Genomic DNA, 144,179 nt, shown 5'->3' on the forward strand with positions numbered 1-144,179 from the left:
AAAAATTAAATTTAAATTTTTCACTTGGAATAATAAATCTTGCGATAATTACACACCTTAGTACATACGCACTATGAATCACGGTCGCAATAACAAAACACTGTCAAATAACAAAAATGAATTTTGCTATTCATTCATTTCATAAAATACAATATGTTATTTAATCACTAACAAGCTACGAGCACTGCGTACAGACGCTACGAAATACAACGAGGCACTGACGTAGTCGTAGCAAGTTGGAGCGAAAGCTTTGCGCAAAGTACCATAAGCCAAATACTAGCCTTTAATCATTATCGACCTTATTGCATACAAAATAAAGTTAAGATTCTTTGAATATTTATGTATAGATCAAAACCTAAATGTTCATGTGTGTGTTAACAATGAAGGCATGCGTACGTTGTTTTAAAGTAATTACCATGTGACCCACACGGGGCTAATTCTAAACTCTTTATACTTTTAATGGATTTATATTTTATTTATTTGGTGACTTCCAAACCAATGTACTGTTAGGATAATTAGGGTTTATTCTCTGAATTTAAAAAAGACATCTCACAAATATTATAAAAGTGAAGGTAACTCGTAGGACAAGGCGTTTGCTAGTTGGCTTTCGTACGGAAAGGTTCTCGTTATAAGATATCGGCTCTGTTTGCAGTGAGTAGTTTTCAGTGTACCCACATTCGATGGATTAATGTTATGTGCCTGTTTGTTAATTACGAATATTGACATCGCACTATTATTTGTTCTTAATTTCAAAGTTAAATTCATAACGTAGCTATAAAAAACTGTAATTTTTATAAATATTTTTTTTTGTTAATAAAATTCGGCTTCTAAACCTCAAAGTATTACTTTTATCGAACTACTTTTAAGATGGGATTTTACTGGCAGAATGAGCCTATATACTATCAAACGAATAGGTATAACACAATTACCTAAAATTATTTTGTAGTTTTTGCGTAAAACAAATGCGTTTAATATAATAAAATAATATTTATATAAATATTACTTTTATTAGGTAGGGTAAAATTAATAACAATGACACAGTAAATATAAAATTCAGAAGTATACTTCTGTATACTATGTATACATAGTAAATACTTTTATTTCAAAATCATCTCTTGTATAATGGAAACAGTGTCCATATCATACTACCGACAGACAGGTATAGCGCATTCATTGACCACTATATTTGAATAATGATTTTCCAAAAATGAATTGTTTAGTAAAAATTTTTATATTCATACGAAAGATACAAATATTGGTTTTATTAATAAAAAAAAAGACAAAGTCCATTACAGAACTCATATTAATTATTTGGTCGATAAATCATACTATAGCTGGTTAAGGCTTAAATATATCATAGTATATTTTACTATTTTAATTTCGTCACATAATATCTGGAGATATATTTTCCGACAAGCACCATAGGTCTTTCCTGAAGCTCGACTAGCTTAGACTTGCTTGACGTTACCTGTAAATACGTGAACCCTATAAGTTATACCATGAAGTCAAAACTGAAACAGTTCTTATAGAAATAACAAAATAAAGAATAATTACTTTATATGTTTGAAGTAATTTTTCTTTATTTCAAAGAATTCCTTATTAAAGTATATATCATAAAGTCACTATATAAAAAATAATACGTAGTTATCGGGAAAAATTTGTTTCATTTAAGAATTATTTGTTTGTTTTATTAGAATTTTTATATTAAATAACTTCTAATTATAGTTTTTTTTTTTGTTTTCTTTATAAAAAGAAATATTGTTTCTACAAAAAAATATTTTATGTGTTACATAATGCAAACGATTGTTAGGAATGATCGGAAGGAAAAACAATGCGCGAACTACCGGTCGCTACCGATGTTTAGTATTCATTTTATAATTTGATTTATATTATATTATGGATACTACTATATACATACCTACTACACGAAAACTTTTTACCACAGAAGAGTGAATAGCTACTCAAACAAAAAAAATCAGACCTATTTTATTCCTTGTATAGGATACTACTTTTGTCTGTCTTTGTAAATTAGCTTTATATTTAATATATACTATTGGAAATTCCATCGAACAGTAACAACATAACATAAACAATACAAAAAAATTAAATTATCAATCTATATATAATTTACCTTACTTTAAATATATACAGACATAAAATTTACTATATCTGATTCTTTATTGAATTACCTGATCCCCTTTAAGTCTGTCGAGGAATGTGACGCAAACATCGGCCGCTCTTATACCAGCCTGTGAAGTCAACGCAGCGAAGGCGGTAGCCTCCATTTCAATGTTCCTGACCCCGATATCGAACAACTGATTCAGAAATGACATCTTGTCTGCCTCTGAGTAGTCACAGAAAGGACCATCCAGTCGCGCTTGACCTGGGATTACACAGTATGGCTAAACATGTGCATATGTACTGAATCGTAGAAAATTGCATATAGTTGTAAGGCATGTATGGAAAACTTTAGGGCCTACTACCGTACAAATAACAATAAAGTACCTTAAATAATATATATTCTGTTCATTTTCACATTTTATTTATTTACTTTTATTTTATACCCAAATCTCGATACCTACGGAGTCATAAGCCTGCTCGTAGAATATACTGCCTACATCTCAATATCTGGCAGTGAAGTTACGGACATGGGATATAAAATTTTTCATACAATAATCCAACGTATTTGCTAGTTGATAGGGATGTAATAAGAGGGTAGTTACTTGTTTGTTATCAACTATGCATTTTTTCATAATAAAAAAATTGTGATATAGAATTAAAGAAACAGAGATTTTCTTAGTTACCTTGATAAAAGTCATCAGCGGCCATAGTACCAGCTATGAACGTTTCGAAGCCCGTCTCCTCGGACGCAAGGAAGTGCAATTCTTGGTTAAGGCGCTTATCAAAAAACGATGGCAGTTTGTGCACTTCACCCATGATCGGCTGCAAAAGACTTTTAACTGCTATACGTATCTCTGAATATTAATGAAATATTCATAAACAAATACATCATTAACATGTTTTTTTTATTGTCAAACGTTTATATATTATTGACACCATGGTCTAGATTAGCAAAATAATAATAGGCCAAAAATTTACCCTAAAAAAGCAATATAGATTTCCATTACTCACTAAGTTATATGACTTCTCCATGGTCCCGTTTAGTGCCCAGGAGGATATGACGACAGATCCCGCTGGTATCTTTAATCCACCACAAGTACCGATCCTGAAGAATATTGGGTCTTTGGCTTTAGCGTAGAAAAGCATTTTTATGATTTCCTGCAGAAGTATTGTCATAGAGGGAACTCCCATGCCGTGCTGGGGGAAAAATATATTTTATTTTTGATAATTGTCATTGCAGAAACAAAATACTGAAGAAATAAAATAATCTGCGAGATATGTTTATTGCAATTATTCGTATAACTCAAACCACATAACACATTAATCGTAGTAATAAAAACGGTTGGAAGGTTCGATTTAACTTAGATAGCATTTAATTATTTTCAGCAGACGAAGTAACTTTTTCTACATTAAAGCTATTATAAATTAAAGTTCGCTTTTGAATATTCTCAAAACTAAAAATTAAAAAAAAGAAATTTGAAATTTTTAAAATTTCTTTGAAATTCGCAAACAGATTGATGTCAAGTGGAGAAATAAGCTTCTTTATTGGAATTTACAATACAAGCCTCACAAAACACGAGGAAATGCTGCAAACAAATTAAAAGCTACTGTTATTACTTCTATTTACAACAACGTTTTGTGCCTGTGTGTGTGCCCGCGCGTGTGTGTGTGTAAGATATAGATGTGGGCGTAAAACACCTCCTGTATTATTAAGATCGTTATAGTATCATACCAATAGTATCGTACTTTAGTAAGAGGAAAATAAATTGAGTCGCATATTATATAGCATAAAATAATACTTACATTAACCGACAACACCGGTCCAACTTTATACATGGCGTATCTATGGGAATTCTTTGTAATATTAACCAGCCCCTCATTAGGTAGTTGGAGCACATTGGCAATGTATTCAGCGAAATCCTTCATTCTTTTTTTAGTTCCACCCATACAAACGAACTGCAAAAAAAATATATATTACTGCTATAATAAAAGTACATGTTGTTTAAAACTAGTTTTGATCCACATCTCTTAGCAAGGAAAAATATCATATCATATCAGAAAAATACACACATATAAGCAGAAATGTTAGCAACGAATATACACATTCACGCATGCACCGACACACACACAAACACACACACACACACAAATTTGCATTAATGATATTTATTTTCATGCATGTTTATTACTCTCACATATTTCCACGTTACTTCGCAAACATAACAGAATAAACATTCCAAGCATATTGAGTCCGCGGAGTCGTTACGATCAGCTAATGAAAATGTCAGACATTACATATTAGATACCAGGTTGTATATATTAAATACTTTATGAATGATTAAAATAAAATTATTATAAAAATATATAATGGTTCTACTTTACAAAATAAGAAAGTATGATGAGATCTAAGATTTTCGCGAGTATTCATTTAAATGAAACTAGTATTATTCGGATTACTAAGCGGATTTTATTATTTAAAAACTACATAATCCCGACGTTTCGTGATCAACGACCAACCGTGATCAGGTGTAGACGAGGTGTGTAATAAAATCCGCGTAGTAAATCCGAATAATACTAGTTTCATTTATAAGATAGTATGAATTTGGTGTTTCATAATAAAAATTAAAAATGAAGTGATTCCAATAGGCATTCATACTGAAACTTAATTATAAAGCAACTGGGATGTTACGTAACACAGCGTTACCGGTTTACCACAAGTTTATGTCGACACACGAAATGCACAGCGTTTATAGCTTTTCATTCATATACCTACATTGATACTATCATGTACAAAGATTTATGAATGAAAACATCGGAACTCTACGTGTGATGTTTAACGACTCAGTCTTGTGTCGAGGCTACTGAAGGCTGAAATCGCAATTTCATATTACATTTTCCTTCCAAAATGCTTTTTATCCGTAAATAGTTCAAACGTCATAATCGTTTCATTATAAAAATATGTCTCTTCCTATGTGTATGTCTATCATAATGAAACTGCAATCACAGACAATGAATTTGGAATATAAAAGCTTTCTTCGTCTCCATAAAAAATGAAGACATAAATACCCTTTTCATGATAGTTATTGTCGTCACCTAGAAAATTTTAGTTATACGTGTTTGTTGTTAGGGGCTTCAGAATAGCAAAAACGGAAAAAAGTAGTATTTTTCAAGAATGAAACATTGTTAATGCTGAGAAGTTAATGCTCTATTTTTTGTTGCACAAAAATTGTTCAGCAATAGCTGTTGCACTTCTCAGATAAGGGATGTTAGTCCATACTTACAATCATACATATATAGTCTTTACTCCATACTTCCCTGTTCGAAGTCGGTCATTTTTGTGACCTTTTGGTTTACCATTTTAAATTATGGGTAGTTTAAATATGCTTTAAATGAAAAGTCCATTCTTGTAATGTTTCCTTTTCACCAAAAACTATCCGTAAAGCAGAAGTTTACTTGGAATGCTCATATATAAATTTAAAAATCGAATTAAAAAGTATATAGTTTTTTGGAGGCGGTTAAAAATATTTATAATACTTTTAACATATAAACATTTATTTTATATATAGACTTTATTTTGATTTAAAAATAAATTAATTGGTATTTTTATCTGCATAAATTTAAAGAGAGACAATTTAATTTTTTACTAAAAATTTTTTTGCAATATTGCTTTTCTATGTGGAAATCTTTAAACTATCTTCTATAAGTACGTATTTATGTAACTAGCTCAGTTTTATTTAATAACAAAGTTGTCTGAAGAACTCTGGGAAATGCTTCGTCATTTAAACCGATCGTTGATCGATTTCACTACAACATTGACGTTGTCGTTTAAGAATTAATTTGATGACTGAAGTTCAGTATTATAATTATGTGACGTTACAAACACCGTGGTTATATTCCTATATGTAACTAATGTACTCATTATATTTACTTAAAATTTGAAAAAAATCCGTTTAGCGTAAATCAGATTTGGACTATAAAAATAAGCAAAAAAACTTGTATTTTACGTGGGAGGAACGTAAATATTTATTAGATTCCATTTTGGTGTTTTTATTATAGCGATCACTGATATACAATATGAGAAAATTTCAACTCATGACGGAAACGGAATCCCAGTAAAAGGGTCACGTTTTACCCTTTGAATAAAACATTAATCATTCAATAAACTACACTTTTTCCACAGATTTAAAGCACCTACTCCTTAGTTATTGTTCAAATCTTCATGCGACTATAAAACGAGTAATGTAAATATGAAAATGAAAAATGTATTTCATAAACAAGTAATCATAACTTAAAAACTACATAATCCCGACGTTTCGGTTACTTTGCAGCAACCGTGATCACGGGCAGACGAGGTGTGTAAATAATAAAATCCGCGTAGTAAATCCGAATAACACTAGTTTCATTTAAACTCTAACTGTTGTTATATGAGACGAATAATGGGTTTAAAGATGAAATAGGAGTTATATTTTTAATTGAATTTAGTTGTTTTTTTTTCATCAAAAAAACAGTTTACAACTAAGAAGAATAAATGATCAATTATGCATAAGCATGAGTAAATAACTGTATAAATTTGAAATTGGAATTCCTTACCAAAGAGTAGATATTTGAGATCAAAGTCGCCAGTACGAAACGCCAATTTAATATGTAAGAACCTGACATTAAAATGAATTAAACCTCTCAGTAGAATTGATGCGTCATTTAAAATAAATGAATATAGCAAAAACAACATTATTATTATTATTAAACAATTATGACAATAGTAAGGACTATTGATTCGTCTTTATTATTGAATCATTGAATCATGCGTGCATGCATATTCAAGAAAGCATGTTTGCTTGTAGCAGTATATAGCAGAGCAAAACGTATCTTTTTAGAAAACGTAACAAAAATTGCAAAATAAACTGTACACTGTGCAGAAACTTATTTTCATCGTTAAGAACTTGTAAACTGATTTGCAAGAACATATTTAATATTTTCGCTTATTGATAATCATGCCTATTTATTTCTTTAAATTCAGTTTTACTCTATAACGAATGTGATTAATGACAACTCCTACCGCTGGAATATCTTATAATATTCCTTTTTTTTCACCAAATTGTCATTATCTCCTGTGAATATAGTTATTTTTTATTTTACTTTTGTTACCGCTTTATACGTTTCTACAACACTTCATCAATGATAGACTAACTGTTTTTATTTCAATCATTATTATTGGAAAGGGCTAAATTTATTATAAAGAACAGTTCTACTAGTAATGATAGCGTGCTCGTATATAGCTATAGTAGTAATTATATTCATCTCTAGAGGTATGTAAGCGGCACAATGAAAGTCGCCAAGATTGACAAGCCGCACACGAGAAATTTAATGACAGACAAATCTCCGGATAACAATTTTATATTTTATAATGTACAAAATATATACTTTATTTTTTAAATTATTAAAAAGGTATCATATTGTTTAAAAACATAACTTATTTAATGTTTACATATAAAAAAAAACTCTTCTAATTTATCATGGTATCTTAGGATCCGTTTAAGGATATTTATATCTTGTGCGTTAAGTACGAACAGTTAATTTAATGTTAATTTAAAGAGACTGTACTCGACGGCAGATTAAATTGCATTTAACTGCGTTAATCACCACTGTCCTGTCCTACTTGAAGGGTTGACTAGCATAGGCACGCGGATATCAATAAATTTTGTTAGGAAACAAATTTCTAAAAATGTATATAACCACCTGTGCCTATACGCTTCGGCATGAAATTTAATATTAATTTTAAAAACATAATTATTTTGGTCTTTGGTTTTCCCCGATGACATTCGAAGGGATATCTGAAGCCGGTCATCATGATTATTGTTATGTACGATACGATAAATATTGAATAATACGAGTTCCTGGTAAAAAAAGAAATGTTGATTTATTGCAGTTTACTGCAGTCGTAACAGTAATTGATATTGTACTACTTATTTTCATGAACATGAATTTGTACGTTTCCTCATAAATTTATACGTGAGAAAACTTTAAACTGTCATTTCTTAAATGAACAATTTAAATTCCTTCTAGCTACAATACGTTGAGGAAGTATAATAAAACAATAAAATTAAAAAATTATTAAAAAAAGATTTTTAACAACGCCGTTTACGAAACTTAAATATATTTTACTTTTTTTTTAAACTTTTACACATAATTATACGTCTATTTTTCTTGCAATAAATTTAATACTTCATAAATATTAATACAGTTATACCTAATTTTATTAAGTACTTTTATGAGTTTGTTAAATAAAACATTATAAAATTTCTTATTTAATTTCATTAGTACTGATTACGTTTTGTATATACTCGTTTTTACCATTTATACTTATTAATTTTTAATTTAAATAAATCGATTATTATAGTACGTGCTTCCATTATATATGTCTACTTTGTTATGCCGTGTAGATTTATATAGCGGTTATATCATTTGCAACAGTGACACAATATCATGTTCTTATACTATGTCAGGGTTAAAATAACAACTCTTCTAGTGAACACTACGAAATAATTGTAGAGATAAAACCCTACTATCGATTTGAATCTTCAGGATAAAAAAAAACCGCGATAAAAACTTAAAATATAATAATCTCCTTCATCTAGAAGACCAATGTGTATTTATTTAATTAATACATTTTTTGACAATTACAAAACAACAGAATAATTAATTTAGAACATATCCAATGAATGATTTCCTACCGTAATTCATGTCTAATAATGTAACTATCAATATTATGTAGAGTTGATGGAATGTATTAAAGAACTATATAACTTTTTAGTTCCGAACTAATTCTCTGCGATTTTTCCTTTACCTTGACATCCCCGAACATGGTTTGAAGATCATTGCTCTTGGTATCAAGCCCGAGGTGATACAACACGTCACATTCAAGTGCCACGAGATGTCTGTTTCTCAGTCTGATAGTGCCATCTTTATTCCTTAAACAAAATTTAGTCAAATTTGAAATACCATATAAACATCTCAAAGTATAATACTTTATTAATTTTATAACCTTTTGCATCTGTTTTATTAGAGAATTGTATATTATTTGGGATCGACTGAGATGAATGTTGATGTATATAAGTTAATAAATATTTTTTTATATATAAAAACGTATCTGTTATGTTTTATATTTGTAATACAAAATTATTAACGGTTTTTTCGTTCCACATTATTCAATCGTATTTAATTGAGTGATACGGTACTTGTCCTGCTGGAATTTTAAGCTTACCGCTTGGACTTCCAGAATTACCCACACTTTTACCACAGAGAGCATCTTAATACTTAATCTAAGTTACATAGTCACAAAAACGAGGCTTCTCACATTACAGTATTCACGTAGATTATTGAATGAGAGACGAGCATCGCTTCGTATGTAATCAGACTGGGATCAACATTATATTAGGATTTTTTAAATCGCCAGCATAATGCGATCAGCCATTGAAGTTAAGAGGACAACAATAATTGCTTTATCTGACTAACAATCCTATCTAGTTTATTTGGTGATTACTATAACTAAGTCTTACTTTGCAGGTTCGTCGTGTTCCTTACACCAAATAGACGAGCAGTTCCCGTAATGTCCCTCCCAACTGTCTCTAGATGGCAAAAGAAAATCACAGTCGCAATCCATCCTAAACTGTAAACATGACACGTGTTTATTACTTTTGTTAATATTTAATGTCTTTGTAAGACTTAAAATAAAAACTAATTGATTTATTACTCGACGAATCAATCTCAAAAGTTATCTAAAGATAACTGTTACTAGTGATTTATCAATAATTATCAACTACATGTTAAATTTCTAAAATTAAGATATTTTTATTCTTTATATTAACACACATATAGTTTTTATTTAAAACAAATATTTCCCAATATTTACAAGAATCGATTAAGAGAAATAATATAAAAAAACAGTCATTTTTTTTTTTGTTTCAGCAACAATTTGGGTTGATGTCTTAATATAGACATAGATAGATAGCATATATAGATAGTATAACTTACATATAGATAGTATAACGGAAACAAAATTTAAAATAACGTATCTTAACAAGGGTTCCGTAGATACATAGCAATTAGATCCGTTTTACGTAATATGAGACACGAATTTCCATGAATACTAAAATGAAACAAACAACTGAAATCAATTCGTTTCTAGGAAACGAATCACGTTTCATTGACGTAATTTGATATGAGCTTGAATGAACCGTCTCGTTTAAACGACTGTTTCAAAACTACGAAGTACACAACTATGATTGAAGTTTAAATAATAATAAACGTTCCCAAAATAGATGTTTTTTTTTTTTGGTAATTAAATTTCATGAAAGTATCGAAATTCGCAGAATTAATATTATAAACATTTCGTAATTTTTCATATAAACTTAAATTATGATCATAATTATAACTATATATATGTTTTGAAAACCAAACTTACAATGACATTTCTGTTATACAAAACTGCATGGGATTTTTTAATAGTTACGTGAGAACACGTATTCTTTATTCACTTACTGATGTAATCCGGCGACGCTTTTATTTTAGTATCCTTCGTTAACATAAGGTCTCATTATCATCAATCAATAAGCCCATACTTAGTGATCTGCGATATGTTTTCAATTATTCTTGTCGTCAGCTAAAAGTATCTTAGAACCTATTTATATATAGATTAAAATAGTCCTTTAATATGTATAATTATATGTACATAAAAATACTGTTGAGGTCACACTTGAATTTCAATTCAATTAGAAGATGTATGTAATGAGATTATCATAAACACGATGATTCGAAAGTACTGCTTATGATATATCGTATTTTATTATAAATTTAAATTTAATCATAAATAAATATTTTCACATCACTCACTTCAGAAACGACAAAGTTACTAGCTTCTATCATAGCGTTTATTTAATATTACCTTGTTTCAAAGCGAAGGCTATACATTTTCTATGTCAGTGCAAAAGTAAAGGTCTTACGTATCAACATACGACTTTTCCTAGTAACAAATCGCGTCGCGTCGGTTCGATTGCACTGTGTATAAAAATGAGGGAGGACAAAAATATATATTTAATCAATATAAATCAATGTAGTATCTGTTTCCATTGCATATATCTGTTTCCGTTATTCCGTGGACATGTTTCACATCGATATATATAATTTTTTATAATACATATAATATAACATTAAATTAAATAACTTAAATTAAAAACTTACAGTAAAAAAAAACTGAAGAACAAAAGAATATAAGAATTCTTAATTAATCGATAAAGACATAATTATAAATTATGAATGTTAATTTTCTTGATCGTTTGAACGCGTCCGAACTAGCTGGTCACCGTCATGATACTGAACTAATAATGTAATTGAAACATTCAATATGTCCCAGTTACTAATTTCAATTCTCTAGATGTGTTTATAGGACGATTTGCTAATTGTAAAACATTAATATTAGTTAATTCTCTTTCCTTAAGCCTTAATCACACTGTCCTTTAAGCCAGAACAGCTTAAAAAAAATGATAATATTGTCGATAGTATTCAGACAACCCTATTGAATGTTAGCAAAACCGGTTAAAATAATAAAAGGCGATATTGGTGGCAAGTACATCATTTTTGACACAAGCAATACAAAAATATGGAGAATCAAACATACGACATATTGTAATAGTCAACACTTGACCGTGACAAATTGATTGTTTTAATTTCAATACTAAAATTGAAGTGTCCTTATGTTCGTCATTTGGTGACAAAACAGCCAATGAGAATTCTCCATTAATTGACGTATCATGTGTACGTCAAATTCATAATATTGTGCTATATAATGAGATCTAAGATTTTAGCGAGTATTCATTTAAATGAAACTAATATTTTTCGAATTACTAAGCGTATTTTATTACACCGTTTGCCCCTAATCACGGTTGCTGCGAAGTAACCGAAACGTAGGTAGTATGTAGTTTAAAAAAATATTAAAATACGCGTAGTTTTCCGACAACACTAGTTTCATTTAATTATGTGTAATATTCATATTAAATTATTTAATATTTCTAATACATTTTGTGTAAATAAAATAGCTTCGTACATTTCTTGACCGTATAAACTTTATATCTAATAAATACGGCTTTCATCCGTTAAAACTGGATACAATGTTACCGCAACAGGTATTCGTAACATCGACAGAACAGTAAATATGTATCATATAACGCTATAGCGGTCGGTTCTCAAATGGTTTGTGATACTATATTTAGTATGTAGGTATCTATCAGACTTTCTATTAACACGTGTAATATTCACAAAGGACACTCGAGTTGGATAACGTTAATAACAACGAACAATATGACTAAGAATTGAAATTGTTTAATGGGCTGTACATCAAACACACACTGATTGACCCTCGCGTAATTAAACAAATACTTATACGTGTATATGAATTGAAACGTCTCATACTATGAAATTTTTAAACCTATTAATTATATACCCTTATAATTAGGCTATAAATAAATATAAAAGTACCTAATTTACTATTATAAAATTTATTTCCAGCCCAGTAGTATGTCTCGTTACACACAACACACACAGTATGTCTTATTTCTATATACAACCTTAAAACCAGCCAGTGTGATGTGTTAAAAACTAATTCAATTTTAAATCATGTTTCACAAAAGAACGCTATCAAGCTGTCAGTTTACTATGAACTATATTTTCGATAGCTATGTTTTTGTAAAATTATTTTCAGTTCATAAACATTTTAGTTTGTAGATTTGTTTTTATATATTTTTTTTCATCACAGTAATATTTTACCAAAGGACATATTATATTTAAATCATGCCAGAGTGAGTACTGCAAAATTTTTAAGTCGTAAAGAGATACGTATTTGAATATTTCCTTTAATTAATTTGATTTAGTACTGCGAGCAAAAAGAGGACAAAATTATTGTTTCATTAATAGGTCTATTTTTTTGCTCTGGTATAAAGGCCTTATACTATCTTGCTTTTCCAAAGGTGTGTACCCTGCCCGGCGGCGGCACCTTGTATGCCCACAGCTGGGGTTAAATGTGGGCCAAAAGATGGGAAGCCGATGGACGGACGACAGGAACACTCCTGTCCCTGTCGGTCTTGCTGTTGTGGGAAGCCGGCTGCCGTTAAACCAGTAGAGAAATATATTATAATTTTATTTAGTTTTACTTTTATTATTTAGTTTGAGTGAAAACTTTTTTCTCTAATCTCTGCTAATTAAAACAGATTGTGCAAAAAATATCGAATGAACTAATACTATTTTTTGTCCGCAAAAATGCCTAAGTGAAGCTATCTGATACAAATCTTTTTTTGGATAGTGCTACAAGCAACCCAGGATACCTGATTCGTACGCTCCACGCCGCTGCTACATGAAGCCAAGCGCTCCAGTGGAATCTTGCACCACATACAAGCTCTCTTATTTGCCTGTTGATGGATGTCAGAACTTGAGAGGCGTCGCTCGCAAACCTCCACCGAACCTTGTACCTAGCTGTGAGCCCATGGAGGCTTGCACGGTTCAAAAGGCACTGATCCGAAAAATCTATTTTCCTTTTTCACTAAATTGTTCCTTTGGAAACAGGTTTATCGTATATGAAACGCTCCTTTGAGAGTAAGAGGCAGTCTACAGTTCTAGCATAAGTTATTCTGATTTGATTAATTGAAATATGATGTATGTATTCTATTTTAAGTACCAAATTCGACTTAAATAATTGTATTTAGTAACACAAAAGGATCAATCTCTATATAGGCTCTATTAAACCCAAAAAAAAACTTCTTCTTTCTTAGTAAATCCTTTCTAATAAAATCTAAAGCTAGTTTTTTTAGTTCCTTGTTTGGCTTATTACTTTTCATTACTTATTAGTTTTCTGCTACATTTCTGCAACTGCAACCAAATTCATCTTGATTTTTCCTACTCCCTATTTCCTATGTAAATTCCAAGTCGGATTGTACCTCACTCTAAAACTATTTCAATCGTTCATAGATGTCCTTCTTGCCAAATCCGGTGTGCGTCACACAACCCATACGCCCATGTCACCACGACATGTGGGGCCAGGGACCGATGCAGAACATCACAACACAACGCCACGACTACGTTCCTAAGCCCTGCGTACTCCGCGAGAGTTGCAAGCCACCGGCGAAGTTCCATTGTGTGGAACAGCCCTTTGAAAGTAATTTGTTTTTATTATATTTATCTCCTACAAGTAATTTTCGAGTGTACCTTTGACGGTATGATTTAGTGTAACCAAAACTGTTAAAGTAATTACAGTGGTTAAAATTTTAAAACCCTAATTTTTTGCACGATTAATAATATTGGTTGCGATATATTTCCACTTGTGCATTAAAATCTGTTTAAAAAAGTAGACAGAAAATACACACACAACTTCGAGCCAATAAACAATGTTATAACCAGAGTCATTGCTCTTCTAAATTGATTTATTGATCTAATGAATGTACTTATATAAATTTTTTGACCTGTATTTTTGGGTATACGTCATAACGTTTATTGATTATTTATAATATCATTATCATATATATTTGATGGCTAGTTTGGATGGCTCTGTTTACCTCAATAGTGCTTAAATTTTCCTATAAAAGTATATTTAAACCGTCTGTAAAAATAATTTATTTCATAAAGTTTCATTGCGTTCGACGATCTAACATATTTTTATATACTTTTCACTCTATAGAAATTTAAATTTAATAATTCTTACCAGTAATCAATTATAAAATACCATTTATAAATACTACCATAATTATAACCTCCAAACAGTCCATAAAAATATGATTCCTATGGCTTACCTTAGTTTGCAAAATCTTCTTCAATATATGCTCTTCTTTCCAAATATCCTTGATTGTTCCCCCTAATACAGATCGCACTGTGAACAAGCTATCTTACTTGCCGCCTGAGAAGATTGAATTGGTCAAATCATACGCCCCGGAACGTTGTTACGAGCGACCAGCGGCTAAAATGGATGGCAGCACTACACACAAATTGAGCTATATGCCAAATCAGGTATAACAAGCATTAGTATATAAATAGCAATTTAAATCTAGTACGATTGTACTTCTGACAGCTTGATTTCTAACATTATGAGAATATAAATACGAGTAAATAACTCAATAGAGTAGGTATTTATTAGTCTTTTCAAATAAAAGATGAAAATTTATAACGAGTCTTGAACGAGGAATGCGATAAATCAAGTTTATAAATTCAGACGGATGCAATTTATGAATGAGGTCACAAATTACATTTATTGCTACAAGCTTAAAAACGTCTAAAGGTCCTACTAATATAAAAAATGCAAATAATCATGATCCTGTCTGGATTTACGGATATGCGTCTCTCCTTCACGCAAAAAGTTCTAATTGGTTTGAATTGAAACTTTACAGTTGTGTAGCTTCGACATTATATTAGCACATGGACTTTAATGAATCCCAGAATTTCTTGTAGTTCTCGGAAGGTCACTTAGTAACAAATGTTTGTATGAACTCACGTAGCACAGATTCAAAAATCTGCAGCCGGATGGTAACCATATCAATTGCTTCAACGCATTACACTTTCCTGTTTGGTCTCATTCTAAAGTTTACGCGGTTAAATCTAGTTTCAGGTTATTCGAAAACAGTTTATGACGCATATATAATATTAGTGATGTGCTCTGCAGCATCTTCAAAAATTCTCATTCATTTCGCTCGTATACAGATATTTAATGTAAAGATCCTTTAAACCTATTTCAATTTACAAACACTTTTCGCTTTAAATGAATGTTTTATTATTTTTCTATATAAGTGTCATTTTTATTTTAATATTTTTCGCGTCTAATCACCTACATTTATATGAACATTCACCAAAAATGTTAGGAAAATTTATTCGTTCGACTTTCCTCATCGTAGTTCATAGATACTTATAGTCAACACATTATTAGTGTATATGAATACTAACAAATTCATATTATAAGGATATTGTTCCAGTTTCTTAACAAGAACTAAAAGCTTTATCGAATTGAAAAAGACATAACTAAAATATCTACAAGAGAAAAAAATACAAACCTTACGAACCTAGAGGGTTGTCTACTTAGCTTGTATTTTTTCTCAATGCGACTTGATGATGTCATAATATCATCTCGTCTGCCCGTGATCACGGTCGCTGAAAAGTAAACGAAACGTCGGGGTTATGTAGTTTTAATCAAAAATAAATCACGCGTAGTATATCCGAAAAATATTAATTTCATTAAAATAAATAAAACTCGCGAAAGTCTTAGATCTTATTATACTCAAAACATTATCAACGATATCAAAAAATCACCAGTTGTTTTTTTTATAATTTAAATGAGGCCCTGAAATTAATTAAATGAAAAGAGAGAAAAATTATATTCAGTTCTGATAGACTTTAAATAAAATGATTAATTTAAACAAAAACAACGGCTCGAAAGATCGAATTAAGTCTCTATGGGAGTTTGAAAGGTTAATAGATACTTAAAATAAGTCAAACACAAAATATTATCAACGTGGTTTTCTAGAAGATCACTAAAAAAATATTTTAGGACCTTTGCCATGTTAAGGAATAAACTCGTGAAAAAATATTGTACGTAGTATTGACATTTCTGAAGGCCACTGCAGATTTTCAGTGCCGTCAAACAGGTTGAAAGCTTTGTTGAATGAATTCTTTATTTGAATAAACTTGAGTTTATGCATCGATTAAAAATTTTAAAAATATATTTAAAAAAAAAATTGTCTTTCATTAGGTTATGGGATACATAATTATTGCATTTTTATTTTTGCCTAATCCAACATTTCAAATTGCCTTTTTTTTTTGTACTCTGACACTAGTATTTTTATAGACATTTGTAAATGTTTATTTGATTTAATTTTTATTGATTAATCTCTCCGTTTCTATATAATCATATTATTTGTATTTACGTTTATTACATAGAAAAAAAAACATAGAATAAGATATAGTAAACATTGTGTAGCATTTGTTTCAAGATCATGCCAAAGGAGCCTCTGCCTTGGGCTTGTAAAGGACAATATCAAAAGCCCTGTCAGAAGTTGGAGGGAAACACGACTTATACAATGAGGTTTGTGGTTTATGGTTTCCGAACAAAATTGTAACCGCTTGTCTGTCTTGTTACAATACTAGATGGAGAAGTATTTGGTATATTTGGTAACTATTTATATTTTTGACAAATATTTTTATTATTAAGATTATAAAGTTAAAACAAATCGTCTGTGTAGCAAAAACAATTACTATACATGCCTGTATATCTACGTAAGGCAAATCATTGCAAAACTTATGCTTAGATTACAATTGAACTATATAAACATTATTTATTTTACGTTCAACATTAAGTAAACTGTATTGAGATGTGTATGTTTATTGTTTGTATAGACAAGTACTTTAAAAGCACATGTTGTGATGTGACTTTTATTCCACGTACCAAAATTTTATAACATATATTAAAAATATTTAATTACAGGTGAGGTTTAATTGAAGGGTCTTTTCTTCGAAACTACCCAAAAAACAAAAGTATTTCTTTAAAAAATTTAAATTTAGAAGATAAGTTTTTTATACGTATGGCGTAGATCTCATTTTTAAATGTCAGCCAAAAAGAGCTAATATATAATGTATCACAGTTACTAATAACGAATATTATTTCTTATCAAATTACTCAGTTTATTGCTGTTGGAATGATTTAGCTGTAATTTAATATCAGACTGAGTGTGTCTTAAAATAAAATCTAGGTCATATAGAAGTATCATTACAGCCAATAGCAAATCCTCTACTTAAATGGATGTGATATTCCGAGCTAATTTCCATAACTATGAAAAATCTTATGGCATATTATCTATAATATTTTTAAATCATTTTTAGTTATTTGGATTCACAAAGTGATTGTCGAAGGCGCGCCATAATACCAGACAGCTGCACCAATCCCGTAACGGCTTCGAAAAGATTCGAAACACAGACTATCTATAAGAACAGGTAATAATAAAAATACTAATATAACATTTCTCCTACTAATTACCTTACAAAAGTAGCCACTTAAGGACTAGGTTACTGAAAATCGATTGAAAAGTAATAATATAAGGATAAAATTTTGTAGAATAACTCAAAAATGTCCCATACCATTAACAACTTAACAACCAAATTAAAATTATTAGATTAGGTCGTATCTAGAACTCTCGTAGAACTTACTAAAACGTAATATTTGCTCGTTTATTTAAAACCACAAAAATAGTTTGAATGTAAATAAATATATATTACTAATAGTAGTCAAATAGTTAAGAATGAATGAATGAATTAATGAATTAATGAATTAATGAATTAATGAATTAATTAATTAATGCCAATTAAGACCCGTGATATATTGATATTAGTTTACTTTATATTTCATGTGCCATTTTGACTTAAATGTATTTAGCAGTTTCATTAAAATATTGTATTCTGCCTTATATAAAAATATTTAAAAAAAAATTATCATAATGAAAACTATGTTCAATCGTATATGTAAATAATAATAGGTATTATTTTACCTTAAACGTTATATAGAAATGTTGTCTATTAAATCCTGGTCCTTATTTCCAGTTATCTTCCAACGACGGCCCCCATTCCTCATCCTATAAAGCCTCTTCCAAATCTCGTTCCATCCACAGCGCAAATGGAAGGCGATACTGTCCAGAAGGTTTCATAATTTTTATATTTTATATTTTTTATTGGCAGAATAATATTAATTTGGGATCGCTTAAAATAAAAAAAAATATTTTGACAGAAATGACAATGATATTGACGGCCGTTACAAAAATATTTTTGACATAAAAATGATTGTGTAGATCCTAACAATGTGTATAGTTCATTTCAACAGGATTTAACAATCTTGTAAACAAACGTGATCAGCTGATATTGACTCTAGTGTTGTGAGTACTTTTTAAGATACTTTAATCTTGATTATTTTTTTAAAGTATTTATATAATTATTACTTTAATTTATTCATATTTGGTTAAGTATTTATCAGCGAGTTTTTTATGAGTTTAGAAATGCAGAACGCAGAGACTTTTGCATCCCAATAGCAATAAAATGGCGCACTTTTAATTAAAGATTGGTCGCTAGCACTGCCAAAATTTTATCTCAATGATTTCCAAATGACTCTCCCAGATGAGAGTAATTTAGTAAGAAGGTACCGAAAAAAATTGCTCTATCGCCTAGATAGAGTCAGTTGGAACTGCTAAGCATGTGCTGGTGGGCTGTAGAGTACTCCTGGATAACGGTCAATACTCGCGTCGTCACGATAGGGTTTTAGAAATTCAAACGTGAAGCGATTAGTCTTTCGGTGGCCAAAGTGCAAAGAGCAATAACCACAAACGAGCGATCAGAAGTTTTGTGAGAGAAGGCCCTAGGGATAAAGTGTTTAGTAATCAAAAGATTGTCAAAAGCAGTGGTGGGTTCATTGAGATGTGATTATTATCAGGACTGACATTCAATTGTACGTAAGAAGGGCGTGATCGTGGTCAATAGCTTTGTTTACAAGATTGCCAAATTCTATTAAAATTAACTATATTACAATTTACATTGCTGTACAGTGTATTCCTTGTGCGAATAAACTGTGCCTGTACTCGTATTTCAAATCTCGAACTCTTAAACGGATAGCTGTAAGTGTTAAAGTATTTATAATGTTGATAATTTATTTGTAATTGTATATTTCTAATGAAAAATGAAAAAAATACTATTATAAGTAGCCTTTGAGTATTATTTCAGTGATGTCTTAAATGTATTTTTCTCGGATCTTTTTTGAATGTTATTGTGTTTTTCTACAAGACCTATTCTAAGTAGAATACGTGACTAGAAAGTAATATTGTAACAATACAATATTAAAATTTCACTCTTGTTTTGTATTCAGAAGTCGGACCTTTATTAATCAAAATGTTTTTAGCGAGGGTTTGTATTTTCTATTTACGTAATCTAAGGTACAACATTAAACAATTTTTAATGTAATGAAATTGTTAACAAGCTCCTCTTTTCGCTATAATTCAATTTCTTTTAACGAAATTTTAATTTTGTTCCATTTTCAAGAGTTGTATATTATTATGTATATTGAAATGCGATATTTATCATTGAAACCCGAACTCATTGTTGTGACGAACGCTGTTATGACGTCAATACTATTACATAATAAATTAAAGATTCAATCCTCCAGTTATCCTTCTTGCCAAATCCGGTGTGCGTCACACAACCCATACGCCCATGTCACCACGACATGTGGGGCCAGGGACCGATGCAGAACATCACAACACAACGTCACGACTTCGTGCCCAAGCCGACTGTATTGCGCGAATCTTTCAAACCGGCTCATAAATTCCATTGTGTAGAACAGCCCTTTGAAAGTAAGTTATATTACTTTATATAGCCTTACGTTTTAAGCATTTAATCAATTTTGAGTTATTTGACTGTTGGAATATGAGGAATGTTGAATTATGAATACACAAACAGGCAATATAGCCGCAACGTCTATTTTGGCAAAGAGCGCGGGCACGACATTCCAAATTTTGTAATTCTGTGTAATTTAGTTATGAATAATTTATTGTTACAGATCGAACAGTAAATCGGATGTCGTATTTAGACCCGGGAAGGCAGCCGCCTCCGGAGTCCTATGCTCCTAGCAGATGTTACGAGAAACCTGCAGGTACGAAGCAAAGGTCCAAAAGCCGAAGTCCTTTCTGTAAATATTGTTCTATATAAAACCTCTTTCAGCCAAAATGGAAAGCGATACGATACAGAAGATGTCCTATCAAGCTGTGTGCGCGTCAGCACCTCAACGGCCGCCGTGGGCATGCAAAGGGCAGTACCAAAAGCCCTGTCAAAAGGTACAATTTTCTGATTTTTTTTTTGCATATATTTGCAGACCTACCCTCAAGTTGTTTGAACATAATATTCAAATAAAAGTGCCATTTTTTTGTTTTGCCACCGTAAAATAAATGGAAATAGTCTTAAATGTATGGACAAATTTAGACATTTAGGGACAGGAGATACTAAAATAATATTTTTAACGTTAAAAGTGTTGTATACATGCGAATGTTACGATGTTGAGAACCATTCCTTAATTTCCGTCCCGTGTAAGGAGACTTGATAGCTTAATTGGCAAAATGTCTGAAATGCGATACCGCGGACGTCGTAGGTTCGAACGTTTCATTGAGTTGAATGACTCATTGAATATAGTTTTATGATATTTTCTTGTTGTTAAGTAATAGTTAAGTATTTTTTTATTATTGTAAAAATTTCCGACAGCTGGAAATTGGTGCTGTGATGTTTTTAATTTAAACAATTCACCTATTGCCTTAATTTTAAAAATGTCGTCAGACGATTCAGTGTATCCATCGCAGAAAATAGTTTTTAAGAAATCACTTATAATAAGTATATTTTATTTGTAAAAAATTGATGAAATTTTTCCAAAATGGTCTACTTTTTCGGTCCTGAGATTCTTAAATTTGGGAATAAATCAGTGAATTTAATGTTTTAGTTTTCGGTAGTATTTCGATTATGTTTGAGTCGTCGTAATCTGTTGTGTGTTTAGTTGGAAGGTACCACAATATACCGATCGTCTTTCCTACCTCCCGGCGAAGATTGCACCGAGTATATGGACCCTTGTTCGTATGGCGACTGCAAACGTTAGTATTGTTTTATATTCTATTGATTTAAATTTAATTTACACAGCAATTCGAACAACTTTAAGTTAATCTTTTGGGACCCTAGTTCTCATTCTTCTATGAATCCGACTTGAATCTTTAGAAGATTTTACGGAAATGAAAACTTGTCATAATTATATATGAATACTCTTTATAATGTAATTTTAATCTTCTTTGTACTGGCACAGTAAAAGAGGTCAAGTTTAATTAAAAAATTTGTTCATTACCAACAGTCATGTAATAAATTATAACCGGCCAGGTAATCTCAACAGGCAAAAAATATAATTTTACCTCATTTTCATTCAATTGCCCTACAATTTTATTTGCTTTATAAAGAACTGTTACTATTATCTCAATTTATAGAATAATTAATACTATGACCTATTAGCAATTGTGATGTCTTAATTCAAAGTTTAACACAGTGAACATTACCATATTACCTATGAAATAATTAAGATAACTTTATTAAGACTTGATAAAGAGACTACAATTATACTATATTAACAGTACGATTAATTATTTTCCATATATCCTTTGTTTTTTGAAGTTATTTATATTATATTTAAAAATTCTTTACAATCAAAGTAGTTAAATGATCTGAGATACATTTTAATACACTACAAATTCACGTTAATGACATTCCACGGTTAATTTTTTCAATTTTTCTTTTGTTCCAAATATAAATTTAATAATTATCGTAGTGTCTAAAATTCACTCAAACATTTGAAAAAAGAAATCGTAAATTACATAATTTTATTAATAAAATAGCTAGTTAATTAATATTATCTTTACTTTTACAGCCTGTAATTGTGTCTGTCCCGCTCAATGCATAGCTACCGACCCTTGTGCCTGTAACTTTCCCAGAGCCGAATGTTGTACGTAATGTCGTGACGTTGTCGTGTCGTGGCTTCTAAATTCATGTGACCCAAGATGGCGGTCTAGCGTCATTTGATTAGAAATTTGACGTGTTTAAATTATTGTTAATTCAATACAAAGCGTTCAAAGTAAAACTATTTGGAATATTTTCTTTTTATAGCAATTTACTAGGTTTGTTATAAATAGTTTAAATTAGTTTTTTAATACAATAATTTACTAGTTACGCTTTTTACGTTAAATTTAAATTATGTATACTTAAACGAATAAAGGTTTTTTTATTGAAATACGTTTTATTTTTTATAAACTTTATTAAATGGGAATGAAGATTTTAAAACAAACATATCGGATAACGCTATTAGGACTAGATTAATGATATAACAGAGTATATACATATGTTATATACTTAGTACTTATTTAATATATGGGTCTATTTAAACAAGATTAAACAAGCAGTCTTATTGCTTTGCAAGTAATTTTAAACAAGAATGGAACAATCAACTACCCTCATTTAATCAAGGCACAACTTTTTTTTAACATTGTTTGATTAATCTATAACACTACTAATCAGAGGTCACCAGCTTTAACCAATAAATGTTAGTTGATCCACAGTAATTGTTTCCCATGTCCCATCCCTTAATCAGGCCCCATGTGCACTATCATTAAAACTGTAAATGTGTTGTGTTATTAATTTTTACGTGAACAATACTTGTGTACTTAAAAAATATTAAAATTAAGACACAAAAAAATGCACTATATCTGTTAAAGAGCTCCTGTCGTTGTATAATTTGTTTCCATTATCCCTATTTTTAATTACGAACTGTACCTATAGTTTTAACTTTGATCTCTTTGCTGATAACCGGCAATGAATATTGTTTTTACTATGAATCTGTCATCGTATATCACTGAAAGTATCATTATATTTAGATTTAATCAATGATTAATTATTTTTGTTGCAAAAATCCTAATAATTTACAATTATATTTTTATTTAAAAATCATCTCTTGTATAATGGAAACAGTGTCCATATCATACGACCGACAGACGGGTATAGGGCATTCAATGACCACTTTCTTTGAATAACGATTTTTCCCAAAATTAATGGTTTACAAAAAAAAATGTTTAATTTCAACAAATAGTGATAATCAAATAAAGGTTTTATGAATATAAAAAGGTTGAGATCAATATAAAACTCCAATAACCAAGGTGGGCTATAAATCCTACTATGCCCGATGAAGTTATAATTTCATGTCTATTAATTACAATACAACCATAATAATACATTAAAATGTTCTTAGTTAGGTTTCTATTTAATATAAAGCGGAAACAAAAATGGGTTTCATTGAGACAAGATTCAATCTCCCACAATAATGCAAATCATGAACCGAGTATTGAATAATTATAATAACAAATCTAGCTCCAGCATAAATAGCTTGGCTTATTAATATATATATAAATTATTTAAAAAATAATATTTTATAATCTATCTCAACAATTATAATACTTGATAATATACACAAGAAGTTTCTGAACAACAGATAAGAATGCAATTAAGAGTTCAATCCACTTGACTCAACCTACTTTGTGACGAGAATTGTGTCAGTGCCAGGCTTATGAGTTAATAGCTCTGTTATGGAAACCAAACACACTGTGTATATGAAAAAAATTTACAATTTCAAGAAATACATGAATTTTAAACCACCTCAGCATAATAAATCTTTGCGGAAAGGGTTCTAAGTAAATTGGTTACTTATTTTGGAAACCTCTGATTTGTTTCCTAGTACATATTAATGTGGCAGTGATACTTCCTATTATTATAAGCTATTCCTTAAAACTTTCGTCTCTAGAATCTAATAAGTGCTCAATTCTCTATAGTCTAAAAGCAAGATAATTGCTTGAAATTGCTATAACACAAATTACTGCCGTACAAATTATTAATTGATCATACTTTGAGAAGCTTAGCCAATATAAGAATTTTAAGTCAATTGAATTTCAATATTTCCATATCCTAGAGAATTATAAATGACTCTCACATAGGTGGCTCGTAATTAAGTATTCTACAATCAAATGTAAAGTTGTACAACACTAGCACTTGTTGATTTAAATTACTTATAATTTTTCCAACATTCATGAATAATACACAACTAACATTACTATAACTCAGACAAACTAATGTTCCTGCAATAACACTGTGCCCACTTTTACTATTATCAATATAAAACGCTCAACATTCAATATATCATTCGGTAAACTTATAACATATCTCTAACATTATCTATAGAATTTTTCTCCCATATTTGTCCGGATGTATACAATCTATACACTTTATTGCTAACAAGACTCTGTCCATATTTTATCATAGCACCTTCGAATTTGTGTTGGAAAACCTGCATCTCAGTTTCATTATAGCCGCCAGGACTGAAAGTCTTCCAATCTCGGCACACACTATACTTATGAGCTCCCAGCAGCTCTAGAGGTATTTTCTTGATACTTGTTGTTAGATTAAACAGATCGTCAAAGTTTGTCATAGTTTCTAAATTCCTTACGTGTATTGGCACTTTGTTTTGTGGTATATTATAATAATGGGTTTTCTTCATAATGGCCGGATATCCGATTTCTACATTATCATCATCATTTTGATTTAAACAGAATAACAAGGGCTCCACAGTGTATGTTCGGAGAGCTCTTGTGGGATCAAAGTCATCTAAAACAGCCTTAAAACTATTGTGTACTCTCGGCACCAAAAATTCATCCCACGAGAGAACAGCCACATGACTTACTTTACTTGACTCCTCTTTGTCATATTTGTAGTGTCTAAACAGACAATCCAATTCTATAGCACTCCTAACAATCTTGTAGGACTTTGCAAACACAAATGGATAATTTAGAGGGAAAAATTGTATATCCCACTGAGTTATATCAGATGGGAACAAATTCAACCTTTTGATGACATCTTCAGATATCATCCCATCATATATTGTAAAATAATTCACTCCCATAATATGATGGAACACAAGAAACTCTATAAACGCATCTCTCGATACTATTGGCACATGATTTGGTATAACGCAGAATGCCGGCTCAATATTATTAACAAATTTAATACTGCTCCTCTCTCGGACTTTGCGTCTAGTGTTCACTTGGATAACTTTATTTATTGGTGCATACATTGGATTTATGTTGTAGTCATTAACATAGAAACTAATCCCAGCTGGTTTCCCGAGATTTTTACTCAAAGAACATTCAAATATATACAACTGATAATCACTTATTATTTCCGAAGCTGCTTTAAAGCTAAATCTACCAGCTTTCGGCTTAGAACTATTTTCGAACCATATATTGCAACGAAAACGAGGTTGCACATGCGCTTTTCCGATCACAATAGTATTAATAATGTGTGCTTCGGTTATTTCGAGTTTTTCGTATTTGTTATATGACCGCAGAAATGATGAATATGAATAAAAATTTTCGTCGATTTGCTGGAATAGAGGTGGCGTTTCACGTACCTCCATGGAAGAGTTACGTAGAATCTCCGAAAGCATAGTAGCGTTAAAACCGGGACCACAGAATTCAACCTCAGATAATCCTGGTTTTCCGAAAAAGTTGAGCACTTCCAAAACATACCTTAGACGATAATATTCATGTCGGTATATAAGAAGAGTAACAATACTTATAAAACACACAACAACAAGAATCAGCTGATAATATTTCTTCATGATATTATTTGATGATTTTCGAGCGGTCTTCATTTAATAGAAACACAAAAATAATTAGCTATAAAAGTATATCTTTAACATACAAACATACACTAAAATGTTTCATTATTATATCTTGACAAAATTATTGACTGTAATAAAAAGTACAACAAAACCTAACAAAAAAAGGATCCGCAATCCGCAATGCCTCAACTGTCATCGTCATTTTGGAACTGTCAAAAGAATATTAATATAAAATTTTATATTATTACAATTTATTATATAGTAGATATAATTAGAAATAAATTGTAAAATGGTTTTGTGAGACACCCTAAAAATTTTATTCTCCATAAAAATGGTATAAAATTAAATAGAGTCCCTGACCTTGAATAAATGTAATAGGAACTGTAGTTTCGGAATTTTACTTGATTATTATTATACGTTTTATTGGTAATTTTAGGACGCAAAATTTACCAAAGGTTACCTTTAATTCCTATATATGTATTCAAAGCAAAAAAAGAATTTTGCTTAGTTTCATATAAAATATTTTTAATCTGTTTTAGATCATTGCTTTGAAAACTTCGATGACTTGCTTGGTTTTGAGTTTGATATGGGAGTAAATTGACAACATCGGCACTAGAAGTTAATGTAAAACCAGTGAATTTAGTATTATTATATTACAATCGACATTCATAAGATGTCTGGGAATAAGGAAGACACGCTGCGACATTTCTGTGACGTTACCGGCGCCGATGAAAATCGAAGTAGATTCTTTTTAGAATCATCAAACTGGCAATTAGAGGCAAGAAACAATTTTATTTATAATTATTTGGATTCCTACAATCAAATCAATGAATTACTTATTAAAGTGACATTAAAAAAAAACTCAAAATATAGTAATGATTAACATGGACTACATACATACATACATAATAAATAATATATAATTCTCAGGTTGCTCTCTCAAGTTTTTACGAACACGGTGGTCATATAGAAGAAGCGCCTAGTGCTTCTCCTGCGGTTGGCGGTGTACAGCCTATGTCGGATAGTGATATGGACTCACCTCCACGGTCACCAGTGCAGGCCAAAAAAAAAGATAAAAAGAAATCCAACCCTCACTTCGCGACTCTGGATTCGCTGCAACAAGAAAGTTCTAGTGAAGATGAAGAGAGTATGTATTATTCATTATACTGTCCTAACATAGTGTATAACATTAGAACTTAGAATTTTTTTTATAATTATGTGTATAAGGCCATGTGATTGACTGATATATATTGTATAGTATCAGTGTGTGGACGGAATAATAGTGTGAGAGTAGAAATTGTTCAAGAATTCTTTTGTCATCCACCATCATGTTCTAAAAAGAAAGAGGATTGTGATAAATGTAACTCACAAAGAGATCAATTAAATGAAATGCTAGAAGAGATACAGAGACTTAATAATGAAATTAATAGACTGTTGGTAGAAAATCTTGAATTGAGCAAGGAAATATCACAAATGAGAGAAAATTCAGGTCGGTTTATGTTAATAAATTGTAGTAGTTACATAGCAATGTATTATATGTAAAATGCTAATATATGTATATTTAACATTAGCTTTTGACACATTATATGATATGTACAAGAGAGTAAAATATATATAGGAAATTTAAAAAGTGACCGTTTTAGAGCTTCCACGGTGACATCTTATATAAAAAATATTGCCGGTGAAGTTTCTGACAGTGGGATAATAATTTTTAATATTATTCAATACTGTTATGCTATTTAATGAAAATGGAAAAATTTTTTTATTTCATAATAATTATAAAGTTAAAATTTTATATACATTCAAGCATTCAAACAAATTCCCTATAATTTAAAGATATTTAATTCCTGTATAACATCCACATTAACTTTGTACTGTTTTAATTTCACTTACAATTTTTTTTAATCAATAATGAAGATTACAGTAAAATTATAATGTTTCGTACATTTTAAATGATGCGAAATATAAGATAAAAGATAGAAAGCTAAAGATAAAATGAAATTTCTGCCATTTGTTACAGCTCAAGCTTTCTACGCTGGAGGTTCTGAGAGGTCCGGTCAACAGATTCTTGGACCGGGGAAAGGCAGGAAAGACATAATAACGGAAATGTTCAAAAGTGTCAGGGAGTAAGTCAATAAATATCATAACCTATGTAAATAATATATGTGTGTGTGTGTGTGTGTGTGTGTGCGTGTGCGTGTGTGTGTGTGCGTGCGTGTGTGTGTGTGTGTGCGTGTGTGTGTGCGTGGGTGTGCGTGTGTGTGTGTGTGTGCGTATGTGTGTATGCGTGTGCAGTTGTTAGGCTAGAACTGCAAAACTACAGGATTAAAATTAGTTATTTCAGTTTTAAGACATTAGTTATAAGAGTAAGAGATAAAGTATGGTTTTTATAAGTACTACATTTAGGGATTGTACAAAATCATTGTTTATATATCAAACCTGGGCAAAGTTGTGGGTATCAGCTAGTGTTACATAATTTTACCACACTGTTATTGGAATTTTCATGATTCAAGTTGAATTAATCACAACTTGCAAATTGCAAAATTCAATACTCTCTCTGATCTCACATGTTTGATTTACTTAATTTTTTAAATTTTTTGCACGTAAATCACCGCTTTTTACATTATTGCTTCAAATCCAAAATGTGGCTCAGGTAATTTATTTAACAATAATTCAAAATAATGTGAATCGAAGGAGTAAAACTTGGAAATTTTTTATGCATGTTAGCTAATTAAATTTAAGATAGCAGCCAGTATTAGCAAGATGTCTTGCTTTAAACAATTTTTTTTTCCTATTGTTTAATATTAGTGTCGTTATGAAAACTTGATTGATATGAGATTATACACTTAATTTGTCCTTTACGGACTAATTTTATTTAATCTAACACAAATTTTAATATATAAAAATTCTAATACATGATATAGTATATTATACATAATTATCAATTTTTGAAGTGAAATTTTTTTATGCGACTCCCAATAAGGTTGCGTTAAACATTAAACGATGTGAGAGTGAGAAAGAGAGATACGCAAATGTAGAAAGTAGGAGAGAGAAAGAGAGTGAGACGGTATATTCCAAGTACATGCGAAGTAAACAGTGTGAGCGTCTTGAAATTAGCTGCGAATACGTGCTCGTTGTTCTATAATAATTAATTTATGATATGAATTATTTTCTTGGTTTAAATTGCATGCACATATAATTTACTTTCATTTTGACCCACCATTTTTAATAATCTGTGTTTTATCAGACAGGGTGCAGTTGTTTTCGACGAGGAACAATCGTCGACTAGTAGGGGGCGCTCGGGGCTATTCGGTGGTGTAGGGTACAGGCTAGGTAAGTTGATTTGAGTCTCTATTTATAATATAACGTTCATATTATAACATTAACTACCTTCCAGGTCAGACAACTGATGATCATGAACAGGTCACACCTGGAAGTGCTGCACAGCAACAGGTATTATATCACATTAAAAATAATCTCTCGATAACAATAATATTAATAAAAAAAATTATCTTGATATATAAGAATAAATACATGAATTGAATTACGATTATATTATAATTTTTCATTTTATTGTTGTTTTAGTAAAATTAATGAATAACGTAAGACAATAATAATCGTTTTTGTTTCTTATTACTCAAAAAAATATATTTAAAACGATATCTCATTTTCTACTGGTATGTATAGTATGTATATTTGTGTAGGAGGGTCCTCGCGTGGTCCGCCTGCGTCTATACCGCGCCGGGTTCGTGGTGGACGACGGACCCCTGCGGCTGTACTCTGATCCTGAACACGCACATTTCCTCAGCTGTATACGACGAGGGTAACATGCATGTCCTTATATATATATATATATATATAAGGAACTCGTGTTAGTTTATATTTATAACTCAAGAACGGCTGCACGGGTTTGGCTGAGAATTGGTGGAGAGATAGCCTAGAACAAGGAGAAGGATATAGGATAGATTTTGAACAGATGGAAAAACAAAATATTTTGATCAAATCCAAAATCTTCTTATCTACTGTCCTTCAGGAGGAGTAGAGTTCGCCCGGTCAGCTATACATTTCTAATTCTGAAACTAACGCAGACAAAGTCGCGGGCAAAAACTAGTATTAGTAGTTCTCAAAAATCTCTGCATACATCTATAGCCAATGACATATATTGATCTGTGTCGTGACGTCAGATTTAATCGTAAAATGCTTAAAGTTATGGACTTGAAACTAAATACGTCACATACATAAGTATTATTTAAAGCTATGCTTACTTTTAGTATAAACAAAAACAACCCTAAGACATTTGTATTAGTCTCCATCAAATGGATCTTTACAAATGTTGAGAGTAAAATATCTCAAAGATATTACATAATATTATTTTTTATATATATGTTATATATAAGGGTTCTATTTCAGCACAATACCTCCCGAGCTCCGCGGACACGGAGAGGTGAAGCTCAGTCTAGAGGACAAGCGACATGAAGAGTGTCCTCGCCCCGCCTCCAAACACATGCCCTTTGGGGGCAAAGGTCACATGTTAGGCAGGTTAGTCCAGGGCGGAGGGCAAGTGTACATGAACACAGTGTCCGTATAAATGAAACTAATTTTCTCGGATTACGGACCGGATATCGTTAACAAAACACGCCGTGTGGGTGGAGGGAGTTTTTAAAAATAATAAAATACGCGCAGTAATCCGTAAATAATATTTTCATTTAAATGAATAATCGCGAGTCTTAGATGTTATTACAGTAGTACTTTTGCTCTCTACTAGCCTCTGGTAATGAGTATGTTTGGAAAGTTTACATGAGTGTCCCATGATGTGTATTTGTATACTTAGGGTTATAACAAAATCATTACAAAATATAGTTGTCTCATAAAGACACTTTTAAATAACATCTTAACTGCACCCAGCTGGTCTCAAAGCGTTTTAACCCATCATTATCTTAAGCCAAAACATATTAAATAATTTAAATTTAATTTCCAAAGACACTCACAAATCGCGTCGACAAATACTTTCCCGCGCAAAAGTGAATAAAACAAATGTCACTTTGGGGGCGTTCCGGAGTTTAAAGGTTTGGTTCAAGTTAAATGTGTTCCCTACCTATATATATATATATACAGTGGATTTCGGCTATAACGACGATGAAGGGACCACTGTTATTTCGTCGTTACATCCGGATGTCGTTACAGGCAAAGGCAAAAAGATACAGACATGTTCATGGTTTATATTCATTTATTTTTAAAAATATTTGCACACATAGTTATTTACTGATATATTTAAAAAATTGTGTAATATTACTTTGTTTCAATTTATTTTTTTGCGCTAGCATACGCTGTAGGGTGTATTCTATTTTCATTTCTCCTTCAATGTCTATATTATCCTTTCCATCACCAAATAGACAATATCTTTTGAGCCTTGTCACTGCACATAACACATCCTCAGTTGTAGGAATCTCACCTTCCTTGTCATCTTCTTCTTCCTCCTCATTTTCCTCATCTTGCGTTGTAGGTAATGAAGCAACAGTTTCAACAATTTCATTATCAGTCAAATGGCTAGTGGTGATAAGCTGACTGTCAATATTGACATATGTTTCCCAATCCGGAACATTTGTTCCGCTTGACGATGTTGTCAGCTGTGCCAATGGTATGTCCAACTCATCGTCAGAATCGTCGTCAATTGTTGTGATAACCGAAGATTTACAGAACCCAGCGTGTAGAAAACACTTTTTGATCGTTTCCGGAGTCACTCGAGCCCATGCCGTAGTTATCATCTCAATAGCATTTAAAAGATTAACGGAAAATGAGCCTGCCGCTTTTTCAATGTCGTTCATCATTTTCTGTACTAAAATCTTCCGATAATGACTTTTGAGAGTTTTAATTATCCCTTGATCAATAGGTTGAATCACTGATGTTGTGTTTGGTGGTAAAAATGCCAGTTTTGTGTTGGTCAAATTTTCAATTTTAGGATGAGCTGGGCAATTGTCAATAAATAAAATGATCTTCTTTTTGTTATTTCTTAACTGGGAGTCCCATTTTCGTAGAACTTTTTCGAAAATATCTGAAGTCATCCAGGCCTTTCTATTTGCTTCGTAATCAACCGGTAAAAATTTAACATTTTTGAAACACCTTTGCTTGCTATTGCTAATGCTTTAACTCAAGGGACTGAGATTTAACGTCGCTATAGACAAATGGTCGCTACAACCAAGGTCGTAATAAATAAAATCCACTGTATATATATATCAGTAAACTCAAAAGCTGAACTCATTTATTATGGCTTATATGAGATATGTTCAACTCGTGCTATACTCTGCGCCTCTATTCCCCCAGCCCCACTCCGCCGACGGTGGGCGCCACGTGTCCGGTGGCGGCGAGCGGCGGAGACCGAGAGGCGAACATGCGAGCGGCTCAGAACGACGTGCAGCTAGACGACACCGCTCCCGTCACCTCCGTACAGGTACATCACACACACACACACACGCACGCACGCACGAACGTACGCACACACACACTCACATACACACACACACACACTCACTCACATACACACATACACACACACACACACACACACACACACACACACACACACAAACACACACACTCACACATACACACACGCACACATGTACTGCTACTAATATGTAAAGTTGTTATGAATAATGAACATACTACTTAGTGGATTCCTCGAGAAAGATAGGAAATACGTCAAGTAGATAGTGCTGGGTTAAAATAATAAGAAGAGCGATTGTATGTAGTGATTGCTAATTATCGATCGCTTCGATTTTCTCACAGTTGATGTGCCACGGAGCACCGTAAACTCTACATGACTATTGAACAAACTTGATGTCCAGCGACGTGTTTTGTGTGTACAGATCCTAGTATGGGTGTTTCATATGATTTTATTAAGAATCCACCGAGTAACTCGTCCCTGATTATATTGCTACCCGCACGTGTTATCTTATGCTAATGTGTGTATGTCCTCCTTGCAGTTCCGCCTGGCGGACGGCAGTCGCCTGACGGGTCGCTTCAACCACTCTCACACCGTGGCGGACCTCGCTCGGTTCGTGGCTCGCGCGGAACCGACGTACCAGCTGACGTCGTTCGCCTTGCTGGCCGCCTTCCCCAGGGTGGAGCTGGACGAGAGCCAGACCCTGGCGCAGGCGGACCTGTTGAACGCCACCGTGCTGCAGAGACTCAAATGATCGCCTCACGACGCACATACAACGACGGTGTGACCCGAGCCCTGCACTCGCGCTCACTCGTCGACGCTCGTGCCGGTGTGACACGGGCGGACCTCGCACGTACCCGACGTTGCGATGGTCACACGTCGTTCGTTAAGTAAATTCCCCCGCCGAGGTTTTGTTATATTCTATATAGGTACGTGTCTACTATTTCATTAATGTTCTGTGACGGATGCATTTAGAACGAAACCTCGGAAGTATTGAGCGCTTTCTATGATGTAAAAATTTATCTTGGAACGGTCGTCGCCTCGGAACAGGAATGAGTAAATTCATCAAAGTTAAAATAAGCATATGTATGTAATGTTTAGATAACTGTCGATTAATTTAAAACAATAGATTATTTGTAATAACAATAAAGACATCTCTTTAGAGTTGACTGGAGGTTTAATTCGTTTCCTTATCATCGCACTAAAGCAACGTCCAGGAAGCACGCTGTGAATAAAACACGTGATAGTTCTAGGTAAATGTTTATTTCGATTCGTCTATTCTAAACACATGCCAACAAGAAAATGAGAAAAACCGCGGAACATGTCATATAATAAAAATGTATTCAATGAGCAGTTTTGAGCAATACACAGCAGTATTGTCGCCCCGAACGAAACGGATGGAGTCTGGACACGAGGTGTGAATATAAATAGCGTTTAAAGCTAAAATAATTACAAAGACATAACTTAAATCATTAAGTACGTATTGTGACGGCTTCCCGAAACCGCGGCCACACACCGGCGCAGTCACAACGGGAGCCGCCGCTAGCAGAATCTCCTCTACAAATATTCGAGTTTAGGGCCTCAGTATTATCACAAACATACAAACGAATCGTCTGTAACCTTCCGAACCCTCGATCCATCCACTGAAAGAATATTATGCTTACTACTAACAGAAACGGGCGCTCGGCTCGGAGCCCCCGAGCGACGATAAATGCAACGAACTATCCAGCGCGGACGAATTGAACTAGAATTATGAGAAACGAGAAACGACGGACACGAGACGCGATACGATTATTGTCATGCTGCTGCCGGAGACACCGCTCGGGTCGAAACTACTGCAAGTGGCTGCGAGTCGACCCGAGTCACACCGAGTCATATGAGTCATATAGTACCTTACACAATATATCCAAACATCAACGTCAGTATACACATCACTACGAGTCCCAACAAGACAGTACTTCAAAATATCACCTCCCAAAAAATCTATTAAGGATTACAGTAAATGCACGAAAAATAGTTGCCTAGTCTCGAGTCTCGACGGCGTGAGCTCGGTCCATCGGCGAAGACGTCGCAGTCCCGACGACCGACAGATTGTTCTACGAGTTAAATATATAATAATGAATCTTAAACTCTCAATGTATACAAACCGCAACAGTTACCTAATAATAAAATGTCAACATATTTACATACGGCCGGTACGACCGCACGAGCGATCCTAAGCGATCTAGTCGTACTGAAAATACCGAACATTGCTCGTCAATTGTAGACTTTATCGCGTCCACATAAAGATCTGAATCGTAAGCTCAGAAGACGTACCCCTTCATTACAATAATAGATGAGATAAAATAGTGTCCATTTGAGAAAATATAAGCTTTGTGTCTTAGACTATAAACAGTGCTACTTTACAAATATATATCATCTCCATATAACTTTAAAAATATCTAATTATTCATAATAAGAACAGGTAATTGTCTAATTTATTGCGTGTTCAATAAAAATATATGCAGTACAAGTACAGCTCCGGTTAAATCCTATCAGATCAAACGATTTAATTGTAAATAGTCGAGAGTTTTCTCTCTATACCCTTACAGTAAGGTTCTATAACAAGTGACAGTGGCGCCCCCGCTCGCCGCGGGGGCCGCCGCTGTCCTACGTCAACATGATCGTGTAACATATTTACATTATAAACTTTCAACAAACTACAAACCTCTAGTCCAGTGAATCTGGTTCCATATATATTTGGTTTACACTTTTTGTTGCAGACAAGGATTGATTTGTATCTATTGACTACGTATCGTGATATATGATAGTTAATCCCTAGCCGCCTGTGGGTTTGTACGTCATCTCATGTATGGCGTTTGTTAAATGCGCCGCTGTCCCAGTCCGGTGCAGCGGGTATCTTGTCTGGTATGCAGCGGGACCACTCGCCGTGTCCCCCCACGCCTCCTCTCCCTCGTGTTAGCTTGGTACACACCGATGAAGCTCTAACCGCGGTCAGACGAGTCCGTCGGCGAGTTCGTTATGTACCAGGTTAACACACGACACAATCTCAGCGGCTCGGTCTCTGCTGTCAGAAGTAGATGACCTCCTCCTCCGAGGGGGCCGCCGGGGGGAGGGGGGAGGCTTGCGAGGTGGGCGGGGCCTGCGAGGGGGGCGCGGCATCCGGAGATCGCACGCGGAACTTGTCCGGCAGCTTTGGGTAGGTGTTTGTTCTGAAATATGCATTGTATATAGTTTAGTATACTACATTCCTCGTGAGGCTGAGCAGTTTTTCTGGAAGATACCAATTTTGATGACAGTTTCCTTTGTACGACTATCGATGTGGACTTAAACACTTCAACAACCAATCACTTCCCGATATGTTTATTTATCTTCAGTACTCGCCTCATATCAATTTCAAAACCTATTTAAAGTAGTAATGACTGTAATAAACTAGCATCATTTCCACGATCTGAGTAAAACGAAATGAATTGAACTTGTAAACTATAGTATTGTGATGTCATTTGGGTTACATTATTTTACACACTGATTGTAGTGATATCAAGTGTGTGTGTGTGTGTGCGTGTGTGTGTGTGACGTCACCTGGTGGCCTTGTGTGTGTTGTGTTGCTGAGCGAGCGGCGCGGGCGAGCTGCCGGCGCGCGTGTGGCATACAGGCGGCAACTGAGAAATTACAATACGTACATTATTATACGTCGAAATATAATATATCATCTGTTAGAGACACTGTATTGTCATATGCGAGTCATTCCACATATACATATGTATGTAGATATAACATAAATAACCAACACTTAAAATGAATTTGCCTATTTTTTCGATATTTTAAACTAAATCATTCTCATTGTAATAATTAATAGATCTGTGAATCATTAACTGTCCACATTTGTACAAAACTTACTAACAGTGAAAGCTGAGCTGAGATCCCGGACATCACATATAAACCTACATGTTAGAAAAAACTAAGTGCTTTAGAACTAAAATATACAAGAACATTAAATTATTATTGTATCAAATGATACTAAGAATAGTTTAAATATTACTATTTGTTACGCTATAAGGATAGAAGTGTTGGAAATATTGGAACACCTACACACATACACATATACCTATACACATTATACTTGAAGTAAGCAAATGTTTATACAAAAAAAAAAATCCTACGATATTACATGCATATTTGTAAAAGGTAATCAACTCGTACAATAAACATTATGTGGAAGTAAGACAGGTATATCACCCGTCTCGCTCTATAACATACTTTGTGTATAAACAAGTTTGGTTTACCCAGTGGTGGGTTTTTAAAATTTTCATTAAAAACCTATCATAATAACAAAATTGTTAATATTAATTCATATAAATATCCAAATATATTTTAGTCCGCTACTAAGCTTGTATCTTGCTTGTGTATACATTCCTTATAACGTATTTCAGTATTATTAAAATCTACGATATAGCATTGTAAATAACCATCAGATGTATGTTAAAATAAACCGATGGCAAATAAATTCACATTAAAATATAGACCCTTCATAGTGTAGTGTGATATCAAAAACATCAATGTGAAACATCTACAAGCGGCATGCCGCACAAGCTGAACAGACGAAATGGCTGCAGTCCGCAGAGCTCCGTCCGAAGCGATCGCTAACACAACACACAAGCTATCCACCACAATACACATCTACGGAGACCAACTCGTTCACTTACGTCGATACTATACGTTTGTCTGTTAAAATACGTTCGGATACTCCGAGTCCTGAAAGACCATTTGATCTGTTTCCATTCACGTTACAATCACACACACAATACATTTAGGGTATACGATAACGGACGTACACACATACATGAGTATGAATTATTTGTATATGGTAGTGTTACATATAATATAAGGTATTGCAATATCACATTTATTTTGTGTGTAATAGAGACTATTTTACCTCGTTGGGTGACTCGTGTAGTCGCTGGTAGCCCGGCGGCGCTTGTTGGTTTTTGCCGCTCGCTAGTTTCAACGGCAGCTGTTGTTTAACCATTTGCTGTTAAAGAATAATAACAAAAATTATAATAGAGATAAGTATAACGGAATATTAAAAAAATCTAACAATGATTAGAAGAAACAACTTCGTGGCTAGTATAACGTGAGCTATACTATATATAGTGACATAAAAGAGCAGATAACATTCCACAGCTCTAGTTATACGGGTAGCACTATAATATATCTTACAATACCATCTCATCTCACAACACAGCATTTTTATTTATCTCATAATTCACAACTATCTAATTTCCTCACATGTATCTCACAATACAACACTACTATCTCACCGCAGAATTACAACACCGTATATCACCTCACAATAATTCAGTACCATCTATGTCACAATACAACGTTATAATACAACATCATAGGACATTACCGTCTCACCTCAAAGACCGTGACACCGTTTACCTCACAATACATTGTTGTGAGGTGAACTACCTCATACTAGAACAGTCTCGCATCACCTGTACCGGCGCGCGCGCTGTGGCTCTCGTCTCGTTGTGCGCCGACAGCAGCTGTGGCGGTGGCAATGCAGCGCCGCGGACGCTGCAAGCGCTCAACGACGACTCCGAGCCGGTTGAACCGCGGTTATCTAGTTACGTACAGAGTCAGTTTAATATACAAGTATTATTAGTAGTACTTTCAGGACATCCAAACCCGCTGATACTATCTAATAAAATTCTATTCAATACATATTCTTGTTAAAGGTAAAGAGTATGGTTAAGACATATTTTCTTGCAAGTCTTGTGTGTAAAACGATTAAAAACTATTTTTAAATTAATACCAGTTTAAATATAATATCTGTTAGCCAGGCGTCAGTACATGTATCAGAAGATTTATAACCAATTCAATACAAACTTCTCCATTTTGGTTCTTTCCTTCTGTTGGTATCGCTGACACTTGAATCAGGCGACAGAGTTCCAACGCTAGCTATTTCCTCTTGAGATCCGCCACCTAACAAACATATTATATTCATTATATTATTTTATTACATATAAGCAACCAGAAATGTCATACGGCACGGCTCTACTATACTGGTTAAGTAAGATAATAAGTGCTTTCTTTGTATTAAATAAAAAACAAAAATCTCTAAAAATATAGTTTTAAAACTATATATATATATATATATATATACTGCTTTCATGTGAAATAAGACATTTTCAGGAACTCGGTAATAAACTTGTTCAGATATCAAATAATTTTTTTTTGGTTTAATTCATGAATAGATTCGCTTCATCAACATGCAGCAGGCTTGTAGTTATCAATAAATTTGTAATAATAACTACAACATTGTTATTTTTCTCATTTTCACTTAAATAACTATAATTTAATAATTCCCATACAAAAGCAGTTAAAAGGTATAACAAACTTAAGTATAAAGTGTAATGTATTAAATTCCTGTTTTCCCCTTCGTTACACACTGTGTATAATGTATATATTAAGTAGGTTAGTTCCAACCGTGTTGTTGTAATCTCTCCAGGCGCCTGTAGAGCCTTTCTCTCTGTTGTTCAACGTCTTTCTGTTGTTCCTCCAGCTCCTTTCGCGCTGCCTGTAGTTGTCTACGATCTGTAATATACATATCAGTTTGTCTGTTTGTTACACACAACTATTCATTCTGTTAGGTAGTTAGCTAGAGAGAGGAGCTTGGACGGTGGAAGTGACCGTTAAACGCGCGTTAGATGGGGCACCTTAAACCTACACCTGGGTCGCAAGTCACAGTCACTGTTGCAACTCCTCTCCCTGCAAGTGGACCCGGCACCCGCACGGTGAATCCATTGAATACTGAGAAGTTTCGTCTCTGCTCGCTCGTACACTGCCGGCCAAAAGTTTGAGACCACCTACATAAAAGTTGGAAATTGATGTAAAACCCAAAATAAAAAGCTGAACATGAAAGGATTTGTTGAAATATTTATTAGGTATGGCAAATGCGATGAAATATAAACAAAAAATATTAAACACTTCGACAATTTAACTTAAAATATATGTTGAAAAGCTAAACAGATTTTTCATCAAAAAACCCTCCCTTGCATTGAATCACTTTGTTGACAAGTCTTGGCATGCGGGCAATCAATTTGTCTATTGTTTCTTGTGAAATATTGTTCCAGCTTTCTTGCAAAACTCTCCACAAATCCTCTTGTGAGCTGGGACAACAACTGCGCAGGTTTCTGTCCAGCTCTTCCCACAAAAGTTCTATAGGGTTAAGGTCGGGGCTCTGAGGGGGCCACACCATGTTTTTTAACACTCCTTCTGCTTCTTTTTTATCTAAATAACCCCGGCACAATTTGGAGCTGTGTTTAGGGTCGTTGTCTTGTTGGAAAATAAAGCCATCTCCAACTAGCCGAAGTCCCGATGGTACAGCATTACACTCCAATATTTGTTTGTACTGCTCTTTTTTCATAATTCCTTCGACTCGTACCAAATCTCCAGTTCCACGGCTGGAGAAACAACCCCAAACCATAATGGAACCACCGCCATGCTTCACTGTGGGCAGGATACAGTCTGGCATCATCTTTTCCTTGGCACTCCGCCGAACAAAAACACGTCTTTTGCTCCCAAGCACTTCAAATTTGGACTCATCTGTCCATAGAACTCTTTTGAAGTCTTCTTCACTCCAGTTTCGATGAGGAGGGCCCACTGCATTCTCTTCTTTTTGTTTTGTGGCTTTCAGAGAGGTTTTCGGACGGCTACGCGACCAAATAAATTAGCGTCTCTTAGTCTTCTTTTCACTGTGGTCAATGACACAGGTGTAGACCGGGATTTGTTCACTTCAGCGCGGATTTCTGGTGCTGTCAGGCGTCTATTTCGCTTGCTTGTTACCACGATGAACTTATCCTCGCTAGAAGTTGTAGCTCTCGGCCTTCCCGACCGCGATCTGTCTTGATTACTGCCAGTCTCCTTGTATCGGGTTATTGTGTTATGAACACAAGTCTTCGACAACTTGTGCTGGGTAGCAATCGCACGTTCAGATTTGCCTTCGTTGTGTAAAGCAACGATAACAGCACGAGTTTCACCGCTAATTTGGCGTACTTTTCCATAATGAGATGTCTTCAGTGTAAGAACGACGAGCTCAGACTAACCAAGATTGAGAAATATTTACTCCATGGAAAGTCAGGTGTTCACAGTGTTTTAGGGAAGTTAAAATTTCCTAAAACTCTATTTACACAAAACAAAGCCCAAATAATGAATAATATTCAGCAATAATAATATTACAATGACTTCAGCGCGCGGTCCGCACGCGGCGCCCATTGATGTTTCTAGACAAAAGACCCTTGTACGATGATAACATAAAAATAAATAGAAATGATGGCTTCGAAAAGTAGTTAAAGTCCATTGTATACGCAGGGGTTAACTTAATTGTTTATCATACTATGTATTTATAACACATTTTATAAAGAAATAATATTTTAACTTGTGGTCTCAAACTTTTGGCCGGCAGTGTATGTATGTGTGTGTGCCCGAATATGCGCGTGTGTGTGTAGCTCACCATGTTCCAGCGCGTCCCTGTCGGCCGTCCTCTGCGCCTCCCAGGCCGCCCTCTCCGCCGTGAGCCTCGCCTGTGCGTGCCTCAGTTCCTCGAGCTGCGCGTCGTGGGCCCGCCCGCCCACCGCGGCCGCTCCCGCCCCCCCGCACGCCCTCCACGCACACACCTGCGCCTCCAGGCTGTGTATGGTGGTCAGCTGCTGCCACACTATACAGGTGAGCGTGTATATGGCATGTTGTAGCTTCAGCGCAGCGTTCGCTTCGTCCTTGATCCGAGCGTGCATTTGGGCTTCCGTTTCCGGTTCGCTGGGAACGTCCGACGCCGACAGACGTACGGACACACCTGATGGTACACCACACATAAAAAACTCCATCGATAGAGACAAAGCATATAGCTTTTAACAATGTAATACTTGATACTGGATTTTTGTGCCCATGAAAGATTTAAACTTTTGTCATTTTATATAAACTTTCATACATTTTTATCTTGACATCGACCTGTAAATCTTGTAGGGAGTCAAGGGTCGTGTTACGCCAGCATAACTTTATTACATCAATACCCAGACAAAGCCAAGTGAAACAACCATATAGTGAAAAAATAATACTAAATACCAAGTGCTCACACCACGGAACCCATGGGAATGGAGTGGGGTAAACACGACACCACACGGCTTGCAGAAATATTTAGAAAAAACTTTAAAATTATGTAAGTCATTTCTTCGTTCGATCTTGTAACGGAAAGTTGTATTTAGAATTTATAATTAGTAATAAGTAAAATTTTGTAAAAGTAAATTTGTTAAAGTAATTTTTTTTTTTTGGAACCTCCAGCAGTAGTCGACATAATTGTCGTGAACGTTTTATAAACAAAAGCAAATATTAAAAAGTTACATGTGTGTAAGCTGTTTTGTGTTTTACATAAACTGAAAAGATATATCTCTTAACGTGAGCACTCTAGCCTGTATCGATTCTATGTATGGACCTAGAACAATTCTATAAACATCCGTCCTTCATTAATGACAACTTATAGTAAAGTGTTTTTATCCCCCCTCTCTTTCCCCCCTCACCCCCTCTGTGCGCGTCGAAGCCGGCGAAGGTGTCCGCCCTCCTCGGCAGAGCGGGGCTGGTGTAGTGGACCGAGTGCCTCTCACCCGCCGAGCTCGTGCTTCGCCCCAGAGACACGCCGCTGAGAGACGACCAGTCTAGGGACGACGCCTCCAGAGCATCCTGTATAGTTGTTCTTATGATTAATACTATTAAAAACAAACAATGAATTCAATCACTATACAATTTATATATTATGTGTATAAAAATATACAACATCTTCATTTATAAACGTGTAATAATTAAGGTTATACGCAAATCTCATATGCATTGTACACCCTGTACATACTGTATACATGTACTACCTGAACGACCCTGCAGACTTCCTGCCATAAGGCGTGCGTGTCTGGCGTGGGTCCTGAGAGACGAACGTACTCCGGGAACGACAATCCCCCGGGACAGGGGGGCACACCTGGGAACATAAAAGGTATGTAATGAAGGCTGTCGTTCTATCAAAGAAAAACTACAGATTTTAATGATAGTCTACAATATGAATGTTGTAACCTCGGTAACTATCAGTTCAAAGTGAATTATATCTGTTTGTGTTGACCGTCACTATAGGATTAACCGCTTATAAAGTCTACACGTAAGCTTCTAATATGATATTTAAATATATGATATTAAAATTTATTTTCCGCTGCCAGTGTATGTTGTTCTCCAGTAAAATATATAAATATAAAATTTATCTCCTTTGTTTACAATTACGCCACATCCGTTGTAACCTCCACCGGATGTACTTCGTTACAACTAACTTATATTAATTTAAATTTATGTATCTGAATGACATTTTTCAACTGCATGTACCAAAAACAGAAAAGCTATCTATAGTAGTATATATATAAACGGTACGGTATTTTAAAACATTTAAATCAAAAAATTATTTTATATTGTTCGAACCTGTGACCGTTCTAATGTTACCGCCATAGCACAAACTGAGCTATCGTGTCATACAAACGTGTTTTCACCTGTGCTGGGAACATCTAATGCGGAACTCCCGGTGTGTCCGACCATCCTCATATGCAACACCATTTTCTCTTCCAACAATTGCGCCTGCTCTCTGTCCTTTGCCCTCAAAGCCTCTAAAATATATATACATACATAATCAATACAAATTAAAGCTATATATTTATGAGACATTTAGGGAAAGATTTCTATAGAAATTTTAGTAGTGACGAAATACAAAGTTTGTTAGAAGGATTTAGAATTAATTACTTAAATAGAGAGTAACGTAGGTATATAATATAAGTTATGTATGGATAGGATACAGAAGATAATTTATCATGCGGTTATGCAGTGTGTGTGTTTATACCTTCGATATTCCGACACGGAGTATCATCTGTCCCATAATAATATTTTGTAAATATATCAACAGAATATTATAACATATATGTATATAGACAAATAACATGTTATATAACAAACAGACTAAGACGTGGTCGAGACTCCGAACACTTTGTGTTGCAAAGAATTTGGAACCTTAACCCTTTATATTTAAAGTCCTTATTAGTATAACAACTAACCTGTAATCAGTCTTATATTCTCATGCCTCGCCTCCAACTGTTTCTGTCTCTCTTCTGCTGACGTCACGGTACTCCCAGCTTCAGACTCTTCTATTTCTTCTGGACAGCTTTGAACTGCACCTCTGTTTGTAAAGTAATAATTTATTAATCTATGCAAATATATAGAGTCCATTTTTAATATTACAGCTTTTTTAAAAAGTCATATGTATATATATATATATATATCTGTTGGTGTGGTTTTTACTTCCTCTGGTAGCGAGCTGATATTATAAAGAGTAATTGAGGCTACTTTTATCAAACAAATTTTATTTTTCATCAATACAAATAATAACAAAACACTTTTAGCCACGAACGAAGTAGGGAGTCACAGTTTGCAATGTATAAAGTTTGATGTAAATTAAAATATGCTTTAACTTTTACAAAACTCTCACAGTTGGTGTCAATTTACGAGATCTGTATTGTATTGATGTTTTTAACCGTTCGAGCACTGACAACTACAAAGTCTGTATATTTTCATTAACATTCACTTGTTTATACGTGGTACATATTAAAAATAAATGAACATCGCCGGGGCAACATCCTTGTGCGGATAAAATATCATATAACGAGTGACGCCGCTGACTCCGCGGAACCAACACCAAGCCGTGTGAACCAGAAGATGCCTGATACCACACAAGCTATGGAATGAGATTGCTATCCTGACATCGGGACAACCATGTAAGCTTAGGTATAGGTTACAAGTTTTAATATGTAATTCCTATTATAATATACATATTTCGTAGTTTTCCTGAGCCTCTGGTTGCCACCCTGTATAACAACCTCATAAATAATAACAATTAAAAACGCATTACAACCTATAACTCCTGCTACAGAATAATAAAACTTATATAATATTGAATTGGGTTAAAGGGTATTTGTATCAGTAAGTCTTATTTATACCGTATAGCCCGTATCCATTGAGCGATGTCTTTGGGTCGATGAACTCTTAGTTCGAACATTTCGGGTCCAGGCGGCCCGCTACATATGAGGTACAGGCCTCGGCCGTCGGCTCCGGCCTTCTCGCGAACTAACAACTTCCATAGAGATACTACACCAGTCTGGAAGTATATACAAATAGAATTAATATACTTACATATATAGAAGTAGGATTTAAATATATAAAATATTACTCCCTATATGATACCTTATTGTCAGGCGTGAAGAAAGTGTATTTGTTGTTGTTGTCGTGAAGGAAGAACAACACGTCCGTCAACACTATCACCAGGAGCGTCTGCATTTTACTCCTGCCTTGCATCAAAGTCGCTACACCTTCGAATCTGTAAGTCATTAATCATTTTTATGTAATTTACAGAAAAAAAAGTAAATTTAGACTTTATATGGAGGCAATAAGTTCTATTATCGCTTAATGTAATATTTGACTAGGGTAGATGCCAAACACACTATTAGTCTCTGGTGGTAATAATGGTAATGCTTATTTTACTTGTATACTGACATACGAGAATGTCGAATTATTTATCATTCTTATCTTGTCTCGCTGGACCATAAAATCGTTTCTTACAAAAACAGACTTTAAAGATACTGACGTAAGACTCCTATTCCCTTGCAGGATGTCGCTCTTCTTAAACTTCCGTCCACGATAATTGGCGAAGGACTTTGCATCGATACGATGATATATCTCCAGTTTCCTGTCTTCTCTCTCTTTTGCCGCCACTTGGTTGTCAACGTCGACTAGAATTTCCTATGTAAAATAATTTAATTCATATTACAATCTCGTTTAATGGCTTAATATACTTATTAATTCTGAATTAAACTATTGGTCAGTAAATTCTATGTGAATATTAGTTATTGATTATAATTTTATATTTACAGTTATTTTGCATTGAAAAATGTGGAAACATTTAATAGTGCTGGAATTATCTCAATTAAAGAAAAAATATATATTAGTGTATTTAATTTAGTTTCACCCTTATCGATTATTTTAAATAATTATTCTTATATCACATATAAATGTGTAACTTTGACTTGATAACTGTATTTTTTTAATATATAAAACTATACTAACCTTCACACCGCACAGTGCTTTCTGTAATAGTTCACGTTCGTGTGCATCGTCACCCGCGGTCTTGAGGAGCGGTTCCAATAGTAGGGGATACTTTGTGAGTCTCTGTGCCACGAACAACACGCATTCGGGAACCCCCTGTATAATTTCGAAAAAAAAAATAATTAGGACCAATGTGTTATCGGAACTTTGATAGTAGTATGAATTAAAATGATATTTTAAATATTGCATTTATTGGATACCAAAAAACAAAGTTCAGAAAACTAACTAATTTCAAACGTTTACTTAGTGGATCTTGATTTAGAATTTAGGTATAGGATAGACCATAGATAGCTTAATTGACTAAGAAAATTAGAAGCGATATATCGGAGGCTCGAATCTATATTGTGTCTTAATTTTTAATTACATATTTCCAATTTGAATGATAATTCTGTTAGTTTAAATGTACGTTATAGGGAATTTAACCTTATTATGAATTAACAAATATAGATTATAATGAGATCTAAGACTCTCGCGAGTATTCATTTAAATGAAACTAATATTTCCGGATATACTACGCGTATTTTATTATTTTAAAAACTATATGTATAGTATATTTTAACAACAATAAACGCCAACCTTCTTCCTGAGTAGTGGATTCTGTTGACATTTCCTTATGAACCGTGCGACCCTCGTCTCCCTCGCGCAGACATCCTTGAACACCTCGACGGCGTCACGATGACGCGAACAGAACTCACCTGGACGAGAACAATGGTAGGGGTATTGAGTCATATAGATGAACAATAATATTATTCACACATACATAAGGAAATCAAGAATAAAATGTCAATAGTTGCCAAATAGAGATTTTAAAAAGTTATTTATGACGCTACGAATCTCCCTTTCAATGATTAATGCTGGTGGCACACGAGGTATGACCTTATCACCTTCATACTTTTTATGCTCTACAAATAAAAGCAATAAAAATATAACTCTTCTCTAGCATGTCTACATAGAATATTCAGATTTAAACTCAAGCTCGCTTTGAAAATCTCCCGCAAGACATACAAGAACGGCGTCAGAGAGGTAGTTGAGGGTAGTTGGAGTTTTAGACTTATTTCAGTTTAATCGTAACTGCTAATAACGTCGGACACCACACAGCGACATCTTAAATTAATATGTCACGTTCATACATTATCTGGGCTGACATTTATGTGTGATACATGTTTTATTTCGTTCCTATTAATTTGTTCCTATAAAATGTATATATATATATATATATATACACATATATATACATATGTATATATATGTGTATATATACACCTATATATACATATTTTCAATACACCTAAATCCTTTTCCACCTTCTATGTCATTTTCCCAATAGGTTCCTTGGTAGAAATCGCTCTGAACCAATAAAACTGGATTTTTTTTACTTAACTTTTCTGTAAGATTTTGATATTAAATGACTTTTGTTTGATGTACATTCTACTATATTCTAGTTCTAAGGTGTAGTAAGCCTACCATATGCAGCCTTCAGCCTTTGGTGATGTGGCGCTGCGAACGTATCCGCTAATATATCGGCGATGCTGGCCACTCGTGGACCAACGCGCTGGCGAGCCCTGAGTCGTGCGAGCAACGCCGCGTGCAACGACCATAGTTCATCCAGACGAGGAAACATACGGGAGACCTGCGACGAAGACACGCCTCCAAGACGAGATAGACCATCGGCGAACATCTGGCGAGATATAATTTACATGATACAAATAGTAGGGGATGCTTCTATGAAGGAACAGACGGCAGGGTAGGACTTAGATATGCAAATAGTAGGAGACATCTTTCAGATTAAACATCGGGTAGATTATATGAATTATAAAGAAAATTGTAGGTCAAAATCAGAGAGAAACTAAAATAAACATGTAACAAAGCGCGGGATAGAAAAACAATAATTTGTTAAAGAATATTCGTTACCTTCTGCATGAGCCTCACGGTGAGACAATGATGTTTTTCAGTTAATATTAGTTCATATATGTGCTCCTGGCGCTTGGTCTCTCTGTCGCCGATTTGTCTGTTGATGAGAAGATATAATTCGGGTTTTTTTTATTATATAACGCTATACAATTCGAAGTTTTTGTGATTCTACGAACCGGCTCTCAATTTATAACTATCCATTAAGAATACAACTTAGATTTTTTTATGTAATTGATTCTATCAATGGATGGAACTAAATAATTCGTTACAGATAAAATATCTGTTTTGATTGTCTTCTAAAGAAATAAGAAAATTTAAAAACTCAAAATATTCTTTGATCTTACATCAGAGTTTGTACTTTTGTTCGTCGGATAATCTATTTATTATTACGTGATTAATCTTTTTGACACATAGACAAACCAAATATGTCAATGTCAAAAATGTCAAACATAATGCCATTTTGTGAACTGTTCACTTATAACTTCACATTGGCATATACTTTGTAAGTTTCACATAGATAATAAAACTAAAAATAATAATAGTTATAATATATTTAATTACTTAGCAAGTCCTTTAGGTGCTCCAGCTGCCCAGGTGTCAGGTTCGACAGCCCCCAAGCCCAGCTGTATCGCTTCATCACCTAACTGTTCCGCTGTCAGATAAACCTCCGGCCATTCAGTGGAAGCGTCGTCTGATGCACTGGAAATATTCACCGATACGGCCTTAATACGTCACACATCATTAAAGGCAGACAAAAAAATTGTGACGGTGTTTTGGCTGGAAATTGAATGCAATACTGATGTATGTGATGCAGAAACCTCTTTTAGTATATTGTCACAATAAGAATTAATATCATTATCGACATTTTTTCACATATAACATAATATGTGCCCTTGGAGCACAAAGTACTTTTAGTATTCGTAGGTATAAAAAACAACAAATAAGACATTTCGATGAAAAAAAAACTTTTACTTTGCTGTTTTTAAGTTTTGATTGACAAATACACGAAAAAAACTCAGGTTAGATTCAAAAATATATATTTAAAAAAGGGAACTTCATGAAGTAAAACCAACTTCATTATTAAGATGTATAACTCCAAATATGTTCATATAACCTTTATATATAATACAGTATTACCATAACAAAAAAAAACGCAATCGAAAAGCAGAAGCCACATCCAAATACATACGAAATTAAGGGCCGAATGTAAACCTCTTTGGAGTCAGTACAAAAATTATATTTCACAGACCATAACTTGAAAAATGGGCAAAATAAAAAGTAAATAATACTCACTTGCTCTGATCGTGCTTGTGATCGGATCCGTCTTTATCGTCATTATAAATATGACTCGTGCTAAAATAAAAAAAAATAAAATTAAAAATGTCTTCCCCTAAAAAAAAAAATAAACGCCTTTTTGTCCCAGTACATTATTCTTTTGACATGTAACAAATTAACACGGGGTCAAAGTTCATCCGACAATACACATTGCTCAATTGGGATCCAATAAATTTCCGATAAACATTTTACGTTTACTCTTCAAAGCCTAAACGATAAAAATAAGCACATCGGAAACGCTCAGATCATTAAAATAATAATAACATGCAAATTTTGATAATAAAAACGTATTGAAACAATGATATAAACATAACGCCTTTAGAAATATAATTTTGTGTTACGCGCACTTGAAATGTAGTGCAATTTTAAAGATGATTTTTTTTATAAGAAACGATGTATTCCTATAAACTAAAAATAAACTAAACAAAAATTATAATATAAGCATTTTTATCCACCTATGAAGACAATGAAAAACAAAACTGTAAACAAAATGTAAAGACAATAATTTCCACCACGACTACGACAACATCTGTAAGAGAAAGTTCAAACTACCTTCAGATAGAAAGATACACAAGTAAGGCGTGGATGATTCGAAGACCTAGGAGACTTGACAATACATACGACACTTCAACACTGGAAGCACTCGCACATAACAATGACATGGGCTTATTAATACACATCTGTACCGACCAGTTGGATCGGAGGTTATCACGCGAGTATGAAAATAAATGTCCTGGAGTTCTATTCCCGGTAAATGTTACGAAAATTTTTCTTAAGTATTTGAGGGTATATATTTCAATTAGGAGAAGTTCTACGACAAATTATTATTTGACTTCCAAAACGGTTCCCCTATGATTTTATAAGTTATATTAAATTATAATAAACATTGAAGTGCTTCCAGTGTAAAAAAAATAAAGGAATCAAAAGAAACAACCTGCAACAACGAAGATTCATATGACAAAAACAGACGAGACGATGGTACGTGCGATGGAAAAGACGGAAACATACTACATGACGGATTTTAATCGTGGGACCGTTAATAATCAAATCATTTCGTTAAAATTCCATTATAAAACACTTTAAAAATTTTCTGCAATACTGAACGTGATTTTGGACGTGATAACCAATGAGAATTCCGTACGAAAATTATTTACTTCTACAAACTTCCAATGGAAAACTATTGATAGGCCAGCGATGAAAATCCGTATATTTACTCACTGTACTCCGAGCTTGGTGGCCACGCGACGCCACGGAGAGTAGCACCCGGAAGACTGCTTCTTACTGAACAATAACAATACACACACGCCTATACCCTTCACTTGTAGTAGGGGATTTGGATTGCTATTATATACAGATTAACTATACTGTATCCATTAATGTATTTCGATGAGTCTAGTGTTCAAGCGTGTATGGAACAACTATATATTCAATACTAATTAATAATTTATTGAATCCTTTAAGATTTGTTATGTTAATAAATGGCTACGATTAATTTTATTCTGATTTTAAATTGTGAATTGTGTGAACTGTAACGGTACACTGAGAAACTTTGTGAATAGAGAGAGAGAGAAAAAAAATCAAATATTAATAGGTAATAAAAATATATCTAGCTATAAAATATAAACTTACACGAAAAAATCTGCCGTTACTATGTTTAAAGGATTTAAAAAGACACCTCGAACTGTCCGAAAACCAAATTTTATCTAAAAACAAAACGGAATCATAAAAGGAAATGGAAAATAAAGGAAACCTATACAGAAGAAGAAACAAAATCTAGCGGGAACGAAAAACAAACGTTAAAGAGCAGAACTTGCTTATTATTATCAATAACGGTCTCATACTTGTGTATCTTCTTAGAAATGTCCCTTAATTCCATACGCAAAATAAAAAAATATCTAAAATGCATACAGCGCAATGGCTCGGTACCCTTCCTAGGCAAAATACAAAGCAGCAAAACATATGTATAAATCATATACGAAATGCAATTTTATTTTCATTTCCTGTAAATTTGTATTATAATATAATAAAATATCACCTACCTGTTAGAGTTCTGTGATTGACCGGAAACGGAACTACGTTTGCTGCTTTTACCGCTACTGGCGCTTAGCGACTTGCCCACGGACGTCTGAAAATTTATTTATATGCTCTACACATTAATTTTTTTCTTATATGACACATGAGGTTATTCTCATGACATCAAATTGCTAAGAAACATGTAACAGCCCGTGAAATAACTTAAAATGATAGTGGTTATTTTTCAAACTCATTATGTTCAGAATCTATATAACTCAGTTCGGAAATGCTATATCAAGTGTCAAGGCTGGATTTTTATTCGGTTCATAATTAGAAATTAAAAATTAATTTATTATATCGAATACATATATATTTTTTTGGTTAATATTATATAAATATCAGCGCGTTCCATACTGACCTTGGATGATTTTGGTTTATTGCATTCAACAATGTAGTCCTTACAAACGTTCTGATGAACCGTCATAGTGCAATCTGGGATACAATAATAAAACTATTACATCACACATATTATATATAATATATATATAGCAGGCTACCAAACTTATCACAGCCAACTATTTCATAAAGTAAGGTCGTCGCCAACTTAAATACCGCTAATACAGTCTATACTCACACACACTATGACCTTGAGCTTTGCAATTTCTGATAAATATTCACATATAATATAATAAAATTCAGACTACAACGGATTCAAATCTGCAACCAATAAAATATTAATTCCAGTCACTTTCTCAACTGAGCTATCGTGTCCAAAGACAGTTCGATGAATTTTCAAAGGCAACATCGTTTTATATTGTTAGTATATGAATATACAACATACTGTCACAGTACAGAGCCGGCTTGTCCGCCAGGTCCCTCGCGCACCAATCACATGCACCACCAGCCGCGGCCGCCGACCACACGTGAGAGGCCTTGCGAGATTTGTCCTATATTATAGTTAATTGTTTATTTATCATTAATTTTAATACTGACATGAACAAATATATATATATATATATATATATATATATATATTTACTGTTTTTAGAATAAAGGTCATACAGAATAAATCAAAATGTATTTCATTAAGAGATGAAATCTTCATATTGAAGGTATTTTTTATTTCCAATAACGAAAACCATTACTCATTATTAATAATAGTAATGTTATTTAATGTCAAATTAAAATTTTGAATAATTGATTCATATTGTAAAACACAATGTTTTTAAATTTTAATTAATACATGTTACTCAACTTTGGTTACTTCAGAGAAACTTTCACATTGTTACTACTATTAACGTTTTTGTATGGTCACTAACAAATAGATTATGAAGAGTAGGAACTAAATGTGCTCCTTGCGGAACACCTCGCGTCAGCTTTATAGGGACTACATACAACATTCTTAAAATGCCTATCTGACTCCGATTACATATACAATTATGTTACACGTATATTAATTTACTATTAAATTATAGTCACAGGTTTATTATTTAATGACCTATGATTAATAAGATCGAAAGCTTCTGGAAATGCAGGTTTTGAAAGGAACAAAGTGCTTGTATTCTTATATGAAGTAAATTTATATTAAAGTTATATTAATCCATCTATTAAGTTAAGTTCTATCATTATCATTATATTTCCCGCTTACCTTCTTCTTCCTAAAGAACAAGCTTCCTCTCTTACGCCGTTTCTCAGCGTGATGGTCGAAGGCGGCTCTGTTGTAACATTGATATATTAAAATTCATATGACAACACGTGACCAACTAACGGTAACAAAAAAAGTATAAGCAAAGCTGTGCTTAAAGCATGCATAAAATTAAAAAAAAAACATTATCTATTTATGAGATTGTCACTTTAAAAAACTCATACTACTTACACGTATCATTATTTCACGTAATATTATGCACAAACAAGACAAACATTATTTGTGTAATGTATTTTCTATATGTACTTACATAATTATTTGTAGGTCTCAACTTTACCAAAATTACCTTAAAATTAATTAGTGCTCACCGCCTAACTGACACTTCTATTAGACTATCTCGCTCCCACTACCACTATTATAGTAAATCAATGGGAAAATTGGAATACATTAAATCACTCGTATTAACATATCGCTGTCTCGCTCCCACACCCCTCACTACATATATGTCAGAGCGAAAAACACTCACTGATCTAGGAACGCCAGCCACCCCCTCCCTTTGCCAATATACTCACAGTTTACCGACACAGGACCATCTCGCTCCTACTTCCACCATAAAATATAAATCCGAGCGAGACAGATACAACCATTACCTCAGCCGAATCATTCATTGCCGTCTCGCTCCCACCTCAGTGATAATCTATACGTCAGAGCGGGAAACACTCACTGTTCCAAGAACGCCAGCCGATGTAAGCCGAGGTGCTCCTGAGTGTTATTCCTTCTCGGCTGGTTGGCGACCGGCGCGGACGTGTCGTCGTCACTCTCCGTCTCGCTCGCACCACCCGCTGACAGACTAACAGCGAGTGTCACAGACCAGTTCACACACATTAAGTGATATAACGGCTAAGCGGAGTGCCAAAATAAAATCTCACATCCACATCGACATGCATATCGATAGAAATAAACATGCAAAATTAATTTAATAAAAATCACAGACATATTTAAAGTATTCAATTTAATGGGCCTTGGTTCAGGAGATGCGAGTGATTTATTATTTATTATTTCTAATAAAGTATCTCTTAAAATATGACTAGCATGTTATATAAAGAACATTTCTCTCCTGAATACTATGTCACAAATCCATTCACATCTTCTGAATACTTGCCAACAATTAACAAGCATCGGGTTCCTTCCTAATGAACTGAACCCTTCAAATTGGTCCATATCGGCTCACTGACCTTAGCCCAACCATACCATAACCATATATCTTCAAATGTTAACCTTACTATAATGTTTGAACAATCACATAACGAACTTGTCCCAAGAGCTTTAAAACTTGTCCCAACATTTCACAATTCAAGCGTAAATCCTTTCAACGTTGGCCCATGCGGGTACTCACATATTGGCGGCTGGGGGTGGTTGTGTCGGATGTACGGCGGCCACGATGCTCGGCGTGGAGACGGACTTCTGCAGCGGCAGACGTGGCAGCAGTCTGCTGGAGCTGGTGTCAGCGGCAGCACGTAATGCTGCAGTTACCTTCTCGAACTCCTTCTGGAAATTTGGATACATGTAATTAGATGGGTATAGGATTAAACATCAAGTAAGTATTACTTTAGAAGTCATTTTTTTTTTCTTTTAATGGGCTACAACTGAAGGTTTTATATCTATTTCGACTTTTGGCACTGTAATAAAACATACACGAGTTTTCACCCAGCTTTTGATGGATTGTTAATAAAGACCAGAATATACACTCACAGCTAAATCGTTGTCATTCAACGAGTGAGTTGAATGTCGTACTGGCCGTGACACCTCCCCCTCAGACTCCATAGATGATAGTGAAGCGCTGTGACCGTTCAACGCACTGAAAACAAATATTTTATGTAATAACCTTTAGAAACACTCATATAGGTCCATTTATTTGTCATTTTTGCATAAATACCCACAGTATTAGAATTGAAGGGATTAAATACTTACATAACCACTTTACTAGTAAAAATTCATTACATTTTTAATATATCAACAACTATCTTTACCTCTGCAACCCCATATTTGTTACTCCCTCCCTCACTCTTACTATATTTTAATTCTTCTTACTCGTCCCCTCCATAACCACAATCTCCTTACAATAACCTTACTTTCGACCCCAACCTCGCCTATATTCTTCATAAAGGTCGCTCAACTTCTCTATAGCTATATTGTCCTGACTCTCCCCCCCTCCCCCTCCCTACCTGCGTTGCCTGACGTCATGCCTGGCTCCCGGCTCGAGAGCCGCCCAGGAGCTGCGTCTGCCCTCATCACGGCGATCCCACGTCCCCCATTGTCGAGACTCACCTGGTCGAGACGAAATATTAAAATTGTTTGTTAGTTGAACGTATGGATATTTTTGTGTAAGGTTTCTGAATAACTTATATATTTGCTTGATAATTTAAAGGCACTATCATGTCCTCTGCTTGAGACAGTTATAACTTACTGTACGTTGCTTTGTCAAAATAACTGAAGTGTGTGTGTGTGTGTGCGATATATACTCGTATATGTAAAATATTTATTCATTAGTAGCAATAAACTATGATACTGCGTAGCCTCTAACGTACTAAGATAGATAGATGTATTTTTGTATATTTTGCTTTTAATTTAAGACACTACTTTAATATCAACTTCACTTATTTTTCACATAACATTACTTTATTCATATAACAATATATATTGAATGGTTATACTATCTTCAAAATGTAACATATTTTACGTAATAGAGTACTACTCACTACTGCCTTTCCTACTCTGTGGGTAAAACTCCAGGTGTGTCGGCGAAGGGCATTCTTGTTCAGGAACACCGTCCTTGCAGAGCGAGGGACACGACGTACTGAGACGACTTGTCCCTGTAGCCTATGACATGTAACAAATTGTGTACAAACGATTATTTTACAAATTTTAGTTCAAGATTTTTTTGACACAAATTTTTTGTCGCTTGCGATTATAATGTTAAAAAAAAGAGAAAATTTTATTATATTTATAAGACTAAGTTTTAACTAGGAGTTGAATTTTGCATATTAGATATATATTCTTCATGTTGTTTAGCGTTAAATAATAATGATGTCTCATATACAATTTTAACGAAGTCGTATATAGGAGTTTTATAAATTTATCACACACTGCTTGAACTCCTGAGTAATCAGCAATTTATGTTGCTGCAACTAAAACATTAGCAGCACAAACCCACCAGCAATGGCAGCGGTGCCGCTCGCATGCGCTGGACGGCAGCATGCAGTCGACGTAGCTGCTGCAAGCTGTCATCCAGAACACCTGGAGAGTGCGGCGTTACACTGATCGTCGGCACCTGTATGAATTGAATCATATCATTTTGAATGTCTGTCTTTTCATATTTAGGTAATTAGCCCCGGATAAAAAATATCAAGAAGAAAAACACAAATTCAGCTACTGATATTATTGATACGATAGTTATTGATAGAATATATGGATTGAGAGACGCGTTTGATTTTAAACACACGCTTTATATGAATATACAGAATCGGAATAGTCCCGTCTATATAACAAATGTGCAATGTGAGATTTTAATTATAAAAAAAGTATGAATTTAATTCAAGAACGATATAAAATAAAACTACAATAATATTAAAGAAATGGGTTTATATGGCAACGGTCGAATTGATTTTAAAAGCGGTTTAACTCAGTGGCAATGGTCAACAGCAAATGATACGAACTTAAGAAGGTCGTTAAAGAAATATCTTACAGCGTTGTAAATACGAGAAGATAATTTCTTGAGTTACTATTGACATTTCAAACGATAATGACCTAAATATTATTTAGCTACTTTCTGAAATAGCGACAAACATAGAATCAGAAATGACTGAGTGTAAATAAAAAAAAATCGAATAGCCAGAAGTAGTGCAAAATCGAGCTCAAAGACATATAAACAAACATACAAGCGAAGCTAATTAACGCGTGTTAAAAAGAAAGAAAGAGTGGTAAAAATCTATTGTATTATTTCTGCTGTATTTAATTCAAATTGTTTATTTATTTATTTATTTATTTATGTACCAAGAGTTAAAAAATTAATTACAAAAGGAGAGTGATGTACAAAGGATAACTTATCTCTTAAAAGACATCTCTACCAGAAACCCTATTGATAAAGGAAACTAGAGAAAGCGTGGTGTAGGTACAATAGAAATAGAGAAGGAAAAAAAAATAATAAGTATACAAAAAAATATATATAATAAAAGGAAATTTAGATATTGTACATACATAGATATAAACATAAAATATATACATAAATATACACATAAATATATACAAATAGTATAGATAAATAAACATTACATATCAGGTAGTGAAAGTGACAGAAGATGTCTCCTTTGTTTTGGTCTGCAGGTTATAAGTCTCAGTATACGATATAATAGTTTACCTTAAGTTTACGAAGAACTTGCATTTGTGCATATTTTTAGCGATGCAAAATTATGCCACTGTCGAGTTTACAATACATATTTAAACAATATATCTGATGAACGGTCATTACTTGTATGGGTACCTGTGCCCTGGCCATGACTGGGGCCGGGTGCTCCGTCACTTCGTCTTCGCTGCTGTCAGAGCGGCTATCAGAACTGCCGCCGCCTTCGTCTGGGAATAATTAAAGAGGTTTTATTTATAAACAGTACGATCAACATTAAGTATTAGTCACACTACATAGATTGCGTTTTAATGAAAATCGTTATCTTATATCCAACATGTTTGACATTAGTAAAGAATAAAGTAATAGTAAAAAGAAATAGTAAAGAATGATAATAAAACATTTAGACTAAATAGAACGTTTACATTTTTTGAAAAATTTGTCTGTGTTACCAAGCTTGCATGTTCATTGTGAGATATGAAACACTGTTTTTGAAACAGTCGTCTTTTTTACTCGATTTTGTACTGAATTGATACAAATAATCGAAGTGCTTAAGCATCTAACAGTTTGTAATTCACTAGCGTGATCTATAATATTAATAGGCGCCATCTGTTGGAGGCGAACGGTAAATAATGATACATAAATTTGTTCAATCGTTCTACACACGGAGACATTAAAAATTTTTCATGAATATATTGCACATTATAGTATTGAAGTAGGTTATTATATAAAAAACAAATAGTTCTTCGTATTTAGTGGGAACGAAATTGGTAATACATAGTAGAGTAATTTTGTTTCCAAAAACTTTTATGAATTTGGAGTTTTCTAACAAAAAAAAATATTAGAAAATGACTTTATAATTACAAAAATAGAAGTTTTAATTCACTGACTTGAAACAAGATAGTTTAATTAAAAATGAAACTTCAATGAGATAATTATTTAATGTTAGGTTCGAATTCTGGTAAAAATCTTCAATTAAAATTTTAATACAAGTATAAATTAAAAGTTCCCAACAAAGCTAGATCATTTATATCTTTGGTATCAGCAAAGAAAAAAGCGGAAATCGGGCTTCCCATTAGGAAATATGATGTGGAATGTAATATCCCTCGGAGATTAATTACATTATATATATATATATATATATATATATGTATATGTATATTTTATTTCACTCAGTCCATATTTTGTGTTTATTTTAACTTATAAAAAAAATTATACCACACATCTGCTAATAAATACGTAGTTTTTAATTTTAAACAATGTTCATAAATAAGTAAATAAGAAAGTAAGTAAATTTTATTTTTAAATACATACTACAATTTTTTTTTTAACTAAGATATTCCATCTTCACTTAACACGGAAATGTTAAGAATCTGTTCGTACTCAGATAGTGCCAGGGGCGTGCACAGAGATTTGAGGTAGGGTAAGCAGGATATGTTTGAATAAAAATACCAATTTTCATCACAATTTCCTTCTCTAAAATTTGCGCATAAAGTTACAGCAGTCCGATAAGAACTAACATCTATAATATATTTTATCAACTACCTCTAAGTCCCGAAAATACTTTAAAGCGGTTACGATTCGTTCATCACCGCTTTATGAAAGTCATTTAAATCGGAATATCCAGTGGAGATCCAAACAATCTTATCGTTATTATTTAAAAACAACAAACAAGGAAAACAAAATAACTTATTTTAGTCTACACAACCTGCTAGCTGATTTTAACTATCATAATACTCTTTATTAAAACGAGTGACATTCCCTTTTTTTTTTTGTTAAATCAAAACTGGTCACACACCTTCCCTTTGTAATTATTTTAATATTATCATCAAATGACAACATTGACAATGTACTCGTAATTTTTTTCACTTAACACACACCAGTACAGAGCTCACAGCTATATTATTTTCATAATTTGTTAATAAATTCACTCATTAGCTAATTAAAACTTATTCACGTGCGCTTAGAAAGACAATAATAACAAAATGACGAAAAAATAAACGTTATACCGACAAATTACAAAGACCTTTATAAAATTTCATTTGACAATCAACTCACTTTCTATGACTTCTTAAACGAGTAGGATTAGGAAGCAGTGCATCTCGAACCCTAACACATTCATAGTTTTTGTACACACACATGCAAATATTTCTTTCATGCAACACGAGATTTGTAGATCGTCCTTGAGATTGTTTGTATGGCATATGTACGCCGAGTAGTTTTGCACACGGCCGCTTTGGCTGGGAAGCGTCGCTAACCGCTAGGAACGGCCGATCGAAAATGTTAGTTTTTAAATTGATAGATGGCATTTTTAACAATTTACCAAATCGTGAATCAAATGTCTGTAAACATTCGTATTCCCTAATGTACGATTAAAAGTATGTAAGTAAGAATTAAACAATATAGGTTTAGTTGTCATATGAGTAGGGTAAGCAATGCTTATTTGCATCTATGGTGTGCACGCCACTGTAAAGTGCACAGCAATCGTTACTCTTTGCGCTTAAGAAGAAAATTTATAAATATTCTAGAGCAATTAATTTAAATATTGATATCATTTCCGAATCGTAGTAGAAAAAAAGTCGTAGGGAGAATAAAAAGTTGTAGTAAAAGGGAGTAGAAGAAGTAAAGTAAAAAAAGCTCTTGAAAGCGGAATATCTTAAAAAAATAATTCCGACATTAAAACACTTACAATATTAGGAGTTATTCAAATCGATATTATTGAAAAAATTTACCGATTGCATTTAATTTACAAAATTATATACAATTTTGTAAATTTGGAACTTCCAATTTGCCTCTTTTTGTTCAATATTTAAAAATGTCTATGCAATCATAAAGTTCGTTTTGTTATTTAAATTAAATGATACTTAGCAGTTTTTTGTTAGAGGAATTTTTGATTGAATAAAAAAAATTCCAAATACTGACTCTATGTATGTTGAATAACTTTATTATTATTCTCCCAATAATAACGAGAAATATTTCTTTAACATATTTACAGTAATATAAAAAGAGTTCACAAGTTTTTGCGTGTGACCAAAAAACATACATCGCTTCATAATAACGTACGTACTTCTAACTTTGTATTCTGTTAAGCAATATTTTCTTATATTCCGAACATTTCAAACCAGCATCACCAATCTTTACATAAAGTAAGTTTCATATTGTGTTATATAAATATAATCATCGATATTATGGCCGATATTTTTAATATTATCAATAATAGATTTTTTTAAAATATAACGTCAGCCATTTTGAAAGCCACGTGAAGCCTTACAAAAGTTGACTATTACACCACGCCGTATAAGGGGTCGCACCCTATTTTAGCATGAAGAAAATTATAGAAGATTATTTTTATATAAAAGTATTTTTTAACATCGAAATAAGTAAGTATTAAGTACATAGTAAATAAAGAAAGTATATGACATATTTTTCTTACATATATATTATGCATATAACAAAGTTATTGCGCATGTCGGTTTTTATAAAATTTAACGATTTAAAATGATATTATATGAGCATATTATCTCAATATTACGTTTAGTTTAAAGTAAAAATCTATTTAATACATATATGTATGACTAACTCAATAAAAAAAGAAGGTCTCTCACTTTAAAATTTAAAGTTTCGATACACAATGGGGTCTTAACTGGTGACACATTTCCGACCTCTATGCTTGGAGAACCAATACACACTTAATGAAACATCGACAAAAAGATCAAAAAGTAATAGTTTATTACTGAGAGTTCTTGCCCGCGGCTTCACCCGCATGACCTTCGAAATTGACATCACAGAATCACAGAGAAATGTATAGTATTTTTAAACAATAGACATGTTAACCAACCGTAGCTATAGCCTTTATCACGTGACTTCATTCAACACATCTGTCATGTCTTCGTCTCACGAGAACTAACCGGAATTTCGGTACAAATTACATCCTACGTGTTATTCTGATGTATAAACTACATCAATGTGAAGTCTTATCACAATCCGTTAAGTATATTCTGTGTTAAAGAGCTAGAAACATTATTACGTACCTCAAAACATTTACAATTTATAATAATAACAAAATAATAGTATTTATGGTTAATCTGTTTCGTTTTTAATGAAATACAGTGATTTTGTATAAAGAGAATACACTTATCAAATATGTTATCTCTTATCTTCGCTCTCCATTTTATATAAAAGTATATATTTAAAAATGAATTTTATCAATTATAAGTATATATCACGAATTAATAAATAATTTGAGCACAAAGTAAGAGAGGTTTTTAATTTATTAACAAGTATGAAAATTTTATGAAATGTAATGTTCCGTACCGGGTTTATAGGTCAGGGACATCCAACCCCCGGGAGAAGCTGCAGTATTGTACGCTTACCCTTAGTTCGCATTATACTGAACACGTACAGTTTTGACGTTACGCATGTGTGAGGACTTGTTAATGTAAAACTGACATGTGTGCGTTTAGTGAGACGTTGTAAAAATCATGCCAAGTAAACAGATCCTAGTTTTTTAGTTGAAACGTAGTTGTTGACGTATTTATATATATACAATATATAACAAAGTAATAAATGCCATAAAATTAATATTTCAGTCACGTTTCATTTATCGTAATTATTAATAAAACGAAGCGTACATCTTTTATGTTATTTAGTAGTATTTTGAGATAAAAGTAGACATTTCTTTTACACTTGAAAAATTTCACTTCACATAATTAAGTATGAAAAGTTATTATTGAAAATTAAATTTAATATTACACAAAAATTTTATTACTCCTGGTGTTGTAACAAAATAACTTTCTGCTTGTAATGATAAAGATAATTAAATTAATTAATCAATCACAATGAAACATTATATACATAATTAAAATTGAAAAATATGAAACAATACTTATTTTTAATATTTTTTATCAGTTCAGTATTACTATGAAGCGACAAGGATCTAGGTGATCGTAAACAATGAGGCGTTCCGATCTAAGATTTCTAGTTTTCCTATGGGAACTCACATCGCAACGCTATCTGATATATAAAGTTACGTAGATTGAATTGGAACGGCCGATAAACTCTTATAACACCAGCACATACTTGTAACTGAATTAAAACTTATTTACTAGTTCAGCGTAGCAAAAAAATAACAAACGGACAGAATTACTTACGTATATGTAAAAAAAACTACTGTACCAATTGTCAAGTGGTTTTCACCAATCGATAGCGTGATTCTCGAGAAAGGTTTTAATATGTAATTTGTTTGTTTGTACATTAACGATATTTGTTGAAGATGTCGGGAAAAAATTAGCCGTCTGTCAGCTTTTAACAAAAACGCTGCCAAAACCCTTTGAGATATAACAAAAGTATGTACGGTGGAATTGTGTATTTTATATAGGTCTACAGAAAAGTCCGCGATGGCATATGTTTATCTCTTAAGGAAAACATACTATATCCATTCTACAACTTTTATAATTGGCACTCCTAAAGCGTTTATTGGAAAGCTATTTACATAAATACGGTACTAAGTCTTATAAAAAAAAATTACTTCGTTTTCAAGCCTACACCAGTATCTGTAAATTACTTTTTAAATCATTTAAAACGGGCGTACCATTTGAAAATTATCATAATAAAAGTTTAATAATTGTCAAAATTAAATAGGTTATTTTATATTTTTGTAAAGAACCCGTGCGAAGTAGAGGCTGGTACCTAATATAAATATATATATATATAAGTTATTACTTTTCAGTTTCAATTCTCTTTTCGAAAAAATTGTCATTCTATATGCTACTTGAATTTTATATAAATTGTAAGCTCAACGTTGCTATATATAATTAATTCAGACCAGCAATGGATGTTCTTGTTACGTTAACTTACTGGTTTACTTAAATAGGGAATTTGAATTAAGACTTGTTACAGTGTTATTCACTGGGAATATATACCAATATTATATTCCTTTGAATAACCTGTAGATATCAATCATATTAACATAATTAATAAGTATTGAACGCTTGAAACTTAATTAATGACTATTAATAATTATTTCATACGTTCTGTTATATACACACACACACATATATATGTGTGTGTGTGTATATTGTTATGTTTTCTTTAGAGTGTGTATTAAATAACTAATTAGTCAATCAAACAATGTTAGACGTAATGCAATTAAGATAATCCGTGATTACTTTAATCCAATATTCAAACAAAAGTATCTTAGATAATAAATATGGAAGAATAAAGTAAATGGAAGGGACTACAGATATATTTGTGGACATCATGAAGTTACTACTACAAACAAGTGAAAACTAGGAAAATCTTCGTCCTCATGTAACGCATGAAATACATACATAAATTGAATGAATCGAGTCAAGACACGATAGCTTCTTCGTTAGAACGACTTCGATTCTATATTTCAGTAGTCATAAGTTCGAAACTTGATCTGTTCAATGATTTTTATGCTATTAATTTGTTTTTCTTATCCGATGTAGCCTCACATTGACATACGAACTTATCTGAGCCTTAATATAATAGTAATAATGATTGAAGGCATCTAGTTTCAGCCTATACCAATGAGCGGGAAAAGCTGTCGGAAGTTGCATGTATGTATAGTAACAACATCGAATGGGTCGTCAAAGAAATCGATATTTTAAAGAGGAAATAGCCGTAACGGATGCACGGCGGTCCCGATGCATGAATATTGTAGTTCATATGTACTTGAACGGGAAGTGGGAGGAGGGGGAGGGGAGAGGGACGTGGGGGGATGAAACGAGGCCTCGGGTTGTATTAAAATACCTTTAAAATAAATCCAATAGGAACAAATGATAAAAAAGATTTAATTAACTTGGATATAAACGATTTAATTCGTTTAATTCCTTACAATATTTGATGTATGAGAAAAAATCGAAATAAAATTGATATTTGATTGCAATTAGTATTAAATGTTTCTAATCGATAGTTTCTAATGATTGTTTTATTTTATAACATATCAGACTTTGTCTCGCGTCTCGACGTAACGACACGCACTACATCCTGTATTATAATACAAATGACACTAATTATTTTTTTGACGTAAAAAAAAAATTAATTTAAAAAACATAAAAGCGAATGTTTATTTTTGTTTTATCCTAACGCTTTAAAACCTTTTAACAATATGTACATAATTTGAACATTTTTCTTTTTTGCGTAAATCGCAAAATATATATATATATTTTATGAAAAAATTAATATTGATTTACATTTAAACAGCTTGTGACGTGGGTAGTCGAAAAAATCTTTTCAATACAAATAATATATGTAAACATGTTTACTATATATAAAATTATTAAAGAAAATGTACATAATTACATTATATAGGAATAACGGAATTTAAAATCAATTAGGATCAATTAATCAAATCGTTTATCATAATAAATAAATTAACTATTCTTGAATATATATCCATATATATGTATTAATGAGTGTATTATGTAAAATATAATATTACGATAGCGAAACCAAAATTAACAAAACATTGTTATCAATAACAAAGGACATATTTTTAAAATGTCATTACGTAATGAAAGACGCAACAAGTAAGATGCTACAAGTACTCACATTCAGGTCCTACATTTTAGGCACTAATCCAATTAACCACCAACTAATTGAATTAAATATCATTATAGATTTAAAATAATAATAATTGAATTAACACTACGTTATAATGGATATCACTGTTTGTGGATATTATACGTGCTTGGTAAAATCTAGTTTTATTTTGACAGTGTCCCGCTGTGAGCTAGCTAGGCTTTGTACGGGCTTGAGTGTTCTGCGCATGCGTTTTATCGATCGCTTACATTATAAAGATTCTCAACTATTCAAGCATCAGTTATCCGAAAACTAGTGCCAGCTATCATTAGTTGAAAACAATAAAATATTCATATATTAATATATAATTTGATCTAAAATCCGACTTTATTATTATTGATTCAAAAAAATATGAATTCTTAAATATTATTAGCCTTCAAAAACTATGGATGTTACAAGACAATATGTAATCAAGCGTGACCGAGTCTGACGTTCTCGTGTTCGGATATAACTCATAAACTTAACTTTTTAAAAACGCTGATGGTTGGCTAATATTTGGACTGCATTTAAAGCCTTTACAGAAATTTATAATATAATACTAAATTAATGAAATTTGAGTTAATATAAAAATTATTATTAAAAATACTACTTAGATAATTAGTATAATAAAATATAGAGAATTTGTAGTAAATAAGTTACAACAAAACATATATCATCACGTAATAATATAAAATTTTATTGAAACACCATATATAATAATAAAATATCGTTTTACTAATAAAACTAGCTCGTGCAAACGACTTCACCGCGCTGTACGATGTAATAAGTTTTCCTATTTGAAAAAAAACTGACATTACTGAACATTAAGCTCTTATAAAAATCGTTGTTCCTTAAATCTTTAATGTCTTTATATTACGTGAATGTACGAATTTTTAATGGTATATATATTTATCTCCTAGTTTCGTCGCGATGATCGCAATGGTGCACTTATATGATACTGTGGATGATACGTACAAATGTAATTAAAATTTGTATATAAAACCTTTCGAAAACAATATCAATGAATACAGAATCGGTATACAATTGAAACATTTATCTAACCAATGGCGTAACGATGTTAATTGGTTAAAGATATAACATTATTTTAATTACTTCCGCGTTAAAACTCACCACTTGTAGGGATCGTCAAATAAAACGAACACTTAAAAATTTAACATTCATAAATCTTTGCGTGATAGTATGAATATGTATTTGAAAACTATCCACATTTAGTTTGACAAATTCATAAGAAACTTGTGGTAAGTAAGAGACAAAACCTCTCAGTATTCCATGTATTCACCGTTCGGGTGCCGGGTACATTGCGTTTCAGGGAGAGGAGCTTCAACAGTGCCTGGGACTTGCGGCCCAGGTGTAGGTTTAAGGGGCCCCTATCTAGCGCGCGTTAAACGCTCACCTCCACCGTCCGAGCTCCTATATATACCTAAGCAAATTTGCAACGAACCTAATAGATCTGCCTTCGAGGTACGTTCTAAGAATGAACTTTAACTTAATGTAAATGTTAATTAATATTAATTTAGAATTGGCTTGTTGATAAATTAATTTATTTATTAATTAGCGAGATAAGGTAATGTTACCGATAACCTCATGTACAGTATGTTTACATAGACTCTACTATATATATATATATATATATATATATATATATATATATATATTGCATTTAATATCACATGCGTGAAATCACCAAGTTTACTTTATGTCTAATTCAATCTGTTTACTGTTTTTTTTTTATATCTATCATATAGTAGAACATATTTCTTGATCGATTATTTTTATTGTATAGGGTTTTCCATTAAGGGCGCTTGATCTTTGAAATGCAAAAAAAAATACATGTAGGAAAGATATTTGCGAAATTTTTTTTTTTATTTGGAAGGTCTATCGACCCCATTATGTATGAAATATGACATCATTCAAATGACCGCCACGGCTTCGGTTGGTGGCGCGCACACGAAAGGTCCAATTTTCGATGACTCTGGCGCACAAATCGGGCTGTATTTGATCGATGGCGTGGCGTATGTTGACTTTGAGGGCATCGGTGGTTTGCGGCTTGTTGGCATAGACCTGCGACTTAAGAAAACCCCACAAGAAAAAGTCCAGCGGGGTCAAATCGCACGATCTCGGTGGCCAGTTCACGTCGCCTCCGCGCGAGATGACCATGTCCAGAAATTGCTCGTGCAGAACTTCCATCGTAGCGTGTGCTGTGTGGCACGTAGCGCCGTCCTGTTGAAACCACATGTTGTCCAGATCCATATTCTCGATTTCAGGCCAAAAGAAGTTGGTTATCATCGACCGGTATCGCTCACCATTGACGGTGACGGCCACACCATTATCGTTTTCGAAAAAATACGGACCAATCACGCCTCCGGCCCAAAATCCGCACCAAACAGTCACTTTCTGCGGGTGCATTGCCACTTGGTGAACCTCGTGTGGATTGGTCTCGTCCCAAATACGGCAATTTTGCTTGTTGACATAGCCATTCATCCAAAAATGCGCCTCGTCGCTGAAGATGATTTTTTTGCCAAAATCGGCGTCAACTTCCAACTGCTCTAATGCCCAGTCAGCGAACACACGGCGCTGTCTATGGTCATTAACCTTGAGCTATTGGGTCAGCTGGATCTTGTACGGGTGCAGGCTCAAGTCACAACGCAAAATTCGCCAAGTTGTCGTCTGCGAAAGGCCGAGTTCCTGTGCGCGACGCGGAATTGACTGCCGCGGGTTTTCGAGGACACTGTCGCGCACAGCGGCGATATTCTCGGCAGATCTCGCGTTACGTTGACGCACGGGAACCGGCTGATTGTTAACTGACCCGGTTGACTCGAATTTGTCCACCAATCGACGGATAGTCGACTCGGCAGGACGATCATCGCGACCGTAAAACGGGCGAAGTGCGCGGAACGTTGCTCGAACTGAAGACCCATTTTCATAAAACAATTTTATGATTTGCACGTGCTGCTCGACACTGTAACCTGCCATGGTGGTTTGGGAGGACGGAATGAATATAACACACTGCATTTGACAGCTGTCACTCAAAGAACATGGCCGCAATCAGCTGTCAAAGTTCAAGCGTCCCTATTGGAAAACCCCTTATTATTCTTGCGTAAGAATGCCGCTTTTTTATATCGAGAACAAGACTAACCCTACGAGACTGCTGCCTTTTGCAGTTCGTGCTATGCGTCGTTTCAATGAGAGGTTTTCTCTAAAATCTTAATCATCATCAGTAGGAAGAAAGCTTTAAAAATATATTACGTGCAAGCCAGAACGTTGCTTTGTGTTAGTTCTTTATCAAAAGCATCTATATAAAGTAACAATAACGTCAAAAATATTTTTAGAGTAGGTACTTTAAATTAATTCGTGTTGTATTAAATTTATTGCTCAAAGAAATTATTTAACTCTTCTATTTAATAACGTATGAGTAGAGCGTCTGTAAATCACTTTCTATACATATGATATAAGTTTAAATGAAACGAGTATTATTCGGATAAACTACGCGGATTTTATTATTTAAAACTACATAATCCCGATGTTTCGGTTACTTTGCAGCAACCGTGATCTCCCCGTCTGCCCGTAGTATATCCGAATAATACTAGTTTCATTTAAATGAATAAAACTTCCGAAAATCTTAGATCTCATGATATAAGTTTATTAAACGTAAAAGTTTATTAAGAGGCACTGACTCCCGTGGGAGATGGCAGATAGTTCAGTACGCTTAGTCCAAGTTAGCCCTTGCACTACTTACGGAGCGTTTACGGTATTTCAATCATAAATCTTGTCATTATAGTATTAACGTAGGTTATTAATTTATGTAGGTACGACAAACGCATCGTATACAGTGTGACGACGAAAATTCAAAATAAGTACATCACTAAGACGTTAGACATTACAGTTTTAGAGATATGGACAGACAAGACGAATAGAAAAAATAAATTATACATGCTATTATTGCGGAAATTTATTTTAGATTATTTGTATTATATTTTTAAGTATATAATATATAACTAATATGTTAATCCATGTACTTACTGTGTGCGTAATTTTATTAACTCCATTTCGATATTTTTTTCGTCAACAAAGTATCGAATAAACATGGAAGGAATCATATATTATCAAGCAATAGTAAAAAACTTGTTAACAACTTCCAAAACGATTAGTTCAAATGACGACACAAAACTTCACGTAGACAAACCAATATTACTTATCTATTGTCTTAAGATATTTAGGCTGTTTGTTTGTTACGGATATTCTTAAAAACAAACTATGACTATGAAAAACTTAAAGCAAGGAATAATCGTATATTCTACAGTAATATATTACATGTGTAAATTAATTGTTTGTAATATATGTTTGTTAGTCCCTAAAAGCTACTAAACTAATATAAAACAATACAAATATATAGGCCAGATACACAGTAATATGCATAGTTTGAACCAGTCATTCCTGTATACTGTCATAACATCGGTAATCTTCTGATAGTATTGTATTACATCATTATAATAAGTATAAATAAACAACAAACATTCAGACAATTATTAGATCACATACATCTGTATGTAACATCTAAATACTATTGTGATGCAAATAGTTACATTCCGATCAAACCTTCTTTGTTTTAAATCTCAGATTTACCAATATTGAAGACGCGAGAGAGTGAGAGAGAGAGAGAGAGAGAATAATAAATCGAAATATAAGTGTAAAGTTGTTTATAAATGTAATGAATGTATATATAATCTATATTCAAATACTTATAATCGTCAACTTAAAGGTTTATTTTAGATTTTCTTTGGTTATATCTGTAATTGTATATGTTGTACTGAACCTTCTAAATGTCTGTTTAGTTATATAACCTCATAATAATAACAGGGCCATCAATATAGCACACATATATAAGTTAAATATATTAACAAATTCTGTGAGTGTGTTTTAAGTAATAATATAATTTGAAAAAAATATGTTTTTTTTATATATTTTAATGGGAATGTAATTATTAATGACTTATGGTAATTATTTATTACATAATTAGTTCAAAAAGATATATATTTGTGAAAGTGTATAAAATAGCATATTCAATCGAAAATCTTATAATATAAACTGATAATAACCTCTCTATGAAATGTTCTCAAAATTAAAAACCCTATAAAAATACGTAAAAAATTATTTGTTTTATGACCTTTGACTATAACCTGAAGCTGTTTAAATATTAAAAAAAAAAAATTTTAATGAAGAATGTCAAGCAATATGCTAATAATATTTGGAATTGCTCATATTTTTTTTTATTCTTTCACATGCAAACATTGAAATTATATTTTCATTAGGTTATACCTTTTTTTGAATTAAAAATGCTTGTAAAGGTGGTATATGTACAGTACAGATAAAAAATAATACATACAGGATAATCATAGGTCAATAACTGTGTTAGATTTAAATTTTATCTTGTGAAATATTTATGATTTTTATATAATATGTGTAAAATCAAATAATTTTCTCATATATTGTCAAATTTATAGCAAAGTAATTACAGAGGAGACTTAAGAAGTAAATACAACAATTTATACAGAATTTTACCTGATGACAGGACTAGTTGCTGTGGTGGAGCGTTCATTTTGTTCAATGACGGTTTCTGAAAATAATATACAACTAAAACACTATGTACATATAATAAAATTATAATTTTAAGGATACACTAATAAATGAAATAGGCATTTACAAAAATATTAATAACAAATAACAGTTAATTTTGAAGTTATGTTACTAAAAATCAAAATATTTGAAAATATTATATTAGTTTGAAGCGAGTTCTCATATCATATCAAAATATTATCAGCATTCCTGAGATAACTTTGAAGTATTTCAGAGTCTAAAGTTTTTACTTATTTTTTACTCAGTTGAAAATAAATCTTGTTGTTCCTAAAAAAATATATTATTTGACAAAATGATTATGTTACAAAATACGAGACTTACTTCTTTAGTTGGACTCATATATGCAATATGTTCATTGCACTCCAGCAAAAACAATAGAATATCTTACGCAAGTATAACACACTGCATTTTCATAGACGGTAACCGGAAAGAGTTAAACAATGGGATTTAAATTTTATGCGAAAATATACTTTCACATTGAGACAAACCAATCCTCTTATGTAGCCACCTACACAAAACAATAAACAGTTATTCAACTTTAAGCAACACAAAAAGTTTTGGTAAACTTATTATCTAATATTTTAGAGGCTTTTATGATTATAGAGAATTTTTATCACAATAAAAACATATAACACACACGTTATAATAACTTTTCAAAGAATCAAAAACTTCCAAACTTTTAATAAATGTCGACGACTTCAGTTCTAACTTCCAAACTCTTTGACAAGTTTTGTGGATGCCGATCTTGGAACAGACTGTTACATAAAATTGAAACTTAACATCTAGCAAATACCTTCTATTTTTATGTAAATATTATAAGTTGCGTTCCTAAAGTGAATAAAGTGCGTTCAGTTTTAGGCAAAAAAAAATTGATATGAAAAACCTAAGTAAAAACTAAATAGAATGTTTATATATTTTTTTGTCTATTGCATTTCAATTAAGAATAATAATTATGGTCTTAAATATGAAAATATAGTAAAGATAAAAGAAACAGTTGTATAAGATATTAGAATCAAAATATTATTAACATTTATATGTGAACCATATGTATTTAGGTAAAGTACATTTTTTTGTAATGTTATGTTATTTCAGAAGTTAATAGTTTATTGATTCATTAAATATTGTTAGTCTTATATTGCAACTCTTTGACCTTTCATGAAAAACTATTAATCAATATTGGATTGTCTTATCATAGACTTTCATAAATGCCTATTTGTCATTAATTATGAAAACAATTTCATTAATAAACGTAACGGCAACTCGAGGAATTAATAATTGACCTGGTTAAAGGGTTGAACGAATTCAAAGTCTTCTTTCTTTTCCAGTAAAATCTAAATTGGAACGCAACTAAAATTTATCATTATAATATATCACCGACATTTGACAGCAAATATATTATAGAAACAACTGCCAGCTTCTGTAATGTATTGTTTTTTCATTTTTGTAATGTATATGGCTAATAGCCCTAGGCTCCTACAGCGTTACCGGGATAGTGTAGTCTATTGTAACCGTGTCATGATTTTAATAAAAAGCATTTTGAACTCTCTCGAATTTAGTTTAATGTTTTATCGGTGTTTTTCATTTCTTCCTGACATTTCTTTCGTTAGCATATGTATGAAATTAAAATAATAAATAATAATTTGACCAACTTTTTATAATAACAGTGATTCGATTCAAAGTAACTTTTTGTCCTACCAATTTTTTAATTTATACTTCATGTTTGTTATGTTGATAAAAATAAGCGTCGGGTGCATAGTGTCAATAGTTATAAACATTTAATTGACAGATGAGTAGAATGATCTTTAATTTGATAATATCATAAAAAAGCACTGTAAATGCACCCCACGCTGTTTTACAATAATGTACATTTATTTTTTATTTACACTATTCTTAATCTAAATTTATTTTTATTAACGCGGTGAAAAGTTTTATACCTACCCCTCCGTCTAGGGGAGACGGAGGATCTTATGTTGGATTCACGGGCCAGAAGGGCCCATGTTACCCACTAAAACACCAGGGGTCACTCTCCTCACCGCCTGGTGGATCGACGAGGGAATCGCTCAAGGCATGCGCATGCATCCGCGACGGTCCGGCGGCTGGCCGCGAACGGCCATCTCCCCTCGAGGGCTCACTCCGCGTGACAAAGAGCGTCCCCCCGCCTGGCGAGCTTGCTTAATCGCGAGAGGGTTAACCCCTTACCCCTCCCACCCAAGCCCAGGCGGCAAGTCTCCAACTACCCACCGCCGAGCGCAAGCGTCCAACGGCAGACAGAGCGGAGCGACCCGGACCTCCGAAGAGGCCCGAGTTTCCGACCCCCCCCCCTCGTAACTAATTGCACCGGTTGGCGATGGGACCCGCATAACCACCTGCGTTGGTATAAATAGAGGCGAGAGTACAGAATACAGAGCGTCTCGCGAGAACCGTTGCAGGGATCGGATCTCTTCGAAAGAAGGTGTTTGTCAAATCGTCTATGAGGTTACCTTCAAGAGTGAGATTCTGACGACATTCAAGAATAAAATCATTGGTGACGTCGTTATACTGGCGTCACTCTTTTAAAAAAACGACAAGTGTTTACTACTCCGACATATAAAAGAAAATAATGAACACAGAAAAAGTTCTTGAAAAATCATTTATTTTTATTAAGTACACACGACAGTGACTGAAAAATTTTGCTTCACATTTCATAAGAGCAATTACAATACTTTGGTTGTTAGGTAACACACTAAAATTATTAATACTTAACAGGAAAATGGGATCTTATAAATCGTTTATTTATATAAAAATGTTTGTTCAAAATAATATTTATACAAAAAAAATATACAAATTTAAAAATATATAAGTAAACTTATAAAAAATAATGACGGAATATATTGAAGTGAAACTTCTAATACGACTTCTAGAAGGTTGCGTTAAACGATCAACGCTCCTGGGGAGGGGGATAGAAAGAGACGGAGCGAGAGTAAGGGAAGGTGAATAGTGAATTGTAAGCAATGTTCATAAAGTTTGTCTTAAAGAAACAATATGAGTTCACTAAAAATTGATTTCTACCAATTCCTACTTTCATTTCCACATTACGTTTTCCTTCTCCCGCGCGGAGGGACTCCTCGCACTATTATTTTTAATATATGTTCTATTTTGTTATAACCTCATTCATTATTTGTTTTGAAAAAACATAACTTAAGATTTATTGCACAGACTAAACAAATCAACAGTTTAACAGATATCTTATATAAATGTACATCTATATTATGCACCAAATAATTGACTGATATGATTACTCGCTATATAATTAAAAATAAATTGCTTCCTGCTAGTTCCTTATAAATAACATTCAGGACTCCTCTAACTTAAGTCTGCATTCAATAGTTCGGGCCACTCGGTCTTCCATAATGTTCACAAAGCGACGTCTTTATATTTCGTCAAATCATCTGATTCGTTGCCGACCGAGTTGTGACTGTTCCTTATGCCGTAGAACACCCTCTCCCTGGATCCGCTAAAGTGGTAGGGGTCGTGCCGTAAGTGACCGTAATCGTTCGGGAACCTCGGATCGTAATCCGTTGGATACATCCTCGGATCGTATATGTAAGGTCTGTACGGATAGGCCATTTCGCTCTTACAATCCATTCTATCTTCATAATATTCTTTGGGATATTCGTCTATATTGAACGCTCCTACGACGGAATGCCGTCTTTTGTATGGATTTTCGGGGCCGGTTCGGGGCCCGACCCATGTTCCGAAGTGTTGTGGAGCGTATTTGGGATATCCTCGTAACGAAGCTGCGTATTGTCTATCGGCGAGGTGTTGCCAGTACGCCGGTGGTGGCTGTGGCAACATCATGGGGTATCCCATCATAGATTGACGTGACGCTAAATGACGACGAAGATCTGGCATTGAACCTGATTTGCCTGTAGACATTAAATTTCATGTTATTATAATGAATTAAAATTGGATTAAATTAGGAAATAATTTTGTTAAGTTAACATTTATTATTAAATGGCAACACTTATTTCTGTTGTCAAAAAATTCCTGAAGGTTTTGTTATTGTTTACGTCCAATTAACATGAAATTGATAACTGTTTTATTAATAGAATTCGTAGTCAAGATTAAAACGCTTAAATTTTAATTAGGCCTCCTATATGTTTTTACCACTGTTTAACAGACTATATACTATACCTCGTCTGCCCGTGATCACGGTTGCTGAAAAGTAACCGAAACGTCGGGAGTATGTAGTTTTACAAAAATAAATCACGCGTAGTTTATCCGAAAAATACTTGTTTCATTTAAAAAAATATATATACTATCTTTGAGTTATTTTAATAATACTAATATATAATGTACATAATTCGTAAGACACACCATTGTCAGGTAAGAAACCGTCGTTGGTAAACGCGATGTTGGAGTCCGGTACAAAGTGGCTCGCGTCAAACTCGCTGCCACTGACGGGAACGCCGGTCGCGTACTCGGATTTCCTGTAAAAATTTACATAGAGTATGTAATATACTCATAAATATTGTGAACAATAGCCAGTTTCATAATATTTTTTAAGAATAGTTATAGTTTAACCTTACAACGACCACTGTATTAATAATGTCTAGATTATAAAGTGTGTCAAAATTTTATGTCACTTCTTGTGAGTTTCTTATCAACCTAGACTAGGTTGGTGTTGGTTTGGTTAGTAATTCCAAGTTAATTTTTTATGCTATAGCCTCATTCGGACTGGATCGTGAATCGTGAAATATGTTGCCAATGTAATAATCAGATTTTAAAATAACATTTTATATCGATAGTGCATAGACAATAAGTCATAGATAATAATAACTTACAATTATATATTACAATTGAAAAAAATCTATACAAAAAAAATACATTGAAAATAATAAAAAAGTAGGTATTGTGATTAATACAACTGTTATTGCAATTATGTATTTTATATACGTATATGTACATTCACATGCTACATATAGCCTATGGGTAAGTTAGAGCGTTAATTTTATCTGTATTTAATAGTGTGTTTGTGTGTATGTGTCTGTGTGTGTGTGTGCGTTGTGGGTATACGTTACATAATGCCGGTATACGCGTGTGTTTATTCGCATATGTGTGCGTGTTTTATATGTATATGTGTTACCTCGCCTCCCTGAGCGCGTAAGCTGACTGGACGAGTACAACTCCACACACGAGAGCCGGCAGTCGGGCCACGTAACACGCGAGTTCAGCCCCTCCGTACACACCTTGGAGACCCTGAACATGTTATATATATTATAATTAAATAAACACTAATAATAACTACGTTCATCAGAAATAATAACATAAAATATGTCTATTATAAAGGGTTTTTCAAACAATTATAATTACTTACTAAATATAACATACATATATTAAATTTTCTTCATATATTCTTAAATAGATGTAACCGGATAGGGCTTTTCCAGGGATCACAACGTCGTTTACTATACTATACCTTTATTTATACTGAACATAGCTCAATGTTTAGCCTACTAAGTGGTTATAAATAAAGCAAATGTATGAAAATTATTTAAAAACACTACTTATATTGGAACATTATCAGGGAGTATTTAACAATGAAAACGCTACAATGTTATTGAGTCTGTATTCATGTATATCATAGGATGTGACGTACGCGCTACATATTATATAATAAATGAAGTGACGCCGCTGACTCCGCGGAACGAACACCAAGCCGTGTGAACCAGAAGATGCCTGATACCACTCAAGCTATGGAATGGTATTGCTATCCTAACATCGGGGCAATCATGTAGTCTTAGGTATAGGTTACAAGTTTTAATATGTAATTCTTATTATAAAATACATATAAGTAAGTTACGTAGTTTTCCTGGAACTTCCGGTTGCCACTCCATATAATTAGGATATAAATATCATTCTCAGACCAATATTATTGTTATATGAAAACTAACCTACTTACAAACGGCGTGACGTAATGTAAAACATAAGTTAATTTAAACCAATCATATTAATGCAGTATTTATATTTGCATGTAATATCTTTCAATAAAATAATCACAAATCAGTATACAAAGATATCGTAACGGTTGACTATTTAGGAAAATAATTCTTATTTCAAAAATTGCGTCTTAAATACATCCCCGTATATTTAAATTTACTGGTCTTTAGTAAATCTTATTTACTTTTTATATATATAAACACATTAATACATGGTACATTGTATATTATATATGGCTGAAACGTGAAATATCCATAGCTTTTATTTAAAGTAATTCTAATAGTTAAATTCCACAGCATATTAAATATTTTTAAAAAGGATTTGCTATAATTACCACATTTACTTCATAGTTATTAAGATACTACTGTTTTCCTTCCGCTGATAAAGTTAAGGAAATATTATTTTATCTCACTAATAGAGACTAATTATTTTATGTATCGGTATTGTTTTTATTAAATAAATTGTATATTTTTATTAAGGTTAGATACGTTTGGATTACCGAAATTAAATAAATACGAAGGCATATAAATAAATCAGATGTACCTAATTGTTTTTTTTATTTTATGTTTTCTAAGCAATTTTTTTTAAATAAGAACCATCTCCTGACAACCACAACATAATGCTAAAATCGGTTAAAAAACAATTAACATAATACTAAAATCGGTTCAGCTGTGCACGCTTGATGGCATCTCATCATCAGCCTATCAAAGCCCACTGCTGAGCAAAGGCCTCTTCTCACATAGAGAAGGTTAGAGCATTAATCACCACGCTTGTTCAAGACGGATTGACGATTTGTAATTATAAGACCAGGTTTCCTCACGATGTTTTCCTTCACCGTCCGTCAGTGGTGTCTAAACACTCTTAGAAAGTTTATATGACTTGGAAGAGATCACATTGATACTTGCCAGGTTTCGAACCCGTGCCCTCATCTATGAGAGGCTGGCCTTTAACCTCCAGGCCACCACGACTTCAATGGCTTGATCAAGGGAATTACTTTTATATGTATATATATGTCCTTGTACTTACCCAATGATTTATAGACATGTAGAAGACTAGAGCACATTCTGGTATTAGAACAAGAATAACTGAGATCAACCACGCCAGAAGGAACGTGTTGTTCTTCTGTAATTTGAAAGAAAATAATAATATAGATATATGAAATAAATAATATAAAAAAAAATAAAAATGTTATAATAAGTATATAGGTTAAACATTCATAATAAATCAAATAAATAATTAATAATAACAAAATAAAATCGCTATTAGCTAACATTGATAACTCTTTTTATCACGCAATTTTTGTTTCACATTAAAAACGTAATCGTTTTTTCCTTTAAGTCATCTAAACTCGTATATTTACACATTATAAAATAATCATCATTATTATTCTAATTAAAAAGACGAACACGCATATGTTTTAATATATATTTGTATTAACTTACCGATATTAGTCCATGTACTAAAGTGACAGTGGCGGCTATGACTACACAGTAGCATATCATGAGGAGCGCGGATGCTACTGGCAGGCCTGCCTGAGCTTCCACCACCCATACTATCTCATATATCAGGGCTATGGCGTACGCGACCTGCAAGAATGATACAATAATATATATACATAGCAGATAACTTTATACTAAATAAAATGAACACAAGTCATACAACAAATTTTATATTTACATTACATATATGATTATTATTCTACTTTAGTTATAGATTTGAAAAATAAAACCTCTTTGGACATATTGTGGAATAATATTTACAGTGCTTCAAATTATTTGTAGTACAATTTATAAGAAATTTAAGCGACAATTGCGTGGTTTTAAAATTCAAGATTGGAAGTATTATTTTTGTTACCAAGTTCACGTTGAAATAAACTTAGAGCTTCTATATTTACTATTAGTTTCCATCGTCACGTTAATAACGATAGTATGAACGCATTTATTCCGGTATGACTTTATTGTAGTCATATATTAGAGCAACTTTGAGAAAAAAAAATTTTATGTTCTTGAATATATTAGTTAAATAGTTAGTTTATATACGCGGCTTGGCTCGTCTGTAATTCATTAGAATGTTTTGTTTCATATTATAACAAATATTTATTCAGTCTATAAATATTTATTAGTTAGTTTTGATAATCACTTTTTAAATCTCTATTATATTTTCGGTACCAAGACTACGTATTTCTAAGTAATATCGATCTAAGTTTCAGCAAATGAAAGATCAAGTAAACTATTTCATGGTCTCCTCAAATGTCTACTATTTATTAGCGAAAAGTTCTAATATTAAGTCGTCAATATTTTTAAACGTACAGACAAAAAGTATCAACGAAATTTTTAATGAGAACGCAAAAAAAATTTTTTTTTTGTTTACGTTACGACATTTTTCAAACGCTCACTACGTGTTATATAATAACAATTCATATTTAGGTTTATATGATTAACATAACATACATTATACGTTATATATCGCAAAATAAATCTATATTTGAAGCATTACGCATTACTCGCTGTTTCAACATCTCGTGAGATAGCTTGGCCTTACTGCCCCTTCTATTATTTGAAACAATGTTGTCTGGTTACTGAGACATTCTAGATTCCCTTGATTCTAGTTTAGCGTGATAAATTTGCTATGAGCTGTATGTGAGCTATCTATTTTTTTATAAACCGACATCAAATGTAGGAAGTAAGTATCAAGTGAGTCAACATTTAGTATATTATGTCTCATAAATTGACATTCTTGCGTTTGTTACGACTAGAGAAGTGATTGCGATTGACTTTTTATTGTTATTCAATCATTTGTAAACAATTTTAACCTCAGCGTTGATCAATTGATGTGATTTGATTTTGATATCAATATAAAAATTTCTTCACTTAAAAATGTATCTTTTTTGTATTTTTGATGGAGTGAAGTGTTAAAATATTTGTTTTGAAACATAGGTCTTATTTTTGTCATAAATGACTTTAAAAAAAGGAAATGTTATTGAGAATTAATATTTGTTATTTTTTAAAGATAAAAATGTATTGGCCCATAATTCCAAACATTTCAATAGTAGGTTTATCGTAATAGTAAATCAAAATAGAAAATCCTTCTCTTTACTGTCGATATAAAGAAAATATTAGGTACATATTTGTGTGATTCAGACTGAAACAATTTAAATGAGATTTAAAATGTCTAGACTTCTTCTAATAATATCTACATAGGCTAGACAACTAAAGTCAAACACGCGAGTAGATCCGAGCGTTAAATCTAGCAATATCTGTATCATATGTTATATTATACAATTAAAATCGATTAAATTCAAATATAGACGAGACTTCTTAGCATTCAATGGATTCACCGGCGGTTGCCGGGTCTATCGCATTGCAGGGAAAGGAGCTCCAACAGCGCCTAGGACAAATCTACGACGGACCTATTCCTAGTGAGTTCGTTTAACGTTGGTAGCTCGTAATTCTTACTGACCTTGATGGCATGGTCTTTGGGGATGTTGGTCTCCCAAGGAAACGAAAGCTCTATTAACACAACGCGCTTTAAAATTACAATATAAATATAAAATTTACTTCAATCAAAACTATCATAAATTTGTGGATATGAACTTATCTTTCAAACATCAAGTACTCAGGTGTCCCCTCCACAAACAAAGTCGGCAGCATCTACAACAATTCCTATGTTGCAGATGTCGTTGGGCGACGGTGGCCACTTACCATCAAGTGGACCGTCTGCTCGTTTATCTCTTTGGGACATAAAAAAAGCTTACCAGTGCATAAGCAGCAATGAATCCTGATGCGGCGGTCACACTGCAGCAGAATATCCGCCTCACAGCCGGCTTCATCCGCAACTTCGGAGAAGGATCCGAGTCCGTCAGATCATTCACCGACATCGCTACTTGTTCCACCTTCATTGATACCGTATCCACTGACAAATCACTCAAAACATCCCAACATAACCTGACCTCTATCACTACTTTCGCTATCACATATCTAAGGTCATTTACCAATTAGTTTTTATGTTATGATGTACTTCTTTATGAGAATCTTATATAATTTTATGTTAATTAAAACTGAGCCTTTTCACTCCTTATAAAAGGGTAGTTTTTTAATCGTTTTCGTCCCTCTGCATCGTGGTCCTGAAAAAAAAAAATCATATGTAAGTAATTTATTCATCTCATACATTTCGAGAGAATTTTTGTTATAGCTCATAACTTGATTGTATATTTTTGTTGTATACAAAAAATAAACAATTCAAACAAAAACGTAATGGCGATTGATAGGAATTGTAAATTTAAATTTATTCAAAGAAATTGCAAGTTCCCCAGACCGACTTCCGCGATAAAATTGACTTCATGGGAGAAATTAGATGAGGAATTTTCAATGGTGTGAACAAAGTATCAATGAATGGGAAATTGTTTTGCATCTGTTATTAATGAAATTATCTCCTCTACTAAACTGATAAGACATGTAGGAATTCACATGAAAATGTTTGTAACTTTGTAGCTAATTCTAAACATTATAACTTAAAGAATATTATAAAACAATATAAATATAAATTTCAGCGTTTTACACTTTTCATTCATACTTAAATTGTGCCAAATATGACACCACGGTTGTTATTTTGAAATGAATTTAAAATAGTTAAGTTTTTAAACATTTTTAAATGAAATATTATCATGACATTAATACCACACTCAATATATAAATAAATAACTTAAAATAGTTTAAATATTATTAAATCTAAATACAGCAAATAACTTTCGAAGTAAATATTTCTTTGTTGCGGAAAAGGTGAGCCTCAAGTGTTTATGTGCGAATAACAGCAGAGCCTTGGTCGGGAAATTACGTTGTTATTATAAACTGTGCATCCTCGCAAACATCGCAATTTACATAGACTTACAGAAAATTATTATAATTGATAAAAATATTTTTTGCTATTCAAATAACTATAACTGATAGTATAATATTAGGTTAGATATGAAATTGGCGTATTGTCGTACTGGCCACTTGGATCTCAAATATGTCTACTCTTTAGTAAGGAATTCCAATTTCAAATTGATACAGCTATTTACTTATGCATTTGTTTTTCGTAAACCGTAATCCATATATATAGTTTACTATCTTTGTTTTTTTTTCGTCACTCAGTTTACAAAATGGAAATCTTAAAATGCCGTGTTATTTACGAAATAACTGTTCTGGTAAATAATAATGCTCTATTAATTTGAAATAAGGCTGGAATGGAAAAAGTAGACGGCTCGTAAAAGAGTTTCCCTGCTTCATCAAAAAACAAAGTAATGGAAAAAGTAAAAAACGATTTGCAATGAAACCATTGACTTTCACAGAACATTACCATAATTGATTTACGTTTAGCATTACTCAACTTCACTATAATCCAATACCTATAAAGTCCAACGAGAAAGTTTTTATTACATGCGTCGTATGTCGTTAGTTAAATGGTTTTACAGAAAAACGGAGAATCGATTTTACTCGTGTCATGCTTAAAATTAATGTTACATAAGTAAATAATAAAACACTTGTGTCAATTCGAGACGTCTGTCCTAGTGGCATAATTAATTCAACCTGGATTTTCAACCTAAATACAAATAAAATTGAGTCCACTTTACCAAAACATCTCGTTTACAGTTAGAACCGCTTCCTTTCTTTCGTAATATGGCCGGCGACGTGTACGGAATCCATCCTGGGTTCAATGTATTGTCTGAGGATTTCTAGCCGTGATAGGAATATCTATAATTTTTACGATTATGATAGTTACGTGTAATGTTCTATATTTTTTTCTATTTAATATACGTATTATTTTATATTTGTATTATGTTATGTAAAAATTTTGAATTTATTTTGACCCTAAGGGCTAAGAACAACATCTAGCGGCAAAAATTATAAAATATATTATGTGTATTATTCTTATATAATAGTAATAATTATGAGCTAATTTAACAAAATAAACGTAAGAGATCTTAAATGTTAGGAAATTGTGAACTAATAAGATCTTTCTAATAGAGTTTAGGCAGGATTAAACTTACATCGAGAATTTTTTTTTTGCATGACTCTCTAAAATAGCATCATAACTACCTTTTATGATATTTAAGTTTAGTAACCAATTATTCAAACTCATTTTATAAAAACGCAATTATTAATTTTAATCAGATTAAAAATTATATCAACCCTAATGGCGACTGCGTTAGAAGTAAGTTGTCTAATGAAATGTCATAACATTTAAATATTGTTATCATGTATGTAATAGGAAAAAAACTACAAAAAAGTTGTGCGCAGAGTACCTCCGCTCGAAAGAAGTAAAACTTCGTAATTTTGGAATGAAAACAGCCAGGGGTAGTAATAGATTTTTAATGAATATTTAGCGCTTCTTTAAGACAAACTTTATTAACATTAAATATTTACAACAAGTCACAATTGACAGCCCGTATGCGTTCGAGCGCGACGCACTCCCACTCGTTATGTCTCCCCCCCAGACGTGTTAAACGTTTAATGCAACCTTGTTGGAAGTCGCATAAGAATTTTTGCTTCAATAATATGAATGAAAACAGAAAATATAACCATTGTAGGCCTTAAAGTATAAAATCATGAGATGACTTGTATAGTTCGAAACCTAGACAACGTCCGGTTACCGGTTAGAGATAAAGTTGTTAAGTTTAGACTGTAGAGTAGGATGTCATAAGAATAGCGTAACTATATTGATGACATTTCAGTAGAAAATCAACAGTGCTTTATAACAAATTCGCCATATAAAAGATAATGATTAATTCAGTCGTATTTTAAACACTAAAAAAAATTGAGTTGAATACTAGAACTGAATATTGAAATAATGAAAATATGTATGGAAAATTCAGAGACAAGCGAAAATCGAACCTGCAACCTCAGGATCATCCCTTTACATGCGCTTAGGGCAACAATTGACTCTTTTTTAACCAGGTTTTTTTAATGTTATGGCTTCATTCGCACTGGAATCGTAGAATATTTTGCCCAATGTCACCGTTTTTATTTGTTTGACGAATTATAATCTCGAGTACTGTGTGGAGGAAACACGAAGGAGTTTGTTTAATGGAATAAAGGCGTTTATTTAATTATTATTATTACTTTTTTTTTTGAGAAGAATGACATTTGCCGTACTCAGATTGAATAAAAAGTAAATGCTTTCCCTAATGATAGTATATTAGTGCTATAGTTTCTACAAACGGTTTCAGTCTACTGGAATAATCCAAACAGTTCCGCACAGTCTATAATAAGGCGAGAGACTAATTCTAACTCGTCAAAGAAGAGGTTTAAGTTAGATTTCAAAGTTCTTAAACCAAGAATTGGTTATTCCACCACCACTACCACTTTCACAAAGCGGTCATTATTTGTCACTTAAAATTCTGCCAGTGAATAAGACGCAGATGCTGAACATAGCCTTACTTAACTATTGGACATTAACATAAAAACTATCTTTTTTCTATGCATCATATTGATTACAGAACAAATTTGTTATGAGAAAATTATTCTCGAATAACTTACATTCAATGTCATCATAATTTTTTCGTAAATTATAAAAATTATATATATATTTTTTTACGCAAACATAGTACTAACAAGAAACTGGATATATTAAAAAGCACTTAGCGAGCTTGTTGTCGTTTCCTTAAGTAGTTACATACAACTTAAATACAACGTTGTGAGTTGTCACTTAATGAAGTGTTGGAGCAATAGTAAATATAATATTATTTCTAATAAAACATTTATTTGTCATATAAACGGGTATTCTTATGAGCTATATATATATATGGTTTTCGTCCTATACGACACTAATAAATTCTATATCATTAAAGATTACTGGAAACTTATTTGAACTCAAAATTGTTCCCTTAAATACTTGACTATGTCTTGCTACACAATATACTTACTACATTAATAAATTATCTGTGTAAACTGCTTACTTCAAAATTACTTAATGATTTATCAGTTATTTAATCGTATTATTTCAAACTGGGTATTTTTTTTCTACCTTCTAAGATATCGTGCGCACACGCAAGCTATGTAATAGTCAAAGTTATTTAACACGCTTTTAGTCTTTCCGCATATTATTATATAGTTTAATGGAATTAATTCATCTTTGACAGAATTTTAAGGTTGTAATTAATATCCGTATACGTTCCTATGTTTAAACCTATGTACCTTTATGCGTATGCGTGAATTTAATTTTCAAACTACCTTCATATACATTTGGTTTTTAAAGTAAAATATAGAGTTATTCAAGTTCAAACTTAAGTTCATTATAACTTAAAAGTAATTTAATGCGTCCATACGAAATTAGGCTAATTATATAATTAAAATTCAAATGAAGTATTCTTTAACGTATTTTATAATTAAAGGTATTACATATATATAAAAATTAAAAAATAATAAAAAAAAATACGACATGAAAAACAGTTATCGATAACAATATTTTTTATAATTGTATGATGTATGGGTTATACCCGTTATGGGTCATACCTATCAAATAAGGAAAGAAATCGAAATCAATTTATGTTTTGTAAAATATAAATATAATCGACTATGAACCAAAGAATTATGAATAATGATTTGGGATATAAAGACTTTTATATTGATTATACCAGCTGTTTAAGTCTTCGGCTATGTGCTCAGGTGTCATATACCCGATTATCATCATAGTTACCGGGTTTTAAATACAAACACAGAAAAAGTCATTGTGGAAACAAAAAACAAATAGTGTAGTACAACTACAGTAGTAACTGAGTTTCTCACGAGCAGTCAAGTAAAATCAGATAAATAAGTCATAAAGGTGAATGAACTCATAAAATTTGTACTTCATTTTCGCACTCAAAGTTGTGGCTTAAAGTATCTTTATACTTTACACCACAAGTCTTTACTTTTAGATAAATATTGTGGCTACAGAATATGTGAAAAGTTTTAACTGACGGTGAATTCTGTTGCTATTTCCACTTTATAGTAATTAGTTTATGATTAAAAGTAATTAACAGTAGAGATTAGGTATGTAGTTTAAAATTAACTGTTTTGTTTCCAAACCCTAAATTGCGGTAGGATATCGATTAGATACAATTTCAAATAATTACTAGCATAATTTGTTTATAAATACAATGATTAATTATGTAATTGTAGATAATTTCAGTAACCACAATAATATTAAAAAAATAAGTATTTGCATAATAAAATTACTATTAAGATATTTTAAAAGCTGTTTACAATAAACAATTAATACAAAAAAAAATCAAAACGTAATTCGTATTTACGCATGGAGTACACACACATATATATATGTATATTTACACATAATGATTTGTAGCCTGAATATTAGAAGCACAATAATAAAAACTATAATCTCATCAATATGACAGTTGACGTTTTGACATATGACATTTACTTTAATTTCAAGTCCTAATCGAGTTATTTAAAAAATAGCATTTTTTTTTCTCAAACAACAAAAACATTACTTTTTTCTCATTTATTATATATTTGGATAAATATTATATATTTTTTTTTTTTTGGATTTATTATATTCATGTAATAGATATTATAAATACATGGGATTTTTTAAATAAACATTCGATTATTTCTTTCATATAAGGAAGCTATATTTTCGAATATTTTTATATGACCTTATAGCCGTAAATGGAAAAGCGCAGTTAGCGAACATTCTGATCGATTGACTCAACTTAATTTGCATTTCAAAACCATAACCATACTCTGCATGAATTCATATTGACACAAAAATAAGTATTTGTTATCTGTAAATTATTATATTAATAAATATAAACAAACTTTTTTTGCTTTAAACCTATTTCTCATTTCTATAGCGGAAAAAATTAAAAAGATAGTTTTCTAGGAACAGTTTTTTATATAATTAAATTTCAGATCTTTATACAATTACATCATAATTTTGTGGTCGGGTAAATCAATGCACCGTGATAATCAACTTAGAGGGTAAATGATACGATAAATTGATATACAATTGTCTATACTCAAGTAATAAAAGAATAATTTAAAAGTAAAACTCGCAAGGAGGTAACTATTAATGTATAATTACTAAGTTCCACGAAATATCTTATCCAAGGTTATCCGCAATGTAGAGCTCTTAAGCTGAATTCCACTCATAAAACAACACTTGCTTGTAATACGGCATACGTAACCTATATAGAATTGAATCAACCAAGAAAACTTGACTATGGTTTAATACAGTTTATTAAATGTCTTTTTAAAAAGGATGTTATTGACGCGTTCCAATTTTAAAATATAAAATTGAAAAAATATTTATGTAATATATAGGTACCTATTATAATAAAATTTTGTACTGAAATATTAGAAGTGTCAGACAGACGGACAAGATATAAGTATTGTATGTAAATAATGGAGTCAATCAATAGCGAATACGTATCATAATTTAAATTGTAATCAACGATATAAAGACTTCAGTTTTTTATTATCTATTGTCTCAATGAAATACTTTGATCTTAAAGATACAGCCAGTAAAAAGTTACTGAAAAAAGGTTATATATGATGGAAAACACAAACTGTTATAGGAGAAGGTGTAATTAAGAATCTTATATCATACTGGTTTTTGACACCAAATACCAATCGATCCGACACACGCCCTGCGATCATTCAAACCCTAAGTTAGCTTTAAGTTAGTTCGTATACACCTATAAGGCGGATTTTTTTTTGCAGTAATGTCCATAGATACCGCCTTAACTTGACGTAAATTCCTAGAATATTTGATGAATTAAATTTGATGTAAGAAATCTTATAGCATTTAAAAAAAATGTGGTTAATATTTTTTTATTTTAAAAACCTCTGTTAAAATCTAATTATGCATATATTATAATTTTTCAACCTGTCTATTAAAATTTTTATTGTTTGAGTGATTTTAAACTTTGTGTTTGAAATTTTAAGTTACATTTTTGTTAATTACGAGTAGATTTTGCAAACAAATCCGGTCATAAAAAAATGTTCACTTGTTTAATATTAATCGAATTCTTGAATAACATCATTATATACGTAATATTAATATGAAGTAATATTTATCAGTTTTTAAATTATGCAATTGTATGAGAACTGCAGCTTTTGTTTGCCCTGAGAATACGACGCGGTTGGGCAAAGGAGGCTAATGCTCAAACATTCAGGTCAACATAACTATGTTAAGATTATTTGGATGTCTGAGTGTTAATGTATACGTGTGTGTGTGTGTGTGTGAGGTTTTTTACCTGTCGACTGAGTTGTAGCTTACAAAATTGCATTAAAAGAACCTAATTTAATTCTGACTTTAGTTTTTACATTAATCTTTTTCCTGTTTTTAAATCTTATATACAAATTAGTTTGTAGTTATTTGTAGTAATTAAAATTATATATAAATTATAATTGTATTCTTTCATATTTAAAAATATTAAACGATATCAATTGTCGCTTAAATTAAAAACACACAACTTCCAAATATGTATTGCATAATAAATGTACTGAGAACATTGATCATTCCGTCTTAGTGAACCCACTTCAGCCGGTTTTATTTACATTTGAAATGGAAAGTTATTTATTTTAAAATGAGTTAAACAAAATAGTTAATCATCGTCATTACAAAAAAAACTTATAATATTGTAACAATAATATTATAATAATCGACAATGCGAAGTAATAACGACAATTTTATTTATTTGAAATAAACGTACTGTATTGACTCCATCACAGAACAAACATATACCATTTGTTGGATATATGATATTAGTGTTATTAAATTTTGTTAACTATAAGTATCAAGATTGCGATCATTTGTCATGAAGCATGTCAGATATATAACAAATGGTATAACAGTGAATATAACATGACATAGCGATCGGCTTCATCAAACATGAAGCGTCTTAAAACTTAGTAGTTAGTACGGGATTATAATGTTACAAACAATTTATATTTAGTTACTAGCTAACAAATTAGCTACTATTGTTTTATTATTATATATTCTCAGTTAGGGATAATATTAATAATATTTTAAAATATTATTTCACGAAAATTTTGAATACGAAAATAATAATGAAATTCATAAGTGCACTCTCGTTGAACTCTTCACTTAATACATTTTTGTTCGATAAGCTTTTAGATTTTTTTTCTTTACTAAATTTATGAATTTACATACATTTTTAACACAATTAAATACTATCACACACTTATGCGAAAATATTTCGCAAGAACGTCGAAATTATTTATATTTGATGTTACCTCAATGACGGACCTTCAAAATTAAAGAGGTTTCACAAAACACAACACTGGCCGAAGAGAAAATAAAAATGTTAAACCTCTAATAAAAACATAAAACAAAAAAGTACTTTTGATTTAAAACCGCGTTTAAATATCGAACGCGCGCGCATCTGAAGAGTCTTAGAGCGATACTGGCTTGTGATTGGCGATCGCAGTTTGAGCGCGGGAATGCATATATCAACTTAGTGCCAGAACATTATTAAAAAAAAGAAACCTAATAATGTCTGTTTATTTTTTGAATGGTAAGTCTTTGAAATTTATGCGTTTAATTATATTTAAGAATATCATATAACATACATGAAATTTATAACCTAATAAAAAATATTTATTTCAAATTAAATAATTACTTTTGCAATGATGACTTCAATCTGTCAATCAAACAGAAAGTGAAGATAAATTGTTAAGAATTTTGTATGAAAATAAAGCAACATTATAATTGGTTACTTATGAAATGAAATTGAGAGTTCACCTTGAACGAATTCAAGTCGATTTCTTGTAAAATAAAAGACAAATGTAAACTAGGCCTACACTTGAAAGCTGTATGTTGTCAAGTGATACTTATAGAGTTAAGCCGAAATAGCACGTATTTCGTTACAATTGGTGACGAAATTTGCGTACATATTTTAAAGAACTATGGTTTTACATAATGACTCATGAGTTGGAATATTGAACAGTTGTTCATACAGCTTTTGTCACTATTATACTCACGACATACTACGAAGAACACAAAAAACATGTCTGACAGCTTTAAATGTATCTACATATATTATTATTTTATACGCTGAACTAATTTTAAATTAAAGTTTTTGAAATACATATTACATCCTGCCAATATATTTATACCAATTTCTAAGTTGCAACATAATAGTATTTCAATACCAACAAATGTATGTCATTTTTGGCATTCGTCCAGAATAATACTATACGAGAAATGTTAGATAAAAAATAATATTCGCATATATTTAATATGAAAATGATACCATAGTCGTTTAATTGTGAGGTTTAAATCCTGTTTAAATTAGTTAGTTTAAATCGTCACACGGCGTACGGAGCGTTAACAGGTTTTCAATCATAAAACATCTCATAGTATAGTATTAACGTAGGTTATTAATGAGAAAAGGAAAACGCTTTGTGTTCAGTGAGGATTCAAACTTGGCGTAAGCCGATGGCATGCGTACGATAACCGATAACTTTGTAGGTCTAAGGTATGTGTAGTTTCCAACGTTAAGCCTAACTTTAAAAATATGTTTTAGTAACTTTACACAAGTAAACTTTATTTAAGATAGGGGGCCCTTAAATCTACACCTGGGTCTCAAGTCCCAAGTACTGTAGAAGCTCCTCTCCCTACAACGCGATGGACCCGGCACCCTCACCGGGAATCCGTTGAATGTTGAGTAGTTTCTTCTCGTCTCGTTTGGTTTTATTGTAATGATAATATGAATAATAATTATAATAAAAAAAATCTGTTTAGGTGATTTAAACTTATAAACTGCAAGCCATTTGGCGGTTAAGTGAAACTTTAGAGTACTGTACATAACATAACCGTTAACATTCTGTAATCTTACTACAAGTTTTAAAGGTCGTACTACAAAAGGAACGTGTGCAGTTTTTTATTTATAAATCCTCGAACATTATAGAGACGAAACTTCACGGCAATCAATAGATACACCGTGCGGGTGCCGGGTCCATCGCGTTGCAGGGAGAGGTACGGAGAGGTACTCCAACAGTGCCTGGGACTTGCGACCCAGGTGTAGATTTAAGGGGCCCCTATCTAACGCGTGTTAAACGCTCAGCTCCACCGTCCAAGCTCCTCTCTCTACCCAACTAAATTTGAAAAGAACTTACTAGGGCTACCTTCAAAGTACGTTCTAAGAATGAATTGATGTTAATTTTAGGCAAGCCGAAGCCTCTTTGTAGGTTGTAGAGAGATCTAGCTGATATAGAACCTATTCATAGTAAGCTCGTTAGTGTGCCCATAATACTTATTATACTTAAGGTAGTTTCTTAAATGTGAAACGGGAAACGACTCGTATGTAGCGTGGCGCTGAAACATGTGATAATACTGGTGTAGAAAGTTTATGGTATTATCATACGGGTAGAGAACTGTTTCATAAAATATAACGCACCATAGTCGCTGCTCGCCTAGTACAAGTTATGATCACAAAAAAACAGTTGATTCATTTAAACAACTTTTCATATAAAGCATCAACGCCCTTGATTACAAACCGTAATTTAAATGCCGATATCAATGTCAATTACAACGATTTAATTATATTTGACGTGTAAATAACGCTTTATATGCTTGCTACAAGTTTGTATACTTAGAAAGAAAACAGAGATATTCTAGTTTTTCATTCATAAATCTAAGTTGAAATTGATACTTACGTGCGAAGTTTAACGAACGAAACTAAAGTCTAAACACTCCGTATTTAGAACGACGATGTAGACTCACGATAAGCTATACTATCTTTAGGCAAGTGTCATTACACTACATACAAATCGTGTCCTGTTTCTCATTCAATAACCTACGTTAATACTGTAATGAAGGTATAATATGTAGATTAAAATAATTTTAAACGCTTCATACGTATAAAAACGATGCCATCTTGGTCTTACCGAACTGGGGTATGGTATGAACTCATAAAGACTATTATAAATATTGAGCCTTTTGTTTTAATTTTGATAAAAGCCAGTTACATTGTTTCAAGAGAATTGCAGTAATTGAAGAGTGAAAAAATGCCCCGAGGTATTTTTCGTATATAAATTGTATAAGAAATAAATTATATTTTAAGAAACATTACACACATTACATTAATAGAGACGGGACACATTTGATAAGTCAATCCATGAAGATTTCCTAATGGGTGTATTCACTATTCAGTATTGTAACTAAACGTCAGATATCATGACATTTCAATGGTACTATTGAACTTGACATAATAAATTAATTAAGGTCGAGTACCCATGAATCGGCGATATCCGGTCCTCTCTAATAGGTATTATTTAATAAATATCTTAGACAGAAATTATTCAAAGATATATTATGGTTTAATTTCCTTTTAGATTTCTATTTTACTTCTCTTCATTTTTTTATTATTACGAATGAAGGACTCAAAAAATACTGATGACCTTTGAAGTGTCTTTCATTTCAAACAAAACAACAACAAATAGATTAATTCTATTGTTTTACAGTCTATTGTAGTATGTTATCGTCTTGCCGTTCCCATATTTAGCGCGAAGGTTACTTCATTTTTCCTCCGTCGCATCCACCGTGATTCATTGATTTTCCCACCATATAATTTAAAAAAACATAGTCACCTGAGTTCTTAGCACCATAGTAATAATGACGTAAATAAGATGAAAATTACAGGTATATGTTTTATAGAATTTAAATCGAAAGTACCGTTATTAAGATTTAAAACTTTAAACAAACCTCGTGGTTACAGCGTTCGTGTTTATAAGACATCCTTTGTATAAAACAAATTGCCGCGCAACCCACTTTGACAGTTTAGTTACAAGGATTTTTGTTTTGTTTTCAATTGACATCGATATTTTAAATATAGAATTTGAATAGTTTTATCCTATACATATTATAAATGTGAAGTTTATGTGGATGTGTATCTGTTGTTACTTCATGCTAAATGAACTACATGAATTAAGATGACTTTACAATAATGTAGCCAAGACATTAGAAAACATATAGATTATAATATCCCTTCATTCCACTGTTTGGAAGTTTGCACTGTTTGGAAGAATACATCGTGACATTTGGTTGTAGTTTGGATTCACGAGACCCAATATATACATAGTCTTTCTATTTCGCTTACAATAGATACATAAGATTTAAAATTTTGATCTGAAATTAAGTTGTCACGAGTATTTATTTATTAAGAGGTCAACACAAATAATAATAATAAATAATGTTTCTAACTACAATATTTTATACGACAACAAAGATTTAAAGCGACCTTGTAGAATGGGATATTAATTAACTATTACAAAGACAAAGCCCACATGAATTGTATGTTAATGTTATTCGATTCAGTCTATAAAATATAAATCAGTAGAAAATAAAAACATTACTCAAACATCTTTAAAAAAACGTTACTTTTTTATACTTCTACCTTAGAGTACCTTCTACCTTACCTTTTTTATACTTCTACCTTACCTACCAAATTAACATTGGAATCAGATATAAGAAATTTAATCTATAGCCAATTGAAAATAGAACTATCTGAATTAATAATTTCAAATATGTATTTTAATTTTAATATTGTATTATAAGAAACATGTATATGTGGGCATCGGAATCCTTAACCTAGTGTTAAAGTGTGGGCGTATTTAAAATAGTGATGTACCTGAGTACAAGGCTTAAAGTTGACTCATTAGCTGTGAATCATGTACTTTAAAAAGAATTATATATGCATAAGTATATTTATCCTATTGAGAAAGTTAAAAAAAAATCGAGTGAAAGCTTTAGCAGCTAGAAAATTTAAATCATTATCTTAATTTTTTTTTACCTTAGAAAAAATTTCACAGAAATGTCAAATTAAAAATAAAACTTTTATGAAATGTAGTCATAGGAAGTGAATCAAACAAACCCGCTATAAACCCCGCCATATTTGACAACACGTAATGAGCACACACTACGTGACAGCTGACATTTTCTTAAGTAGTTAAAAACTATTTTAAAGTACAGTTACTGCAGATTTGAAATGATTAAATTTATTACATTTCAAAACAGTATGCCTAGTCTAAGTTGACTTCGTCACGCTAAATACGGAGGATTACGTTTTTCATTCATAAATATTGACACATAGTATTAACGCTGTTGTCAGTATTGAATGACAAACGTGAATCGCTTAGATTAATATGTTAAGATACAAGCTTGAACTAAGCATACAAATATATATAAAAGTAATAAATAATATTTCTATATATATATATATATATATATATATATATAAAATCAAGGTAAAAATTGACTTTTAATAAAATAATATTCGATATAATTCCACTACTAATTCATTAAATTTACACAAAAATAAAAACAATTCTAAATGAATAACTTTCAACTATCTTGATTTAAACTAATCGTTAAATGAAATCCGAATATAACACAATCGAAAGATTTAAACACACTTCGAAAATTTACTAACGACTAATCTATCACACCAACGCGCGTTACGAACGAAAAAGGGCCCTGATGTCCTCTGACAACTGATGTCTATATGTCGTTTGAGTCTCGCCTACCCTCTCATATTCCTACATTGATTCTCTCCTACCCTCTCATATTCCTACAATACATAAATTTTGAAACAGGGCTTAACCGCTTACTGAATTTTAAATTAAGTATATTTTATTAGGCACGATGAGAATGCTAAATATAAGATCTATGCAATGAGTTTAGACATGCAGAACGAGTGGATAGACATAGGATATTTTTGCATCTCATTAGCACTAAAATGGCGCACCTTAAGTCATGATTGGTCGCCAGCATTTCTAAAATTTTATCTCAATACGTTTCAAATGACTCTCCCAGAACAGAGAAATATAGTAAAATGGGATAAAAGTACAGGTAAAACTTGCTATATCTTTGGGAAGATAGTTGGAACTGCTAAGCATTTGCTGGTGGGATGTAGGGTACTCTTGAAGCGGTTAGTCTTTCGGTAGCCAGAGTGTAAAGGGAAATAACAACAATCGAGCGATCAATAGCTTTTGTGAGAGCCTTACTATTCTTAAAGCGGGTTCGGAATGGACTATAATAATGGATATGTATGAGAAACAATACAAAATCCCAGAGGATATTGGTGTGTCGGCCTCCACACCAAACATATTTATGTATTCGCGTATTTTAAAGCGTCTCCAAAGATCATGCCATCAAGGTCAATAATTATTACTCACTAACCAGCTCGCAAGGAATATGTTTGTCGTAAATTTGTACGAGCTAGAAGTGAGAGCGAGATGTATAAGAGCTAAATCTCTCTACAACCTACTAAAAGACTTTTGACTGTCCAGAACTAATACCAATTAATTCTTCGACGTACCTCGAAGGCAGCCTTAGTAGGTTCCTTTCAAATTTGGCTAGGTAGAGAGAGGAGCTTGAACGATGGAGGTGAGCGTTTAACGCACGTTAGATAGAAGACCCTTAAACCGACACCTGGGTCGCAAGTCAGAGGCACTGTTGAAGCTCCTCTCGCTGCAAGGCGATGGACAGGCACCCGCACGGTGAATCCATTGAATGCTAAGAAGTTTAGTCTCGTGAATTATCTCTCTCCCGTTAGTTTTTCTCGGCTGATGTGTTAACAAGTCTTCATTTATTCAAGAGAACACAAAACGATGTGTATATTAAAATCCTTGCTTCATAATACTAAACTCCATGTCAAGTATAGATATTAAAGTATATTATATATATTCTTTTTGTTAAAGGTCAGGCGGAATATGAAACTAATCTTATAAAATTTTATTGTTATTTCTCATTTTATTTATAAAGCAGAAAAAGGTATTTGCCACAAAATAAACATTTCATCGTGTTTAGAAATTTACAGCAATTTTATGTTGAACTGAAAGACGAAATACTTATAAGGGGTTTGAATTAAATAAAAATAATATCAACACATACTACACATACGAACATATTTATTAGTGACATATAATTTAGAAAAAATACATCGAATGTTAACAGTTCGGTTCAAAGTTGTTTTAAGTACCACACGTAGAATAAAGATTAAAAACAATTATGATGTACGTCTAACAGATTATGAATATTACTGTTACATATATTACTTTATGTCAATGTCATGTCACAGAATAACAAACACTATTAAAATTAAAACGAAAAAAAAATTACCAAAAAAAAAGAGAAAGCCATACATATCAAAAAAGTAAAAAAAAAATTTTTTATATAAGTCAAAATGATTTTAAAAAATCGATATTCATAATACTGTTAAATTTCCATCAATAAATCTAATGAATCAATAAATTTCAATATGAATTCAAACAGATATAGAATAATTATTATTAATTATATCTACTGTTAACATACAAGCGGACAAGGCAAAGGGTTGTACATTTTATTATATACCATTGAGAATATTTCAAAAGCATTCTAAGCAATGAGCAACCATATTTAAGAATTGCCATTATTCCTGACAGTTACGTTTAAAAATATAAATCAGTTTCAGAACATAGAGGTCGATTAGATATGAATAGAACAAAGAATTATTACCATATTCAATACATTTGTTCACATACACCATTTGAAACCGTAAGAATGCCTCCGAAAATATCCCCATAAACTACAATGTCATCTTACATAAAACATAAATTCTCATAAATATAAAACACAACACAAACACCAATGGAATAGATGGAAAAAATAATTTTGACATAAAATGCAATAAACAGTCCAAATATAATACCAATACCTCAAATATAATATTCAAAACACAAAATAAACTCTCAAAAAATACACAAAATGGCCACATTACTACAATAGCCGCAGTGGTCCATACACTCTCTAACAGATGTTCAACACTCCGTTGTATTCCTCCGCATTCCCTTCATCACTACTCTGAATAAGTACAATATAATTTCTTGATCTAAAACTAGGCAATTTGGTTCGTCATTATTAGATCCTGTTCATAATGATAGCGAATTCCTTTATGAAGGGCAAAATTTTAGTTCAAAATACTGATTCTATATTCAAATACTCCATTTTGAGCAAGACCTAATAAATAATAGGGCATGAATATAACACTTCGCCTTTCAGGCTTTAGATTTGTTCAACTTGTGGTTCACCAGGTGGGTTTTGGATGGGTTCATGCCCTTACATTTAATATGAACGCATACAACCAGTTAACTTATTGACAGTGGACTCTTGGATTTATAAAAAGTATGAATCTTCTAATGACTTATACGTAAAAGTTGGTACACTAGGTGGCGCTGTTATTAATAAGTTAACTGTTGTCCTCGACGAAAAAAAATAACATTCACTCGAGTTAAATCGAACCAAGTTGTTTCACAGCCTTATTGAAGTCTTGGTGGTTTAAAAGAATCTCTGCCCGTATGTAATCATGTACGCAGTACTATTTCTTTGGTGATTTCATATTAACAGTGACGCGTACAAACAACAATATGGAATAACAAAAAATTAACAATAATTCCTAAGTTTAAAGCTGTTTTAAGGGCAGAGACATTAAATTAAGAGGCGGGAAAGATGTTCCTTTGTTAATGATCTTATCATACGGTTGTCATTTGTATTTATATCACATTTTTTTTAATATGTCATTTGTTTTATAATGTTGCCAGGGCACAAGTTTTTAAAGGGACATCTGTTTTTTTTTTTACATAAATTATTATATAAAGTGATGATTATAAAATTAAATTACAAATTAAATACATCATTTTCACGACTTGTGCCTTGTCAACGTTCGTTGTTCTTATAATTATTATGTAATATATATTAATGATCTTATTAATTGTTCTAAGCCTCTTCTATTTCTCAGTCTCAGGGAATGTATGTTGGTAAGTCTCTTCGTTGCCTTACAATATATGTTCAACGCTTCGAACTTTTAAAAAACATCTTAAAAAATATTTGAAGGAAAAAAAATCATTTTATATTTAAATAATACAGTGAGTTATCTAGAGTACTTAGTACTATAAAAATCATTTGAAGCATATTATTATTATTATTATTATTATTAATATTAAATTGGCCTAATAGTGATTCGATTACATTTAGCACAACTCGTTATTACAGGAGATTTTATTTGATATATATATGTTTGTACACTATAGTTAAAGGCATTAAGTATTCGGTTTAAGATCACAATGTTTGTGCGTCACTACATATACACTATAGTATGCACCTCGCTTTGTTCTAAGCCATTTTATATTGGGGACGGACTATAACTGTAGTAAAAACAAACTCGTCTAACATTGGACCATATCAGTAAGGTGCATGTCGCGACACATATAAAATTAAACATTTCGTTTATTATGTTCACAAAATTTGTCTACATCCCTCGTATAACTATGTAAAATGTCAAGGACAAAACACTATTTCGCAACAGTAGAGTGGCACGTGTCGACTGTATTTGATACAATCACGAGATTTTCTCTTAAAGCTATATACAGTTGATATTAATTATAATATGTAATTGTTGTAATACTCGTTTGTGCAGTTCCTTCCACCGCGTGTTCGTTTTTTAAATTTGTTATGTACAATTCACTCGCGGCTGACTAGATGTTAATTTGGCGCCAAAAATTTAAATGATCTTGTTCTTTATTCGAATAGGTTTTTATGCAGACGATAAGATGGAATATTTTCATAAAATATTTTTTCTGTTTTTGTATTGCTTATATTATCACAAAACGCTAAAATCAAAATATATTATTAATTTTTATTTATTGATATCTCAATTGATATTATCGCCTCCGTAAGTATTGAACCGCAGATGTTTGTAATAAATGTTCTGTGCGATTCCGTTTTGGCGCGCGATTTTATATATTTTTTTAAACACGATTTTTCAACTACGATATAAATTCGTATTGTGAGATGTTGCCAGTAAACATATCATTCGGCGTTTCTCAAATTATTATACATATTACACGTTACTAGGAAATCTCAATTGTTTTATTTTTTTATACATATTTTTCTATACTCAGAAACTTGCTGCACATTGTATACTCCTTCCGATGGTTATTCAAATGTGAATGACGTCATCAAAGCAGTGTTCGGTGTTCGAAAAGTCGAAACGAGTTTCTGAGTAACAGTAACATTTTACACTCATACCTTTGTTAGTAATTTGGTGAAAATTGACTTTTTCTGTCTTAACTATAATGTATTAATTTTTTTTAAGGTACATTTTATTTGATTTTTGATACACAGCGGTAACCGCTCGTTGTTTTAAAGCTATTTACAGGCGTGATGTTAATCTACGAAGAACGTTTTGCGTATTTTCTAAGTGCATATATATTTTCAAGTATATGTTCATAATAAAAAAAAATATTTTATACGATAACTTGATTACTTTAATAATATATTCTACTGAAAGGAACTTTAGAGAAATAAATTATTATTTTCATATATTTCTTTAACCGTGGATATTTCTTTACGATATATATTATTCGAGAATCAATCATTTAGGCCTAATGTTGGTTGTTTTATATACTTGAAATAACCAACGTTCGATTTACAAATTGATACTAAGTTTTTTTTCTAATAAAAAAAAAATACGCCTAAAACAAATTTTTAACATAAAAAAAAAGTATTTAAACCACATCCCAACATAATTATATTCTAATACATTACGCCCTCCTAATATTGATGCAACAAGTCATTCCTGGTAACTAGTTACGAAGCCTTTTATTATCTATGGCACATACAATTCACCTGTATTTTATTGTCAATCGGTCAATCATTATTATCGATACAATTTCAATTGATCAATGTCTCTGTTGTCATCAATATTAAAAAAGGTTTTATACAATAGTTCACTGTAGTGTTTCATGTTAATGTAACACTCATATATATATGAGAAATTCAATGTAGTATTCTATAGCCTTACATTTACGCAGCTGATAGCTCGGCTTATTACTTGACCTTTCGTTTCGTTAATATCTGAAAGTAAAGAATATTCTTTGATATATTTCAGGCTGCTTGTAGTTAAGGTTCTGCTGAATTGGTGTTGCAGTTCATTAACCTTTTTCCCATCCATAAGATGGTTTCATGTCGATAAGTTATAAGTCCAGCGATATACTGATTTGTCACTTTCATAAAAATTTTATATTACATATATATAGCAGAAAAGCGGATTTTTATTATCATCAATAGCGACTGTCGTGACCTAACTTATAACGAAGCTGAGTTTTGACCAAAAATATATATATATTTTTTAAATATATATCTGTATATTTTAAGAATCGGCATTCATTTGACATTATTCTTTTATTTCTGTCAAAGAGATCTTAATGGCTTAAGATGTGTATTTGTGTAGAACTGTGTTTGTGAAGGAGTATGAATGTGTGGGTGTATTTTCCTCGGTTTAATATGAGCACCGATATTCATGTGTGTGAGCGTACGTGTTTCTGCGTGTGTATGTGTGTTAACTACCGTGTGTGTGTGTGTATACTAACGGGCCCTTCAGTATCTCCTGTGTGACGTAGTGCGCTACTTCCTCGGTAGTGGCGGCCGCTCTCAGAGCCGGATGTAACTTCTCCCACGGCACAGGCTGCCACGGAAATCGCGTGTCGGAGTTCACCAGCTATGTACATAAAACATGTTTACTTAGTACGTCATATATTAAAATACAAAGTTTTTTAAAGATTAATTTAAAATAAGAATTCTTAATTTTCTAATATCATTCATATAAATATCATCAAAAAGTCTATTGAAGTATTCAAATAACACTTAATACATATCAGAATCATCTTAGGTCTATTGACACCAAATATATATTTACTAGACAACATTTAAATTAAATCACACAACACTCACATCAATGAATTCCGACTCCAAAGGTTTCTGAACGTCTCTCGTCAAAACTCGAACAACGTTCTCACTGCAGATGGCGGTACTGAACCGACTCTGGCGGTTGTATATCGCTGAGATATCCAGCTCCTCCAACGAAGAGTTACGGAGACGAACGAAACCTAGCAGGTCGTACTGCCACACCCAATAACCTGGACATTATTTAATAATCGGATAACTTCACCGCATCTTACATATGAAACGAATACGATTAAAAAAAATCTTAAAAGAAACTCAGATTACTGTATCATTAATAAAGCATTAAAAAACTTAGTCACACAAAAGACTAATCGTATTTCAAGATGTCTTAATTGTACATTAAAACCAAAAATTATATAATTAATAATAACAGCTAATTTATTTATAATCGAAAATGCATTAAATATAACAGGAACATTTGTTTTGTTCAAGTATATGAAAGAATTTTTATCAGTCATGTGCATCTAGCTTTATAAGTAATGTATCTTAATGTGACTCACCGTGTACAACCAGTCTCTTCAGATGTGTGCATTGCCAGCAGAGCAATATAAGGGGATTCACATTGCACATTGTCATCTGAACAAAAACAAAAACACAGATTATTAATGGTTACAAGCCTTGAAGATGGAAAATATGAAGAAATTCAAAATAAAAAGATGATTTTATTTCAGTACAGAGTATGTATATGTGAATAGTCTTATATACGACCTATATATTCTTATCATAGTTTTGTAAGAAATACTCTATTCCTTGAGTCCAATACAACATGTAATTATTCTATTATTATTGTTATTTAATTATAAGAGCTAAGTACATCTGAATAACACTCCAGTCATTTACTTCACAATAACTTCATATAAAATTTCTAATCAATAGTTAAGTTTAAAACGTATTAATCATTATTCATACTGAATCATGTGTATTAATGAATAATATAACAGGTTGAAAATCAGTTCATATAGACTAATTATATGTTTTGAGACTATTATAAAATTGTTTATATAAAAATTTCCTACCTCTTCTGGATCAGCGTGTTGTTTGATGATGCGTTGGAAGAACTCTGTAGAGTCGTAAGGAGCGTCCGCCCACACCAACTCTGTCAGAGTCGACTTGTAGAGACGAACGGCTCGCTGAAGAACGCCTGTGTGTAACTGGAATAAAATAAGCAGAGTCCAAAAGTTTACACACAGATTATAAACTGTTTCAATGATTGGATTCCACAGACCTAATATTGGTGTATTTTAAGGTAGCTCTAAGGCGCAGATCATTATATTTTAAACATATGTAACAAATGATAGAGAAAGAGGGATAAAAATATCTTTTGTGACACTAAGTTAAATAGAACATTTAAAATATATATAATAAATAACTTACAGTTTTACAAAACATAGCCTTCAAGGAGACCAAGTGCAAGCCTTCCACGAAAACACTATGAAGGATCACATCAAACACTTCAGGGTTCACTGACACCTGGAAACACATTGATAATAATGAGAAGATACTATACAAAACAAAAATTACCTCACACAAACATAACACAAGAATGTTCTTCTTGTTATATTGAATACTACAGTGACTATGATCGCTATGGCTGATAGAAGCTAGTAAATATTTTCTTAAAGGCCCTCTTGCAACCGCAGTAAATAAATATTATGTGACATTGTATAGGGTTGGCACTTTTTGTTTAAGCTAATTGGAATGCTTTAAATTGGTTAACTAAAAGCCCTAACACTGGCGTCACATAGCCAGTATTTAAAAGCTATATATACATTTAAATAGCCATTTATGCATATTAAAGGAATAGCACATTTTGACTTTTTGGTGAATAAATAGTAAAAATCCTTCCAATACTATTCAGTTAGTTGAAAGCATTATGTCCTGTTTAAGGTTGAAGTGAAGACTTCATGTTTAAATACCAACAGAATTGATATTCAAAATTGCTTAGCATTTTGGACAGGTCCTAAGTAGGGTTGACAAAAAAAAAATCATTTCTACTGATTTTAACTGCTATCTAAGACAACATTATCATTTGGTCTCTTTTTAACGGTGAGGAAATTATCACTTCCTTCGTTTCAAATACAATGTCGGTGGAAACTGTTCGGAAGTCTAGTTACAGAACCAGAAATACTCGCCAGACCGGGATAACTTGCACGTTCCACTGGGACGAATATTAAGCCCTAGCACATTAATAAGTTGGTGTACTCACAACATTAAGTGCGATCCTGATCCTCGCTCTAGCGGCCACGGTCCAATCGACCACAGGAAGTACTCCAGCCCGAAGACCCATAGTGACGCTCAAGGTCACACGTAACACGCACACGGTCTGCAACGCTGACGTGCTCAGCTGTTCGTAATCAACTATCAAATGCTGTGGAAGAGATGGCTCTAAGACTCCAAAACACTCCAAAAACATCAAAACAATATCTCATAGTTATATAACAAATTATATAAAGTATAATATAAAATTCTAGTATTCACCTGTAAATTGGAACACGTCATGAGATCAATGTTACTCCTTGAGAGGATAGCGTCCGCGGCTGAACTGATCGTATTGAAGGACAGGTGCCGGGAGTAGTATTCCACGTGTTTGTTCTGAAAGGTGGAATGAACACATACAAACAAGTATTTGACATATAAACTAACCTCCCTTTTAAAACCCTTATGAATCATATAGGATACTATCGAAGTTGTATTAATGATTATATTTTTAAATGACTAATTAGAATGAAAGGTATTTTTAACTCTCTTATAAACTTAATAGTCACAAATTCAAGCTTTTACTCGAGCTTATATTGAGCTTAGAAAAATTCTTTACAAATAGTCGTATTAGTAATAGTCTTACTTATTGTGACGGCAGTTAATTTATATAGGTTTGAATGAAGTATTGACGGTAGTTTACAAAAATATTGTACGTCATGTGATCAAGAATATGTCAAGTGGGGTGAGTGTCGAGGGTGTCGTGAGTGTTGAGAGTGTGGTGATATTAGTGACATTTATTTCATTTCATTATTAACACACTCGACTGTTTTCACATGTGCAAGAACATACTTAACATTGGACATTTAATGCTTATAATTTTTTATTAAGCTTTGTATTTTTTTATAATATCCAAATTATTCAAGAAACAAAACATATATTTTTATCGGCTGTACGTTATAGTTATACATAGTTTTTTGTTATTTCATATAAGAGACCGAAATAAATATTCATATTATTATTCAGTTCAATATAACTCACCGTATACCGCCCGTTGTCCGACTTAACGTTCGTCATTTCGCATCCCATTAAAGCTAGCTTCTGTAAGCTATGAAGATTCTTAAACACCAAACTCTCCGCTGTTATTCTACAATGGAAATATGTATATATTACTATAAATATTTTTTTATTTTATTTTTCAGAGACATTGACTTTACAACCTGAGTACTATCATAGAATTTTTATTCTACATATAATTTAATAAATATTTAATTATGAGACACGGAACCATTGTATTATTTAATACGAGATTTATGTATCGTTAAAGATTAAATAGCAATAAAAACAATTATTTAAAAAAAATAGCATAATAGAAAAATACACAAACATCTTATATTCCCCCTTTTTAAGATACCTCAGAGCATGTAGTGTAATAGTAAAATCATAGATGTCACTATCCACTAGTTAAATCGCGCAAGCAAAATGTTTCTCGTTCATTATACATATATACATAGGGTTTTAAACAGAGGATGGTTTGGATGACAATGGTAGTTCTATAGAAGACATGATACGCATATGTGTGCGTGTGTGTGTACATACCGATTTATTTGCGCGATAGACTCGTTGGGATTCTGTTGTATGTAGCTGGGACCGATGAAAATCAACTCACGGAGATTCTGAGCCTCGAAGAATCTGAAATAAATAATATTAAGCCTTATCGAAAAAAAAATAATGTTATATAACAAGAAGCTATTGTTTATATAGAGCTATAATTTGGATGTCTTCAGGAAAAGTGTAAATAGACTGACACCCTCGAATTTATTTCCACCTTCCAACGGGTGGAATGGACGGTCGAGCACTATGTAGTCGAAATTAAATACAAATATCACAAAAGTTAATTATAGTATTAAAAAAATCCTTTGATTTAGCGAGTGTGAATAAAATCATAACTAAAAAAAATATTTTTTATGTATATTAATATTTTACGAAAACCTAAACTAGCTAAGTGTTGTACAACAGACCTGTAGTATTTTGGAAGGCGCAGATTCAAATCCCGTCTGTGTAATTTTACTATTTATATTTGAAAATTTAATTGAAACTTAAAAGTTTTTTAATTCTTTAATTGACGATAATTATTGAGGATAGTATTTTTCATATCTAACTTACATTAAAAATATGAAGTGTTTTACTTTATGATTAATAATGAAAAACGGTTACTCTTTGTTTTTTAGATAAACAATGAAAGCGGTACTATTGTTATGTGGTATAAATTGTATTGCACTGTGTAATATCATTTTACGATTTCTAAGAATTTAAATAATCTAATATGGCTTTCTGTTACAGCATTGTTTGTTTATTTTTATTGATAAACCAATTTATAACAATACACACACACACAGGCACACACGCACACACACATATAGTAGATAGTATTTAATGAAACTATAAATAAATGTCTTTTCGTAAGTTTGTCTTAAATAATGATAAATTAGAATCCGTATAAATTAATGCATTATTATTATTAAAACACCTACATTCAGTAATAATATTTCTTTCATACTTTTCCCTTTTTTGTGTATCTCCTTACAGAATTCACAGTCACAGAATACCTTTTATTACGACAAAATAATGATCAAGGGAAAAGAAAATTTAAGCATAAATTTTCTTTTGAAGTCTTTCAAAACAACACGCTATTACAGTTTAAATTCGTACTTTTTGAGTACACTCAAGAGTTATCTTTTAATTATAAATTAAAAAAAAATATCTGTTAACAGATATCTTCTTCATTTTTTATTTTGACATCAATTATAATTTGACCGTTCAGAAAAACATTTAATTATCTGTCGTTATATAACTCTTTATTACTAAACATTTTTTATTTTAAGTTTTCCATATCGTTATAAAAAAGTAATCAAATAATATCCATTTTAATAAATTTGCAAATACTCTATATTTATTAGTAAGTTGCTAACTTTATAATAATTATAAAATATTCTATACAACCGTTCAAAAATGTATATTAAGTTGAAAACCCTTATAAGTTCTTAATATTTTACGTCCACGTTAATATCATGTGTGAAATATAAATGAAAAAACACCAAACTTTAAGTATATAGTTTGACTTTTAACCCGCATTAAGGATAGGTGTAATTAGGACTTAAGCCGTTTCGAGCGAGAACATAATTTCTAGATGAATATTATCAATCTATTTAAAATAGAACTCAACTTAACTCGAAATATCAAATCATTTTATTACCGACTAATAATAAAAACTATAATATACTTTACTTCCAGTACTTGAATATGAAATTACTTGTTCTTATTAATATTTTATTATTTTAAAACTGATCACAACTTTGTTTTTTTTTTCAAGAAAATTAAACTGACGTTCTAAATTCAAATGACATTTAGACTTATTTCTTGAAACATGACGACATAGTACGTTCAAGTATTCATTGCGTTAAGGCTTCATAATAATTATTTAAAAAACACTGAATTTAATTTAATTCAACTTTTTAATTGTTGATTATATATCTTTCCTAAAACAGTTTCGGTATTGGCTGTACCATATTATATAAATAAAGTTTAATTTTAAATAAGACGAAACCTCTCAGTATTCCACGGATTCACCGTGCGGGTGCCGAGTCCATTGTGTTGCAGGGAGAGGAGCTTCAACAGTGCCTGGGACTTACGACCCAGGTATAGGCTTAAGGGGCCTTTATCTAACGCTAACGCTCACCTCCACCGTCCGAAGTCCTCTCTTTAGGCAGCCAAATTTGAAGCGAACCTTCTAGGGCTGCCTTATTTAAAGTAATTGATGTATGAAAAATTGAGATCTGCATGTTACCCTAAGTTTGTATCGCAACACTACATACTGTACGTTAAGAGTTTCAACGTAAGGTATTGAAGGACAAACAGAGACCGCATTTTTACTTTGACATTAAGTGAAATTCGTTTCATATATATGTTTAATTAAGTAAAAAAAAAAACTCAATTAATATACCTTGTTATGTATTTTAGCACACACCGAATAATACATACAGTACCAGGTTGCGCTAACACTGAGTAATCTTATTAAGTAAATCTCATTGCATAAAGCGTTATATAAACGACAATTGCCCTAAGACTTTTTACAACGTGTGTAAGCCATTTTCATATTTAAAAAATAAATCACGTATAACGTTAACGTAACGTTGTGCAAGATCTATTTCGCGTCATTTGAAACACAGATATTCTTGAAATAATTTTTTTTTTTCAAATAATTACACTGAAAAATATATATTATAATAGATATAAAGGTCGGATTTTACATATAATTATTTAAACCAATGACGTCATCTCGTCCGCCCGTGATCACGGTTGCTGCAAAGTAACCGAAACTTCGGGATTATGTAGTTTTTTAAAATAATAAAATACGCGTAGTGATCCGAAAAAATATAAGTTTCCTTTAAATGAATACACGCCAAAATCTTAGATCTTATAATAATTTAATTTGTTCATATTAATATATAACAATTGATATATACTCACTGTGGCAGGACGTAATTCATAAAATTGTCCAAATCTTCTCCATAGTTGTCGATGTACACATGTATAACCCTCACGTGTTTTCTGAACAGACGCGTTAGGAACAGTGTCTTTTCGAATTGTCTAATACGCAGTGTTAGTTTTTCTCTGTAATATACAAAAGAAACAATTCATTATTATAAATAATTGGTTTATATTCCTGTTTTTCGTAAACTTAATTTCTTATCGAAACATTCAGAAGATGAAAATTTACTTTAAAGTTTTTTAAACTTCATTATTTACTTATTTACGTATATATAATAATTAAGACAAAAACAAAGTAAAAGAATTCATTATTTCCTTTATATCTGGATGTGTTTTTTCTACTAAAGGTCATCTGGTATGGAATGTAACATTGTGTTCACTTCACACATAGAGAGGTCAAAGACAAGTGAAAGTTCAACATAGCAAAGAAGAATATAATAATACTTATATATACATATATATATTTGTCTGTTATGTATACTTGGATATTATTCCTTAGATAGTGACTAATGTTTGTAAGTCATACATTTTATATAGATTAAATGTCATTATAACATTTTATACATACATTATACTCTTGAAGAAAAAATTAAAAATATTCCTAGAATGATATGGAAACACATAACCTATATATTAATAATCTGTAGCAGATAAAAATATTAAGAAAACTTTGAATCTCTTTCTGGTGAAGATGCAGTCTGTATTATATAAATGAACATGACTAAGTTCCACCATAGACTTATATCTCAGACTCGACTCTATAATTAATTATAATATTAAGAACGATACACATATTTTTCTATTATGCACTTGACTTTATCATGCTTTATTAATAACTTGAACACTTAAAACGGTTATAACAGGAACACTCGAGTTTATTGCACCTACATTCAAAATTGATTGCATACAACACTTCAATAATATGAATATAATAACCTAACAATTGTTACTAGAATATGTATTTTATTATTAAAAAATATATTAACACAGTTTTGCATCAATCAACAAAGCGTAACATGCATACAAAGATTGAAATTTAATTATATGAATAAACAAGAAATTGCTATTTTCTACTCGTCTTTTAAGCTTGTGTGTTGTTATTTTATATTTAAAATAAATAAAATTACACATAATGGCAACATTAAAGAGTTACTATAATTTTATTCTGATGACAGCGAAACAGTAATATGGGAGATAATCATTATCTAAGGCTTCAGAGAAATCAGAATAAGTACTTCATATTATGTATGAAGACAAGAATACACTGTAATACAGATTATATATATCTATATATCTATATATACATATGGTGTTGCAAGTAAAGAATAAAGTTGAACAATGTAAAATCGGTTTATCTGTATTTTTTAAAAGTTACAAGAAATGTTCTAGAATTGTATTTCTACAGTGATTACATATATAAGATTTTCAAGATACTCACTTGTGTCCCTCAAATAACAGTATGGCACTCCTCCAATGTCGGCAAGTTGAGAGAGCGGCCAGAGCATCTTCCGTACTGAGATGTTGCAGCACACATCTCAAAGGAAGAAGTGGTAAACTGTCCCATGTCGTTGACATCTTAACAGAACACAATACAAAATAATATTTGTGTTAAAATTGTATTAAACTATAAAACTTTCCTTAAACTATAATAAATACACCACAATCAAAACTAATAATATGCTTGTACATTATTTTAGAATTACTATTGCATTTTCTTCACAATAGATAATTGTGTGAAGTAAGTTATTTATCTCATATTGAATATACCTAAGACTCACATTTATAGTTATGCAGTATTTATAAACATATTGATGTGATGATTGCATTATTTTATGATTTGAAAAAGATACTTTTCGTTTTAGTTTAAATATAATATACAAATTAAACCATTTATAAATAATACATTATCAAATGATATACATTGGCATTCTACCCTTCTATGGACAATAAAAAAGTAGATATTAAAATATCATGCTATAAGAATATGTTACTTTTATTTACATTTCCTTACAAATATGTACAACCTTGTTAAGCATTACACGAGATATATAAAAAAAATCGATCTTCGTTTGTCTTTTTGACCTTCACCATTTCTTTAAAACGGATTTTAAGAAGCAGAAATAGCTACCATGAAATTTTATTCCTGCGACCACTTACGACGACAAAATCAGCTGTTTAGATATACAGCTACCGTTTCAACAGCTGTTACGAGAAAGTAGGCTACAAAAAATAAACTGCGCATCAACTTATAAATGGTTAATTTATGATAATTATGTTTTTTCTCAAATTCCTGACCAAAGTGAAAAGGAAGTGATCCGTCTAACATTTTATACAAATCCATTTAATTTTTTTTTTCAAGTTTTAAGGTACAAAGAAAAGAACATATTATGAAAAAGAAAAATTTGCACTTACCTTAATAAACACCTGTTATGTGATATATGATAAATTTCTTCTCTACTAATATAAATTGAACAACACATATATTTAATTGAAGAATTAAATTATTAATATTATTTCTCTGTCCATCGCTCGAACTATCACGCAAAACTAAATTATGAAACTGTCGACTGTAATGTATAGGGATTGATCAACGCTATATAGAGTCGATACTTTAAACCTTGTACTTAAATAAATATAATTAACAAAATAAATTCTAATATATAGATACATAAAAGTGAATTAATATAAATAATATTATACATATAAACAAATAAATAAAGAAATACATATTAATACTAATAGATGTCTATTTATTTGTGTTGGAAAATATTATATGATTTATCAATAGAATATGATGAGATATTCTTTACTTATGATGTCATATTTTAAATATATTAAACAGGCGAAAAAGATTACAATTTTGATTTCTTAAGAAAAAAACGAATATATACAAAAATGTATAAGCTTCTACTATGGCAACATTTTTTATTATTTACTTTAAAAAACTTAATTACTGAATTTTCAATTAACTTAAACAGTATATGATATTAATTTAAGGAAAATTGTACTTTCAACAAAAGTTGTACTGTAGAAATAGACTAAAAATTTTAAATATAAATCAGTTTTAAATAGTGTGTCCGTATATTTTCCAAAAGAATACGAATCTGTTGACCAACACTTATGAATTTACTTAACTACATTTAATTACTCGTCTTTATAAATAACTTAATTTTCAAACAGATTTTTTTCAATATAAGTTATACAGGTAGGTATTGTTAGCATTCGCAGTTAAATTGACGTTAACATCATATTTAAGTGACAATCAAGCCAAAATGTTACCCACTTGCAAAAATGGCGGCCAAAAATCAATTTTGAAATCTGACAGCTGATTGTTTGCCGCAGTGGCTCTTGGAAAAAATATAAAAATAAATATAAGTCCTTTAGTATAATTAAAATTATCATTATTGCAATGAATTTAAGATAAATTAAAATGTCTTGTATATGATGTATTGAGTGAGACGATTAGTTGTAATGTCTATTGTGATCGATGATGTAAGATTATTTAAGTGACTAAGTGCGCGTTTCATTGTTTGTCTGTTTTTTGTATATTCGTGATGGAGAGCGACAATGGAAGCATCGGAAATCATGAAAAAGAAGGGAATGAGAGCAGCTCGCATTCCACACCACAGGAACATAAATCGTTCGCTGAATATGCCAAGGATAAATTGGATAGTGGTAAATATATATTTTTTTATTTTATTTAATGAAAATATATATTATATGCTTAATTATATTGTTAAAATTATATTATTGACCTCCGCTAAGGACTTAAAATAATATTTACAGATCAATCAATGTATATTGAATAATAAACGCAAACAATTTATTATTATACATTTAAAAATATATATTTATAAACAATTTGTATGACGATTATTTTTAAATTACAACATTAAATATAACTATATATATACTATATTATATGTTATTCCTTCCTACAATGCTAATCTACAGTATTAGAGTTTTTTTAATGGTATAATTATATACTAACATAATAATAATTGAACAGCGGGCAGAGAGTTGCGACGTCGTCTTCCCATGGCTGGCCAGTTGGGAGCACACTTGATACATCCAAGACGACTCCTCCTTCACTCCACACCCACACAGCAGACCGATGTTGTACTAATATTTCCAAAAGGTACAAATAGATCTTTAAAAAAGGTTTTTTATTTCATTTAATTTTGTAGTAACATAATTCCTGTTTTTTTTTTAATTTAAATTTTATATAGTTACAGAATGAAATATATTATTGCAATGATCAATAGTTTTCATCCAAGTTACCATAGAGGTTGATATTATTATCATAAAAATCATTGAATAAATTAAATCTGTTGAAGATTCTTATTCTTAGTTACTTCCTAGTAAAATGTGATTTGTTACTTTTTATTACTTTTATTACAACTTATATACATATTTTTGCATTTAGTTTACAAGTTAAGATACTTTTTAAGGGCGATTCTAGTTCTCCGGTAATTTTTTTCTTTATGACAGTTTTAACAAATGGGCCTGTATGTAAATTTGTGTATAAGCTTGAGTGTTGCCAGCTATTCTAATTTGAGTTCCCCCAAATGACTCTGTCATGAATAATTCATTGTTACACTGACTAAGAACTTATATATACTCGAGTGGAGCAATTTGGCAACGAGTAGGCATTTATTTAAGTTACAATCACTGTTTATAACAAGTGATATAAAAAATATATTATATTCTATAATAATATTAGTACTAGCTTGAATAATGAAAATACTTCAGTGCCTCATAACTCCAATTTGATAAAGTTTTTAAGTGTAGCAGCCCAAGTTGTTAATATACAAAAACATGTTTTTTTTGGCGCGTATTTTTTAATTAATAATTTGAGACGAACATTACTACATTAAACAAGAAAATAATTAACGGCCCTAAATATAAACGAAACTAATATATTTCGGAATGCTACGCGTATTTTATTATTTTAAAAACTACATACTCCCGACGGGAGTTATGATAAAATACTCGTAGTAATCCGAAAAATATTAGTTTCGTTTATATGAATACTCGCGAAAATCTTAAGTCTCATTAAAATCAAAATCTCATGAAAATATAATTTAAATAAATGTTAATTTCATGGTGTATCTAACTAAGGTCTGCCGGATAGTATGTTGTTGTGGCTGCTGCAGAAGTTACGGGGCAGTCGTCCCAGACTGAGGGTCTACGTACGGCAGCACGCCTCATCGCAGTGCTCAGCCTTTTATATAACAGCTGATGACGATGTGTGAGTGTAACACAACACACACACACACATAAAAAACATACAAACAAACGCCCACACCCATACATATACATATTACATAGTTTGCGTATAAAATATTTCTTTGAATGAGTAATGATGCCTATTCGAACTTCCCACTCGAAACTATTTATCTTCATTAAACAAAATGCCAATCATCTCAAAAGGAATAATTGTGTTTTAAACATGTTATATTTTTCTATAGCGATTCTTTTTCATTCAACACATAAAAACATTGAGAGTTAAGAATGTTTTATACATAATATTTTTAAGTGTTCCATAAAAAAAAAAGTTTCCCTTTGATTGTTCGCGAACAAAACCTTGCAAATTCTAACTCTTTATAAACATATGCAATGTCTCTTATGCTTTTTATTAAATACATTTTTCTCTCTGTCAACGCTTTACTTTTTTTATTTATTATATACATTCTCATAGACTGCTGCAGACCGCGGAGGAAATTCATCTACCCAAACTGTTGAAGCCGGAATTCGGTGGCGGCTATAAGGAGTTCACAGTACGTGATATGCACTGCTTCCAAAAGGTAAGAGACACACACACACGCACACGCACACACACACATATATATGTAATGGTTGTGTTATTTGCTGTATGTACATATGTCTATGGTCAGGTGACTTTAACAAAAACTACCTATATTACGTGTTTAAGGATTGTTTTAACTTAATGAGATATACGACTTTTGCGAGTATTCATTTAAATGAAACTAATATTTTTCGGATTACTACGCGTATTTTTTTTTATTAACATACTTCCAAAGTTTCGGTTACTTTGCAGCAACCTTGGGCACGGTTTGTGCAAAGTAACCGAAACGTCGAGAGAGTGAAGTTCTTTAAAAAAAAAAAAAAATTAACTGGTAGTACCTTATATAAAAAATATTAGTTTTGTTTTAACTTAACCTGTAAAGACTTTCTTTCAATTATTTAACTATAATAATTAAATAATATTCGCATATTATTCTTACAAGCTTCCGGGATATTAATGTAGTTCCTTTTTTAAAATGTACACTTTTAGAACGGATTACGTTCTTATATATAATGAATTTAAGTGTTGCTATTTAAATTAACATATACTCAAGTTGTTATCAAAACTTATGAAATTCTTCACTAAATTAATAAAAGCTTAATATTCAAATTATTTTTTTTATATTATTTGATAAAAACTACATACAATAACATATTTTTCCCTAAACAAATAATTTACTAAGTCGTGATAGTAATCTATTTACGTGACTAAAACTACTTCTGATAAATCTAGTTTTGTGCGCTAGAATTTTGTCTCTGCTTATTCAATACACTGTATAATCAATAATTTGGTCCTATTTTCATATGTTACGTAATAATCAGATAAAAATGGACCCATATACATTTCTTCCCAAAGTAATTCTTAATTATATAACAAGAAAGAAAGAAAAAAAAAATAGCCTTTATAATTCGTCTCTGAAAACCAAATAACTTAATATTTTGATGAATAATATAATTATGTATTTTTGAAATTAAAATCATCACGTTTCGTTCTCACGCAACGAATAACAATTTCAATGACATTTCAAACAAATACGGTCTTAATATCGAGGTACCTAACAAAACCTGACCTGCGAAGCGTGACCTTCGAGATTGGGTTTAAAGAGATATCTATGAACTGTATTTAAACCGTAGACACATTAACCGACCGGTAGCGACATCTTGATCTGAACATGATACAACTGTTATTTATTGGTCCTTATGTAAATTATGTATTATAGCATATGTCTGAGCCACACCACTGTAAAGTTTCATCATAATCGGTAAAATATATATATATTTTTTTTAACGATTATTATTTTAATCGGTATTTTTGACGTGAAAAAACAACAAAACTTTTAAAAATTTTCACATCCTCGCAAACTTAACCGTGTTATATATAGGTATGACTGATTTAAATAATCGTAAAAAAAAAAATCTATTCATGAAATAATTCAGTCCTTTCATATGTACATGGACTATAACAAATCGTCAAATTGCGATCAAAATGACTAAGAGTTTTCATAATAAGCTCTCAAAATTTTACCTCCTCTTGAAGTATTTCGGACCGACCTTCTCGGCTTTAATTACTATTGAAAATACTCAAGGATACTTCAGATGTCGGAAAAGTTATTTGAACTAGATTCGTATAAATTTCATTCAAATAACCGACATTTTAAATGAAAGTAACTATATTAAAATTAAAATAATATTAATACGTACCATCTTTAAAATACTTAATGCAAACTCAAATTCAAAAATCGATTTTGAATTCAAATTTGGAACTAAATTGATGGCTAAGTTGTAATATAAGAAGTTTTTATTTGAAATTTATTAAAAGTTTAAAATATAAAAAAAAATTCAAAATTCATTCCGTCGCCTGTTTTAATTAACGTAATAGAGTTGTATAACCTTTAATGTAATCTATATATTAAGTGTATTTATTTCTTTATTTAACTTTTAATGCTTATTTAAAAAAAAATCTAATATTCTACTTACTAATGAATTGTAAGAGAATTTAATAAATATTACCTACCTTATAAACGGTTTTATAATGCGAAATATAACGCTATGTTTGAACATTCATTAAAATACCAGAGTTCAGGGACGGAGCTATTAACAAGGGACTCCTTTCTGTGTGAAATCTCTTTATTTTTTTTTTAATGACGTCTTTATGTCGTCGCATGTCGTTTGTTTACAGCCGAATTCTTAGTGCTTTAATGTTTTATATGTACGTAATATTTACATATTATATATGTAATAAATTTTTATTGATAGTTAGTAGATTATTTGTATTAATTATTTCTGACAAGTTAATAAATAAATATTATAATTGAAATATATGTTACTTCTGCCTTACATCTAGTACATAAAATATATAAGGTTATCTATGGGGATATAGTTAAAATAATTTGGTAAAGTATTAGGTACGTTATAATGATATAACTTAAAAGTAAAGTATAATAAAAAAAATTGGAATTTACCTAAATTATAGTTTTTTTTTGTCTTTTAATTTCCAATAATATATTAATTTAGCAGTAATGATTTTATACGTGTCTATTACACTTACCACATGTATAACCCGTCACTCTAATGAGGAACGCTTGCAGTTTACGAATAACTCTCAACATATCCGCACTATCGTTTATTGAATGGGAAACGTGAAACGCCTCGTACGTACTTCAACGACACAAACTAGTACTAAGCATACAGACATGTCAATTATTTATTACGCTATAAAATGTTACCTTAAAAAAATATTTATAATAGTAACTTTAACGAAGTAACGAAAAATTCGATTCAAAGATATCGTGATAATTATTAAATGTTCCCTTGTTTTGTAGTCATATAATTTGTTCTATATATTTCTGTATATAAACTTGTTTTGATTGAACATAGAATAATAAACGATTGATTGCAGTATCTCAATATTACTATTGGGAGAGGGTTTTAAAATATTCGTCGTACATATAGGGTTCATCGGCGTCTGAATTGCTAAGCTCTCAAGACCGCGGCGCGCTGGTGAAGCACGTGCTGGAGTCGGCGCGAGCGGAGCCCGGGGACGAGCACGCCCTGGAACCAGCGCTTACTCTGAGGGTTGGACAGAGTATTGGTAACTGAGCAAGTCGTAGCTTACGAGGAGTGTTGATGATACGTGTACAGATAAAGACATTTCGATACCGATATAGAAAATGTGTTGATTGGTTCAGTCATTAAGGAATATATTTATTTTCTAATATACCCAATACTAATTTATTTAAAATAAAATTAATTATATAAAAATATTAGCATAAGTTTATTCCTAGTGCCTATATAAATATATATATAGTAAGATCAATATATTTCAGTTCCAGCGTGTGTCAGTCGCGGCGTCATATCAAACATGTTCCCATTACACGAGAGAGCGTCTCTAGACTACTTGCGACAGAAGTGGGTTAAAAGTATTTTCAACCCTCAGCCATTAGGTATGTTATATTCATATACATTATACGGGCTTCTTATTAATTTCATTGATATACTCGCACCGCACGCGGCTTCACCTTGTAACATATACGACATAAAAATGTGATCTTTATTTCAATACAATTTTTTTTTTCAAACTTAACGATTAGTTTCTGAGGTGACCCCTAACAAACAAACGTGCAAACAAACAAGCATACTTTTTAATATGTTTAAATAATAATATTTCCAGATGAAATAAGCGAATATTTCGGTGTAAAAGTAGCTATGTATTTCGCTTGGTTGGGTCATTACACTCAGTATCTGACGGTACCGGCCTTCGTTGGATTCATATTTTGGGTATTTTTCTCCTTCCTGAGATAAATTATATCGACAGAAAAACAAAGGTTTTTATATATCTTTAATATTTTAAGATATGGATCAAAACAGCCGACGAATATTGGAAGGATATAGCGCATGTACTTTTCTCACTGTTCAACGTCCTGTGGGCCTGCGTGTATTTGGAGACATGGAAAAGGTATATTTAAACTTATATATATATACATATATAAAATTTTTATTTATACATATAAAAACTTTTTCGTCACAGATTATCAAATGTTCTGGCATATCGATGGGGCACTTTGGACCAAAGAGACGATTTGCTCGTGGAACCCAGGCCGTTGTTTCAGGTGATATATATAATCAGTTCGTGTTCCTAATTCAAAAACAGTTTTGTTTTTCGAATTTATTATGAGGTTTAAAAATATACAGACTAAAAAAAAAACAAAAACAAAATACTGTTTGCAACGAATATAATAATCATATTCAATTATTTCTATTTGTTTTCCTTATTTAAATTTGACAAAGGTATTTTTTTTTAATGAATTATCAGAACGTGTATAACCTTCTGAAATAACCTATTTTCGAATTTGGAACGCAGGGCGAGATGGGTATAAGCAAGGTGACCGGCCGGCCGGAGCCGCAGTACCCGTCGTGGCGGAGGCGCGTGTGGCGGCACTGTGTGTCGCTACCGGTCATGATGGTGTGCCTGGCGGTCGCCGCGCTGGCTACCTGCGGCTTGCTGAGAGCGCAGGTGTGTGTGTGTGTGTGTGTGTGCATATGAACTAATGCTACTAGGATGTGCGTTTAATAATTCTACTGCGCTCGTTTGATATACTTAGTAATGTTTTGTTATGAAAGTGTCTATGTGTGTCTAAATATACGTGTAATAAGATTAGGTATCAGTATAAATACACTAGTAGTATAATAGGTTGGTAGTTTTTGCCAGTCGCTGAACACAACGTATTGTATGTATGTGTGGGTCTGTGGCTGGTGTCATTTTTTTTTTTTACCTCGACCAGGACTGGTGGGAAGAAAGAATAGTTTACCTGTCGTTTATACCGAGAGCGTTTTTGGCAGTTATAATAGCAGTCGAAGAAGAGCTCTACGCCAGGATCGCGAAATGGTTGAACGATAAAGGTAATAAATGTTTTGACATCATAGTTAGTGTACAATAGATTCTAGATGCCCTAAGTACAGGGCACATTACACACTAATAGTTTATTAAATATGCGATACAATGCACTTACGGAATAACTATATACATATATTAGTTCTATGCATTTTATTATAGAATATTTGAATTTAATACCATATTTAAATGTATTTAATTTTAGAACATTATTTTTGTTTTGGGTATTATAAAATATTACTTAATAATATTACACTCACTTATATTTCTCTTATAATTTATATATATACTAGTGATATGTTAACCCAAGTTTAGATTGGGGAATAAATTTTCCAATATAATATAATATAATATAATAATATTTCCAATATTTAAAAGTTTCCAATTAAATAGTTATAAAAAAATGTATTTAAAAATATGGGCGTTTATTTTTTTTTGAATGTGTTCTAACCGAGTGTGTTTTTTTCTATAGCAACACTTCTAAGATCTAAAATATGATGCATGTTACGAATTTCGATAACTTCTAGTTTTAGGCTAGCACCATAGATATAAAATAATTATATAAATAGAATAAAATTTATTATAGCATAGAGTAGTTATTGTAGCTGTATGATATAATAGCGCATATTTTCTCTTTACCGCTTACCAAATGGAATGGGAACTGCGACGTTTTTATACTGGTAACACCGTTTACATACAGAGAACTATCGCCTCGAGACAAAATATGAAAATCATCTCATACTGAAAATAGCGTTGGTTTGTATCTATGGACGGGTACTGTCGTAATAATCATGCTTATATACTTATAAGGATAATATTATTATAATGAAAATGTTCTAATAGATATCGGCTCTGTTCGCACAATCTGTGCTCGCATGTATTTTTGTCTATGCACGCATGTACGCCATAGATATTGGATTGATTACATCATAACAGATTATAACAAAATTTACAACATCACTACATAATGTCCATTCGCCATATATAAGGTACATATAAATAATGTATAAATTAATCGCATTTAAATAACAATACTAACCGTGTTAAAGGATTCTGTACCTTATATACATTGGAATACAGTAGAAAGCTTTCGGTGTGTCACATACAGTATGATTTATCCATTAAAATGTTTTTCTTCTGACAGTTTCAGTTCGTGAATTCGTTCATGAGTTTGTTCTACATCGCGTTCTACTTACAGGACATGGATAAATTGAAAGAGGTTGTATATGATGATTGTATAGCTATTATTTTGTATCAAAATTATAATATAACATATATATATGTATATGTTTCAGCAACTAGCCGTACTGTTAATAACGAGACAAATAATAGGTAACCTGAAAGAATCCGCGTTACCGTATGTCATAGAAAATGTTAGATTCCACAAGATGTGCTACGAAATATTCGGCATAAGTCCCAGTAAAGGTGAGTGCTGAGAACAGATTGATGTTATGTCGCTTGAGGCTTAAAATTCGACAAAAGAGGTTGTCACGTTAAATATTTTTATTAACAAAATAGTACAAACCCAAAACCAACTGTCTGAGCTGTTTGATAAGAGGACGTCGTCTTCCGGGGAAGCCCCTGAGGTCAACGGCACCGATGAGAGAAGGGACTCCGATATAACTACCAAAGGAATATACCAGGCTGAGCTGGAATCACAGCTGTTCAAGGTATAATAACACTTGAAATAATTTATATCGTTAATATTAACTACTATAGATTATAAGACATTTGTCGTAAACGCGTATTAAACTATAAGACGTGGTATTAGAAGCTAAAAGCTATACTGCCTTGTCTAATAAATCATCAGGGACCAATACTCTATCCAGTGAACGTGTTTCGTGAGATGCTTGATAATATATCGTCTGCCATGTTATAATAATCCTATATTCGTTCCATAGTATATTTTAATTGAATTTAAAATACCGTGACATCCTACTAGGTTATATTTTCAGTTGAAATGTTCAATACAATTATAATCCTCAAAGTCCCACAGTACTGTACATATTCCGTCAAAATCTCACAGTTGACAGTACTGTACATCACCCTCACCCTCCAAAGTCCCACAGTACTGTACATATTCCGTCAAAATCTCACAGTTGACAGTACTGTACATCACCCTCACCCTCCAAAGTTCCACAGTACTGTACATAATATATCAAAGTGCTACAGTAGTGTTATGTAGTCCACGGCATGTTCCAGTACGAGGGCACGTTCGCGGAGTACCTGGAGATGTTGACTCAGCTGGGCCACGTGCTGCTGTTCTCGACCGCCTTCCCCCTGGCCGCTCTCTGCGCCCTCGTCAACAACACGTGTGAAGTGCGAGCCGATGCATTCAAACTATGCCACGTGGCCCAGAGACCCTTCGGAGAGAGGGTCAGCAATATCGGCAGCTGGCAGGTGTGTTTTATATAATATACTTGAGTAATAATCTATTTAATAGCATCTTTAAGTAGGACTTTGGGCTATGGGTTTCCTGCTAAAATATGTAGGTATATTGCTATATATATGATTAAAAATTCAATCTTCGTTTTAGCAAAAGAATTCTCCATGTCCCAAAAACTAATACACAAAGTAGACAGAGTTAAGACTCAAAATAAGTTAAACATAAAAAAAAAATTCACTCAACATAATACATAGAAGTCTGATAGATAGATAAAATTAATTTGTAGTATGCGAGTTTCTCTGACCAATTTGTAACTTGATATATTTTATTACCACGACCTCATTATATGTTATAACTATATATTTCCAGCACGCCATGGAAGCAATGGTGTGGTTGTCGGTGTTGGTGAACTGTGCCCTGATTGGTCTCTCGGGTCCCGTGCATAGACTGTTGCCCGGGGCCACCGCCTCGCAGACCGTACTAGGGATTGTTGCTTTGGAGGTCAATATACACAGACATACCTGACACACACGCACACACACACACACACACATATATATATATATATCCTTGAATATTAACTTTAATAGATAACCAATAATAAAACTCAATGTTATTTTCTGTTATATGTAGATTATTTTATAATAAGTATTTAATACGGAGAATTAGTTATTCTGGTTTTATAATTTTCAGTCAATCTTGAAAATTATTGAATTAACATGCAAAATATGTTGGACAAATGTCACGTACTAGAAAATTACACGGAGGCTATGTGATTATATTGTAACATGACTGTAGTTGTAACCACCGCTTTGTTATCAAAATCTAAGTGTATAAAATATCAGTTCTGCTGCCAAATTATAGACCTACCCACATCATTCTACAAATGATTTATTTTATTTAATTGGCAACACTCCAAAAGTTACTTTAAAATTATTTAATGGCAACACTAATTATTTATAATTTGTAAGTCAATAAGAATGTTTAATTCATACAATAAATATCCATTCGCAGCACGTTATCCTGGTGATAGTTCTGTGTCTTCGTCTGGCTATACCCGAAATCCCGGGTTGGCTCGCCACGGAAATGGCAAAGGTCGAATTCCAAAGGCGAGAGGCTATAAAGAACGCACACGCACCGCTACTGGTCAGTTACATATATGTATATATCGAATTTAAATAAAAATAATATTTGTATGAATAATATGTAATATAAATTAATATGGACTATAGGAAAATTCGAACCTAGGACAGCTGCGAAATCGAATTTCAGTCCCTTCATAAACTGAACTATCATGTCGTGTCTAGTAGTAGTATATTAAGAAGTAGTAGCAGTATATTAAGAATTTTATATATTTTAACGTAATATCATTTTTGAAGTGCCATATACATATAAAGTGTTTATAAGAAAATCCCAAACTATGATCTTATTAGCTTCTATAATTGTCACTTATATTTATAATTTAATTAAAAATTTAACTTGATATCCTGTCAGTCTGAAGGCACTAGTTCGGACGACATCCGCCGCACGCCCAGCATCACGCCCACTACACCCAAACAGGACCGGAAGAAGATCTGTGTAGGGAAGATACCGGAAATACCACCCTTCAGGTACGATATACTATAAGGAACGGTTTACACTATCACATATAAGGCCCTGAATAGATTAGTTGAGTTTATATGAGACTATATTACTTGGTATTTTGATTTTAATTCAAAGTTTCTTCTCTACTACTATAGTTGGGAAAAGTATTTTATGAGTTCAAAAAGATTTATAGTTTGGTTGGAATTACAATGTCAGTAAAAATAAAACAAATATGTAATGAGGTTTTATATATACATTTGAGATATATTAAAAGGTCACGTGGCTTATGTTAAGTATGAAATGCATAAGCACAGAGTAATGAATTCCAAAGAGATCTTTATCAATGTTTCTCTCAGACATTAATTACTCTGTGTACATAAAGTAGTTCACTAGATATCATATTATAGGTTTCATGTATTTTTTATATTTTTGTTTTCAGTTAATTTGACACAAGTATTTGCCTGGATGGGTGTGTAGTTACAGAGTATATATGTCATTCCATTATGTCAGTATTTTATCTATTCGCTTGTTATTTATAATTGTATTTATTAATAATTTTATTTGCAATAAATTTTTATCTAGTTACTCTGTAGTTTTTCTTGGCTTAGCCTGGGTGGACCCGTTGGATTAAATAATTATGTTAGCGTATTACATTTGTCAGACAAGGGTACAAAGTAATTGGAACAAATAAGGTTGCCAAAGGTATTTTATTCCGTCCTACGCTTGAATTTGCTGAGACCATTTCTTTACTATTTCTTAAACTGTACTAATATAAACACACATTATATTTAGTAGTCTCGGAGTATCTTCCTACTCATAGATCTTCTACTTCCTACTATGATCACATTTATTTCACTGAAACACATTTTCCCTCGCTTTCCCCTATTTGCTTATTATAATGTATGTATTAAGTATTGTCTGATTATGTTATAATTTCAGACCAAAGGCTGCTTCTATCACAGAACCGTCTGTGACTACTGGGTCTTTACAAATACTACAGGATGTGAGTCCCACCAAACCCATACCACGCCGGAAGGTAAATAACACATGTGTATTATTCCTTATATTAATTATACATGAATTATGTGTGTTGGTTAAATGATTCGTGATGATTGATGATGATGATGATGATGATGATGATGGAACGATTAAAATATGTGATATAAGTGTAATAGGGTATGTGATGGTTATTGCGAATAAAAACATATAAATTGGAGGTAGAATTTGTTTTATAAATCACTATGTAAATAACTATATACATGTTATTGTATAAGGTGTGTGTATGTATGTTACAGCAGGAGGGCCTGTCTCTGCTCGGTGTCCGCGGTCTTCGTGACGAGCCTCTCCATCGGTCAGCTCACTGCATCCCTCATCCGACACGACCGCTCGCCAACCCCGCGCTACAGGTGACACACACTCACGCGCACACAAGCACGCACATACACATACATACACACACACACATTCATGTATGTAGAAATTTCAGAGGTTTATGACATTTTCCTTTATATTAGTAATCATATGTATATTAACAGGCATAGTGTAATCACTTCAGAGTCCATCCCATAGCATTTCATTTTTGACTTCCCATGTTATCCATAAATTAGTGTACGTTCTCCAATTTATCAAAACTCTTTAACAAAATGCGGCGTTGCCACTCTTCTCTACAGTACATTGCTGTGCTAGAAACGGCAGTTTAATATTATGAAAATAAAAGCAACACTGAGATCACATTCTTTGTTTGCCACAAATGGTTGTATTTTTATTTATAAAAACAATAAGCTAATAATAGAATGTAACACAAATCAAGTGACGACTTGAGAAAAGATTTTTTCACTGTTAGGTTCTTCTTACTCGAAAAGTATATTAATTCTAACATATAACACAATTAATGAAGCTCTAGAACAGAAATTCGCACCTACCTACTTTATATGCAAAATTTGCCATGTAGGACTCCAAATAGTTAGCGTGAGATATATATATATATATATATATATATATATATTAAATATATATGTCAGGAGTTATCCGGCGGCCCCATAGCCGGTTCGGAGCCTGATCTGAATGCATCGGTGACTCCCTCAATGGAAACGAGCGCCTCCAGCGAAGACGACAGGCCGAGAGACAAGGAGAAGGATAAGAGCAGTTAGTATTACTTATATTGAAATGTTTAGGATTATAAGTTCATACATATCAGTACCTAAAACTACTGCTAGAAGACTCGGCTCTGGACAGAATTAATGTCACTTCATTCTTCCGAAGGCAGCCCTAGTAGGTTCGTTTCAAATTTGGTTTGGTAGAGAGAGGAGCTTGGACGTTGGAGCTGAGCGTTTAACGCGCGTTTGATAGGGGCCCCTTAAACCTAAACCTTGCCGCAAGTCCCAGGCACTGTCGAAGCTCCTCTCCCTGCAACGCAATGGACCCGGCACTCGCACGGTGAATCCATGGAATGCTGAGAGGTTTCGTCTCTGTCTTAAAAGGAATTTAAGGATTTTATTCTTTTGTGATTTTTAATAAATTATCATAGATGTACTATCCTGTATGGGACACTATACTATCTCATCTATCTCCAGGTCGGTCTCGTGCTAAGGCGGCGCTGGTGAAGCGCGTGCGCTCCGTGGCGGTTTTTTCATTGGGACTGCGAAGGGCGCGCGAGGCGGCTGCGGCACACGACGCCCAAGACACGCACACTCCGCACACACCTGTGAGTGACGAGCGAAACACTGGGGATAAGTTTGCGCGTGTACACTGAACGCGACAACAAGTGCACACTCTAGATGCTTATCGATAGCGAAAAATGGTAATAGTAAAAAAATAATGGGTCCAATTTAAGTGCTCGCAAGTGTACTGGGGAATATCCAATCACGTGCATGGGATTGTGCCGTCTCGTTCTATCGTCCCGCATCACACACATGACACCTGGAAATCGTATCGTCGCTTGCTAAGTTATTGCCGGCTTCTTTACACGACTATGATAGCTCATACTGGCCGGCGTGGTAAGGCAAGATAGTGTGCACCGGGCCTTAAACCACTATTGATCGATAAAAAAATACATACGAAGAAAGTTTTTTGATCTTTAGCAGAGAAAAATCTCTCATGTAGTCACAGGTTTAAATTCTGCTTGCGTTGGTATCTTTTTTGTTTCTATACATATATAAGACATTAATTAATTATTTTATTGGGATGTATGTTCGTCACAGGGACCACCGGCTCCTATGTTGGGTGGCGAGCTGTCTTTGATACCCATAGAGCAGCTCATACAATTGGACGACGTGAGGCCGCGGCATAACCACACGTAGGTACACGACACACGACACGACGTCACGACACGACATGCGACACGGCCGGACTGTTTGAATGCCACAGCAATGATCATTAATGTAACCTGACCTCGTTACGTTTTATTTATGTACCTTCATACATTTAGTAACTTGGTTTGTGTTATCAATGAAAAAAACTGTTGTAATCGCAATACAAACAACCTAATATAACCTCCTTTGATTTATTTCATTACAATAATAAAATATAATAATATGCGTATTTCATTCACATATTACATTCATTACATTCCACATATTATTATTTCTAAATTTATTATACAAAAAAAATTTTGGTTTTCATATAGAAGCTTTGTGTATTTATTTTTTTTACTGAGGCTATCAGCATACACATATAAATTATATACATACAATATACATTACAAGAAATAAGGTTACATTGTTTGATGAAAAATGTTTTTTTTTTCACCCAAAGAACATTTCATACAAACAGTCCGGTGATTAGAGGATAATTTAATATAGAATCTTAATGTACTTCAGTTAAATTTTCGTTTGAATGTACAAGTATTTATATTTAAGGGGATACAGCGGGGAGTAAGGAGAAAAATGTAATGTGGCTTTTATTGTCATTAATATATGGTTCATATTCCAATAACACGCAATAATAGTTATATAAGTCAACCAATAGTTCAGTTTGTTGAATTTAAAACAAAGGTAAGGAGAATAAATTAAACGACAAGTTTGAGACCTACATAATATTAATGAATATCGCAATCGACGGTATTTTGAAAAGTTTTTTAATGAGAAATTTTTGTATGAATTTTTCAATGTTGTTGACGTGTTCGTTTAAAACGCAATTGTTGTAAAGCAAAAATTGTTTGTCTATGCTTCCGAAATCAATGAGCAATTTTTTGACAATAAGTTGAATGTTCTCAGACCGGCGACACTTAGAACGCTAGAATATAGATGGTGTATAGAAATAGATTTAGTTAAAAATTATTTTCTACTATAAAAGTTACAGTGAAATTGTTGTTTAGATATTTTAATTTTAGCACCCAATGTCGTCTGGTTATAGTAACTTCTGTTATAGCTAAAATTTAATCATCTCCCTATAATTTGCTGTCATTTAAAAATGTCTATATATGGTGAATCCTTTCCAAAACCCTCGACTGCTTTTTCAAGAAAACAAGAGTAACAGTGAGTGACACAATATAAAATTTTGAACATCCTGTCTTGAAAACACAATAATGCAATTTAATTACTTGGATAATATATATTTATATATATTATTTTTTTCCGTAGTCCTATTTAAAATTTTGTATAATCTGTTTTAAATCACACAATAACATATAATGAAAATAAATTTGGCTTTGACGTTTCATAAGATGTCTATATATTGGTTAACTTTGATTATTTGAATTTGATGTTTGAAACGGCGGCTTCGTGCATCTTTTGAAATTTGTTTTGTTGCTTTTATTTGTAGAAAATTATTAATGTTCGTCCTACATTAAGTTTTGAGTCAAAATAACTAATATGTTATATATATTTTTTTAAATTCAACTAGTTACTAGATTGTTCTGCATTTTGTCAAAACAAATATATGAGATATAAAAGATTAAGATTTCTAAGGCTACTTGCAATCTTTGCCGATGTCGCACCAGTCAATTATTAAAACCAAAAATTTTGCAAACGAAGTGAATACTAAATTGACAATGTCTGATTTCTGAATATATTTTAAAATACTTGCATCAAACAGTAATTTTTTGTGAATGCAATTTTTTAGTTATGAATTTTATGAAGCGTTTCCGTAAAACTATCTTAATAGTCATTAATAGTCAAAAAAATATGACTGAGAAAGGAAAATTGGGCTTCCGATATGTAAAACAGAGCAGCTATATTCTTCTCAATAACGTTCTATGTACAATTCACTTAAATTTTTCATTATGTGACGTTCATAACCTAAAAATATGACAGGCGTAATAATTTTTATCTCATCGGACATTGACTGTCATATTTTATAAGAAATACAGTTGCCAGTTAAAATAATTATAATTTTAGCTTCATGATAGCTGTCGTCAATAGTGGAATATTTTTAATAATGTTCTAATTTACATTGTAAACAAATAATTATTCCAGAATGTTCATTATGGCTTAGGAAATATTGAGTTAGAATCGTACTATAGTGATATTGTATGTTGTTTTAGCATTCAGATGTGTTAGTGATTTGAGATGCTTTATTCTTATTAGTGATGCGTTTTAGCGAATATATTTGTTATGTAATTTATTTTTTATACTGAATATTGATGAATGTTGCATTTTGAGTAGAATATAAATTTTACGTTTGCAAAATCATGACGTTGTTTTATTTAAACCTTTATATAATTATTTAACATGTCTAATACCATTGACTGTTTTGTCTGAATTAGAAAAATCTAATAACAACCTAAATATGAGAGGAACGTGGAGTTTAAAACTTTAAGTAAATGGGAAAGTGTTAAAAACACGAATAAAAACAAACATATTTGGTAATGTCCGAATGAATAAATTGATCAAAGATTATTTAAATTTCTTTCTGTGTTTCAAAGATCTCTCAATAAAATATAGATATTTTAAAAGAACTGGGTTGATTTCTTTATTTCATAGTAGAATTCAAATGAAGAGTTTCAATCCCTGGTAAAACTAAATGAAACTAAGATTATCGGATATGTTTCGGTTCTTTTACAGCAACCGTGATCTTGTGCAGACGAGATGAGAATCTTTCATTTCGTCTGCCTTACCTTGAAAATCTTACTTTAATTTAAATGAGTACCCGCAAAATCTTAGATATTATGATTGATAAAGTTTTTATATCTGTGGTAATCTATATATTTACATTTTAACTTTTCAACTATGGTGAGAGTTTTGTGTCTGAGAAGGTAAATAGATTTTTTTTATGTGGATATTTCCTCAAAAATTCAGAACAGCTTTATTTTTAAATACTCATATTTTTACAATGAAAACAGAGGTTTAAAGTTTTTATTTTAAATAATATAAGTAAACTCTCGTTTGTTTTAACACGAAATGACAAACAGCAATGTAAAAAGAAATCAGTTTTGTTATACATATATTAAAAAAGATGAAATAAATATGTAAATTATGCAAACATTTACTATGCTGTAATCTATTATTAAAATATCAATAAAATTATATAATCTATTGTGACTTTGACAACACATTGTATTTTATAGAAAATGGCGGTTGTTGTATAGAGTCTTACTGGGCCGTTTGATTTAAGGATGCAAATATATAACAATTGAAGATGTTTGAAAACGTAGTTCTATAAAGGATAACTCACTTTGTTATCAGATTATTTGAACATATTATATTTGAGGAAGTAATATATATTGAACACATAAAAATAATTATTTATTTGACAAGACAAAAACGCGGTAGTTTAAGTGAAAGAGTGTGTATAAGTTTATTTGTAAATAATATAAGGGTGTTATTAAAAATATACAAGTGTTCATGTTGTGATGTTTTGTGTCGGTAGTGATTGTTGTTATTATTTATCATATTTCCGGCGTCAGTGATGTGTTGCTAGGAGCTCGTATCACAACAATGGGTGAAACCGAAGAATTCAATACTTTAGCGTTCGAAAAGAAACTCACACAGCTGAAGGATACACAGGAAAGTATCCAGTCTCTATCTAGCTGGTGTTTGAAACAAAGAACTCACCATAAAAAGATAGTTTCCAGTTGGTTGAATGTGTTGAAGAGAGTGAAGGTGGAACAGCGACTTGTGTTGTTTTATTTAGCTAACGATGTTATTCAATATAGCAAAAGGAAAAATTACGAGTTTGTTGAAAGCTGGGGTCTTAATTTGCAAAAAGCTACACCACTAGTCAGGTTAGAAAATACAAAGAGTATTTCCAGATAAAATATTCTTAAGTATTTCTTTCAACCCATTATATATCTATAATTATAGACTTATAAAAAGTTATTTCTGTAGCATATATGTATTAATGGCATTTATTTTTGATATATTTTATATAACTATATTTTACTCATTACTTAACCCTTAGGAAAAACTATAAACATAACCTAAGTTTTTTTAGTATTTAAACACTCAAATTCATACCTTCACAAATATTGCAGAGATGAGAAAGTTAGACCGAAGATATTGAGGATATTCAAAATCTGGGAACAAAGATCAGTTTATGATGATGAGTTCTTATCAGATCTCACAGGTCTTCTGAGTGCGGGGGCTGTTAAAAAGACTGATGACGATCCATTGGATTTTCAAGCAAGTAGACTTTAATCTAAAGACTTTTACTTTATACATGCTGTTTAATTTTTAATATGCAGTATATTAAAAAATAAACAGCCTGTATAGCTTTACCATTATTCACATAATATATTTTCAACTAATTATATGAAATGTTTTCTTAAATCGTTGAAAGTTAATTACTTACATTGTCTCACCGCTGTTATGAACAGACTCAAATTGCAATATAAAATCTATGGTTACTTTATGTTACAATCTCTTGTAATTACTATGTTAAACTTTTTGTTCAATTTTCAGCCTCAACAGTTGGTCAACAAGATAAAACAGTGTACTGTGCTAGAAGCGGATACTCAGGTGAAATTGAAATGTATTTGTAACAGTCCATTAGAATTGTCGGATACGGATGCATTATGTTCAAATTTAAAAGGTAATTGTCTCTACAATACATATATATTTCTTCTATACCTTGAGTAATATATCAGGAGTCGTATTGTAGCATAATGCAAGGACATTCCTTCATTCAATTTTGATATAAACCCTAAAATATATTAAAACACTACCTTAACAGTTTATTTATTGCAAATTAAAACTACTATATCTATTAATGTTAAAATTATTAATGTTTTAACAGAGAGAAGTAGCAAGGATGACGTAGAAAAGGAACTCAATGAAGGCATACAATGTGTGGAACGATACACTCAAGCATTACAGAGGGAAATAGTTGCTAGAGAGGCATTACTAGCATTGTTGAGTTCAGCAAACCAATACTACTCTACGCAGAGGGGAGAAGTTAAAGTTGTGGCATATGTGAGCATTTTATTTTGTTTGCACATAAGAAATTGCTATTTTCAAAGCATGATTTACTTATTTGATTCTGAAATTATGGTGTCTCCAGCTCGATAGTAACATAAGTGTAGGTTCATATTAAATCTGTCATGAATTTCTGCCTGTATTCTATTTAAATCTTGTTTTTCATGGTTTTGAACCAAGTTAATAAGTTATATAAAAATATATTACTCTTGATTCGGACCAAACTTGCTATTTCTTAATATATATGAATAGTATGAAAACTGCAGTATGTTTGATATTGTCAAGTTATGTACTGAATTGCAATTATAATTATTACTGTATAATGTATGTATATATATATATAAAAAAAATAGCAGAAATTATGACAATTAGGTTTCTAAAAAAAATAGGTTAGTTTCAGAAATATAGACCAATAGGACACAGTGAATTATAATGTTATTATCACACTACATCAAGATAAACTAGGTTGAAATTTAAAAAGGTAGATGAACCTGTAACATAAATTTTTTAATATTAAAGGTTTTGTACATACAAAATTTTAACTGAAACACGACACTGGCAGAATATACTGAGCACGTCTTTGTACGGACGAAGACCACATTTTAAACAAGCAACCAATATTAATTGAAAAATGTAGAGTTACATACACATTGACTTAGAACCGATATCTATACTATATTGTTATTAAAATATTAATAGTATTTAAAATTAATTTGAAGGCATACAAAAACTTCGGTTCCCGAGTGCGCGCTCTCAAACGCAAGTTAGATGAATTGTTGCCAACACTACCGAGTGCACCGTCGCCGCCGACTAGAGATGAAGACGTACCCTCACCTGGACCGGACGAGGATTTGGAACTACCCACCAATGAAAATGAAGGTATATTGAAAGCAGACAGAGACATTGTAGAATAAAACTATATGTATATATATATATATATATATATGTGTATATATATGTATAGTTTTACGTTCTTATGAAAATAAAATTATTGATTTTATTTAATGACATATATAAACATTAATGACAGCTAGCCTGTTATGTAATTAAGTATATTATGTTTTCTCATTTTCATTTATACATACATATAATTTTTTTTTTCTCCTCTTCATATGCTTATCCACAGTTAGTACTAAGAGGTTGTTTCTATAGAAATTATATGAAATTAATATATAAAATGTTAGATTATAATATATTAAAATTAATTCCAGTATCATACAACATCGACCAAACCTTCAATACATCGGTGTCAGCTGACGGGTCCTTGTATAACTTGGGACTATCGTCGTTCCTCAACGAAAACTCCATGGCTATATTCAATGAAAGCCAAGCGGATTTAAATATTGGTATGTAGTTTCTTATTTTAATAATAATGTAATTAATTTTCTATTATAACTATTTTTTTATCACACAATTTTTTATCAAATTTATTCCATCCGATATCTTGAGTCTGTGAAAAGAAATTGATGTGTAAAATTTACATTTGCCTATGAATTTTTTTGCAACCACATAAATATTTCTAATAATATATCTTTCTATATATGATTCAAATGTATGTGTTTGTCACTGAACTCTTAAACATATGCTGGTTTGAATTAATATTTGTATGCATTTGTTAGGCACCTAAATGGTCTAGACACACATATGAGCCCGGCAGAGGGCGCTGAAGTTGGTGTTTAGGTTATTTAGTATGAAAATTCTGTTCGATAGGTTACTATGTGTATTTATTTTAACACATTATAACATTTCTCTCTGAACCCAACTTAGTCGGATGGGGTCGCGGATAAACATCGGTATAGTATATATTGTATGTTTCCAGTTAATAGCAGCATACAGCCAGATACGCTTCCGGGATTGGACCTCCTTAAGGAATCCAACCCTCCACCACCGACATCATTCTACGGGACCATGGAAACTATCACTAGTATGTATAATAAAATATATGTGTTATTTTTTAATTAAGTCATTCGTTTTATTATTTGGCGGCTTGTAAAGCCTCCTTGGATGTTTTAATGATAAATTGTTTAGTTAGCTATTGATGTCACTATTACTGTCAGTAGTGGATTCGTGAGTTTGTGCACTAATTTTTTTAAAAGGAAATATCATGGCGGACTCTGACGACGAACACGGATTTTAAATCGCTCTCATATATATATTTTAGTGGTTTTTTCGTATGATTTTGTATGATAAAAATTATTAGATAATACATAAATACTATGCTATTAACTCATATTCTATTAATATACAATAAGAATATAACCCTGAGGTGATAATATAACAGTGCATATTGTAGTTATTGTAGACTTATAAAGGTTAATAATTTATAAATTAATGTGATTTTAAACATATTCCAGTTCCTGATGAACCCGATCAACCTTATCTACCAGAAGCTGTGGTCACAAACAGTCAATGGGCAAATAATACTTGGAATGTGCCTCTTGTAAGTTTTATATTTAACAAACACACACACAAACACACACACACACACACGCACAAATACGCACACACAAACACACACACGCACAAATACACACACACACACACATACACATATATATGTATATATATATATATATAAAGTTTAAATATATTTATAAAGTGTATGAAGACATATTTGAATCCTGATTACTTTTTGTTAACTTGGTCTTTGTTATGATGTTTAAAAACTACCTACGTTATATGGGAAAACCTAAAAAATTAAGATATTATAATTAAATTTTATTTAAATGATGGAGATTAATTTTCTTAAGTTTTTTATTATAATATATACATTTCATATATATTGTAATAAACCAAATTTTTTATGGAAGAACAGAATAATTAAAATTTTATATTATAAACGTATTTAATTCATTTTTAATATATTTAATCGGTTATTAAGAAAATATAGTAATTGAATTATGTTTTTTTTTTAAATAATAACTCATTAATATGTTGTATTATCAGCCAGTGGCACGTAACGTGTTCGCGGAGCCCCCAGCCTCACCGCCCGTGCCGATACGAACAGACACACAGGTGGTTAGATAGTTTATATATAAAGCTAATTAACTGTGAATAATATTTATAAATATTATAGAGTCATGTCAGGGAAACAATCGTTCAAATCGGTCTAACCGTTTCCTGAGATAGGCCGGAACAAATAGACAGACAAATATATAAATATATATATATATAGGGATCACGTCAGAATGTTAAGAAACATGTATATCCGGAAAAGTAAAGCAAGTTTCGTTTTTTCGTTAATGTACAATTCAATGTTAGAAAAAAATGGTTAGCCAGATGAAGTCTAAACTCTATTTTCAAACGAATAAGATTTAATTTAGAATAATAGGAAATATTGACAGCTTGTTATGACCTTGGCGCTACACAACGGCTGAATTTAAAGCAAAATATCTAAACTTATATGTAATACTTATAAAATAAGCATTATTATTGCTTATTCAGTAGTTCAGATTAACTTTATAGTTAGTTAGTTGAGTATGATAAAAGAAGCCTAATTTATAAGGAGTTAGAGTTTAAAATGTAAAGTTTATTTTTAATTAATACGTAATACCTTCCTAGGATATTTCCGCGTCTGATCATGAGCTTCGCAGCCGCCTGCCACCACCGCCACCGCCTCCTGTACTGCCAGGTCTTACACGTGAGTGCACACACACACACACACATACACAATTACACACACTCACTCATGGGATTTGTATGGTATATATTTTCTTCCAATAGGACAAAAGTAAAATATTTTCATATTCTATTTGATACATTTACAGGTAGGTTAAGTGAATTCTTTTTTAATGTTATATAAGTATTAGAAGTTTAATTTAATTTAACCTCATTATATCTTAGTGTGACTTGTAGCAACTTCAATATTAGTAAGAAAAAATCCAATAAAATCATATTTTTTCTTTTGGGGGTATTGATAATTATTAATCAAGCATTACTCTCGTCTTATTGTTTGTATAAATAAGTTGAAATTTATTAATTTATAACTTATTAATAAAAAGCTGACGCCTACCTTGTAATCATAGCAATATTATGTTTTTACTATAACGAGACATTGTATTATCTTATTTAGTATACAAAAATATGAAAAAATATATATATAGGATCGAGCAATAATATTATTTTGCATTAACTGAGTGATTAGTATATTAAAAAACAAGATCTCTTTAAGAAGATTTTAGTTAATGAGTAGAGAAGGACTGTTTATATTTTATTATATATACATATGCATATATTATGATATGAAAGAATTAATAAAGTTGCATTTACATATCCTAAGTCGACTGCTCTAAGTATAATTGTGTGCTTTTAATAGTTTTTTTTTATAAATTATATCTTGTTTTCCATACTAAATGTATATTTTATTCACTGTATTATTTCATATTACAGATATCGAGGATGTAGATCACAGGCTACTGCCAAGTCTACCTCCGACGCCCGTACCTCCGCCTATACGTCATTCACATCAAGGTAAAAAAAATAAGCACAGTAATATAAAGTGCGAGAAGTCATAGAATAAATGTTTAGTTCTTCTATATTTGTTATTGCAGCCACCTAAATAATATTTGTATTATATTTACAAATTTTATCTCGTTTCGTTGGACATAAAATTTATATTAATATTAGTTAGTGCGACTTTATTTTATTATTGTCTCACAACATAATCAATGATAAGTCAATGAGATTAAATTCGAAAAGGTTTTTATAAAAAAAATATTGCTCTTCGATTTAATTCAATCCATATTTTTTATTAATAGTTATCCTCCTGTCTATACATTCATAAATTCACTATACTTCTCAATACGCATAAATAAAATAATTAGTACAATATATATTTTATTATATTTTAGTTAATATTATTTACCATAAAAAATGTTTCAGATGTGGATCACAGGAATCTTATATCGCTGACACAACTACCTCCCAGACATGTTAATGTAGATCAAGTGAGTATTGTATATTATATATATATATATATAAGTCTTCATGAAAATTCTATGTAAATAATTTTATTCAATATACAACTATTTATAATACAAATAAGCATTTTATATATTTATTAAGTGAAGCGGTTAACGCTATAGTGGCGACTGATTCATCCACGGAGATGATCTCGACAACTTAATGTGTGATAGAGTCGAGGTTTTTTGTCATACGAAAGATTTTATTTATAAAAATTAAAATAGTGCGTGGAGTTTCTCCGCGGCGAAGAAGTGGAGCTTCGCAATGTCGGAATGCAAACAGCAAGGCGTAGGAATCGATTTTTAGTAAACTCATATTGTTTCTTTGACGCAAACATTATGAACATTGCTTACAATTCACTATTGATCCCTTGCTCTTGCTCCGTCTCTATTCCCTCTCCCCAGTAACGTTGAATGTTTAACGCAACCTTGTCATATTTGAAGTTTCACTTCAATTAGGTCGGATCAGCAATTTATATTTTATGGATATAAAACGTTACTCATGTCCAAAAAAAATTGTACCGAAACGCTGAGGTCGCTTCACTCGACTCGAATCTAGAGCGACACTAGAAAATCTTACTAAGGTGTATCTCTTAGTTATAAGATATATATATATATATATATATATATATATATATATATATATATATATATGTGTGTTTATATATTTTTTGTTCAGGACTACCGCCTACCTCCACTGTCTCAGCCCCTGGGTGTGCCTCTCCTGCCACCTCCTCCTTCCGACATTGTTGAGAGTGTCGATATGGACCTATCAGAGGACGAAGAGCGTAAGATTATCATAATGAGAAATATTATATGCTCTTTACTATATAATGAAAGTTTCTTATAAAAAAAATTTGTTCATAGTTTTTTTTGGGTGCATTGAGTATTTAATATCAATTTAGTTTTAGTTTTTTTTTAATTATGTGTCTGATTATTTGTTTCGTCCTGTTACTAAGATATTCTTTATATCTCTATATTTACCATAGTAGAGACCAAGTTATCAACATTAATTTTATATAATTTTCAGAAGGTATGTACCAGACACAGAATCAGAGCGATCACAGACACAACAGCTTTAACAACAATAAAGTACTGGTCGGTGGTGAGAAGAAGGACAACAGTAATCTCATACAGATAAACGCTAATATAGACATCGAGGCCCCCCACGGAACCCCCGTGGCCCCCATGACGAACCCCTTCGACAACATGCCCCCCCAACTACGATACAACTTCAATACCAACTATCAAAAGAATCCAGATAACGCCGAATATAATGATGATATAAGAAATCGTAACCTCGATAGAAGAAATCAATCGCCTGAGTACGAAGATTATAAGAGTAACGATTTCCAGGCCCCCCGGCCTTATATGAACCGGTTCCCGAGGAATTGGGGGCCTCGCAATAACTTCAGGGCCCCATATAATCAGTTCAATCAGCGCAACGGCGGCCCTCGACAACGATGGGGCGGGCCCAGGCAAAGGTTTTGGTGATTCTGTAGACATCAGATTCACATTAAAGATACACAGACTGAATACAAATAAATATTTAGTCTGCGCCGATTCTGATTAAAGATATGATTATTATTATTTTTTTCCTATATTAAGATAGATCATATATAGATTGTAAATTTTTCTCGGTATATTTGTCTTAGAGTTATAATTTAAATAAAGCATAAGAATGTATGTAATTATTTTTAAAATATCCCTGATCTCAGTTATATGAATGTAGGTGAATACAGTGTGTGCGGTGGGGACGCTATTTATTATAAGTGTTGTCCTTTGTCTGAGTTTTGTTTGGGATTTTAATTGATTTGAAAATTTTATACAGAAATTTACTATACTTTGTAGGCGTATCTTGGATACGTCTAAATACAGTTGACTTGGTTTAGGAAAATTTTTATTATAACGCATTTATTGAACCCCGTTTGTAAGATATTTTATATAATTTTCTATTATTTTTAAACGTTATATCCTAGGTTCGAAAGCGTTCATATATATTATGATAAAAAAAAATATATATATATTTTAAATTATACAACGAAATAACGAATACGAGATTTAAAAATATATAGATTAATACTCATTATATTGAAAAGTTTACAATAGGGAATAGTGAGTTTAGGATTCGACAAACATATAGTAGTGGTAAATAAATGACGGAGAATGAAAAATTCATTATTCTGTAGCTCAAACTCTTCATAATGAATTTTTCATTCTATATAAAACGTATTTAATAAAAATATCTAGACATTTACATGTTGTATAGTATATAATGCAAAAAAAAATTAATATCGCTCCTAAGTAAAACTCCGTGTTGTGAGCTCCTGGTACTAGGTTACTTAATTATGTAGAAAATATCAATCCGCTTCTTAATCGTTTAATAGGTTCATAGCTTTTTACTTTTTAATATCACTGCATCAGTGTTCAGTTTAAGATATCGGTTAAATACATCTTTATTGGTACGCGATAAAAAGAATACATTGACAGTTGTTGAAAAAAGGTTTTATTTCAAAGAGATGACGTCATCGTTTTTTTTTTTAAATGAACCGATCGTAGAATATGAACTACTAGGCTCGACTATTATATATAATTTTGAAGACAGTTAATTTTTACTTTTTTGGTTTACGTTTACTATGAAGTGGTCAAAATTTATAAATTTTTATTTCATGAAAGGGATCTCAGTTTGGCAGCTTTAGGACTTGTGCTTAGATCAATAACTTATAATCTGTGCGTGAAAAAAAAATAGTAAAATTATTTAGTTTTTTACAGAAAAAAATAGTAATTACAGTTTACCACAGATTATTTTTATGTCTTAACTCCACTTAAATATTGATTATTTTAATTTTTGTTTAAATAAAAAGGTTTTATTAAATCGCATAAATTTAAACGTTTTATACACTGATTATTCCGGGTTATATGTATTGATATTGGCAGACTGATTAGATAATATTAAAAAATACTCGATTTAAATATTACTGTACAAAAACCGTTTCTACAATAATGTACTGATTACATATAAATTATCTGAAATTTATTATAAATAGTTTTCAATACAAACAAATAAGTTTTCATATGTATTTGCTTAAAGACGACTTTAACTCAAGAAACTTATATTTTTAAATATGCAAAGAGGATATATTAAGAATGGGTGTATCAATGTCTTCCGAATGAGCCATATTAGGCCATTATCGCCAAAAATTAGATTTAAAATTAATTCGACTATTAATAAACATTTTTTTTTTCGGTAAAAGTACATGCGTGTAATAGAATTATTAACAAGCCTAACTTTTGCTTTTATTAAGTATTGGTCTCTTTGGGGATGACAATTTCTTTTGTAATAACCTGTCAAAAGAAAAAAAATACTTTTTTTAATAAAAAAATTAAAATGAAAATATTACATAATATGTAAAACAGTTTTAAATATCTTTTAATATTCCAAGATTATATATGTATATTTTAATTTTTTGTTTTCTAAATATTCATCCACTCATAATAATAATAATAATATAAATTTATATTTTAAATTTAAATACATATGTTATAAAAAAATATATATATATATATATAATTAAATTTAAATAATACATATGTTATAAAAAATTATATATATATATATATATAATTTTTTATAACATATGTATTATTTAAATTACATCACATTAGTCTGATAAATTGAATTCTAGTCTGAGTTGTAAATTCCTATATAAATAAAAATAACAGTGCATTTTATATATTTTTGTTACTTATAGTATTGTGATAGTTATTTAATATAGGGGACGATCGAATTTATAGTGAATAATGTTTAGAATTAATATTATATACTTATATATATAAATAAGACTAACTAATATAAGACTGCTTCGTTATCTCATAATCAAAGAAAAGTATTGTCGCCTTTTTTATTGTAATTAAATTAAGGAATGCATTTACTTAAACACTGAAAGTTATTAGTTTTGCCTTAATCAATGTTAATAATTCTAAACCTACGAACTGTCGGTGTTTAAGTTCTTACTATCATAAAAAAGTTACAAACTAACTGAGGATTCGAAGGAAAGTAATTTAATTTGCGTTTATTAACGAAGAGGTTTAAAATTTGTTGTTAACTATTGAACCCTTAGTGAGGGAACTATTTTATGAATATTTTGTAGGCTTTATCTAATACTTACAATTTCAAAGTTAAATCAAATGATTTAACTTTGAAATTGTAAGTATGGGTGTCAATACCAACACGTCCTAAGGTATATCTGATATTAATATCGATGTGTACAAAGATGTTATATTTTGTAATAAATGCAATTTGTTTTAAACTGATTGACTTTAATTTCAATTTTACAACGAAATTTTTTAGATTTTTTTTATTATTATTATTTATTAAATTTCATATTCATGAACTATAACGTAATTTTTCACACACGTAATAAATTCTATTGAATAAAACGTTTTTAGATTTAAAAACTATATAAGTCAAAAAATAATTGTTTGCTTATCCACTGACAGGAACATTCTAGAACGTTCCATCACATATACATATTAGGTACGTATGATAAAAGATGATTTCCGTATTTATACTTGTATGTATAAATCAATATACATATTCGATAAGCCTAACTAAAACTGAGACGCTAACATCGTAACAACGAAATTCCAAGTTAATCTATGAAGCAACACTTGCTCTAAGACTAACTTGTTGCTGATACTTAGTTGTTTGATGGACGAAGTTTACATTGAAACTACGTTATAGCTCACGTAATATAAAACAAATATACGTGTCTGTAAACCCGCTCTTATTTACAATATTCACGTATGAAGGTCATTTTGGTGTTCGATCATGGCAAAATTTTCATTGGCTAAGAAACTCATACGTAATATATTTCATATAAATTACTATAAATATATATGTATAACTTTTACAAGTATTTCGGCAGATTTTAATTACGATTTATTTGACAATAGACAGTTTTCGTCATCATACCGCCCGCCATTTACAGGAAGACCAAGCCCATAGCCTGGCTCCCCAATGGTAGCGTAGTTATGTGAGAAAATTTCCTACCCACGGAATACACTTGCTGAAGATTTTCCATGGCATTAGAATATGGTTCGAAAAGAGAGTCAACAAGTAAAAGCCCTGGTAAAGGCTCTGGTAATAGGCTATAATGACTGATAAACGCTTGCTTACTCCATTCCGTATATTTTGCGTTCACGAAGACAGGTAAAAATTATGCTTGTGAATGAAAACAGTGATTGTCTCATGTGTTTGTTGTTATTTATTTTTATATGCAATTAGTTATTTCAAGTTGTCACTTTATTTTCTAGAATATTGGCATGTGTCTTTGTTAAATAGAGATAGATACGGAATGTCTTATAAGGGAATTGTAAAGACTCGTTCCAATTGAGTTTAATTCAATCATTGAATTTAGTATCAAAACTCTTTTCTGATATTTTTGTGGCAGCTAAAATGGCAACATTGTACGTTAATAGATTTTAATACAGTTACACAGGCAGGCTGTTATTTCACAAGTAAAAAGTGGAGCGACTAGAATTTTAAGAAATTTTAAACTTTGTATGTAATTTTGAAGTCGCTTCCAGATTTATTTTATAAGATATTTAACCATAATTTTATAATAGTAAGAAAGTAATAAAAACATATTCTGATAGGGAAATAAAAAAGTGTATAGAATTAATTGATTTTTAAATAACGATATTAATATTGTGGTATGAAAATTAATATAAAAAATAATAATATATACATAAAAGTATAACATATGTTGCCAATAGACTATATTCCTATGGATCATAGACTTTTTTTGTACCTATATTATAAGTTAATAACAATTTAATATACTCTGTGCCTTTATGGGAGATTAGTGACCACACTCGTATACGTACCTAACCACATATTCCGAATCAATTTCGTCTGGAAGCGGCTTGAAATTACCCCCGGATTGAATTTGACTTTGATAGTAGCACCTTTTTTTTATTATTGATCTAGATACATTGACTTTGATGAGTTTTTTTGCTGTTTTGTATATTTATCAGGGAAGGTTCGTATTGCAAAAATCTCAGAAGTTTGATTACCGTTAGTTTTAATTGTTGTGGAAGCGATCTGTTTAACATCTTCTTGTCTGATTGATGTGAGACTTTGTACTCCAACATTTTATCTTAAATTATTAGGATAATATTGGTCTTTAGCAGCGTCACATGTGAACATGTTTTCAAAATTTTGAAGGACATTAGTCATACGCTTTATATCAATTTGTCGAGATTTTTTTGTTTTTCTACCTTAAAAAAATCATCCACTAGAACACATATATCTAAATAAAGATCAAAGCAAATCGACTCGATAAAAATGTTTAAAAGTAAAGAAAAAGGGCATACCGAATATATATTTATTAATTTTATAAATTTTCTAAATGTATTATATATAAGTATCTTGCAAACAAACTTGAATTATATCCAGTGCATCTTAAGATCTAAATTCGTATTTGCTAGTAGAATTATCATAATTATTTGCGTAATACATCGGCCTCAAATAATCTAAAACAAGTTTCTGTGTATTGTTTAATCTGAATGAACTTTTCTCTTGTTCAAGTTTGTCTTCAATCACAATTTTCAACCGCTAACGAACCTTTGTTCCGAGACCAGCTTTTATCGGGAGCGTTTATTGATATTCGCTAATTGACAGAAACATGAAGAATGTTTTAAAATATAAAAAGAGTTTCTCTTGAAGATTTCTTCTATTTTAAAAGATTATAACTTTTACATATTGTTGAATTTTATTTGATTATACTCAGTTTGAAGATTAATTAAAGTCTGCAAATTAATTTATTGAAACATTGAGTTAGGTACGTATAAACTAAAATATGATGAAAATATTAACAAAGATAAATACAAAAATATAATTTGTTTAAAAAAAAAATCCTCCTATTTTTTTCTTGTATATTTTCACAAAATATATCAAGAATTTTACAAATGAATGCAAAATAATAATAATTTTCTTTTTATTTCAAACATTAATATTTACATTTTTAATTAAATTTAATATTTTTTCACAATTTTCTTTTTTAATTATTCCAATAAAATAGTTGTTTAGAAATACGTATGAATTTTTATAATTTTCACAAAAAAAAAAAATATTTTTTATAAATAAAAGACTTTATATAACATTGAAATATAAAATTTGCAAGCAAAATACAGTAAATTGTGAAAACTTAACATAAGGAAATTCTTATAATAATTTATTTAAATGAAAAGTATGAACATTTTCACTTGATTAAATCTGCTAAGTATATTATAATGTTATTCTAAAAAATAATTTTAAACATAACAACAGTTACGAGCTGGTTTAAATTTTAAGCGTATAAACGTTCGAAAACGTACAAATATATTTTTTTTAAAGAAAAAAACTAAATCTGTTTTTAGTTATAACAACAGTTTATATTATAATCATTGTTATATAATTCAAAAAAATATTATAATGACCATTGTATTGTTTTAATAGAAGATAAAACTCTTAAATTCTCACAAAGAAACGGTTGCTTGAAACTTTATAAGACTGAATAAATCGTGCCCCGCTTAATGATCAGTGTTTTAACAGCGAAAAGATAATTTAAGAGATTGCAAACTTTATATAAATATTACACTACTAGCTTCAGCAAGGGCTTAGAGAATAATTGGAATTTTGACATCGTAAAAGGTACTCTTATAGTTTCTCATACAATGACATAAGTTAATAAAATGTGTTTAGATTAAAGAAGGATAAATAATATGATGCATTTTCGATTTTGGTTCCAGAAAATCGTCTCTTTAGTCACGTCTTTTCGCTGATGCTATAACTGTAAGCTAATAAAAACAGTATAAAAAGAAAATTTTAGAAAAACATAAAAAAGAAATAAGTAGTAAATACAATATTATTTAAAAAATAAACTTACAATAGCTAACGTAAAGCAATTTTTTTTTTATTTATGTCGTTCTTCGTTACAATATTTTTTTAAAATTATGATACATGTTTCACAATTCAAATACTTTATTAAATAATAGATTATTTTATGATCATTTAGTTTATTTTTATCTATTGTATATTGAAATTTCATAAATTTTTTAAAGACTATGTGTCAACGTATGATAGTTGCAAAAAGTTTACAAAATTTTTAATTATATTAAAAAATTTACATAAAATTTAGGTTTTGTTCATAAAATGACTCAAATAATCGTTAGTCATATTTGGAATTGTACTGACTATGACTGCTCTTACAATAACTAATGTGACTTTCAATATACGATTAAAGAGGCAAGTTGAAGCTAGGTTCAAATATCATCGGGAATAATCGGATAAAAATACAGATATCTGCTTTCGATGACTAGTTACGCCAATAGCTATCTTTTTTCTATATTTAAACCAATTCCAAATCATAACTTAACTAAATTTTCCTTACTAAATATCAATAGATCCTGGAACAGACGCCAACTTGACATTAAACTTGAACTAATAATAAAAAACCACAGATCTTTATTAATATATTATCTATATTTATTATATCTAAAATTATTTGTTCCTTTTTTTACACAACCAAAATGGGCAAACGAGCAAGTGGTCTTCTTGATCGTAAGTAGTCACCTTCGCCCATCGACATCTGCAACATGAGAGGTGTTGTAGATGCGTTGCCCTCGTCTTCTGTGAAGTATTTTCCAATTTACAACTACTTTTACACTCGTGAACGCTCTAGGCAGAGATTTAATGATTAATTTCGATTCTCGTTGGTACGAAATTACACACCTCTGATATAATGTACAATGGGAACAATTAAAAATAATAAAAAAAAAACCTAACTATAAATAAACGAATTGAAAATTAAAAATGTGATGCTGGAATTAATTTGCAATTATTGAAACCATGTTAAGGTAACATGGTTTCAACTGTGTATCAAGACAATAACATACTTATAACTTTAAATATATTAATGGTTTTATTCCACGTTCTGTTTGGCAAAATGAAATTTTCTATTTTTGTTAGTTTTTAAGTATGAATATTTTAAGT

The 144,179-nt window shown here is 31.6% G+C and overlaps 9 protein-coding genes across 21 annotated transcripts; 4 read left to right on the plus strand and 5 right to left on the minus strand.

Moving 5' to 3' along the window:
* Positions 1-1,079: 1,079 nt before the first annotated feature.
* LOC116773481 (uridine phosphorylase 1-like) lies at positions 1,080-15,084 on the minus strand. 5 transcript variants are annotated; one of them, XM_061528763.1, is made up of 10 exons: positions 11,359-12,309; positions 10,660-10,798; positions 10,153-10,267; positions 9,678-9,787; positions 8,966-9,089; positions 3,925-4,077; positions 3,133-3,318; positions 2,805-2,943; positions 2,190-2,383; positions 1,080-1,468 (listed from the first exon to the last, which is right to left on the minus strand). In XM_061528763.1, exons 4-10 carry the CDS (start codon positions 9,779-9,781, stop codon positions 1,370-1,372), a joined length of 999 nt encoding a protein of 332 aa, XP_061384747.1. In that variant the 5' UTR covers positions 9,782-9,787; positions 10,153-10,267; positions 10,660-10,798; positions 11,359-12,309; the 3' UTR covers positions 1,080-1,369. The 5 variants fall into 5 exon arrangements, with proteins under 5 accessions (XP_061384747.1, XP_061384746.1, XP_032521830.2 ...); XM_061528762.1 differs by lacking the exon at positions 10,153-10,267; XM_032665939.2 differs by lacking the exons at positions 10,153-10,267; positions 10,660-10,798; positions 11,359-12,309 and adding an exon at positions 14,952-15,084.
* On the plus strand, positions 12,810-22,987 carry LOC116773482 (stabilizer of axonemal microtubules 2). Its single transcript, XM_061528760.1, has 13 exons — positions 12,810-12,971; positions 13,140-13,287; positions 13,472-13,675; positions 14,134-14,320; positions 15,023-15,165; positions 17,136-17,227; positions 18,022-18,132; positions 18,736-18,832; positions 20,342-20,528; positions 20,735-20,827; positions 20,896-21,008; positions 21,716-21,809; positions 22,628-22,987. The coding sequence occupies exons 1-13, from the start codon at positions 12,964-12,966 to the stop codon at positions 22,708-22,710; spliced, it is 1,560 nt and encodes a 519-aa protein (XP_061384744.1). The 5' UTR covers positions 12,810-12,963; the 3' UTR covers positions 22,711-22,987.
* A 4-nt stretch (positions 22,988-22,991) lies between these two features.
* LOC116773544 (uncharacterized) lies at positions 22,992-26,601 on the minus strand. The gene has a single exon (XM_032666022.2). The coding sequence runs from the start codon at positions 26,447-26,449 to the stop codon at positions 24,953-24,955; it is 1,497 nt and encodes a 498-aa protein (XP_032521913.2). The 5' UTR covers positions 26,450-26,601; the 3' UTR covers positions 22,992-24,952.
* A 348-nt stretch (positions 26,602-26,949) lies between these two features.
* Positions 26,950-34,030, plus strand: LOC116773455 (NSFL1 cofactor p47). The gene is made up of 9 exons (XM_032665888.2): positions 26,950-27,197; positions 27,350-27,566; positions 28,440-28,545; positions 29,667-29,752; positions 29,817-29,872; positions 30,124-30,242; positions 30,830-30,958; positions 32,741-32,867; positions 33,403-34,030. The coding sequence occupies exons 1-9, from the start codon at positions 27,093-27,095 to the stop codon at positions 33,613-33,615; spliced, it is 1,158 nt and encodes a 385-aa protein (XP_032521779.1). The 5' UTR covers positions 26,950-27,092; the 3' UTR covers positions 33,616-34,030.
* Positions 34,031-34,105: 75 nt separating this feature from the next.
* LOC116773472 (rho guanine nucleotide exchange factor 2) lies at positions 34,106-71,359 on the minus strand. Of its 5 annotated transcripts, XM_061528773.1 has the most exons (34): positions 71,282-71,332; positions 70,964-71,150; positions 70,568-70,622; positions 57,533-57,633; positions 56,219-56,335; positions 55,764-55,884; positions 55,230-55,332; positions 54,757-54,862; positions 54,401-54,552; positions 53,729-53,854; positions 53,008-53,074; positions 52,201-52,306; positions 51,778-51,851; positions 51,386-51,471; positions 49,305-49,364; positions 48,573-48,710; positions 48,012-48,108; positions 47,565-47,778; positions 46,677-46,795; positions 46,062-46,196; positions 45,583-45,737; positions 45,183-45,315; positions 44,939-45,096; positions 44,000-44,121; positions 43,445-43,558; positions 42,785-42,891; positions 42,443-42,602; positions 41,383-41,721; positions 39,357-39,464; positions 38,757-38,852; positions 38,363-38,490; positions 37,798-37,893; positions 36,444-36,523; positions 34,106-36,073 (listed from the first exon to the last, which is right to left on the minus strand). In XM_061528773.1, the coding sequence occupies exons 2-34, from the start codon at positions 70,979-70,981 to the stop codon at positions 35,932-35,934; spliced, it is 3,933 nt and encodes a 1,310-aa protein (XP_061384757.1). In that variant the 5' UTR covers positions 70,982-71,150; positions 71,282-71,332; the 3' UTR covers positions 34,106-35,931. The 5 variants fall into 5 exon arrangements, with proteins under 5 accessions (XP_061384757.1, XP_061384758.1, XP_061384759.1 ...); XM_061528774.1 differs by having other exon boundaries at positions 57,545-57,633; positions 70,964-71,359; XM_061528775.1 differs by lacking the exon at positions 53,729-53,854 and having other exon boundaries at positions 70,964-71,358.
* Positions 71,360-73,256: 1,897 nt separating this feature from the next.
* LOC116773626 (uncharacterized) lies at positions 73,257-91,308 on the minus strand. Of its 3 annotated transcripts, none has more exons than XM_061528851.1 (7): positions 91,288-91,308; positions 80,376-80,744; positions 78,064-78,207; positions 77,648-77,743; positions 75,768-75,880; positions 74,999-75,111; positions 73,257-74,547 (listed from the first exon to the last, which is right to left on the minus strand). In XM_061528851.1, exons 2-7 carry the CDS (start codon positions 80,517-80,519, stop codon positions 74,036-74,038), a joined length of 1,122 nt encoding a protein of 373 aa, XP_061384835.1. In that variant the 5' UTR covers positions 80,520-80,744; positions 91,288-91,308; the 3' UTR covers positions 73,257-74,035. The 3 variants fall into 3 exon arrangements, with proteins under 3 accessions (XP_061384835.1, XP_032522001.2, XP_032522002.2); XM_032666110.2 differs by lacking the exon at positions 91,288-91,308 and adding an exon at positions 88,864-89,041; XM_032666111.2 differs by lacking the exon at positions 91,288-91,308 and adding an exon at positions 88,877-89,040.
* Positions 91,309-95,521: 4,213 nt separating this feature from the next.
* LOC116773405 (F-box only protein 33) lies at positions 95,522-109,716 on the minus strand. Its single transcript, XM_061528824.1, has 13 exons — positions 109,574-109,716; positions 108,600-108,736; positions 107,141-107,284; positions 104,210-104,302; positions 103,652-103,757; positions 102,893-103,006; positions 102,621-102,782; positions 101,789-101,884; positions 101,431-101,565; positions 100,915-100,990; positions 100,403-100,587; positions 100,042-100,169; positions 95,522-99,526 (listed from the first exon to the last, which is right to left on the minus strand). The coding sequence occupies exons 2-13, from the start codon at positions 108,734-108,736 to the stop codon at positions 99,520-99,522; spliced, it is 1,383 nt and encodes a 460-aa protein (XP_061384808.1). The 5' UTR covers positions 109,574-109,716; the 3' UTR covers positions 95,522-99,519.
* Positions 109,717-110,462: 746 nt separating this feature from the next.
* LOC116773457 (anoctamin-8) lies at positions 110,463-126,936 on the plus strand. 2 transcript variants are annotated; one of them, XM_032665893.2, is made up of 24 exons: positions 110,463-110,836; positions 111,171-111,299; positions 112,283-112,412; positions 112,863-112,968; positions 115,922-116,060; positions 116,296-116,412; positions 116,640-116,746; positions 116,821-116,924; positions 116,997-117,078; positions 117,330-117,482; positions 117,751-117,868; positions 118,561-118,616; positions 119,005-119,079; positions 119,156-119,285; positions 119,379-119,530; positions 120,063-120,260; positions 120,616-120,747; positions 121,261-121,392; positions 121,741-121,856; positions 122,770-122,866; positions 123,126-123,236; positions 123,852-123,975; positions 124,404-124,534; positions 125,031-126,936. In XM_032665893.2, exons 1-24 carry the CDS (start codon positions 110,716-110,718, stop codon positions 125,127-125,129), a joined length of 2,859 nt encoding a protein of 952 aa, XP_032521784.2. In that variant the 5' UTR covers positions 110,463-110,715; the 3' UTR covers positions 125,130-126,936. The 2 variants fall into 2 exon arrangements, with proteins under 2 accessions (XP_032521784.2, XP_032521786.2); XM_032665895.2 differs by lacking the exons at positions 122,770-122,866; positions 123,126-123,236; positions 123,852-123,975; positions 124,404-124,534; positions 125,031-126,936 and adding an exon at positions 122,270-122,415 and having other exon boundaries at positions 110,469-110,836.
* Positions 126,937-128,334: 1,398 nt separating this feature from the next.
* LOC116773403 (regulation of nuclear pre-mRNA domain-containing protein 2) lies at positions 128,335-136,828 on the plus strand. 2 transcript variants are annotated; one of them, XM_032665832.2, is made up of 14 exons: positions 128,335-128,992; positions 129,242-129,389; positions 129,669-129,798; positions 130,003-130,178; positions 130,901-131,060; positions 131,393-131,527; positions 132,001-132,105; positions 132,536-132,621; positions 133,128-133,196; positions 133,743-133,821; positions 134,571-134,651; positions 135,063-135,127; positions 135,822-135,930; positions 136,173-136,828. In XM_032665832.2, the coding sequence occupies exons 1-14, from the start codon at positions 128,706-128,708 to the stop codon at positions 136,634-136,636; spliced, it is 2,094 nt and encodes a 697-aa protein (XP_032521723.2). In that variant the 5' UTR covers positions 128,335-128,705; the 3' UTR covers positions 136,637-136,828. The 2 variants fall into 2 exon arrangements, with proteins under 2 accessions (XP_032521723.2, XP_061384845.1); XM_061528861.1 differs by having other exon boundaries at positions 136,176-136,828.
* The last annotated feature ends 7,351 nt before the right edge of the window (positions 136,829-144,179 follow it).

This window comes from Danaus plexippus (genome assembly GCF_018135715.1).
Source record: "Danaus plexippus chromosome 22 unlocalized genomic scaffold, MEX_DaPlex mxdp_33, whole genome shotgun sequence".
NCBI lineage: Eukaryota > Metazoa > Arthropoda > Insecta > Lepidoptera > Nymphalidae > Danaus > Danaus plexippus.

Excerpts from the sequence above, each read along its gene's own strand:
- LOC116773544 (XM_032666022.2), bottom strand. The coding sequence starts at position 26,449 with ATGAAGACCGCTCGAAAATCATCAAATAATATCATGAAGAAATATTAT.
- LOC116773405 (XM_061528824.1), bottom strand. The coding sequence starts at position 108,736 with ATGTCAACGACATGGGACAGTTTACCACTTCTTCCTTTGAGATGTGTG. Across the intron at positions 103,007-103,651 it reads CGGACAACGGGCGGTATACG|AACAAACACGTGGAATACTA; the intron begins GTGAGTTATATT and ends TCCACCTTTCAG. Across the intron at positions 100,991-101,430 it reads AACACGCTGATCCAGAAGAG|ATGACAATGTGCAATGTGAA; the intron begins GTAGGAAATTTT and ends GTTTTTGTTCAG.
- LOC116773457 (XM_032665893.2), top strand. The coding sequence starts at position 110,716 with ATGGAGAGCGACAATGGAAGCATCGGAAATCATGAAAAAGAAGGGAAT. Across the intron at positions 119,080-119,155 it reads ACATGGATAAATTGAAAGAG|CAACTAGCCGTACTGTTAAT; the intron begins GTTGTATATGAT and ends TATATGTTTCAG. Across the intron at positions 119,286-119,378 it reads CGGCATAAGTCCCAGTAAAG|TACAAACCCAAAACCAACTG; the intron begins GTGAGTGCTGAG and ends TTAACAAAATAG.
- LOC116773455 (XM_032665888.2), top strand. The coding sequence starts at position 27,093 with ATGTCTGGGAATAAGGAAGACACGCTGCGACATTTCTGTGACGTTACC. Across the intron at positions 30,959-32,740 it reads AAAGGTCACATGTTAGGCAG|CCCCACTCCGCCGACGGTGG; the intron begins GTTAGTCCAGGG and ends CTATTCCCCCAG. Across the intron at positions 32,868-33,402 it reads CTCCCGTCACCTCCGTACAG|TTCCGCCTGGCGGACGGCAG; the intron begins GTACATCACACA and ends TCCTCCTTGCAG.
- LOC116773472 (XM_061528773.1), bottom strand. Across the intron at positions 47,779-48,011 it reads CCGTGAGGCTCATGCAGAAG|ATGTTCGCCGATGGTCTATC; the intron begins GTAACGAATATT and ends ATATCTCGCCAG. Across the intron at positions 37,894-38,362 it reads CAGCGCGCGCGCCGGTACAG|CAAATGGTTAAACAACAGCT; the intron begins GTGATGCGAGAC and ends ATTCTTTAACAG.
- LOC116773481 (XM_032665939.2), bottom strand. The coding sequence starts at position 9,781 with ATGGATTGCGACTGTGATTTTCTTTTGCCATCTAGAGACAGTTGGGAG. Across the intron at positions 4,078-8,965 it reads CCATGTTCGGGGATGTCAAG|TTCGTTTGTATGGGTGGAAC; the intron begins GTAAAGGAAAAA and ends TTTTTTTTGCAG. Across the intron at positions 2,384-2,804 it reads CGCTGATGACTTTTATCAAG|GTCAAGCGCGACTGGATGGT; the intron begins GTAACTAAGAAA and ends GTGTAATCCCAG.
- LOC116773403 (XM_032665832.2), top strand. The coding sequence starts at position 128,706 with ATGGGTGAAACCGAAGAATTCAATACTTTAGCGTTCGAAAAGAAACTC. Across the intron at positions 133,197-133,742 it reads CGATACGAACAGACACACAG|GATATTTCCGCGTCTGATCA; the intron begins GTGGTTAGATAG and ends ATACCTTCCTAG. Across the intron at positions 133,822-134,570 it reads TGTACTGCCAGGTCTTACAC|ATATCGAGGATGTAGATCAC; the intron begins GTGAGTGCACAC and ends TTCATATTACAG.
- LOC116773626 (XM_061528851.1), bottom strand. The coding sequence starts at position 80,519 with ATGAAGGTGGAACAAGTAGCGATGTCGGTGAATGATCTGACGGACTCG. Across the intron at positions 75,881-77,647 it reads ACATGTCTATAAATCATTGG|GGTCTCCAAGGTGTGTACGG; the intron begins GTAAGTACAAGG and ends TAACATGTTCAG. Across the intron at positions 74,548-74,998 it reads CGGTTTCTTACCTGACAATG|GCAAATCAGGTTCAATGCCA; the intron begins GTGTGTCTTACG and ends TAATGTCTACAG.
- LOC116773482 (XM_061528760.1), top strand. Across the intron at positions 14,321-15,022 it reads TGTGGAACAGCCCTTTGAAA|ATCGCACTGTGAACAAGCTA; the intron begins GTAATTTGTTTT and ends CCCCTAATACAG. Across the intron at positions 20,828-20,895 it reads ATGTTACGAGAAACCTGCAG|CCAAAATGGAAAGCGATACG; the intron begins GTACGAAGCAAA and ends AACCTCTTTCAG.